General features: G+C 38.3%; 2 protein-coding genes across 12 annotated transcripts; one reads left to right on the top strand and one right to left on the bottom strand.

Moving 5' to 3' along the window:
• Nucleotides 1-24,149: 24,149 nt before the first annotated feature.
• MBTPS2 (membrane bound transcription factor peptidase, site 2) lies at nucleotides 24,150-60,637 on the bottom strand. 4 transcript variants are annotated; one of them, XR_014684643.1, is made up of 13 exons: nucleotides 60,387-60,637; nucleotides 55,947-56,095; nucleotides 54,105-54,243; nucleotides 49,840-49,943; nucleotides 47,198-47,325; nucleotides 43,408-43,526; nucleotides 42,245-42,425; nucleotides 39,683-39,777; nucleotides 37,516-37,711; nucleotides 37,321-37,385; nucleotides 32,808-35,762; nucleotides 31,642-31,717; nucleotides 30,140-30,268 (listed from the first exon to the last, which is right to left on the bottom strand). XR_014684643.1 is itself a non-coding variant. In XM_084492494.1 (11 exons), exons 1-11 carry the CDS (start codon nucleotides 60,459-60,461, stop codon nucleotides 30,046-30,048), a joined length of 1,485 nt encoding a protein of 494 aa, XP_084348620.1. In that variant the 5' UTR covers nucleotides 60,462-60,637; the 3' UTR covers nucleotides 24,150-30,045. The 4 variants fall into 4 exon arrangements, 2 of the variants coding, with proteins under 2 accessions (XP_084348620.1, XP_084348621.1); XR_014684644.1 differs by lacking the exon at nucleotides 32,808-35,762 and having other exon boundaries at nucleotides 60,387-60,636; XM_084492494.1 differs by lacking the exons at nucleotides 32,808-35,762; nucleotides 37,321-37,385 and having other exon boundaries at nucleotides 24,150-30,268.
• Nucleotides 60,638-70,805: 10,168 nt separating this feature from the next.
• On the top strand, nucleotides 70,806-112,872 carry SMPX (small muscle protein X-linked). 8 transcript variants are annotated; one of them, XM_084507150.1, is made up of 5 exons: nucleotides 70,806-72,016; nucleotides 75,559-75,618; nucleotides 79,503-79,592; nucleotides 83,448-83,598; nucleotides 84,141-84,454. In XM_084507150.1, the coding sequence occupies exons 2-4, from the start codon at nucleotides 75,580-75,582 to the stop codon at nucleotides 83,583-83,585; spliced, it is 267 nt and encodes an 88-aa protein (XP_084363276.1). In that variant the 5' UTR covers nucleotides 70,806-72,016; nucleotides 75,559-75,579; the 3' UTR covers nucleotides 83,586-83,598; nucleotides 84,141-84,454. The 8 variants fall into 8 exon arrangements, with proteins under 8 accessions (XP_084363276.1, XP_084363273.1, XP_084363279.1 ...); XM_084507147.1 differs by lacking the exon at nucleotides 84,141-84,454 and adding an exon at nucleotides 111,775-112,872 and having other exon boundaries at nucleotides 70,807-72,016; XM_084507153.1 differs by lacking the exon at nucleotides 84,141-84,454 and adding an exon at nucleotides 103,263-104,087 and having other exon boundaries at nucleotides 70,807-72,016.
• The last annotated feature ends 668 nt before the right edge of the window (nucleotides 112,873-113,540 follow it).

The following is a 113,540-nucleotide window of genomic DNA, read 5'->3' as shown; positions in this document are numbered from 1 at the left end:
GCCCAAGGCCCGTGCTGAGCAGGCAGGGTGCTGCTGGCTTCACCAGAGAATCCTTAAAACCCTTCATTTCAAGTCTTACTTATTTATTTTTTAATGAAGGATAACTGTAGAATTGCACATTGAAGCCACAAACTATACCAGTCATGTGTAGTTACAAACCCAGAAACGCACTATCTAGATGTAGTTGGTGATAGGATTAGTGTTCAGTGTTATCAGTTATTGCACATTTTACAGCTCGTGGTTCCTTTCTTGTAGAGGTTTTGGCAGGACTGAGATGTAATTTGAACAATGCCGTGGCATCAGTGATTTCATGTGATTCCACACCCTTAACAAAAGAAGTTTACAAGTAATCATTATCACCCAAGCTATTGTACTACCATCATTATTTCCATAAGTTGCAGTAACATTTTTTCAACATAAGCATATATTGTCCTCATTTAGAACTGTACAACTCCACATGCACCCTGACCAAAGCAAAAACATTCACTGGTGACCTGTATCAAAAGAAGTGTGGATGTCTACAGATCTGCAATAACTACAATTTTGTCAGGTGGTGTTAATTTGACTCGGCCAATCCATAAGAAGTTTTTTTGTTTTGTTTTGTTTTGTTTTTTTTCTGTCTCCAAATAGCCAAAGTTAGCCAAAAACCTGGCCTTTGCAGGTTCCCATTAAATATCTTTGATCCAATCCTGGATGTTACAGGGGATCATATAATCCCTCATCCCCACATGCAAGTAGATAGGGTGTACTTGCTGCCATTTCACCAAGATTCCTGCTTTTTCTTAGTGCCATGCCTTAAAAATAAATATATAAATAAATAAATCACTCTTCCTTGCTCCCTTCTCTGGTCTTTCTGCTGATTTTTCTTTCAGACATGCAGCTGCCACAAGGCAGCCAGGAAGATTCCTGTATTTTATGATCTCTTATGTCTCTCACCTTTACTTACAGTGGCTGTAGTTGTTTCAGTACCTTGTTACATAAAGAAGCTTACTGAATTCTTTTTTCCTTTCTTAGACTTCAGTGGCCACGAAGAAATAACCAAAGCCTTTTGTTTAGCTGAACTAATTACATTATCTTTCCATTGTGGAATAGTCAGAAGAAGGTAATAGTGATGTTGTCACCTAAGTACCTACAAGTATTTGTTCATACGTGCCAGGAGCCTAGCTCAATTATGGCCTTATATACCATGAGCAGCTTCACCATGTTTCCGTGGGGAAAAAAAATAGAACACCAATTTCCAATTTGTCTCGGAGATATTTTCCTGGCATCAATTTTGCTATTTAAGGCCAAACATTGTGGACTGCTACTAGAAGACAGGTGGAGCATCATCTTTCATCTTTTTAATTAAATTTGCTGTGGGGAAAAAAAAAAAAAAAAAAAAGAACTGTCATCTTACCATATTCAATTTTTTTTTTATGGTTGGTAATCACTGGACTTCAACTGAAGAGCTGAAAAAGCTAATGAATTATTTCAGAGAATAGTATAGAGTCTTTCTTAAACTTGTTTTTAAAGGACAGTTATTAGCCACTTGTTTTATATGGTCTTACAGAGCAGCAGCAGCAGAAAGCCCACAGAATTTAAGCCTCCAGGTGATAGATCCCATTACTGAGGAAGGAACTAACAGACTTCTCTTCCGCTCCTTTGGCATGACTTACCTTTGCCTACTACTTAACTAGGTCATGCCTGGGATATTTTGGGGAATCTTCCTATTAGAAAATTACACTGAAGGGGAATTTAAAGAAGAGCAATTAAAATAATTAAGGAGATTGAGGGATTGATTTACGAGACAAGATCAAAAGGGCTAGAATATTAAAACAGGCTTCACCAATACTGTGGAGATTGGATGACATCATAGTGTTAAGATTAGCACAGGCTATATGGAAAGAGTTTATTCAGTGTAAGGTTACATGCTCATTTTGAAGCCCGTAGAGACTGCAAAAGCAAGTGCAACATGGAAAAAAAACGGTCATGCACCAGTATTTGCCCAGTTATGGAATGCTTTGTTCTGAATAGCAATGGCAGAGGCCCTACCCTTTGCAGGGAGTTTTGATAGATAAGCTAAGGCACATCGGCTGAAGAGAACAATCTTGCAGTGGAAAAAAGCTGGGACAAAGACCTTAAATTGTATGCAATAATCTGCACTAGAGGTGCATTTTAGCCTGCATCGCCAGGTTCATCGCCAGCTGAAACACCCAAGTTTTTAAAGCAGACCGTAATATTATTTTTAATCACAGACAACCAGTTCATCTTCCCTGGCTACATCCACCTGTGTTCATTGGTCTGAAAATATTTCACCTACAACTACCACAACCTCAAGTTCACTTCAGGAATTTAACTATAATTATGAGGTTAAACAACTTCTTCATCATAGACAGCAAAGAAATAGCCTCTAAAAAAAACTTTTTCCTCATGTTGTTTGACATAGTTCACATTTTTTTTTGTTAGTGCTTCTTTTCTCTCCCCAGACCTGATTCTTTATATTCAAAATAACATTAATCAATTCGTGCTAAGCAGAGTAATTCATACAGTACAATTAAATAAGCAGCATAACATGCTAGTGTGTAGCTCCATGCTGAAGTGACTGTTAGAAAGTAGTAACAAAATGGGAAAAGCAGGGACTAGAAACAAAAAGAAACTTAGAGTTTGATGCAGACTTCTAGAAACAGTTTAATTGCTTTCACTATTTTTGTCAATTTTTACCCCAAACTTTACACCAAAAACAAAACAAAATGAAAAAAAAAAAAAAAAAAAAAAAAAAAAAAAAAAAAACCACTGCCACAGCTCTAATTATTTAGTATTTGCTTGTAATTGATAGAAGTAACAGTAAATTTGCAAGAGTGCGGGATGGAAAATAAAAACTAGATGGATACTTCCTTTTACAAAAGCACAACGGGGAAAAAAGGGTCTTGTAAGTTTGTGTCTGTTCTTAGAAAATGGCTTGAGGTAAGAATTATGATGAATGATGAAGTTCACCTCTTAGCAAAACGGTGTGTCTTATTATAAAGACAAATCAATGCTTTCAGGAGGTGAACATCTGTTTAATATGGCTAAGAAAACTAGAACTTACAATTCTAATGAATTTTCTTCTTTCATTTGTATTTCTACTCTTGTGTCTGAGCATGTTACTGTTTACTAAAACAAATAAAATTTATCTCCCTCTTCTTGGATGCTCACAATCAAATATGTAGACTTGCTAGGGCATTGCTCTAGACTTAAAAGGAAAGAAAAAAAAAAGCAAACTATTTCTTTCAAACTAAATTGAGGTACTGCAGAGCCTACATCTTACTAGAAACCATGAAAAAAAAAAAAAAAAAGAAGAAGAAGAATTTCTAATTTGAAAAACAAGTATGAGTTGAACAAGGAAACACATTCAAGTAGATTACAAGATGAGTAAAGATTTATTTTATTTTATTTTATTTTTTAAGTTATACAAACAAGAACATTGTAGTCAAATTATATCATAGGACATAAGGCACCTCATAGAATAAGAGAACAATTTCAGGAAGTTTTCGCAAATTCAGATAAGAGTTAATTGCTTAAATGAATGCTACCATAAATTGTAGCACCTATTATACTCTGCCTTTTGAGAACCCTTTCCTGGAGACCAGCCAGAGTGCTGTATTTGGACCCTTACGGTGGGATTTCCGTTGATCCAGACTCCAGTCTTTAGGGCAGAGACTGCTCACTATGGAGGTGAGACCTCACATTCAGCAGCCCCACAGTCCTGGTCATCCTGCACACCTCTGTCTTCAGGGACACCTGGCCTGAGTTAGCACTGTGACGGTGTGCTCCCCTTGCTTCCCCCCCTCCTTTCAGTCTGCCTGCCTCACCCAAAGACCTTGCTCAGCATCTGAGGGATAATTGCAAAGCCTTTTTCAGTGGCCACAAAGCTAGTTATTGTCTGGCTCAGAACAGACACTGGAGGAACTAACAGGAGAGACTAATGTTTAAACATCTTGCTCAACAGCCAAGGGCTAATTTGAGCAACGCGCCCACCAAGATCGGCTTGTAAACAGTATAACCATAAGTCAGTCATCTTGCCCCATAAATAACAAGCAGCCCAAGAGCCCTTTGAGCTCTCCTGACAAAACAGCAGGCTGCACGCCAGGGTCTCTCTCCTGGGTCAGGATGGCTCTCAAGGTTACTTCCTTGTATTGAGGGGATCCTTATCGCTGCAGTCGGCATGTGTAATAGCATGCTAACACATTGTAATGGCGCTTCTGATCACACTTTATAATCTTAGATAACTAAAAGATTTGTGTAATGTATCTAATCCTATAGGCATAAACCACTAAGTCTGGGATTGGGACAGAATCCCATCATATCTAGACTCCCTCCTCAGAGTCAGAGGATCAATAGAAACTCCACTCTGATTCTCATTATTCAACGAGAGGGTCTCCTTGGTGATAAGCCTTTAGGTCAGGATTAGGGTAGAATCCAGTCATATCTAGACTCCTCAGAGTTTGGAATGGGAAAAGGAGCTCCATCCTAAACTTCATGACTAATGACACTGTCAACCCTGCCTAGCGTAGTATGCAATGTCTTTTATGTAGTGTCTTTATATCATATTTAATTTCTTTTATTTATTGTCTTTATGAAGTATATAATGCCTTTTAAGTAGTGTGTGATTAAATGTATCAACCAGTTATAATCAGGCTTACCTTACCATCATCAAACCTTTAAGTCATGTAACCTTCGTTAAATCATTATTCTATATCAATAAACTATATTGCTGTCTTCTGAATGAAGTGCATATTATTTCCATCCACAGCAAACCAGTGTAGTCAGCAGGATACAAATATAAAAGTGTGGAGTGAACCCAAGTCCCAACTTCTCAGAAGAACGGGCTCATGACAAAATGCTGAGTACCTGTTCGAAGCTACATATCAGGCAAGGGAGAACAGAGCTAGAAAGGAGCAGAATGTAAAGGGAGGAAGAGAAGGAAGGAAAATAACTGAGTTCTTACTGTCTTTAAGAATTGAACAGTTGCAGAAACAGTTAAAGGAGGAAAAAGAAAAAGAAGAAAAGAGAAAAAGAAAAAAAGAAAAAGAAAAAGAAAAAGAAAAAGAAAAAGAAAAAGAAAAAGAAAAAGAAAAAGAAAAAGAAAAAGAAAAAGAAAAAGAAAAAGAAAAAGAAAAAGAAAAAGAAAAAGAAAAAGAAAAAGATTTGGAAAAAAAGACATACAGATCAAGAAATTAATAGTATCCCCTAAGGAGTGGGATGGAGACATCTGGGTGTGTCCTGATGATAGCAAGCCAGAAAAAGATGACACTTTGTTCCCCTCAGATCCTCCTGAATATGAATCATGATTGATTCATCTTAGAACAGCTGGAAGGGACCTTAAAGATCGCCTGGTTCCAACCCTGCTGCCATGGGCAGGGATGCCACCCACTAGATCAAGTTGCCAAGGGCGTTGTCCAACCTGGTCTTGAACACCTCCAGGGATGGACATCCACAGCCTTTCTGGGTAACTTCTCCCAGTGCCTCACCACTCCCTGAGTGAAGAATTTCCTCCTAACATCTAATCTAAAACTCCCCTCTTTTAGTTTGAAACCATTCCCCCTTGTCCTATCATTATCTGATTGAGCAAAAAGTTGCTCTCCATGTCCAGGCTGTTGAGTCTCCTCGAACTAGTTGGGGGTGCACTCAGTCCCACTGTCATTGTCATTGATAAAGGTGTTAAACAGTACTAGAAGCTAGTACCCATTGTTAAAACAGAAAGAACTGAGGGATCTCAGGGTGGTGCTCTGCAACATATTATGGAAACCACCCCTGGGATCCATTGCAATTGGCAAATCTACAAGAAAAATATAGCAGACAACCAAGCAAAACTGGGTCTAAATACTCATGGCAAGTCTGGCTAAGTGGTGGTGACCAAATAATGCTAAGTGAGGATGAAGCAAATGGCTGCAGGCTCAGGAGTTGTCTTACATTTAGGACTCAACCCAATAGATGTGCCCCGTTCTCTCACCAGCCTAGTAGCTTATTAGGCTGGGGGAATAGACACCAGGGAGCAAAGAAAACCCTCCATAATCCCCATTAAATCTTTTAGTGAGCTCTACAGCCATCACAAAAGCTGCTTGCATACAAGCCACACATGAACGAGGAACCCATAGTTTCCCACTGTCTGCTACTGTAAATTTTACAATACTAAAACCACTGATTAGAGGAGCCCCAGCAATTCTTAAACCCTATATAGTTGCAAAACAGGATAAAACATGAGGTGATGGAATATAATGAAAAAGAAGGTAGTAAGCCTCCCAAGCAGCTCCCTACATGGGAAGTATTAATACATGGCATTGTTAACTACAGCCGTGAAATGGGCTGGGACAATGTGCCAGCTGAAAACTGAAATCAGAAGCCGCAGGGAGGAGATCATAAAGTAAGACCCATGAAACAAGGAACAGAAAATAAATTAAAGGAAAATAAATGTAAACCCATGCAAAGAGAATTTAAAAAATGGAGAGATGAATTGTGGAGAAAAGCATTATCCCTAGGCATTCACAGAGCTGCGATTGATGATCAGCTTACTGGCATTATCTTGAGTCTCATTGTAGCACTCCAGAAATGAGGTAACAATGAAAGGAAGGAGCATATGGAAAACAACCCCTCTCTTTACCCCAGGAAGTACTTGCAAGGCCTGAAGTAAGAACAAGTACTGCCCAGAAGGTATCAGGCCTGCCTATAAATATATTATATATATATAAAATTACATCTATATATACATATACATAAAATTACATAAGTATAAAATTCCAATTGGTCCTTAAGAACCAATAGACAAAGACTTTTTAATGAATAAGGAAGCACAAATGTTAATGTTAACACAACCAAGATGCCAAGAAGCTGAGCATGCAATTCACAGGACAAACAGTTAAGATTCTCTATGTAATCTCTATATCAATAAACCTTATTGCTGCTTCTCTCTTCCGAGTGAAATGCATATTATTTCTGTCTGCAACAAGTACACTTAGTAACTGTGGTTCAGGCTTGACATACTAACAAATTATTTTGATAACACTGAGAAGCAGCCATGGAGCTTCCTCACCTTTGCCTCCTCACCAGCATCCTCCTTGTCAGTAGATTCTACCTTAGCCCAAGGTCCAGCCTCTCACCCACACATAATATGTATTTTTTTTTCCTAACTCCCCAAATGCCACAGGCCTGACACAGCTTCTTTCCATGTTTCTCTTGACTATACAATAAAATTCACCAGAATCCCAGCTAATATTTCTTCCCTCCCCAAACCAAACACAAGGAAGGGCTGGATGAACACTGCTTTTCCAGCAGTCTTGCCCCCAAACCATCACATGTCACAGCAAAATGGGATCAAGATTTTCCTTAAGATGTGTCATCTCTCAGAACTGCCACATCCTATAACCAGTCCCTTTTGTAGTTTGAAAATAGACCCTGAGAAACCTTTTTATAACTTCTATCAGATGACATCCCCCACTCTGTCTGCATCCCCTGTCATCAGCTGATCCATAGTCAGCTCATCAAGTGATCCCAACTCCACATCAGATGATCACTATCTCGGACAGCAATAAAAGGGCTTTCTTGACTTGTCCACCTTCTTCATCCTGTCTGTCACATATTCTAGATATAGTTCTTCTGACATCAGGAGGGCTTGCTAATGCTAGTCTTCCTCTATGACCTAAGTTACATTTGATAGCTGCATCAGTTAAAGTATCTTAACCTCTCCAAGCTGGTGACTTGTAGACCCAGCTATCTGTGGTTCACAGGCAAAAAGAACACAGAAGAAAAATGGATTCTGATGCCTGGTTTCCTTGCATGTAAAGCTCATGGCAAGCTCAGGGGAGGGCAGCAAAGCAGTGCTAAGGGTGGCTCTGTGTGCTACAGCTGCAACCTTAGGATAGTCCTCTACTGGTTTCCATCAGTGATAAAGTAATTTTTCTATTACTGAAAGCTAGTTCCTTCAGTTCTGTTCTGGCTTGCATTTCCTAATAATTACAGTCACAAAACCAGTAATGCTGTTTTCCTAATCCAGCCAAGTCACATCTTGTCTACCATTTTATCATTTCCTATTTTGTGCAGGTAACTTTAGTGAGAGGTTAGCTCCTGGTTTGCAAAATAACACACTGAACAGGTAAATCCCCTACGGTTTTTGTCACAGCACTCTGTGGTGAAGGGCATTCCCATTTCTTTTGATCTAGATGAGCAGCTACAGCTGAAATGATGTAAAAATGAAATCAGACTAATGAAATCTTAAAATAATAATAGGGAGAGAAAGTTTCTTGACAGCTTTTATACCTTTAAAAACTAAATTACAGGAAAGTATGCATAACTTGATAATTTGTAACCCGAGCCTTGTATAATATGAGGGAAATATTATTTTCTTCAGATCAAAATGTTTATAAGGAAGGGAGTCCTGCACAAAGAATGGGTGACAGATTGATTAAAATAGGAATTATTTGTTCATCCACAGCCAGCACAGGAGGCAGTAAAATAGATGACCAAAAGAGAGAGAGATTTTAAGAAAAGGGCAGTGGAAAATGTATTTTACCTGCAACAGAGACCAGTAACACTTACTTTATATACATGTTGTACAATACTGTTTCTCAGAAAGTTGTTCCTTCTAGTTATGCTTTCTAATTCCTTTTTGAGTGGTGATGCCTCAATGAGATTTTGCAGATGACTCCAGCTGAGTGGTGCAGTTGATACAGCATAAGGAAGAGATGCCATCCAAAGGGACCTGGACAGGCTGGAGAAGTGGGCCTACGTGAACCTAATGAGGTTCAACAAGGCCAAGTGCAAGGTGCTGCACCTGGGTCAGGGCAATCCCAGACATGAGGACAGACTGGGGGAAGAACTCACTGAGAGCAGCTCTGCAAAGAAGGACTTAGGGGTTCTGGTAGACAAAAAGCTTGACATGAACCAGCAGTGAGCACTTGCAGCCCAGAAGGCCAACTGCAGCAACAGAGGAGTGACCAGCAGGTTGAGGGAGGTGATTGTCCTCCTCTGCTCTGTCCTCATGAGGCCTCACCTGGAGTCTTGCATCGAGGCCTGGGTTCCCAGCACAAGAAGGATGTGGGGCTGTTAGAGGGGGTCCAGAGGAGGGTCACAAAGATGATCAGAGGGCTGGAGAACCTCTCCTATGATGAAAGGCTGAGAGAGCTGAGAATGTTCAACCTAAAGAAGAGGAGGCTTCATTGAAGCTTTTCAGTACTTAAAGAGGGCTTATAAAAAACATGGAGAACAACTTTTTCTTGGTCAGATAATGATAGGACAAGGGGGAATGGTTTTAAACTAAAAGAGGGGAGGTTTAGATAACATTTTAGGAGGAAATTCTTCACTGTGAGGGTGGTGAGACACTGGAACAGGTTGCCCAGAGAAGCTGTGGGTGCCTCATCCCTGGAAGTGTTCAAGGCCAGATTGGACAAGGCCCTGAAGAACCTGATGACATGGGTGGTGTCCCTGCCTATGGCAGTGGGGTTGACACCAGGTGATCTTTAAGGTCCCCTCCAACCCAAACCATTCTGTGATTCTATGAAGTGCAGTCTGTAAGAAATGCTGGTAAATGATAATGTGCATTTTTTTTATCATATCTGTGTTATGCACTGGATTTGGGGCTCTAGGTGTGAACAGCTGTTGCCACCAAAGACAGACTTACTGCTGATTTCAAGAGAGACAGAATTTCAGTCTTTGCCTGGTGCCCTGCAGGCAGGATTAAAGTTATACTCTTTTACGTGGCCATCTGACTTTCTAGGCAGAAGTGTACATAACTGCATTCAAAATATAAGACCAGGGAGAATGAACAAAGAGCTCAAGTACACATTGACAAATCATACTAGCTACAATTACAGCACATGCACACTGTCATAGCTCTATGAGGGGTATTAGTGTGTGTTCACTAGATCAGGTTTTTGATTATTAGCAGAAGTATTACCATCTTGCCTGTCACACTTTTGATTGCAAGTGCAATATAAGTTCTAAGTGACAATATGGTCTCTTCCTCAAAGTGATCTCGAGACTAAAGGTACCTGCCTAAAAGACTAAAGGAGTAGTGCAGGAAGGCTGTTCCACATTAGAGTCTCCTGTGAGCTCTGTGAGTGAAGATCATCATTATAAAGATTTTCAGGTGTCTACAGAGCAGAAGTCTATATTGGATCTGGTTGTCTTGACTGCCTTCACAGTCAGCAGAGCCATTTTTAAGATCAGATTCATCTCATCCTGCATCAGATATCTAAAACAGACCAAATTGTGGTATTCTTCTCTCTATTCACAGTTCAGGTGAATACCAGTCCAGACACTGCTCTTCACAGGCTAAATTTATTTCCTTCTATTCCAAGATATTATTAACATGAAATAAGTATTGCCATGTGAGAGGCTAGAGCAATGATGATTTAAAAGTTTTCTCCTTAGCAGAAACTTTTTGCACAAACTTCTCCATTCACTTTCTATTGTAAATAAGAAACAGCATGTGCTTAGGAAAGAGAGATGACTTTTCCAAGGGAAAAACAATACAGTAAGATAATACCAATCAACTCAGAAGGCCATGATCTCAGTCTCTTGGCTGCCAGACCATTTTTGAGTTTATTAAAGGCATCACAGAAAGAAGTTGGAAGGACTATGGTTATTCACAGGCAGGTCCTCTAAGATGTTGCCAGGTAGCATCTAATTATAAATCTGTGTTTTTAAATACGAGGTAATTAAATCAAAAGATAGAGTCAGCAATATAATTGAAAGTGAATGATCTATATCTCACCTAAATAGTTTCACAATTAGAGCTACAATGAATTGACCAAATTTGGAGAAACACAGAGAAATGTAGTTAATCTTCCAAAATGTACATTAAAAGATACTAAACTTATTAATAAAGTAAAAGATGAAAGTAGAAGGTGTTTTGTTGACTGATATCAAAATTCACCAGAACCCAATAAAGTAATAGTTTGCACTAATTAAGCAAAATGGCTTTTGGAATTAACATAAAAACATTCTGCCTAAAACAGCCATTGTCTTCAACATCAGAAAACTTATGTGTTCTTGCAACCTAGAAGTTTGTCAAATAACATGTCATTGATTGTGGTGTTTGGTCCCTGCTGGTGCATTTAATAAAATGTCTCAGTTGAAACTTTAAGAGAATGATCCTGTCTTCTAATTAGAGAGGAGAGTCAGATCAATGCTTAATTCTTAAACTGCTACTGATTATTCCACCTTGGATAATTTAGAGTCTTTCTGACACGTGGTGTTAACTACTTGCTTCCTCTACTAGTTTGTAAACCCATGAGGACACCAGCTGTTTCAATAGTGACTATAAAAAAAATACTAATTCAACAGCTAACTGTAAATTTCACTTGTGAAGAATATATTTGATAGTCCACCTGAATTTTCTATACTTGCCCTATATTATCTGAACAATTTCTCAGACATTCTATATGATATTCTCCAGTCAGTTAACCACTATGTTAAAAAATCTTTTTTTTTTTTCCATTTTTTTTTCACCATTCTGACATTTAATTTTTAACTGAAAGAACTTCTGCAGAACACAGAATGGCATGTGTAGCTATTTTTAATGACTGAGTAGTTTTTCAAAGGAGAACAAGAAGTTTGCTTAGAGGTTTTGACTGCAGCATTAATATAACGAATACAGTGCTGTCAATGTTAACCTAAAATACGAGAAAATCAGAAAATTAACCCGATAGGAATGCTTACCATATGCAAAGTTCAAACACAACATATTTTGGGTTTGCATTGTTTTTTTGTTTTGTTTTGTTTTTGCTTCAGCTTCAAAATTCTGGAAGGCTTTCTTCAAAGAGTTGAGAAACAAGCGACATTGTCAAATACTTAAAGGTATTTCCAATAGAAACTGTAGCCGCACTATGCTGATAATGCCCGAGTAGAATTTTCAAAGGCAGGAATTCTAGGCTGAAAACAATGAGAGAAATGCAGACTTCAACATAGAGAAAGAACAAAATAATTTCTTATACAAAAATCAAACCATTGTTGATTTCCTCTGTCCGGACATAGTTAAAAGATAAAAACTTGTTTGATGAATTGTATGCCAAAGTACAGGCAATGAAGATGTCAGTTGCTTTAATAAACAAAGGTGTAGGATTGCTCAGCTATGTAAAGGAAGGGTAATTCTACAGTTTTGTAATTTAATAACTTCAAATATCTCACATGATAGCATGCAATTTTATTTTCTTTTTTAAGGTTATTAATTTAGACTCTTCCTTTGTGTGTGTATGAATCCTGAAAAGAGCACGTAGCTATTTTATTTCCTGTAAGCCCTCAAGTCCAGCTTTACCAGCATGACATGCAAAATTACAAATGTACAGGAACGGATAATCTTATAATTTCTGGTGTGGAAACATCTCGATTTTTCAGTTGTACTTGACAAAGAGGTTGCTTTTATTTTTAAAGCAAATGGCTGGCATCAGAAATAAATTAGGTTGGTCTGGCTCCTGTGTTTTGTTGGAATTGTTACTGTGCCGGGTTTCAGTTGTAAGACAGAAAGAATGTTATTGGTTCACACCTGCAGGGAATTAGAAATCGTGGTTAGTTTTGCCTTCTGATCTAGGCAGTGATACAGTGGCATTGAGTTTGTACTCTGATGAATTCAAGAAACAAGCTGCTCTGTTCTGAATGCTCACTTTTTCCTTACTTCTTTTTCTGCTTTGCCTTGTTTTAAAGGTCTACATCTGTCACAGTCTACAATACTGGCTCTCATTATGCCTAAAGAGCTCAGGTTGGTGTCTCGCCAAATCCACACAATGCCAGAAGACATTGATTTGAAAAGACATTAGAGGCAGCTGAACTGAAACTTCTGGATTATATTTCCCTCTTGATTCCTATTTTAAAGTATACACTATTGTACTTCTCTTCATCACATACTCACACTAATATAGCCCCATGCAACAATAAACAGGAGCAAACTGCCAGCCTTTAACTTCTACTGTTTGCTTAGGAAGTGTGTGGGAGCTAATCTGAAGGAGTATTAATTCATTTTCTGACCAAATGTATGATGAATGACAGATTTTGCAATGAAAGTGCTTCAGGAAAAGGCAAGATGCATTCTCTCTGTAATAGCCATGTTTGACTATGGCAAACAAAGCCACATAACTTAACTCTAGCCTATATATTAAACAGATTTTTTGGAACAAAACTATGCAGTTGCCCGACTCCATTCTTTTAGAAACCTTTTCCACAGATTTCGTTGCACTCTGACATCACTGTGCTATGCCACTGCAAGCTGATGACAAGAGGAGCCCAGGGCTTTCCTGGAAGATGAGACCAATTGTCCTCTGCGTTATGGGCAGCCAGGCCTTCCCCAGCTCCAGCCCTGTAGGAGGGCAGGAGCAGCTTGCCACTCTGCTTTCCCATGTGCTGCCTTGCGTTGACACAATTCAGCAGGATTAAAGGACCTGGCCCTAAAAGACAAAAGAAGAAAAAAAAAAAAAAAAAAAAAAAAAAAGCTTATCCTGTTATAAAGTGAGCATGAATGATGGCATCAGTGCCTCATGCCTGTCTGATCTGCAGAAAAGCTATCCATGGCAGCACTTTCTGATGGTGTTGAAACACGTGTCATAGGGGAAAGCAGGGAGGATCCGCAGCAGAGTTGCAGGGGAAGCCAAGGCTGTCAGAAGAAATACTAGCAGGCACCTTACTCTAAGTATTCAGCTCCTCCAAAAATGCAGTCTGGTCAACCTTCCTACTCCTGGATCTTTCCTGCCAGTTGCGAGACCGCGTCATTATGATTTTGCAGGGTGAACCTAAGGCAGTGTCTTTCTTAAATTTCTTGACAAGTCTATTATTACTAAGCATATAGGACTGTTTAAACTACTGACCACTTGGCAACAAAGTGGCTTTGTTTTGAATGAGTTTTATTGTTCTTTCATGGACAGTGCAAAGCTAAAATTACATTTTTTAAAAGTTTGCATGTGCTTTGTTCAAAACAGAAAAGATACTTTTTGATGGGGAAGAGCCCCTGCTTTTGTGCTCGTAGACAACATTTCTAGTCAAATTTATGTTGTTAGTAGCATTAGCTTGAGGCATACTTCTGGTAGTAAGCCTCATTTCTACCTTCATAATAATTCATGAAGCCTAACTCTTAGGGACTGGTTTCTGGAAACAAATGTCAGTGAATGTGTTATTTACAGGCTAGTCCTGTTCATACAAAACACATCGTGCATGGCATATTTCATTGCCTGGATTATATGCAGGCTGTTTGAATGGTGACCCCAAGTAACACATTTACAGTATATCCTTCTGTAGATTGCAGCTGTTCAGAGTTCTATTTATAAGTTGTTTAGAAGTTAGATGTCTTGTAAATGTTGCTGTCCACAAAAGCAAGAGTTCCCACTTCAAAAGTAATACAGACATGTACACATTTATTCACAATCCAGACTCTGGACTGTTTTTATCAATCCTAGAAACCCACTAAATCAATGACATTTTCTCTCTTCATCTAGCTTGCAGTCAAGCCCACAATCACATTTCCTGAGTGCCTTGAATGTTTAATCAGTAAACACTTCAGGGAAATATTCAACTGCAAACAAAAATCTATCATTATGGGCATGTCATAAACACACAGGGAAATTCCTACTTAATTTTCTAAAATTACTTGCTTACACAACTAAATATGTGGGATTAAACTGACTTTAAGAAAACATAAACTGAGAAGCAATAAGATGCATACATATTGTTTTGGCCCTGTGCTTCTTCTGTAGGATTTGCAAAGATGTTATCATGCAGCATTTTGGTCATGGCAGGATTGAACTGGAAATTGCTTGAAAAGAGGTGTTGGTTTGGTAAAAGGTTGCTATAAAACCTAAGGTCATGTTTCAAGCTGCTTGAAATAACATCTGTTAAAAACAAGTCACACACCTGTGGTGTAAATACAAAAGTGCTAGCTAACAAGAGGGAGGTGAAAAGACAAAATAAGATGAGGTACCTCTAAATGAAGGAAAAGCAATGGAAATCTGTATGACCTTTCTTTAATCTTTATACACCTTCTGCAGTTCCAAGCCCCAGTCATCTCTCCCATTTCTCCTTTGAATATCGTGTCTTTTCAGGTCCATTCTCCTTTCTTCTGCACAATCACCATTTCACATGTTTACTGACTGGAGACCTCCTTCTTTAATGCTCTCCCATTTATTTTCTCTCCACCATCTTGGCTTTTCATGTGCCATATGCTCTTCCAGTCCTGCTTCTGTCTGTAGCTCTTTGATACCTAATTCACCTTATTATCTTTTGTTCATCTGAGCATCTTGAATCGTTATTTAGAAATCAGTGGAGCTATCTTGATTTTCCTATACAAACTTCAGTCACTTGCCAAGCTGGTTTGTGTGATGCACTGTTTGTTCTCAGATCTTTTTCCTTTCTTCTCCTTTTCCCAAGCCACACTTCATTTTTTTTTAATTTTTTTTTTTTTTTTTTGATACCAACCATTTGCATCCCTCCTGCTGCTAGTCCTTTTTCATCCCAGCAATTTGATTTCCCTGCTGTTTGCAACCTCTTTTTCCAGCTTTGCCTGCACTCTTGCTGACTTATTGACTGAATCAGTTTTCAAAATGTGTAACTGCTGTTTGGGTTTGGACTATGTGACAGAGAACATGTTTAAGAGGTAGCATCTCTTTTCCAGAAGCCTCTCTTTCCAGTGCACACCACTCTCAAACCATCCTTGCTCCATTACCTGGAGGGCCCACTCTCCAAACTGAGTTACACCCTCACATTGGAAGAAAGCCTTTCTCCCTGGAGAATTTACAGTCCAAATACGGCAATAAAAGGATCAGCAAAACATTATTGCTCCTGTATTACAGTTCTCTGAGCTGAGAGTTTAATTCAGACCTTGTAAAACATAGTGTCAGTTGTTAATGGTAGAACTACTCTATTGTATGGACTCTCATCTCAGTGGTTCTCCTAGAAGCCAAACCAAGTCTGGGTGGATAAGGGGATTTTCTCAACATCTACCATAGCTATTCTGCATCAAAATTAAGGTGCTGCTGTTTTTGGTGATGGTTGCATTGCAGTCTTTACTGTGAAGTGTAATCAACCCGGAGAAACTGGTTCAAGAGCGTTAAAACAGGCTTCTGTTATTTCAGCTGTCCAGGAAGCTGATGGTAACAATATGGTCAGTGCCCTTATTGGCAACCTTTCTCAGGTTTTCCATCCTTTTTCATTTTCCTTTCAGGGAGTAGTAAATCCCAGACATTCACAGATATAAACAGAAAAGTGAATATGTAGTAAGGAAAGTTTCTGGTGTGCAAGTTGGCTCTTTTTAAAGGCCCTGATTTTCTGCTGTGTTGTGTTGGAAAAGTAAATCCTTTAGAATGAAAACCTTAAAAACTTCTCTGGATTCAACGGTCACTTCCCAGAATCTTGACCAAATCTTTATATGATGCATCTAATGCTTATTCACTGCAAAATCTCCTTCTTCCTAAAGCAAATAACCTTTCAAGACAAATCCAGTTTTTACTCTAGCATCCCAAATATTCTCTAGGGAGGTAAAGCATTAAGGAATGTATAGTATTAAAATATATATACTGGTATATATAAGCTGCTGATAAACCCCAACCGGAAGTGCAGCTGTTCAAATAGATGCCACATCTGGCAAACTAAGCATATTTAGTCAGGGAGTCATAATTCTGTAAACACTCTGTCAAAATAATATCCTCACAGTCATATCTTTTAAAGAGATATAAAGAACAGAAAGGTTGACAAGTAAAACTCCTAAAAATCAAAACACACAGATGCCTTCCCTCTCCTTTCCTTCCTCCCTGACTTCAGGGGTTGCTGATAAATTCTCACTTTTTTATTAAAAAAAAAAAAAAGTGTTTTTACTGACTAAACAAAGCCAGTCAGATACTAATAACTCTGTGAAGTGGTTCAGGATTTGTTAGTGAGATGATGAAGTCAAGATGGGGAGGTGGAGGCGTTGCTGGAAAAGGCAGGAGGTAGAAGAAATACAGGTTGTGAATTCAGTGTCAAACTTGTAATGAATGTGGTAGTGGTAATCCGTGTTGGCAGGGAAGATGTATTTCTGAGTGGCTTTCCCTTTCACAGTCATGATCTTTGCAGAAAGATGGCTAAAAGGCTTGTGCGCTGTTCTGTAGACAATAACCCAACTATTCACAACTACAACAGAGTTGTAGAATGTGGAGAGTGGCCATTTGATGCCACACTTTTAACAGAGTCCTTGTCTTTAGGCATACATTTCATTTATTTCTAAATCTATCCTAGCTATGTTGATTTCTAAACCACTACCTTCATCACCAATATTTTTAAGCATTATTGCCTACTTTTCTGGGTCATTTTGTTGCATTTTTTACATTAAGAATAAAAGAGACTGATAATGTCAGATACCTAGCAATTTTAAGTTGCTCATCATCGTGTTTCAGTGGTCTTAATGAAATATATAAAATTTAATATTCTTTTGCTAGACAGAAGTATTTCAAATCAGGAACGATTCAGATACTTACCATTTTTAGAACATGTTCTAAAATGTTCTGTAGAGGAATGTGGTGTGCATGAATGAAGACCTTTTGAGTAAGGCAATCAGGCACAAACCAGTGATTATTTATGTGAACATCTATTCATTCACACGCCACAGACCACAGAAGAAATAAGACAGGCTAATACTCATTGGTTCCAAGTTGTTTGTATAGTTTTAGTGGGTAGTATTTTATCCCATTATACTACATACTACTGGTCTGGGTCCTGTGAGCAGTCACATTTGTTAATGTATTCTTTTTTCAGCATCACAGCAGAGCAGGCTGCACCTGGGCTGTGTACTCAGGGTGCATCTATAGTATGTTGGGTGAGAAGCATTCCCACATGATTGCTCCTCAGATGGCTTATCTATGGTGGCATCTCTTTCTCTATTGGCTGCAGAGGGAGGAGAAGATGACTATCCAAATGCCTAAAGCAAGTGACTCAAGCCAGGTGCAGGTGAATCCCTGAATTCGTCTCTTGTTGCAGCACCCTGTTCAGAAGACCAGTAGCCCTGAAAACTTGCTAGAGTCCAAAGCAGAGAAAACTGCTTTGATTGCTTCATCCTCATGCTTCAAGACTAAATAACTTTTACAAATGTGCTTAGAAGTACAAACCAATGTTTTATAGCATGCAAAGTAAGGGGTTTTGCCAAACTGTTTAACTAAAGCAAGGAAAAACCTCTGCTTCAGTCTGCAGATAGAGGAAGCAGGAAAGAAAAGTGTTTTCCTGCCTTTATAGGTCCCATTTTGTCACTGTTCTTTAGTCTGTTAGTCACCTTATTCCACCATTACTTTACATTGCACTTCATGTAGGGACTGAATGTTTCCCACTGACTTCAGTGTAACCAGATCATCCCTGAGCATGGATGGAAGAAAGGAGCCCTTTTTATTTTCAAATTGATAACAGTCCTACTACTCATGCATAATTTGGTTAAACTTTCATGTGAGCATCATAGTCAGGGCTTACTTCACAGGTTCGGTTTGATTTGGACCTACAATCCTCTGATAGCAGGTATAATTGGCTTACTGCACTGTCGGATTTCACAGCAAAGCATTCCAAAGCCTGGGATGCACCAGCAGAAATTTCTAATTTCAGATGCCTGACCGGTTAATTATTTAGGCTGTTCTTAAGACAGATGGTTTTCCTTATGGCTGGAGAACAGCAAGTTTTTATCAGCACTGAACTTGCCACAATTTCTTCTCACTGATACATCAAGGTCAAACATTTAGAGTAGCTGAAGCCCATCTCAAAGCTCCTTTGTTCATATATTCCATATCCAAAGCAAAACCTTCTCTAAGCTGTGAACAAAGTTTAATTTATGGTATTTTAAAGGTAGAAAAAGTATCTCAGCGGACATTGGAAAAAAGCAAAATGGCTAATCAAATATTAAAGAGCTTTTATTCTTTAAAATAATAGCAATCCTTTTATTTTAAATCACAATATCTTTTCAACATTCCAACAAGCTCATTCTTATGTGGCCCATACGTATCTTTAGAGGAAGCTTCCCCACACACGCTGCTGTGTGATATTAGAAGTAAAGGCCCTGGATACCAAAGTCTGTATGCTCCAAAACAAATACAGCGAAGATTAAAAAGCAAGCAACAACCAAAAACCACACTGAATTTAAAACATTCCAGAAAACATCCTGGCTCTGTCCTTGAGCCAAGACCTCAAATTCACCTATGGTTTTATACAAACAGTCTGGACAGTAGGTCATCGGATAGTCATTGGATTGTATCCAGAGTGTTTTCCTAGGAACATATCCTGTTCCTACCTGTGCAGACAGCATTTAAAAACGTGGATGTAACCACTGCTGCATTTTGTGGGATGCTCAATTTAAAGCTTCCCCACTGAAGCCAACCGCTTGATTGAGCCTCTGAGGTGAGAGGAGTGGTGTGCTTCTCAGCATGGCTGGGGCTGGCAGGGAGCTCTGGAGGCCACCTGCTCCAAACCCTGCCCAAGCAGGGACACCCAGAGCAGACTGCCCAGGGCAGCCATCTCCAAGGATGGGGACTCCACCACCTCTCCCTCACCAGTGCAGTCAAGAAGTGCCTCCTGCTCAACCCCTAGCCTCAGCACGAGGGTTCTACCTCAGGGCAAGCAAGGTCCTCACCGTAGGGCCTAGTGAGCTCCACTGGTCTACCTCTCTCTTTTCTACCTCCCTCTGTTCCAGGTCATAGAAACATAGAACCATGGAATCATCAAGGTTAGAACAGACCTTCCAGGTCACACAGGGTTTGTGCAGCACCACAGACTGCCCAGCTGGAGACTTTCAAGCCCTAGGCCCACATATAGCTGCTGAACCACTTCTCTTCACTGCAAGTTCTTATTTGTCGATATGACGAAGCCATTTCAGTTTTCTTCCCTGCGGCTACAGCCTATGTATTTCACAGCTTTCTAAGGCCACCAACAATCATTATTTTTATCTAAGCTGATGATAAGTTTAGGTCAGCAAAAGTTAACTGAATGCTTATCAAATTAGCATCTGTTTGTATATGGAAATCTATGGCAGAAGAGATTTGTTTTGCATTTCAAAGCACCCTTTTGATCTAGAAGTAGGCCTTCATTTAAGGGACAAATTTTTATTATTTGCTTATTAGTTTGCAATTAATAATAAAAATCATTTTTAAAACCCTTATGATCACTCGTTTCCTGGATTCTTTTCTTGCTATTTTACCTCATTATATAACAAATTTGGTTTCATGATTTTCCCTTCTTAATCAGCTATATTCACTTTCTAGCTTTTTTCCCCTGTACCTATGATGAATAAAGCTCACCAAACCTGGACTCCCAATCTGGCTGCAGCATTAATGTCTTCAACTACACTGCACAGCTGTAAAAGCTCATGCAAATAACTTGCATTGAACTAGCATTTGACTTAGGATGGAGTACAGGAGAGGAACTGAAAGAATCACATATATGCAAACAGAGTAATTTATCACATTTACTATCGCACATGCTAAAAGTAACCTCCTTCTAAGTAACCCTGTAAGTGAAAGCTGAGATGTTTTCTTCAGAACTGCTTTTGGTATTTTCATGTCAAGATACAAAATGGAGGTTAAAAAGATTGTGCAGCTCCTAGTTAGGTGAAGTCTCAAGTTAACAATGGGCTTCTGCACATCTATGAAAAAATACTGGTTGGTAATATGCCAAAGCGTTCACAATTATTTCAGTGATATTTTAACTTCTGCCTCAGTTGCATTTAATTGTAGTTAAAGTGGTCTGTAGAGGCCAGTTAGGTTAAGTACTGAAGTACTCTCTCTAGTTTGAAGACAAATGCTGAAGATATATGCCCAACTCATCCATATCACTCCAGTAAATGAAATGGAGAATTTTGTCTACTTCCAAAAAGCATAGTATGCGTGTTTTATTCTGTTTTGTGTGTTTCTACCTTCAACAGCATTAAGCATAATAAGTGCCCCACAGAACATTTACAGGGAATAAACTCAGACATCTAATGAAGAACAGTAAATGGTCGTCGTAAAAAAAAAAAAAAAAAAAAAAAAAAAAAGTTTGTTGGTAATAAAAGAGGTAAGTACTGAGGAATGTGTGGTTTGCAATGCATGTTCACAATCTGACTTTGCTGATTTTGCAGCAGCGATAGAGATACAGGTGGTTTGGCCGTGTTTATGCTAGCTATTCAAATAGCTGCAGGAATGGAAACAAAGCCAATGGGCAAAACATTATAAAAGTGGATTATTTTTTCTTAGTAACTGCATCTGTGAGGTCAAGTCATATAGGAGAAGGAATGGGGAAACAAAATGAAAGTTCTGACTTCACACACAAGCTACTGGAAGTGTGATCAGGCCTGATCCATGCACAGCAAGCAGGGCACTGTCTTGCCAATATAAATGCCCTGAACTGCCGTATGAAAGTACAGACTTTCATTCTGTCTCTGATCTTATTTTGTGTAGAGTAACTATCAGCAATGGAAGTTTGTCAGTGTTATTTGAAGTTTAGCTCTAAAAATGCTTGATACCACACTCTATATGTGCTCTTTCTGATCCGGATTCTGTAAATGAACAAACAACCTCTCTCTGCTACACCTGTTCCCAAATTTTATCCCATTCCTAACTGAATCTCCACCTCTTCGGATCTGCAAGGGAGAAAAAGAAGCCAGGTGCACCACTGTGGCACTTGGATCATCATATTCCCCCTTGAGCAGCCTTGTCTCCACCTGGTGCCTCTCCATTGCCTCCCATAAATCTGTGCACTTCTGCTACCATCACTCCATACCTGGAGAAACATGGTATTTCTTTTGAAATAAACATTTTTTTTTTTTTTTTTTTTTTTTTATTTAGTACTCATTGCAGTACTTGTATTCATTTCTGCTGCTTCCAGTCCTAAGGTCCAGACCAGGAAGAGAGCGTGTGTTACCTGCTGCCATAACTTTTATAAAGAGTTATTCTGTGCGAAACCAGAAAGCTTGGATGTACTTTTATGTGTATAAAACTCACCCCAAAAGCCCTATATTCCACTTTAATTCATGAGACAAAAAGAAATTCTAGGGAAGAGTAAGAGTTGATTTGTTGCCCACATGTAAGTATCTGGCATGATAGGAAATGCCCTCAGGTAGTCCCTCCTAGTATCCAGCTGCTGGTCCAGAATGTCTTTGATCTCCAGCAGAGCCTCATCTGCCAGCCCCATGGGTAGGTTTCAGAAGCCCTAAGACCTAAACCAACATAAGGCAAATGGAGACAAGCGGGGGATGTGTTTCAAAACTTAAACATTGTTCCAAGTCAAATTACTAACCTAAGGACACCTTAGGATATCTCATACCACATTAGATGCCTGTGTGGGTAACTGCAGCAAATGCAGAAGGTTTAGAGGAATTTATGCTTAAAAAATAAATGAATAAATAAATAGTCAGGTAATATTTTAACAGAGATCCTCACAGAGCTATGAAATGGACAAAGACACAGACTTTCCCAATATAATAGCAAGTAAAAAGGGTTGCAATTAATAAATGAGAAGTTTTCCTTTATTGTTTAAATGATTCCTTTCAGGGGAAATGAAAAAGTATGTACAACCGTATATTTTCAAGAATGCCAGAAGTGGTGGTTAGATAGATGGTACTCAGCCACCACTACATTTGCAAACAACAAGAAAAAAAGGCAGATGCCAATAATTAATCAAAAATATAGAAAATGAGTTGCATAATTTGTAGGTACATCCAACTGTATTTCAACAACACTGCTGCCTTAAAAGTATCAAAGTAAGCACCAGACCCCACATCTGTTTGAGTTGAAAGAGAGACAAAGAAATTATTAGAGGCCTGAGTGACTCTGCTGCTTATGCTTCATGAATATTGTAGACTCTTAGTTTACCATAAAATTAGAATAAAATCTTAAATTGCACCACTTCATTGCGTAGTTCAAATCAAACGGTCACAAAAATCTTAAGATTTAAATGAGTTCACTGCATACAAACCTTATAAAGATGTTTAGGAATGTTTCTGTTTGGTAATTCAAATTGGCATGCTCAGCAAAGCAAAGCCAGCAATGAGACACATTAATACAGTATACCTTTTTAAATGTTACCCTTAAATTATATGAGTGATTAAGTCATAATTCCTCATGACAACATGAGCATATTACTGACTTTTTTAGTCTAGACTACAGAACATACATAATTAGAATAAGGCATAACATTTTCCAAAACCAACTGAAAAATTTCAGGACCCTCTTAGAAGCTTAATGAAAATAAATAAATAAACTATTGTCTCTACCATATTATTTCATAAATATGAAAGCCATCTCCTCATGCAAGGATTCAGAAGAATGCTTGCATGCAGACCTACCTGGGAAATTCTCCCAATTTGTCTGTGGTCTGTGCTTTGTGCCTACTTCTCACAGTAATCTTTTATCTGGAAACAAAGCCATGCTTGCTGAAACAGCTCTGCTGGTATAAAGTAACAGCTTGTCCAATAAGCAACAAAGGACAATTTAGTTCTCAGTGCAAATAACCTGGATAACTTTAGATGAGTTTGCTCAAGAAATGTAGCAATAAAGCCTCATTCTCAAATGAGGCTAAACAGTCTGGTTACACCATACTAACAGCCACAAATTGCATCTAGATACTTAAGGAAAATTGTTTAGAACTACCTAGAATATATGCCCAGCTTTGTGCTGGCCTGTACACACACATTAAAGGTTGTAACACGTAGCATCATTTTGATGTCATTCAACAATCCAAACTTTAAGTTCCTCCCATAGCAGGAACTTAACACCTGGAGAAGTGGTTTCACTTACCTTGACTGTGGAATACCATGGCAAATATTTCACTGCAAAATACGCCAAAGTCCACAATGCCAAAAGAGATTCACACATGAGATACTCCAAGAAGGTTGTGCTCCTGTAAGGCAGTCACTATGTACCTTTGTCACATTACAGTGACTGCTTTGACTACTACTTTGCTCAGGAACAGCATGTAGGTGTCTGTCTGGATGTACTTCTATTATAAATCAAACAATTACTGTGATAAGCTGGTAAATAAGAGAAAGCAATTTGTCAGTTATTATTAATTTTAGGAGGTGGTCAGATAATAAAAAGGGTAGTGGTAAGCTTGTAGGCACCTAGATAGATGATATAAATTACATATGAGGAGTGTGAGAAAACGAGATGGAATACAGTAATTGCCATAAACACAGGATTATGTCATTTTACCCTATTTTTAAAAACAGATTTAAACACATGAACAATCAAACAATGAATTTATTTGCAGGATATATTTATCATACATAGAAAACAATTCTTATTGTTTGGTTGATTAAATAGAGAAAAAGAGCACAACAAAAACACAATACATTATTCAAAGCGTTCCATATATTTGTTAACTGACATTTTCAAAATGAAGCTTTTTTCCCCCCTACCCCCTTTTTTCTTTTTAAAAAAACATGATCGTGAACAATACATAGTGGTAACAAACGGTCTAGAAATCTAACATTCCACAGCTGTGAGTCAGTGTGAAAAATAAGGCTACGTAGAGGGGAAAAAAAAAAAAAAAAAAAAAGAATTTCAAAACAATACATATTCTATTGACAGGCTTCAGATAAGATTATCCAAGCAAATAAAATCTAAACATTAAATTATATAAGGAAAAGAGGAATTAAAATACTAACAATATTCCAACTTGGGAAGGACAAAATCAGATTTCTCCTACGATGGTTTGGAAATAGACTTTGAACTTTCAAACTACTAAGTGAAGGCCAGTTATGGTATGCCACAAAACAAATCCAGGATAAACACCTACAAGTGAGAAATATCCAAGTCCTTTTTAATATGTAAACTACAACTACCCCAACCACTTGTTCAGTACACATTCATCAGTGGAACAACAAAGTTAAAAAAAAAAAAAAAAAAAAAAAAACTTGGAGCATCTCCCTGAACGATTCAGTGAAGGGCTGGAAAATCTATCTGCATGCTCTTAAATGTTAATTACAAGTTCTTTTCACATTTCATGCTGATGTAAATGGAATGACTGGAATTGCAGTGTCATATCCTGCTCTTTGTCCCTATCTTTTCACACTAGGTCAGCAGTGTGAAGGTTTCATAAAGCTGCCATAAACTGAGGTTCTTCACTCCCTTAGTCCTTGCCATCTGCTCTTCAAATGATCATAGTGGATGAATCCAAGGAACACGAAGGATTCCCAGAGCTTCTGTTTGCTGGCAGTCCCTAGTACAATGCTCCACACATGCTTCATTGATATAGCATATGTACCACAGGTACATACAGCTACATTAAACAACATTTGTATGTAGCATTACATGCAGTTCAGGATAAAAAGGGTATAAAAACTTCTAATACTACATCTTACCTGAGTTAGATTGAGCTTCCTTACTCACAAGGTCACAAGAACAAAGATAACGCAAGACAAAAGCTGTGGGAACTGATCTGAATGCAAGTGTACACAATATGTATTCTACAAAGAACTATGGATTTCCAGAGTTAAAATCACAATTTCTAAAAACAATTAAATACTGTCTAGGCTACATAAACCTTCCAACCCCTTCTTCATCTGTCATTTCTTTTGTCATAAATAATATACAGATACAAATGCAGATCTTTCAGATAGAAAGAAGATAAACAGAATTTATTAAAAAAAAAAAAAAATCAAATCTATTTGTTACAGGGCACCCTTTGTCATCCTGTAAAGTGTATAGGAAACTACTGGGAAACTTGGATTGAACAAAAATCTATCTTGTAGCAAGGTATTCAAGAAAGCTGGAACACCCAGGCTGCCATGGGAAGGTTTCATCAGTATACTCTACACAGTCTCACTCATCCCAGTTACCATGCAAAATTAGCAAAACCAGCAGCATTTAGATTGATAGATTCTGAAGTCAACCTCTTTTAAGTGCCCTGGAAATCTTTGTTTACTGTGCCTATAGCTGAGGCCTCTCAGAAGGCAGGAAATGTATTCTGAACATCAGCGGAACAGGACTCATGCAGCTGTGGTTACATTATGTCCATTCCACATCTTCTAATAAGAAATCCCTATAGATCGGTTACAGGAGGAGAACACAGCTGCGATTTTAAAATGTAGAGAAAGCCAAGGAATTCATACAGTGAAAGAAAAATGCCAACACTGCAGAATATAGAGGACTGCCAGAAGTTATCCCTAAAAAAGCTGCAATATAGGCTGTGGCTGTGTATGTATATATGTATATGTACACACACACACTCATATATACCTGTGTGTGTGTGTATATAGATATATATGTACGTATATACACACAAAAAAAATCAGAATCATCACACTGATAAATGTCAGTACAGTTGGTTGTTTCATTCTAAATTCAAAAGGATGAGTTAATAGATTTTTTCACTCTGACTCATAAGCTAGCAGATTAGTCAGTCTAAAGTTATCTGCAATTTTTCTAGAGAAGTCTCTTTCATTTAACATGTAATGAATCAAGCTGGCTTTCATTTCCTAAATTAACAATGACCGTGTAACATCATACATGCTAAGTTACCCATTATCACATCACATCATGCATTATCAGAACATGCTATGGAAGTCTTTGCTGATATAAAAAAACTATAAAACAAACAAATCAGAACAAGTGACTACACTTAAGGAATTCTGACAATTATCAAGTAAAAGCATACAACACTTCCTAATGTTACACATTATTTTTTCCATCTGATACAGATTTAAAAAGCATAGTATATACATATATAGTAGTATCAATGCAATCTTTTAAGAGCACTCTGTTTTACACTTCAGTCATTATCCTCTATAATGACATTGATAGATTCTGTATTAAAGAATAAGGTATATTCTGAGGGGCTAATTAGAATGAGAATTGAAAATATTTTATTTTTAAGGAAAGATTTCTTTTTAATTTTTACAAAAATATAAATAGAAGAAACATTGTAAATATCCCAGAGTAAAAATCAAAACCACACAAAAACATTCTGTGCCCTTCTGTAAAACAAAACAGCAATAAAACTCCCAATAACTAGATGTAAGCAAAAAACAGCACTTGTTTATCGGAATATAAAATGGAAAATATAAAAAATAAAATGGAACCACTGAAACCAACAACTTTTTCTGCAGAGAGTGGTCCAACTTAACTATTCCTGTTGCCCACAGGTAATCCAAGATATGTGCTGGGTCACCCTTCATACGAAGTGATGCCAGTTTGCTTAAAGCCTTGATTCAAAGCACCTATATGTACATAAACCCTTATTCAGTAGAATTCCAGTATATGGAGAAATGGACCCATGAATATTTTTAAACCTTTATAGTACTACCTCTACCACAGATGTTATCTAGGGTCTTTACAGTGTGCTAACTTGTCTGTTTTGGTGAAGCCATGACCAATGTGTCTTCTCCACTCTTGTTTTGATTATGAGGTCAAACAGAGATTGAAGTTTTATTTAGCATAAGTGACTTTCTGTGATTATGTGAAGTAAAATAAATTCTTTTGGTAAAACATTATATTTTGGTAGCACATTAAATAACGAGGAACAACCTGTCAGCTTCTGTATAGTAGCTGTATCTTGTGTATGTTATTTATTTATTTTTTTCCCCATTGTCAGGAGGAGTACAATGTTAAACAGATTGTCCCAAGCAGCTGTAGTCAACATGAATATATAAAGCATCTAACTTGAAAAGTTTTCCACAGAGCACTTTTTAAATCATCCTAGATGCATTTGTTGTTCCTTTAGAGAGTAAGACAGCACTGCAACTCTGATACATAAATAGTAGCTTTTTTGAAAAGTAAATAACCTCTCTTACTAACTTGCACTTAAACTCCTAAAGTGCAAATTAATTTTGTGCACCGTCAACTGGACAAGACGCAGAGGCAGAGGAAAGTGGCACGGTGCCTGGAAAGGAAGAGCTCAGATTAGTAAGTAGTTACTTAGGTGAGCGAACAGATTTCTAGAGCATCCATTCAGAGCCAAGCTTTGAGTAAGAACCAGGCCAGGCTGCTCATGTCACTGCTGTCCAAGGAGAGAGGGAAGAACAGCATATCAGAATGGGTACTCTGAAACTTCTGCAAGTTAGTAAGAGCGATGATGAGCTGACCTATACTATACCATGTGACTCCTGAAGAAAGAGATGCCTGTTGGCAGTGTCTGCTAGTTTATTTTTCCTTTCTTGCACTTTGTGACTTTTAATAGTCCCCACAGGGAAGCACTCCTGCTTGATTGGCTGAAGGATTTACTCTACTCTCTCTTACCAGGATCTGTGCTGAGAAGCCTGGGTTGAAATGATTGAAACTCAGAGGCACAGGCCTGCCACCCCACAGAGGTGAACTTCAGAAAGCTGAGCCTCTGACAGCACTGGAGAGAAGTAAACTAACACAGCAACAAACTAGCAAGTACGTCTCTCATTACTGTTTGTGTCATCTTAAGAGAACAGAATACATCTTAAGTAAGTGTGAAGGCTCCTGTGCAAAAATACAGTAATGCATCAGTGGCCAAATGCAAACATCGGAGTTAGGAATCCATGCAGCAGCACCAGGAATAGCACCCAACCCCGCTGTTGAAATTACCCAGGCTTCTACCTCTACTGCCAAGAGAATCTGTTTTAGATGATTGCGAATTGGCCACGATCAACCCAGTCATGAAGCACCAGTTTCATGGCTCTTTGCAGGCCTGTATCCATTAGCTTAGCTTCTACCTTTTTGAATGGAAAGGCCACCTCATTAAAGGAACTCTGAGCTGCTGGAGCTCCTGGTGGGAGCATTATACAGTTTACAAGTTGCAGAGTATTTTTCAAAGTTTCCCTGATTCAATTACACAGGATTCCAAACCAGAGCTTTTTCTTTTTTTCTTTAAAGCGTATAATCATATTGAGACTATTACAGACTTAAAGGGGCTCAGAATAAGTCAGACATACTTCAGTCAGCAAAACACTGGTCATTCTTCCATTGTTCTTTTAAAAACAAGTACAAGGTCCATATTAAGTTCAGAAAGCAAAGCCAAATCTTAAAATAGATTCACAATCGTATCAGAATCGTTTAGAGGAAGAATATGAGACCAGCTTCAACTAAGCTTCTTCAATTATAATGAATCTTCTATAAACTAAAAAATCTTCTATGAACTTATTATTATGAATTATAATGAAAACAAACCTTTGAAAGACAGAGACATGTCAGTGAGTTACTGGGCATATTGCATGCACAGAATCAGAAGACGGACACTGTAAGAACAGGCTTCACTTTTAACTGTAAACAGGTATAACACAGTATTATTTTTTGAGTACATGAACCAGTACATTTACCACTTAGCAATAACTGTGCACAGCATTTTTCAGCACTCAGAAACTAAGTTTCATTTATTGTCTCACTATTGCTGAGAAATATTGACTTGAAATATTTCAATATTTCAATATTGAAACTTGAAATATTGACTTGAGATATTGAAAATATCTTCAGCCGTGTGTAGTAATATACAACCGAATGTGTAAGAAACATGTGGGCTTTGTTATCCTCCCACATACCTCATTCTCAACAGACATTGGCACTTCCAATCTACATCCTGAGGATGCTTCGTCTTTTGGCCAGCTGAAAAGATACTAATCCATATGGCCTGTCTCCCCTCGTTAACACATGGTAATCATTTGCTTAGCTTTACACCATTTTGAGATGAGACTTAAGGGCTTCCTAGAGTGCAGTCTGCTACAACACCAGATCAAAATACAGAACAAAGACAATAAAGATTATGCTGACTGAAAAATGATCAGAGGCCACACAGATTTTTTTTTTAATTGTTCAGATTATAAAATAAAACCTAAGTGTATTTTTCCTCCCACTTTACAAATGTTTGAGGCCAAATAACTCCCTTATTCTGAGATTTAAGTTAATAAATTAGGCTTCTTCCTGTGAAGCTTTAAAATGCAACTTCTCTAAAATTAGTGCAGTGCTTAAAGAGTACACAAGATTCATACTGCTTTTTCTTAGTCTTCCTATGATGACAGACACAACGTTGTACAGATTTAGGTTACACAGCGGTGACCAGTGATTTTCTTTCAGTGTCATTTTAAGGGAATCATTTCAATCTCTGTACGAACATGTTTTAAAAGGCAATGGATTCATTCTCTCCGTGTACTGTGAGAATTGATGGATAACCAATGCTCTATCGTGCTGTCACCATCCAAAGTCCCAGTGCAACATTGGCAGCCAGAAGTGTACTACCAGAAAGCAAAATTAAAAAGCCAACAAGCTCTCTCTTTTGTTTTTCTACAATCAAGGAGCTCAGAGTGGCTTCCAGGAAAGAATTTAATATCCATTGGCCATCCAAAGCAAAGCAGGGTACAGCATTGATAACTGCCAATGCTCCTGACAGTGAAATTAGGTATCTGATTGACATTAGTTAAGGATCAAGAATAAAATCCAAGAAAATATAAATCCAAATTTAATATAAAATGTACCTCTTATTTCTAGTATGCAGAGAGAAACATGAGGGTTATTTTTAGGTGCCATTCTGTTTCATATAAATTATATATAATATAACCATAACATAAATGCCCACAGAACTGCCCTTATGGGTTCATTTACTTTAAAGTAATAAAAAAGCACTAGCATTTGATACTTTAACAATCTGTGCTCTTCATAACTCAGATAAAAGCAGGAGACAGCAAAACCACAATTAATACTGCCCATCTTCCTCCCTTGCCTCATGCGGTTTTGGAGCAAGGTTACAGCTCTGACACTACACCTGAAGTAAGAAGGTATTCTAGACCTATGACCTAAGTATGCAATAATGATTAGAAATATTTTCCAAACACTCCCTTACTGGTGTAGGCACACGGCTAAAATATGATTTGAAATCTGGCCTCTTCTCCTACTTACCTGTTAGCCAGGAAGTAGAGTGCATTTCTGTGCATGCATGTGCATGTGAGAATGAGACAAAGGTAGATCATTTCTATTGCTAGTAAAGCCTTGCAAACATTACTACTTACCTTCATCCTATACCGGCTGGACAAAAAGACACGATTCAGAAAGAAGCTGGACTAGTGTGAACCTTGGCATGTTCACAGAAAAGGGAAGTTTATAGGTAGCATCTTTACTATACTTTTATGGACAAATCTACTTAACTGTATTTTAACTACCCATAAACATTTCAGTTTCTAAGGTTAAGGGTCTTAGATTAGCCATATACAAGACCAAGTATATATATGATCTCACTCATTAATAAACACATTTAAATGCATTATCGTCCTAGAATAGGACAAGTTGTCTCTTGAAGATAAAAACACACAAAAACAAAACAAGCAAAAACAAACTACAACAACAACAGCAAATAAGAATGGAAGTGAACATCCACACACTGTTATTTAGTTCAGCATAATGGCTCAGAAATGGTGTTAATAAAACTCTAACATATCAAAGCTAGCAGTAACATTTGTCCTGCCATAAATTCAGGATTACTTTGACTTTCTTGTCAGAGCTGCTAAAAATCACCATCAAGAAAGAGGTTTTTTTTTTTTTTTTTTGGTCAAAAAAAGATGACCAAAAATATCCTGCTAAGCACAAGGAAGTGGGAGATTTCATTCCTGGCTTGGCACATGGACAATAATCAATGCAGAGATGGGATAAAGATGTCAAAACTCTACAGAAATGTTTTTGAGCATCCTGTCTAAAATGATATCCAACTGAAATTTTGCTGGCTCACTAAATTCTAAACAGTCTCCTTCTTGTCTTAAAAGAACAAACGTACTTCAAAGGATACTTGCAAAATGTCTCTATCACCACAGGCAGATCGATGCTTAGAAAGTTATGTCGTGGTACAAAACTGCTGAGACTTACTGAAATGAAAACATAAAGGTAACACAAAAAAAATCAATAGCTGTTGCAGAAATATAATATTACGAATTCGAGTTTTTTATTTTACAGAAAAAAAAAAACAACACATTTTATATGACAGCTCTTCAAGCATGAATAGCCAATCTGAGTATGGTTTTGCTTGGCTTGTTTTCAAAAGACACAGTGCAGCCATTAAATCTCTCTTAAACATGCTAACATAGTAAAATCATACCACAAAATACAACTAGTATGATTTTAGTAAATGTAGATGTATATTTTCAGAGACAACTGGACATCTGTAGTCATAAAGACCATATGGTGTAATTCAAGTCCTTTCCCAAAAAAAATCATATAAAATGAGATTATAGTTACCAGGCTTTTTCAACATATGTTGTCCACATGTATACATTCATACTGTGGGTGCACATGTGTACTTTCTCTCAGGGCCCCAAATTTTTTCTCTTGCACTACCTACAGAAGATTACTATATTTTGAAGTTTAGCTCACGTTGCATGGAAAGGGGACAAATAGGGAGCAGAACACCAGAGTAACTCTAAGAAAGCAAAGGCTGGGAAATGATACACAGGTACATTACACTTCTTAACACCAGTTAGCCAGTAGTTAAACAGCCTCTTTTACCTTCAGATGATACCTTAGGTGACACCAAGATGTAACTTACTGCAACAAAAAAGCCTGGGAGATGAGACTTAGTACCCTTTGTATAAATAAATACCTTCCTTCTGCACTGGGAGACTGAACTGTCAACTCCACATGACCTTGGAACACTCTTTGGTACTGTAACTTCTTTGAAGGTATAGATGAAATTTCAGCTGACCACATGTCAAATGTTTATGAGAGACTTTATCCTTAAAGAAAACTAAGTTAGCTTGAGATCTCCCATCCTGTTACTACAGGGATGCTCTACCTGGGTTGTCTGAGTCTGTCAGCTTCAGGGACTGTTTGAAACCCTTAGTTCTGTGATAACTGAAAGAGAGGCTCCTTTCCTACCATAAAGCTCCACTCCGAGCATGGTAGACTCTTATCCCCAGAGTAAAGAGGCTCAGGTAATTTCAGGTAGAATCAGAAAATCACCTTAAGAACGAGCTTGAACAGCAAATGCAGTAGTCGCTCTGTCCCTGAAGAACAACTTTGAACAGAGTTGAGGCAAGCCACAACGGTTTGAATTTTCCCTGCTTACATGAGGAAAAAAAATACATCCATAAGAAATACAGTTTCCTCAGAGATACATGAAAGCAAGAGTTCAAAGAACAGATTGACTAGAGTACTGAGCAGAAGAGTTACAATCCTACTCTAACAGTAACATCCCTTGGGAAAGGAACAGATTAACCTACCCGCTCAGAAATTCTAAAAACATAGGCTAAGAGAACATCGGAAATTGCAGCATTAATACGTAACACACCATTATTGCTGCTTCATGTATCTTTGTTAGCAGATCAGATTTCTTCAGGTTCAATGAATTGAAGAACAGAACAGAGGAGAAAGAACACTTCCAAAGGAACATGAGGCTAAGAACTGGTCCGCTCAGCTGCATTAATGTTACTTCTGTTTTTTGAGGCCCTTGTGATGAATAATCAAAAAAGTGAAACAGTACAGCAAGTAAGTATACCGTGGGAAGGAGAAACCTGGAAAGCAAGGGGTCCCAAAAATAAGAGTGGTTTTGGTGTGGCAACACAACAAGCACAGAACTTCCCAATACCAGAAGTGCCTCAGCAAGACTAAGATAGTTTGAAAACCATGTTCTCTCTTACCTTAGCTGAAGAAAGACCTTTAATTTAGGGGTCTGAGAGCAAATAAGTAAGTCTGTTGGACTACTGAGTGAAGAACATACAGTCAGAAATCCTGGGCACAATCCAGCTCAGAAAGCCAGAGGCATCGAAGTCAAATGATATCCAAGACAAACAACTCATTAAGCTGAAGGTTGGTATCAGAACATCTGATCAAACATCTTGTTCATGAGCTAAAACAGCAAAATGGCTGAGACAGCCATTGTATTCAAAGATTTCAAAAGACATACACTGCAATATATTGTAATTGCAAAACCTGATTGCTTCTTGACAAACACCTAATGGCTACTAACAAGTCACCATTCCGAAGCTGTGCCTACATTCAGAATTGTTCACCGATCTCCCTCCCTCTTTGATACGACAAACTACCTGTCCCTAAGAGCCTCCAGACCTGGATCAAAACTCCAAACCTGGCTGCTGAAGCAATCTCTCCAAAGCACCACAAAACTCTTCAGGAAGTTGCTGAAATGCTGTCTAGACTCTGAAATATGAGGCAATGAATCTAGTGGCTGTAATGAATCAAAGCTAATGGCACGAGGCAAGCCTGCCCTTTGAGGGATAAGGATTATAGAAATAATGTTCTTCATACATGTCTTCAAAAGACACTGCTGAGAAGAGGTGAACAGCAATGAAGCTGAGTGAGAGAAAACAGTCATTGTTTTCCCCACTCAAAATGAATAATTCTTTGACCTGGAATTAACGTTTACTTTGTTGGCTAATGCTAGATGGCATTTGCAAATATGAAGAAGAGTGCACATCAGACACAATTTTAATCAGAAGGGTTGATAAAATGATTTAGTGACTAGGTTGACCAACAAGATTTTTAAAATCTCTTAACGGAGGAAAAGACAACATATGCTACGGAGGAGAAAGAAAGTATGGCATGAGACATTTCTGTATGGTCTCCAGAAGAAAACGAACAGACCTTTTACATTTGGATAGAAAGAATTACTGTCCTCAACAATAACGGGAAACAAGTGTTAAAAGAATAAGAAACCTGACTCTGCCAGATAGACCTTCATCAGAGATTATGACTCTTGACCAATAAACTCCCCAGAGCTAGAAAGTGCCTTTTTGGGGAAAGATTTTGATAAAACAGAGATAGGATGCTGGTCCAGTTTTGTACTAGGTAAGTTCCATCTCTTTTCATGAAGAAAATCTTGCAACTTTTTGATCCCTCTTCTGATAGGTGATGGAGGTACAGTAACATTGAGGGATATGATCTTCCCTCAAAGAGTGTGAATTCCAAATGTGAACGTTAGTCACCAGATTTTCCCAACCACTTACGAAAGGAAGTCAAGATTTTGCAATACTAGAAATTGCATGAAGGAATAATAATAAAAACTGACAACCCCAAAAAATCAAAATAACTAAGAAATACTGCAAAGTTGCATAACAGTAATAACAGGGCACTCCATTTCAACCTTACATATATTCTGTCCAACATAAGGAGAGCTTCTAGAGTATAACAGGCCTGTAGTGAGAAAAGTCTGAAAGTCTTGAGTAATACCACATGAATTAAACCCACAGTATGAATTTACATTAGAATACATTAGAGACTTTTCACAGAGAGGATGCCAATTAAAAAGATTAATCAATGTGTCCATACTTAACAATGTACATTCCTAATCATTTCTTCTGCTTCAGTTTCAGTCATATCTTCAGCAGTGTAATTTCATTTAGTAGTGTGATTCTTTACTGTTATTTTAGACAGAAAACAAGAGCTAAATATAGATGTTAATCCACATTAACAAAAATCATTTTTGATATAATATTTTACTTCAGGGACTAACAGATTCAGGGAATCTCAAACAGTTAGTCGCACAGCCTATTTCTTATAAATAGCTAATATCTGTGTGTATCTATCTATATTTTAAATATCGTATTCTGAAATTGGCTTCAAATGAAAATATGAAATAATCTCTGTTCCTCCATAAACCAGGACTACCGTGGCAGCAATGTAAGCCTAAGCAGAAAATAATACATGCATAAACCTAGAACGTTTTTCAAACATAACTCAAGTGGCACTACTAGAGCAAGTACACACTCGTGCAACTCCCTTGTCAGGTTGCATGATAAATGTAGCGCTTCTCTAAAAAGTAATGTTTCCTGCAAGCAGGAAGGCTATGAAAAAGAATAAGGCATTATTTCCATTTATTTCTATTTCAAAATTCACATAGTAGAGAAAAAATATTTTCCCTTTTTAAATATATATATAGTTACCACATTCTGATTGTCACATCTGAAAAAAAAAAGAAAAAAAAAATCTGCTAGCCCCAACCCAGTATTGTACAGTGCAAAGTAAGTCTGAAATACATCAAAGTTGTTTCACTGGAATGCAAGGAACACTGCAGCTGGACTACCGGCTGCCCAGGCCAGGCTCCTGTAACTAACTTTAGCTCTGGTGTTTTTCCAAGGGGAACATAGAGCATTAGTTGCATGTCAGCAAATTCTGTAATAAAGTCAGCTTTTAGCTTTCAAACTAACACATTTGTTATGCAGTTCCCAGGGTACAGTAAATCATTTTAAAATTATATCCCTGCATATATGCTTTTATTTATTTATTTTCACACAGTGATCTCTTAATTTAGAACTACCTCTCTAGATAAATCCAATAATATTATCTCCTCATTTCTAAAGGAATGACAGACAGGTCTGACTGCTTTGCAGAATTACCACGTAGTAGGAAACACTGACTAAAATTCCAACATACTGAAAAAGAGAACAGTATCAATTGTTCTTGAATACCTAGAGTTTGTATTGTTAAGCTAGAGGGCTGAGAAAAGGAACTTAAAACAAGTATTGAAACAAATACTACTCTTACAAATTATTCTTGCATATGGAATAGATGTCACCAAATATAGAACCGTGTGTTAATATCACACAGTTGACCAATGTTTTTCTTCCTGAATGGCAAAAGGGCAGAAATAACAAGTAAAGAAATCCTGTTTTGCACTTATAAATGGCCTTATGGTGCAAAGAAGTACAAATAGATAACCTGATTTTTCAAGGAGTATCAAAATAAGACCAGCACAGAAAGATAAAGATTGGCAGATTAACAAAAGATATGTTTATGCAAGAACACTAGAGGATTTACACAACCAGATTTCATCACTGTTTCTAAAGCTCTTTTGTACTAAATTCCAATGCTAATTCAGAAAAGCATAATGCCTTGCTAAAGAGGTACTTCAGGATGCCTGAAGCAAAACCTCTCCCTGTGAGGTACAGCTGTCTGAGTAACAGACAAGTTCTTTACAGAAAGGGACAGTATGTTAACACTTAATACTTTTTTAAGCCCTTCTGAAGCTCATTTTCACCCTGCCACTCAAGCTACTAAGTAGGCATGAAGACAAGTTTGTTAATTCTTCCTGTACTTGCTCCAAAAGAATTACTTTTTCCTTGTATATCTGACTCAAGGATAAAATTTTGTCTAAAGGAAAGCCATAATCCATTTCAAAATAAGGAATTAAACTGCTATATGCTATTTAATTTAGGGCACTTAAAAAAAAATTTTTGGAAAAAACTATGTTGCGATTGTACTTGTGGTTTAGTAGTCATGGGAATCTGTCATAGGTACTTGGATATTAGGAGTGATTTAAGCAGTTGTGCTAATACTACAGGAAAGGCGTTGGAGCAAGATGCCCTGGAGATTTTGCAACAGCATTTTGAGAAGCGTATGTGTTAGCAAAATGCAGGTGCCTGTTTCCCATGACTAAGCTGAATGGTATCTTTTATAGAAACAGCCCTTTTATACTTTTCTGAATAAACAACTATCTCATATCACATATTGTTTCTATTACCTTTGTAACTCATTGCACTGTGCACATTTCATTTTAGGCCTGAGTAGTCCATGTCTCTCCACTGGCTGTAACAAGAAATGGATTCTGCATTAAATAAGTTAACTGATGAGTGCTCCAAGACCTTGTTCAAGCAGCCAGGAAAAGTAAACCATATTAGAACTTTTTTGTTGGACTGCTTTAATAAGTAATACGAACCTGTGTACTGTAGGTGCATAGGGTGTCCTACAAACAGCATGTCAATATGGGGTGGATGTTTTACCCTGATTAACCTTGTTTGATTTTCTAAAGAAGGAGTCACACAAAAGCTTGGAACAAAGTCCTTCTGGCAGTCCATGTTGGTTCGACAAACTTTGCTGGCCTCGATAACTTTTCGTGCTGGTAGACAGGCATACTGCAAAGGGTGTTTAAAAAGATTGTCAAATGTAAAGGTATTTTCCAACAGATCAGAAATAAAAGTACTATTCATTCCTTTTTAAAGCAAAGATCTCACTGATACGTTACTAGCCCACAAGGAGCTGGAATCTGATTATTTTTTTCCAGATCCTACGGAACCTCTACCTGATATACATTCAACCTGTCATTCCATTTTTAGTGGAATGTAGAAAAGATAGCGCATGTACCACAATAAAAGGTAACTTTTTAAAGAGCTACAGACACACACAACAAGTGTTACAAGGCATCTATATGTATGTCAGTGATTTCTAATAAACAGGGCCTTCATCAACGTACAACTGACTTATCTGTTTAAGAAATTTCAGCTTTCATTGATTAGGCTGAAGATCAGGTTGCTTTCATCGCTCAGGAAAGCAATCAACCACTCTGCGCTGACTGAGTAGTTGTGAAATGACCATTTTGAACTAGACAAATACAGCATCTGGTGCAGTGCTACGTCCCAGGTCCTACCTATGTAACACTCATTCACTCTCTGCAGGCTGAAAGACCAGATCTTTCTTGCTCCCCACAGGCCAAGCAGAGAACAGCATAAAGGAACAGGAAATTGTTTTCCCCCTCGTGTCTCTTGTAAAAGTTCCATGACAATTTTCCTTTTGTTCTTAAACACGAGCAAAGAAAGTTCTTCATCTGTTGTTTGCCTTAGGAAAGACAAAAGAGGATCTTCTTGCTTCTTAGCCTGACAGTTATGCTGCCTGATAGCTGCATGGGTGTCATACACTCCATTAACCTCAATACAAGATCTTCTATTCTAATTAGTGGGAGGGGGCACATTTTCAAATATTGCTGTGTAGCACTGCATAAACTATTTAAAATAATTGTCCAAAAACTCACAGCCATGCCAAGGACATTTGAAGGTCACAGGCTTCTGGATGCTTTTATTTCTTCGCTGTTCCTAAGTACCAGCTATGAGCTTAAGAATGTCAAAGCTCAGTAGGGCAGTGTTTATTAAACCTTGCTGAGCTCCAGGATGTTACCAGCCACTGTCATATTTCAAATGGACTGCTGGTCTGTGCTCAGTTTTCAGTGACTAAATACCACAAACTGGATATTGCTTTTTTTGTTCGTTTGTTAGGAGTATTTGTTACAGAGAATCTGTAACTATAGCAGATGTAGTAACAGAAGTTTCTATTTCTTTAGGTATCTATCCTATAGGTTAAAACAGTAACAAACTGGCAGGTGTAGAAAAGTTTACACAGTTCAAACTTGTGCTCTTTGTTCTTCTAAACAGAACTATTAAAAATACTCCATCACTGTCAATACAGATCATGTGTTTTAAGAAACATTTCTATATTTTCATGAGTGTAACACACAATCCTACTCTGTAACTTTGTATGTTTCTACATGCTAAAGAAAACCAGTGTGGTGAAAAAGGAATCAAATAGAGGCTTTACTGAAAAAAAAAAAAATTGGCATTCTCTAGGAACTTGTCTTGCATGGTTTAAGTTTTATCTAGTGAGCAGCACAGCACTGCTGACTTCACAAAAAATAACTGAACAGATAATCCGGTACTTTACTTTGCTTGTAGTGTTCGTTACCTTTAAAGATTGAAATAAGGGAATTAAGCCATTTTAATGTCTTCTGAAAAGTGTTTTTTTTTTTTTTTTTTCCTCACCAATATTCTGCATCAAATAGTGAAGATGAGGAAAGTATCTTTCTGCCTAAAGAATGAGGGGTATAAAATCTTCTCTGGTTCTTCCAGAGACTCCTTGACTAATCATGGGAAAAATTATAACTAATATTTTGGCTTGTAAGCTGTAAATGGGAAAAGTAATGTACATACTAACCTTTAATACAAACTGTAGATATTCTTAAGCACTTGAGCATGCTGCATAAATGTTGGTAAATATTTCTAGTTTCATTTAAACAATTTCATATTTACCAAACAGCATTAGCACTTTAAGTAACTTACCAGATGGCTGTCCAAGCTATTGCTGTATGAAAAGCAAATGTCAGTGAGGCTGTTGTTACTACAACATTCAACTGTGCCGTCGAGTCTTCTATAAACTAAAGAACATAGGCATAGATAAAAAGAATGATATTATAGCATAGTAACTTCCTGAATTAGTCTCTGAATAAAAGAGACCAACCATTCTGTAGCTTTCAAGAATTACAGTGATTCACAGACTCTACTTGTGGTTCAGTCAGAACTAGAAATAAACTTCACCACTTTAAGAACACAGATTTCAAGCATGTCACATGCTGATTTTTTCATCTTTACAACCTCCTCGAGATCTGGCAGATCTATTACTTCCATGTTATGAGCATTATGAATTACTAAAAAAAAAATAATTGGCTGTTGCCTCCAACTGCATTAAGCGCTAGCATAGAAATTTCCTGTTGTACTGACTTCACTGGCTGACTATTGAGATAACTAAGACTGAAGATGTCCTCTTTGAAACACAAAAGCCTTTACAGGATTCAGTTTTTGAAATATTTCCAAGCACTGGAAGCTGCAGCAGTGAATAAATGATGTTTTAAAACCCAGTTAAGTAGTGTGGTGCAGAATCCTTCTATGGATACTGTTAGTTAACCTAGCTCACTCTACAGCAACAGCTTTTTAAAACAAACAAACAAAAGAACAATTCAAACCAACAGTCACTGTAAGAATCTGTGTCATGGCAATATTGCAGTACCTTCCTTCGTTAGATCATGCTTGATATATTGGTTGCTGATTTATCACTGCATAAACTGCAGTCCACTAACATGGAGCTTTATGCCTGGGGCTTACAGGTGTAAGCACTGTGCCATATAATCCTTCCTTCAAGTACCCTAAAGCAGCCAACATATATTTTTGAATAGTGAATGACCATGAAATTAGTTCCCTTATGAACTGCACTGAAATTTTTTTTTTTTTTAATTTCAAGAAGATCCCCGGGGCATTGTTTTTTTTTGTCTAGCTTCATACTCAAATATTTTATTCTCCATTTATTTTATTGTCAAGTAGATAAGGTCCATTTGCTATATATATTTTTATTGATACTCTGCATTTATGTTAGTTGTTAACTGTCAAGATTTTGACAAATAACAGCTGCTAGAGATTGAAAAGAGTCATTTAATTTCAGAGGAATATTTCTCACTGCTGGAGGCTTATGGCTCTGAAAATGCAGGCAGACTGGTCTGATTAGAATGCAGCAGTGGGACAATGGGCTGCTAACACAATACAGCAAACCAAGCTTGGATGAAACATTAAGTCTCCTGTACTAAGTCCCTGGTATTCCAATCTAAATAGGACTGGTTCAGTTGCAGAATATGAAGTTTTATTACCTATGACTCTGAAATTACATATAAAATAGCAGAATTACAAATAAAACAGCAGAATCTCAGAATATACAGCTATGGCATCTAAGAATAGGTTCTTACTTGCCATCCCAGCCCAGCTGTAAACATTTCCAGAGTTGCCCTCATTTTCAGAAGGATTATCCAAACTCTTAAATATCTAAAAGGCTCTTACCCATACTCCACTAGCTTCCAGTTTAAGTATTTATCTTAGTTCCAGCTATAAGATTACTTTCCTTACATATTAAAAAAAAATCAAAATACTACCTTTTCAGTCTCACATGACAACTATAATGCATCAAAAATATAAGTATTTGAGCTGCCCAACCCATCTGTCCTAGTATGATGAAAAAACTGCATTGTCAATTTTCAAGCTCCAAGAATCATATAGGTTTTGCTAAGCTGCAGTCCCTTAGCTTTGGAATTCAGTCTCCATGGATGCTTGCACGAACCAAACTCTGGAAAGCTGTAGGGCATGTCGCAAGACATTCAGCCAATTTAACTTGACTGTTCATTTTTGTTCTACTTAATTTTTGTTTATTGTTATAGCTTAGTTCACTTTTTTTTTGTTGTTTCTCAGGGGTAAGTTGTTACAACAACAGCACTCTAATGTATAAATGAAAACAGAAGGGAACAGACTGATTTCTAGAAGCAATATGTGCAGTCCAGACAAAGCTAAGTTAACTGGCAAAGACATTGTGAAGTTGAAGAAGCAAATGAAACATAAAACCTCTTTAGTGAGAAACATCACAAGAAGTGGCCATAATAAAGCACATCATTGAGTTAAGCCACACAATTTGTAATGTCACACTAATCAAAGCAGTAAGGTGATGTGTGAATTTACAGCTGCAAAAGATCACTGACTTGATCCATGGAACTGAACTAAAAATAGAGAAGATAACTGTATTACTGCTAATAACCAAGTTATACAATATCTAAAAGAGGCAAGTTCCATTACACGGATCATACAGAATATTTGTATAGGATAACCGGAAGACAAGAGAACTTCTTCTATCCATCCCTTCCCTGCCTTTTATTTCACAAATAAGGAATGGCATATTGGTCACTGCTTAAGAGAAGACAGCAGACTCAACTTAATGAGAAGTCTGCCCCACTAACAAATCCTAAATCCAAAGTAGTCTGTAAGATGTGATAAAATTATAACAAATAACAAAGAGAGCACCTAAAATCATACCTCTAGCTGGAAAGCTTAATTGTTGTAGGGTGGCTGTATTTATACAGTAGCCAATCTGTGACTTCTGTGAAATATCTCCCAGACACGAATTCCAGTCTTCTACAGTATAGATTGGGCAGTCCTGTAGATTAGTGACAATATCCCCCACAAAGAGACCTCTTGGTCCATTGGCAGGAGAATCCTGAGAAGAAACACTGAGGTCAGTCATGTTGCTATAGTTGAAACTATAAGAATCTGCTTACAGTTGAATGGATGTTGAACATCCATGAAATGTTTAGGTTAGGACATTATTTTCAGAGAAACAGAAAAATTTAGGCTCCATTAGAACTGATTATTTTCACTGATGATCAGAGTATCACAAAAAAAAACATACTCCATGAAGAATAATTTATTTAGTGCATAAAGGGAAAAAAAAAAAAGGGCAAGTTTCCAAGCGTTTTCAAGGGACCTCGTCAAATCTGAGCAATTATTTTCATACAAGGTGATGTGTTTTTTCCTATCATTTCAAATTGAAGAAACATGAATTAGTACCCTAAACGTTCCAACAAAGCAGGGTGTACCTAGACTGTCGTAAGTATAAAGCACAGTAAATGTCATTCTTTTCCTGAGTTATAGCAGTTTGGTTTTAAACCCAAGAAAGACTGAGACCTTTCAGCTCTGCTCTTCTTCAACAGTTCCGTATTTGATTAAGTTGGAAAAAAATCACTCCTTTCCAGAAACTCAGTCTACTTCTGCTTTGCTTCCAGCTGACCAAAGATGCATGAAAATCAAAATAATCTTTAACATTAAAAACAGATAGCAATAAGCTAGAGTTATAAGGCACATTTGAGTAGATTTACCTGGTGCCAGCACTAAACAAATCAAATAAAATCAAAAACGAACGAACAAAACAACCCCACAGAAACAAGCCTGCAAAGTTATCTCAAATATCTAAATAGTCTTATACTATGCTTAGTAGTCTGTAATTATTCATGCCATGTCCATTCATTTACTACCACTAAAAAACATGATATCAAGAAGGCAACTTCAAGCAGACAAAAAGCGCAATATATTAGATTTTGAAGAGTGCTGCACTGACCAAATTTAATTGCGAAAATAAGAGACTCACGTACATTTCAAATCACAAACTATATAATATGAAATCAGTAAAGAACTTTTCTTACCTCTGTTACCTCTGTGACAAGTGCCCCAACACCCGTGTAATAGAAAGGGAAAAGAATGGCTGGCAGCAGAAACAAAACCATGAAACTTGCAACACCAAGAACAAAATTATGCCACACTCCTAAAAAGAAAAGGAAGAAGGTTTCTAAATAAAACATTAATATTAATAATAAAAAGGTATTTTTTGAAATGCAGGATTTTACAGTTAACTTCTAATTAACTTTTCTGAAATAATTACTATAAGAATGGATGAAAAATTAATTCACGGCAGAGCACCCTGAAGAAAATATGAGTCAATTCTAATCAATTTTAAGCTACAGCTTCTATCCACACAATTGTCAAGAACCATAAATATTAAAAAACTAGTGGAAAGAAAATGTATTACTTGTCACCTTCTACCCCAACAAACTGTCGAATTGAAGAATCTTAATAAACGGGCTTGTATATGAATGCTTTTTTTTTCTGTTTGTCAGTAAGAAGCTTAAACTTTAGTTGACATTCAATACTTTTTCATAGTTATTCCTGTTGTATCAATAATTACTTGTATATATGCCAAACAAGATTAGAAAATTATTTGAAAAATGGCTTCTTTTACAAGATAATCAGGAAAACCACACCATGAAACTAAGTTCACCAATCAGCAATTCCTAACATTATTTTTGCCAATGTATTTCTAATGGCAATCTTTACAGTATGCTGCTCTCCACAGGATGAAACAAACCTCTGTCATAAGGCAGGCTTGCTTTCCTTCAACATCTAGTACTATACAATTTTTTTCATTCCTTCTGTGCTCTTGGACAACCGTTTTGTATGACCTATGCAGGAAAACTTTTCAGTGTCCAAGACTCCTTATTTCCTTCTCACAGTGCTTCATCTTGTTAAGATGGTTTGATTCAATTCTATATTTACAGTACACTTACAGGACAGGAACTGAAATAAATGTATTTAAAAACATATTAAGCCTATCTTTCTTGCACTGTATACAATACAGCAGTCATAACCCATGACAGACTCTTATTTCCTCTGCTTATCTTTACATGCCACCCAGTCTTTTACATTTCTGATGCTGTAGAAATGAGAAACATTTTTAAAGTGCTTTAAATAAGAGTTTGTTGCTGTTTCCACTAATAGATACTCCTTAAAGTGATTTCTCTTTCTGTAAGTTTTTAATCGTATCTCACTGAAAGATAATTAGATAGATAAAGAAAATTGAATGCTGAAAAACTTTATCTCACACAAACGCATGCATGCGCACACAAACACAACAGAAGTATTAAGTAAATATTTGAACTTAAGTGTTTGAACCTTTTTATCTTAAAAATAAACTTTATTTTTTTCTCCAGCTTAACAAAGTATAAAAATCTAAGACAGAAACAAAATTGCCTTGCAACATTGTTGCCGCTAGAGAGTGTAAGCTGGAGGGAAAAAAAATAAATAAATTAAAAAGAGGTGATGGAACTGCTGGAGGGTGACAAAAATGCACTCCAATAGCTAGGAAAACATGGGCCTTAATACAATAATCTACACAATTTGCTGTGTGGAATACAGCAGGAAAGTCTAAAATAGAAAGGCTTGAAATTCATCCCAGGTGATCCCCAGAAAAATAAACAGCCTTGAAATGAGAATACCTATTGAGGCACACTGATGAGTATACCATCCATTTCATTTTGCTAGAACAGCCTCATCCTTGGAAACTTAATTCTTTATATTTAAAAAGGCACACTTCACACAGCCCTTAAAACACCTCAAAATATGCTTTGAAAATCTTTAGCTCTTTTTTCTGTTAAAGACAAAACATTTTGAAACAAATTATCTGAAAAATAATCTCAAAAATAACATATATTTTTAAATTAATTATAAGCAAGGGCTGCACAGAAGCACGTTTTAGTTATTAGGTATGCAATGAAGGCCAGAAATATCACAAGTCTCATTCGCTATTCTTGAACTCATGATGCCATCTGCTGTACAACAAATATACTGTTTAAACTTCAGAGTACAGGTGGACTATAAAAGGAATATTTAGTGTGGTTCTCTATTCTAGTTCTTTTAGTTCTTTCGTGTAGCTACAGTAAAAAATCTAAAAATTTGCCCTGTAAATTAAGATCTTCAGAAGACTGAAGACCTGATAATTGGTTCATTCAACTGCTCTAGCAAAAAAATAAATGAGTACAGTTTAACAAATATCACATTTTATTGACATCAAACATCCTTGTAATAAACTACACATAGCACTAGCTATAAAAACCTGCATGTATTTGTTATACCAAATTGATCACAAGCCATTAACGCTAAAGAGCCTTGCAAAGTGCTTGTTCCTACCTTCCATTCCCTATGTCAGGTTTCCCAAAAATTCTTATAGGTGTTTACTTGTCATCAAAGCCATGATAGCAATTCTTTTTTATTGCAGCTTATAAACTCATTTTTCTAGATCATTTCCCAGGAATGTAAGTAAACAACTCATTTTGAAAATTACGTCTTCTCTTCTGGTTTTGTTCACACTAGCTGAAAATGGAAATTAACTAATTTGAGAAAAAGGGCTTCATAAAAGTTAGCCTACTGCAGCAAATGATTTTGGTACATTACGGTATTTGGAATATAGATACCTTTACTTACCTAGCATTTACCTTCATTTACCTGATCTATGAAAACCTGAAAATAAGCTTTGCTAAATGCTTCTGTATGCCCAGTCTAAAATACTCTTTATAATTTCTCTTTATAAACAGTGTTACCACATACACAGTACTGCAGGCTGGCTGCTTTCTACTGCCCCCTGCAACAGAAAATTGTCAGAATCAAGAACTAAACAAAAATGATATTTTTTCTGCCTTTATTTCAATAGGTTGGGAAGCCCCTTTTTCTCTAGAAGTCAATAATACAAGCAAACGAGGAAGCATAACACAGTCTCAGTCTAGCTTTGCACAGCAGTTGAGCTCTGCTTCACAATAGCCAAGGAATTTTTAGTACAAAAAGCATTAAATCAAAACCACTTGGAAGTTTATTTGGAGCTGTAAGCTGCAATTCTCTTTGGATGTTTGTGATTTATCTTTTATTTCCTTCTGATAGCATTGTCAAAATACAGTCACCTACATAACAACGTAACTCAGACTTTTTTGACAGTCGTTCAAGCTATTGTTGAAAATCACATAATAGATTGCTCCTATTGCAGAAGATGGTAGTGGTCGCTCAAGGGTATTCACCTGTGACAGCAAGTCATGTTCTCATACAACCAGTCTTCTGGCTGAGTATTTATTTATTTATTTATTTATTTATTTTGTGCTCCAATGTTTTACTATTTAAGCCATATGATATGCAAAGAAAGTTAAAGGAACTTCTGCACCTGAGCTGATATAAGAGCTTATAATAATGGGAAAAGGTGGTCAGAAACCACGTTTTTTCCCAACCATATGAACAACTATTCTGAGCTTGATTGAGGACAAAACATTTTTCAAGTCAGGAAATTCATACTAATTTATGTTCCTAGAAACAGAATTATCTCCCCCAGAAGACAGCACAATATGGACAGTGATCAAAACAATTTTCTGACATCACAATTCATGTTCAGAGCAGAAGGATCACCTTTAGGTGAAGAGAAGCTTTTATGCTTCTTCATTTTAAACCTTCAATACTCTATCAAGGATTTATAAATGATATCTGTAGAATAGCTGGACTTGAGTTGGATTTAAGTTGGACTTGATGATCCTTGCGGGTCCCTTCCAACTCGGGATATTCTATTATTCTATGATAATAAGTAACTGTGCTAAGGAGAGATTTAATAAGAGCACAAACTATTACCTGCACAAAATATCCTTAATTGCTGTACTGGTGATATCAGCTGCAAGTGGGTTGTGAAGAGGTCCACAAATGCTCCAGGATAGACAATGAAGATAAAAATCCCAAATCCATTAAATCGTACTTGTTCTCTTAAAAAAAAAAAAAAGAAAAGAAAAATGAAGAGCAGTTATTGCACACAACAAATGAAAAACTGGGAGGTTTTGCATAGTACACATTTTGGACTATGAGAATAATTAAAATTACACTTATCAAACTAACTTATTCCTCCTAACATGAAGGATGGAAAGATAATTAAACTAGAGGATATTTTCTCCTGTAATTGCCACTTTTAAACAACATGCATTTATGAGGCTGGTAAAAAACAAATGCTCAACTTCAACTTCTTCTCTGCCTCCTGGCAATAACACATGAAATATTAAAAAAAAAAAAAAAAAAAAAAAAAGTAAATTTGCTTTCAAGTAATATTTATTTTAGCATATATTTTAACATTTGGGGAGTCTATTAGGTAAAAAATGGCAACCTTTATTATTGAATTTCAAAATAGTCCATGAAAAATAATCTGGAAAAGCAATGCCTTTCCTTTAACAGGAATGCTTAGAGATTTCTGGAATTTATCATTTCTCTCTTTGTCCTAAGTGAAATTCAGAGTAAATTGTAAACGTACAAAAACGAGGGAAATGTCATCTGAAAGTCAATAGGGTAAAAGGACAAATGCTATTTAAATATGTTAGTAGCTGACACTGTCATACAGATAACAGAGTTTTCACAATTGCTTTTAAAGGGCACTTTTTGGAATATCTATGTGAAGACTTTACGAAGCTAGATATTTCAGAAGGGACTTGTAAAGGCATGACAATCACGTTTCAAGCCAATTATTGCAAACAAATCAGCTAATCTCATATCTTTTCTGTGACAGTACACTGGGCAAAGCATTATATTTATTCACTTTTCATACAATCCCAGCTGCAAGAATGAAGCACATATACAATAAAAGGAGACAAAAAAATTATGAGAAGACATAAAATTACACAAAACAAATCAGAACAAAGTAATACATGAATTCTCTGCAGGTAACTCATAAAAACTGCCCTTACTAAAGATTAGTAAGGGTAATCTCCTGCCCATGCCAGATTTCATGACTTGGGTAGAAGGGATAAAGAGAAGGAGAAAAAGGCTTTTTTGATATAAGCCTTGACAAAGCTAAGGCTTGAGTATTTCATGCTTTTGTAGTTCATAGCCAATACTACCTTGAACTGAAGCTGGTGAAAGTATGTAGGGAGTCAAAATGATGTACCATAAAATATTATTATTATATACAGTAGTCATACAATTCTCCCGTAGCACTGCTATTTAGTAAAGCCTGAGGATGGACCTTGATAGCACTATAGACCCAATCTGTACTAGGAGAAAAACAAAAACATAAAAACACAACACAACAAAAGGACAAGGAGAAAACAGCAGCAGTAAGTTGCTGTAAATGGAAAAAAAAAAAAATCTCCCAAATTTTAATGGATAGTAATTTTACAATGGACAATCCAATTTTTTTTTCTCCTTGAAATAGATGGGAATCAATTTTTAACAAAAACATAACCCAAAGCTGAATATTCAGAGCCACTGCCCCAGATCTTGAGTGAAAGTATCATACCACTAAGGTATAAGAATTATTAATTCTGGTTAAAAACAGCTCCATAGTTACTCCTGGATTCTCTGCAGTTAGCCAGCAGCACATGAAGGCACTGTAAGAGAAAGGAAATTTTCTTGTCTCTTCCTGTCATGGGATGAGCAAGAGCAAAGAGCTTCGTCCTCCACAAAAAAAAACCCACTGGATATTACAGAAACCAAGCTTAAAGACAAACAGAGTATATGAAACACACAGGGTCCCACATCACTCCTTTGACTGAGAACTTTCATTGCTATAAAACAGGTTGTAACAGGTCCAAATGCAGTCACGACTTCTTATTCTCAAGAAAATTAGTGAAACAACTTAGGGCTTCATGCCCATGGGACAAATAATGCCTATGATGTCCCCAGAAAATGTGGAGGACACCTGAATATCAGTTCTGATAACCACCACTTAACCCTCTTATGTTGGAGTGTCGTTTAACAGTAATTGACTAATCATCAAATAACATCTTTGTGAAATAATCATCACAGTTAACAGTGACATTAAGAAATTCATCTGTGATCAAAATTAACACATCTCTGACATTAACAAGGGCAAATCATATCTGAGTTACTGCTGTTCACATGCTACTCATGAGCTGTGTTTAAACAAACTAATTTAAAATCTATTTTAAAGTACCATTCTACAATAGCATGCAGGTCCTCTTCAAATGCCACAGCTTCAGAAATGAAATTACTGTATGAAAAACAAGATCAATTATGAGCAGAATTACTAAACCTGATGCAGCGTGGCATATTTACAAAGCAAAAGTCTTGTCTCGTGATCAGTAGAATAGGCACTGTATTAAAACTCTGTCCTTTCTTGTACATCCTTCCAGACTTAAAATCTAAGGAAGCTGCTATGAAATACAGAATAAACAGACTCTCTAGATAAACTGAAGAAATGCTAACAATGTTCACCTGTAATTGGAATATTAGTCTTTCTTGGCACATAGTAAGAGAAAAGTAGTTTGTATTACCGAATAGCTGCCACCCCATGGCCGACTTCGTGTATCACACCACTGATGAGGATTGCAGAGAAGAAATAGGTCAGCTGGCTGACAGGCAAATTTACACCAGGCACCTGTTCATGTGGGCATGACAACAAAACAAAACACACTAGGAAACCAAGAGGTACAAAGACAAATCATCCTGCCTCTAACCTTGCTGCTCTCACTCAGCTTTCTCAGCCCACCATCACAGCAGGAGCCACACACACAGCACTAGTGGTTTGTACCTCTTCTCTCTGTTTAGTCAATCTAGTTTAAAATACACTGAATATATATTCTTTTGTTGAAGGTTGAAAAGCTCTGTAGGTGAAAAAGCCTTCTCCCTCCCCTCCTCAGTCCCCACAACCATAACAGAGTGTGCCCTACTCTATATTAAGTTCCAGAAGTTTATAAAAAAATACAGACTTCAGCTAAAATGAGACAGGTTTGGCACTGTGAGCAATAGTTTACAATATCCTGTAGATATTGTATGCGGTTATTGAGATCTTAGAGACCTACCCTTCAAAAAAAAAAAAAAAAGTAATACATTTAAAACTGGAATTGTCAGTGTCTCTTCTCTCTTTCACCTTCTTGTCTCTTTCACGTGACACCACCCCAAATTGAAAAGATCAAAAAAAAAAAAAAAAAAAGAGTAACTTCTGTCTATTGTTCAAGCTTTGGCAGTCTGCATATGGCAAATTAACACTAAAAAAAGCACTTGCAATGAAGATGTTATTTTAATTGATGTAGGACATAACATGCAGCCCCCCAATTCTTCCTGTGGCTGTGGATTCCCATCGTTCCCAAGCTCTTCTCTGCACTAGTTATGAGGTAACAGCTCCTTCCAGCCAGGCTCCAAAGCCAGTCAGGAGGAAGCCTCCCCTCTTTCCATGGGACAGGGATGAGGACTGCTCAATTCCCACCTCCTCTCTGCTGCCGTGGCTGCAGTAGGAAGACGTGCTGCTGACTCAGGCACAGTTGCCCTGTCTGCCCTGCTGCTCCCCACGCTCCTGGCATGGAGCACCCCAGAGCTAACAGCTGCTGTGCACATGGCATGAATTGTGATCCAAGGGCAGAAAAGAGATGCGATGGGCTAACATTTCTGACCTGCCTGTAAGACCCTCTAAAAACGACCTCATGTGACACAAAAGGCTGCAGCTCCTGGCTGCTGTTCTCCAGACATCAGATCCAACTGAACAGACCCTATCCAACCCTACCTTCATTGAGTCCTGCCTGTTTCTCAATTATGTGCATTCAGCTATCCATGAAGAACTCTGCAACAGCTTGATGAGACAATCTAGCTAAAATCCTTTGGAGAACTGTCTTCATTAGTGTTACACTGAATCATTTCACAACGAACGTTCAGTGTGACCATGACCAAGATATTTATCTTAACTGGCACGATTGTGCCTCACTGCATGAGGACAGCTGCTCTTCACTCATGAGGCTTCCATTGCTGGCATTGAAGCATTAGCTGGTTGCACTACTGGATCAGTTAACTGGCATTCTCAGTGGTTCTTTGCTCCAGGAGCATGGGAGGACAGACAGCTATAGCAAAAGTTCCTATTGCAATACCACCGTGACTGTATCACATTAGAAAACAACACTGAGTGCTTTCACATATCATGTCAAAGAAGCTAGGTTAAGATACACCTAAAGAGGGAGCTAAGTCTTGTGAAGAATTCACGCAGTATTTTGTTAACAAGCATTGTCACCTCATATTTCACAGTCTTCTGGAAATGCCTTTAGTAAAAAAAAAAGGTCCTTTCCTAAAACCTGATCTGTTTCTTGCCCACTTTTGCTAATAGACAACCAACACAAGGGGAGGAAGTTGGCCTGTTCTCCCACGTGCCTGGTGACAGGACGAGGGGGAATGGGTTTAAGTTGAGCCAGGGGAGTTTTAGGCTAGATGTTAGGAAGAACTTCTTCACTGAAAGGGTTGTGAGGCACTGGAACAGGCTGCCCAGGGAAGTGGTGGAGTCACCATCCTTGGAAGTCTTCAAAAGACGTTTAGATGTAGAGCTTAGGGATATGGTTTAGTGGAGGGCTGTTAGCGTTAGGTTGGAGGTTGGACTCGATGACCTTGAGGTCTCTTCCAACCTAGAAAATTCTGTGATTCTGTGAAAAACAACCCAGTTATCTACAGATGGGTACATTGGATAAAAATGGCTGAATAAAAAAAAAAAAAAAAAAAAAAAAAAAAGGATGGGTCCAAAAATCTAAATCAATAAAACGTAAGTGTAACTCCCTTTCTCCAAAGAGGAAGGATAAAGGCTAAGCAGATTTATGCCAAAGGCTGGCTAAAACACAGTTAAAAATTAAAATAAAATAAAAATAATAATAATAAAAAAAACACTCTCTCCTCCAAGGCAGTCAATTAATTATTAAACATATTGATGTCTAATTTAAATGATTAGAAGGTCCTCCTCACTTGTTCTTCACTTCTTTGCAACCACATGGTCACTTTTAGTGCCAACTTACGCTACCACATTCCGGTCAATAGAATACTCAAACTCTTTGAAGGCAGAATTACAGAACTGTGATGGTTGAGAAACAAAACAAAAGGAAAAGAACCACACAGGTCACCTTAGGAGAAGTAACCTTATCTCCTTACATGACATTACATTATCTGTATACAATCTATCTTTTTCAGTACTGATCTCTGCTCTTGGTTTGAGTGCAGTGATACTGCCAATGAGCAGTCATTGCGGAATCTATTCCACATTGAAACTGTTAGTATTTCTGCTTTCATAGTTCAGACCAGACTACTTGCTAAAGCTCATCTTCACTTTGCTCACCTTTTATTTATGTCACTTTTGCAGAAGAGCGGAGCATTGCAAATGACTACTTTACTTTGGCATCACAAAAGTGGATGGATTCATGCAGTGATCACAAAAAATGAAAATATAAGAGAGCTATATCTTATTCTGGAATGCAAGACACATGTGCTTAACACAGACCCTGTTGGCAGGTAAGACGTTTTCAGTCCCATGTTCAATTTGTGCTCTACTAGACACACAGCATACCACCAAGACTTCCCACTCCCTCCTGCCTGCTTCTGGAGATAATTCAGGAGCAGGCTGTGGACCAGGTGACTACAGTGGCAGTACCAGCAGTTCTCTCCCAGGTTACCACTTTTGCCAACACATACTGCATTTGCTGCATTCACCCTACATGTGTGAAACAAATCCAAACCATCCCAAATACACTGAGTTTATAATGCATGCTAACGATCAGGCTGCTCACGTTCATGCAATTTATTTAAGTCTAGTGGCATACGGTCAGTTTAGCACTTATGGGAAGGTCTGTCAAGGCAGCACACAATTCCCAACTGCTGTTTGCTAGACTAGCTGAGCAATACAATAGAGCAAAATGGTTGGGTACCACTGCTCTAAGCCATATGGTAGAAGGCAGAGCAATCTTATAGGACTTTTTGCTTTCCTGGAAAATGACCACACATTCTAGCCAGACAGCATTCTTGGTGAAATAAGGTTAGCTAGGAACCTTTCCAGGTTAAACCTGTTGTAAGGGTAATGTTACTTCCATTACTGCCTTATGTATTTTGATGCAAGATATAAAGACAGTATTTGCAATCTTTCCTATTCTATAAACTCAAGATTTCTTCCTAAAACAACACAATCTATTGTCCAGCATCAGAAATCAATTAAATAAATTATTAGGCCTTTGACTAGATACTGCCAGAAACAGAACACTCAATTTCACACTGTAAATTAGGCAGAGGTCCTTGAACAATCCAACAACACGCGATCTCCTCATTAATGAATCTTTGTTTCCACAATCACACAAAGCTCTTTCCATTTCTCTCCTTCTCCGCTGATGTTTTGTATTGTAATAAATGAGAACTCTTCTCTTCCTACGGTTTTTCATTTTGCAGATTTCAAGGCCATCACTGGCTGTACACTGCACAGCTCAGAGAAGGTAAATTCTTATTGCTGTTTTGTATTCTTAGTACTGTGATAATTTAAGACCTTTCAAAATTACCAACCAGTTCTCACTTCTGAGAATATTTAATATAAATTCTTTCACATATTTGCAATCATTTGTCTTCCTCTCTCTTTACTACCTCCACCCTCCATTTTTAAGGCTGGTAACAAACCAGCAACGTTTTATTTAAACTAATATTAGCAATTAGGTTATTCTTGCATGGGAGGATTTAAGTATCATATATCCCATTAAGAAGTTGGTTAGTATCCGTTCACAGCCCTCAAATGAAGACCTGAGGAGAGAACACTTACCACAACTTGCAGCATACGATCATTCTGGGCTTTTGGTGCCTCAGTTAGCATCTGTGTCAGCGTCTGCATCAGTGTCTTTCCAAGAAGAATAACAGAGCCAAACATGGCAACTATACCAAACACCATTCCCATGCTGAACCTGCAAAGACAGGCAAATAGTTCAGCAATACATAGGCACAGGAAGCTCGTGCATATTTTCTGGATATTTAAGTTCGCACATAAAGCTCATAGGGCAAAACTTACCAAGGGCCACTACTATTAATTCATCAACAAGGAAGTACCTAAATATGAGCTAAAGGAAACAATGACACTAATAACATATAGTAGTAACGTATTTAATAATACATAATATTTTCCTTGTTTAGTGTTTGACATCCAAATCACATCCCGATTCATCTTCGAATATTTTTATGCTGTTCTTATGCATTCTATTTTTTATTCAGTTACCCAACACATGTAACTTGCCATTAGCTATGAATAAAAACATAACTTTACAATGTATAATTTACCATGTTGCACCACACCATCACATATTTAGAAATCTGGATCAGGCGATGGGGTGGCATACATATTTATATAAGCTTTTTCAATAAATTTTGCATCTTCCTCACCAGCAATAAAAAGTGATAAAGAACAATAAATGAGACTCAAACTTCTTTAAAGAAGAAAAATTAAAAGGTACAAATGCAAGACCAGATGAAAATCAATTACTTAAAACACATTCTTCTTCTCACCCATTCACATTTCATTAAATCAGTGTGAAAAATCATTTCAATTTACTTTAGTTCACCTAATGGTGAATTTTTATTCACCATTATTATTATTATTATTTTACACAATTCAATAGTTGAAGGATGTGATAAAGTCTATTTTCTAGCTGCAACATTTCAATTTACTACCAGTCCTTCTTCCTCTCACAATCACGTACTTGTTCTCTTACCATCCTTAATAAGGCTCACTGGAAATTAGCAATTTTATTTTAAGCAATATGCACTTGTAATGCTAATTAAAGAGACCGATGGAAACATTATACTGTAATAAATTATACACATTAAAAAATTGTGATTGATACAGAACTACTTAAAAGCAAAGTAAAACCATTAGATACTAGAGAAACCAATATGAAGCAGACTTCTCTTTCACAATTATCTCACTAATGGTAGCAATACAGGAAATGAAAAGAAATTCAAGCCTTACTTATTTTTATTTTCAGAGTGGATATAAAACAACACTAGGGAGGAAATTCACCAATAATTTTCTGAATCAGTCCAAAAGCATCCATATTAAACACCCAGCTTATTTACCCGTTACCAGCAGTCTGTGCAATCTTCGCAAGGAAAGGTGCAGGCAGGTAAAAGACAGAGCTAGAGCAATGTCCTTCTGAGTAGGTACAGTTGCTGAATGTCTGGGAAATCATTGGCAGCAGGGGCACAACTGTCTCTGGATAATTTGTAAACTCTAGTGATCAGCGGAAAGCTTGGTGTACAGTAATGGGCAGATCTGGGATATGAGAAGCTGCTTTCAGATCTACCTCTATAGAGTACTATATGTAATAGCTTTATACTTAAGACCTATGAATAGCTCAAACCACAGGTAAAAATACAGTTTATAGATGTCTTGTTTTACAGCATCCCCATATGTAATCTAGCTGTAGATTTTTTAGCAGAGGGCATAGACTTATGCTGGCACAATACCTTTACAGCAACCCTGTTTGTTTGGTTTTATCCTTAGCCTATAGAAATAACCACATCTAGGCATTCCACTTGTAAGGATGAAAAGCACAGATGTGGTGATAGTTGCTGCCTCTGTATTTGACAGAAAAGAAAAATCATGAATTTATACCATAAATAGAGAAATCTGGGTTTCCATCTCCCCCAGTTGTAGAACTGGTGGTTGAAGAGAGCTGTTTGCCATCGCATGTGAAAAGGAGAGATGCTCAAGCCATAGGTCAGCAACCAGTCTTCATAAGATGCCTTCAAAGAGCTGGATGACTGCAAAACAATGGAAAGTTAGTTTAACCCAAAACTTTCAGGAAGATTCTGTATCATGTGACCAAGCAGCAAATCAGACTCATTTATATAAAGACAGATGTATAACTTCAAGTACATGTCCTGTGCATTATTTATATTTTGATATATAGGTGTGACCTGTAATACAAAAAGGCTACACCACTGTTATGACGCAAATCACAAGTTTAGAAATGGAAGAGAGATCAGCCATCCAGTGTTATTTGGCAACTGCAACCTTGTATCATCTTTCCTAGAGTTAAATCACTTTCCATAATTTTTACCTGCCTGGTCAGAAGGCTAAAGAATGAAGTGTTGATGGTATTTTTCTATGTGCAATTACATTTTAGTAAACGTAAAAGTTAAAAGATTTTAAAACTGCAACGAAGTAAAACACAATCTGTTGGCTTTCATTTGGCATCGGCTTGTTTCTAACATTGGTGAGATGTGGAGCAGAAACGTGGGTATTGTTTAGCAAGGGTCAAAATGAGGTCTATTTTTCAAACACTGTGACTGAAGAGACTCTGAAATATTTGATCACACCATCAAAAAGCCAAAAAGACTTTAAAAGTATCACCATGTATTGCAACAGTGATTTCATTCACTACGATCATTTTCCAGCATTTCAAGATACTGTTGGAACTCCTTCCTGCTAATTCCAAATATTTTCTTCACAACTTGTCTTTGCAATGAATGCGACCTATGGACTATATAATTAATAGTTTACCACAGTAGTATCTAATATTATAGACCAGGAGAAGTAGTTTTGCAATTGTTATTTTATAGTATGTGGTGTTGGTCTTCTCTCAACCTGCTTTGTGGAAGTTAGCGTCAGAAAGCCTGCTGAAGGACAGCTTTCCTTAGAGGTGAAGGAGGAATTCATAGCTGAGGAAAAGTGTACCAGAGCTGTGAGCCTTCTGACTCTGGGCTGTTCCCAGGGCAGGAGTGTGTCTGACATAATCCAGACAAGTCTTCAGAGCTGTCTGAACTACAGCATTGTTCCCGAATTTCCCTGTGAGCAGCAGCACCTACTGAAGACATCAGGAATGCGCAGTTCACAAGGGGCTCCCCTCTGCCCCCCCAGAAGGAACTTCACAACTTTCTGGCTGTTGGTGAAACAAATTTAGAACTCGCCAAGTTCCGTGCATTCCTCCTTTCCTTCCGCAGCAACGGTGGAGAATAAGCAGCTCATCTTGCACAGCCATAGACTTTCTCATTTTATTGAATTAACTAAAATTCAAGCACTAAAAAGGCCTTCCACGATGCCAGAGCCACTTGCTCGTCGTTCATTTATTACCTATTACACCATTTTATCCTTCCTACCCATGTGTTTATGCATAAATTCCTTCTTCAATTTACTGGTTTCACTAAGATTTTTGTTCAGTCAGCTGAGGACAAACATAGAAGTTCTCATCATAATGCATCCCCTAGTCAGCACTGGTCTTACCCTACACCACCACTACGTTGTCCACAACCATATCAGGGTTTGCTAGCCTAGCTGTAACAGAAGAGACCACAAGGAATATTCCATTTTTACAAAGCATACGTAAGCCAGTGAAACAAGGAAAATGCCTCCTCGCATAATCTTGAATAATTAAGAGCAAAAATATGCACAACATTAAGTACATTAGTCTTTTGGGACTTAAGGAAACAAACATCCTATTCACACGGGATCCCCAAAACCAACAACTAACTAACCACCACCACCAAAAAACTCACAAATATTATAACTGGAAATAGAAATTTGGCACTTCAAAAATAGCTCTTATCTTTATCACATGCAAAATCAACCTAGAAACTTCTCCCCTAGAAATTCCACCAATGCATCCCACCAATTCATTGCAACCACACCACAGCTCCACTGTACCAGCAAGGCATAAACAAATATGCATTTTTTAATGAGAAATAACAAGATTACTGACCAATACTTTGGCCAAAAGACACCAAAAATAATTTTCCTTTGGGATTTTTCTCAAAAAAAGTTGAGTAAGTGGTGTTCATAACCATTAAATGGGCATCCCTTTAATTTAAAGGAGTAAATGACTGTATTCCTTTTTTCCCCCCAATAGGATCACCACGTTACCAGGTACACCCTCACGCCCTGGTATGAAGTATGTTGGTACCTTAAATCTCATTTCAAGCTCCCTCCACAGACTTTGGCTCCACTTCTTTAGCTTGAGCTCTAAGTGATCTTTGTTATATTAATTTCACTATAAAAGCAATACCCTTTTTATTTATGCAAGCTTTCAAAATAATGGATGTCTGCTGAATACTCCGGGAGCTCCACAACTATCTGCCAGCAAGCAGGAGCCCTTAACATTCTTTCGCGCTGACAAAGTCTGTTCGAGAGCCCCGAACCATTTCAGCTTCCTGACCTTAAAAGCTGAAGGCTAACCTTGACTGAATGCGCCTAATGCATCTTTTATTTCTGATAGCAGAAGGAGGGACAACCTTCCACCCTTTTCACATCCCTGATCCTTCAGGCAGAATGAAATGGGATGATTTAGCATGCTGGGGAGCAGGAATTCAGGGGTCTGCCTACGTGATTCCCTTTTTTAAGACCCAAACTTCGCTGGGAAACTTTTGTATCAGTGTTTCAGTAAAGAGCAACAAGAGGGGCTTACATTTCCAAGTCCCACATTGATTTCTTGCTGATTTGCTAATGCAAATACATCTTGTAATTCAAGCAATATTACGTGAATTTATTTATGCAAAAAGACATACGCACAGTTCCTCCTTTCATACTAAAGAGTTTGAAAGGGTTGAGACTGCACCCAAAAATGTTGGAAATCAGAAAAACTGTATAAGAGAAAACTGAGCATGAGACATTCAACATTGAACAAATTTACACAGAATAAACATCAACTGCAAGTTATAGCACACATCCTTTTCTTGCCAAAAATATTTTTAAAAAAATACATTAAAACACTCTAATATTTTTAATTCGTGTTCTGTGCGCCGTTTTGGTGTACTTAAATTTTACGGAATGGGAGATCTAAGCTGGGACTAACTTTTGCTACAGTTGCTAGCAATCTAGGGTTATGAGTGTGGTGGGAGATTAAGCATACTAGCAATAGAACAAACATGAGTTTCCTGACTATATAAATCTGGTTATTTAATCCAAGTTCTATTTTGTTAGCGGTACTCACAATGAAACTTATCACTGAGATGTATTGACATCAGATCCATCAATAAATTCACAGAAACCCAACAGCTTCCACATCATTCCTGATGATTAATTACCTTCGTCAACTTCTAGGTAAACATCACAGTTAAAATTTAACTCCTGGACTCTCCTGCCTGCTAGAGCATTCTAGGCATTCCCCTTCCTTTTTCAACATAACATGTATTAAATTTGGTGTAATAAAACTTGATAAATCTTCAGATAAATTATTGTTGTTGTTGTCATTTGCATCATTAAAACGTACAGACTAGTATTTGACAAGAACAGCTTTCATCATTTGCTGAGCTCCATAACAATTAGCAGCAGGGGGAGCCAAGTATCTTTCAAGTTCCCTCATCACCCAAAACTCAGCTTTCCTTATAACATTTTTCCCTGGATTTTACACCAGTGACAAAACGAACATTTGTTACTTTGCAGAAATGCTAAGCCCCATTTGCACTCGGTAGAAGCAGATGCGGTTCATGGACTGCAATGCAAACTTCAAAAAGCAAAGGAATTAGAGATGGAGCATTTCCTTTGGTATTTTCCTTATATTTAAATACCACAAGTCCTGTTTTGAATACAAAGTTATCTATCGATCGTTAATATATATATATGTATATATATATATATATATATATATATATATATATATATAAATGAGACTCATGCAGTGCACACATGCGTTCCTGGATATAATGACACGGTGATGGCATATCTTGGTTTACACATTCCTAAATATAATATCAGTGGCATATTTTGGTTTTAAACCTTTCCTACTCCATATGGAGGAAAAAGATGAGGCTGATAATGCTCTTTTAGGATTTATTTCTTTGAAGGACAGACAGCATCCTCTTACGACTTATTTATTTGAAAGGCAGCTCCGTAGGGCCCTGATATTTTTTTCCAGTGCACTAAGAGCCTCCAGAAAGAGACGTACATTGCTTTTAACCCAAATTTCCGAGAAATGCCGTCAGAAATACCACAGGCTCTGCAGAGCACATTTATCAATTAAACGCGGGAGGGTCCCCGGGGTGTGGGGGGAGGGGGAAGGAGGGGACCCTCTGCGCCAGGCCCGGGGCTCCCGCCCGGCCGTGCGCCCGCAGCCCTCACCTTGAGCAGCGTGTCCGCCAGGTAGACGGCGCACCAGCCGCCCAGCACGCACACCACCACCGGGATCGGGATCATGGCGGCACCCGACGAGGAGGAGGAGGAAGAGGAGGCGGCGGCGGCGGCGGCTCGGACGGAGGAACCCCCCCCCGGAACTAAAGGCGTCCCGGAACTTTCGCGCACCGGCTGCGCCGCCCGCACGGACTCTTCCGGGCAACGGAGGAAGGGCGGGTGAAGGCGTGACGGCGAGCCCCTCCCGCCGCTGCCAGACGCGGGCCAGATGGCGCCTGCGTAAGGCGGGGGGCGGTGCCATGTGCTTTATAGGCGTGGCCTGCTGCCGAGTGGGCGGGGCTTCCCTTCCGTGGCCCCGCCCCTCACCGCCCCGCCTGAGGGGGGACGTCCCCCCGCCCCTCCCCCCCAGCGCTGAGGGCTGTGCCCCAGCCGGTCCCGCCCACTCTAAATTTACCTCAGCTATTCATTTATTATTTATTATTTATTATTTATTGTCTTTATTTGTTTTCATGAAGGGGTAGGGTGATGTGCTCGCATGGTCTCGTCACATTGCCTGTTGAAGGTTGGGGGTAGGCCACCTGAGCGCAGCTCCCAGAGAGCCGTCAAGAAAATGGCGGGGGACGGCAGACCTCCATCGTGGTGGGGTTCGAGGAGATCGTGGAAGCGTTTCCCTGATGAGGGAGTAATAAAGTTCACTTCAACTACTAAAGTGCCTCCAGAAATCATTTAACACAAATTTCACGACACAAATAAAGCTTTGTGTGAGGCTGGTTGTGAGTGCCTTTCAGCCAAACACCCTCCAGACCATTACATTACTTCCCTGCCTGCCATCACACAAATTCTCTCATTTTGTGCCCCTCTCGATCCCTCGCTGCTCTCAGGCATGCCTTCACTCTTACTAGGAGTGAGACGTGCCCTGAGGTCACGTCATAAAAGTTGGATTCTTTGGTTGAATCCTTCCCTAGTTCAAATACTCAAGTTTAAGCACCAAAGGTAAACAAGTACATGGATTCGGCAAACAATAAGGAAAAGATGTATTTATTTGCCTATACAAACTGTGAAATTGAACCTACCCCCCCTCAAAACAAACAAACAAACAAACAAAAAAAAACATATCCTCAGTTTTCCCATTATTTCTAAAGATTTTTTTAGGAATGAAGACGCCAGTGGTGGGAGAGCCCTCTGCAGATGGTGGCTTCCAGTCCGCCTTTCCCTGCATGCTCCAGATAAAGTATCACTGGCCTCAGTTTCTCAAAGATTACTCTCTCTCAAAGATTATGCCTCTCTACTACAAATGCTTATTCCATCCATTCTTCAGCTCTAGTGCATATGTGGGTTCACAGACTGTGCTGTGGGACAGCTGTTTTGAGGAAGGTTCATAAAACCAACCACAACCAGCACTTCGACACAGAAAGCTCTGTAGAAGTTGTATTTTCAAGAGCTGTGCCTGTGTCTGTGCTTTGAATCAAAATATAAGACAAGCTTTCCCTTTGCTAGAATTTAAATGTGTTTAATGCCATTTTTCAGTCACTTTTTCATTATTTTTCAGCTCTTTCTTTGTTCTGTACATGCATCTTCACCCTGTCCTTAACACAACCGCTGCTGGGAGCTTTACTTACCAATACCAGCAAGAAGAAAAGCATCTCTGCTCTGAAATTCTTGCTTCTCTTGCTTCCCTACTTTCACTGATAGCATAGCATTGCTGAGGGTCATGGGTAGGTCAAGCAAGCAAGTAAAGGGAGACAAAATCTAGATTTTGTTACATTTGTAAGATGGGAGTCCATCCCTGGACAGTCCCTTAGACTGCCAATTGCATGAGAACTAGTAATGCGTATCTGGCTTCTCTTGCTATACTAGTGAAAGCTAGTAATACATACCTGGCTTCTCTTATTGTCTGTGTGGTGAATTTCTTTGTTGTTCAGCTTGGAGATGCTTTTCCTACAAGCTCCAGATTTTCCATTGTCCTTAAGCCATTACACTTTGGTGGGAGCTGCTAACTGATGCCTTATGAGAACTTTGGAAAGGATTCTGTTCCAACGTAAAAGCAGAATTACACAAAATGTATTCAGCCCTACATGCAGTCAAAATATAGTTTGTACAATGACATAGACAACTCTAGGATGTCCCCTGCATCTAAACGAAATCATCAACAGAGCCCTGGAATAATCAGATCTGGCTATGGCTCTTCTGCCATGGTCCCCAATTTATTATACTCAGCTGAAAATCATTGAGGAGCAATGCAAATATGGTTAATTCTAGACTTTATTGATTGAAAATGTCAAGTTTTTCCAAAGACCAACATGCATTTAATATAAATATACAAAATATATATATATTCTAATTGTGATCTTTGGAAGAAATAGAGGGCAATATAAGTTAAGAACATGAGTTCTTATAGTAGTGACATAGTCTCACTGAGAGCAGGCATAGTAAAATGGACACAGTGCCTCCTGTTTAACGGATCCAGTACATAAACAGTTTTTGTAACATTATTAGATTTTTCTTCAGTGTTTATTTAGTATGCCATATAAAATAGAAAAAGTAATTTTATTGAGTTTGCACAGAAATTGGCAGTGCAGATGAAAAGGAATGCAACTAAAGAGTCCAGTCTATTTTATTACTGGAAAGCTCATCACAAGCAAGCAAACAAAAATTAGAATTTTCTGGAATGTGGAAGATACTTTGAGTTAACTACAGTACTGCCAGCCCCACTGTTTTCACTCACATAATTTCACTTGATATTTTTCTGGTGTCTGAAAAGCAAAATACATATTCTGACAGAATAAAACTGTTGCAGACTGTAAAGTGTTAAGGGAGACAATTCATTTTGCTATTTTATGATATTCATGATTAAAGATTCCCACTTGAAAATGGTTCAGGAGGTAGCAGAGATACTGATACATGCTTTTTACTACAATTTGTTCTTCCTCACACACACATACAGTGATAAAGGATTGACTAAAGCAAAACGTCATACTGTAGTCAGGTCAGTGCACAGTATCCAGAAGTTATGACAAGGCAGTCTAATGCACAGTTTAAGAAGTCACAGCTGAGGTGTGTGCTAATGGTAGGGCACGGGTGGGCCTCAAAAGGGCAGATATCTAAGAATGTTGGAAAAGGATAGATACCAGTCATCACACAAGTGTATCTAAGTCCATGCCAAAACTTTAAACAGAAAAATAATAACCTTGTAAGCACAATAATACTGATTAAATGTAATTTGGCAAGTAAATACCAAACAGAATGTCTAAATAATACATGAGTGAAGAAACCGTCAAGTTAGTGGATTATTATCATAAGCATCTTTTTATAGAAATAACAAATATCTTCATCTAAAAAATTAATTATGAACATGTTTTATTGTTGATTTCTTCAACTTTCGCCTATTACTGAAGTAGCTAAGGGATTATAAGGGATTATTCAGATATTGCCATATGAGACACATGATGCATCGCAAACTAAAAATAAAATCAGTCTTAATGATTTCAAAAGCTCTAATGTTAGAGGGGTTTGCTGGGCTCCAGGGAAATTGCAACTTCTCACAGTTCATTTCAGGCTTAGACCTAAAACCAGCTAAGATGTGGAATTTGACAGTTTGAAGACAATACAATCAGAATGTGACTTGGTTGGGCAAGAGTTGAGGACAGCAAATGGGTTTTTAGGTATGTTTTGAGAAGTATTTGATATTAAGTTGTTGGGTGTTGAGATGAGCTAAGCAAAGGAAAGGAAGGCTGGAACTTCCTTGCTGTGGCCCTGATCCTACAAAAGCTCATGCGGTAGCTTAGCCTGAAATGAAGGGGTGCTTTCATGGAGCAAATTTATGTCTGCAGAATGAGCACCCAAGTCTACTTGGAACTTCAAGCACAGAGAAGGATGCATGAAAGAAGAAACAGATAGACAAAGATGAAATGTGTGGTCCATTAAGCACTTACGCAGGTTTGGATATTGCTTTCAGCACTTATGCAGGTTTGGATATTGCTGCTGGAGGGAACAAAAAGATCAGAGTAAAGAAGAAATCTGAGGCTCAAGAGAGATACACAGACTGAATCACTCAGAGATGTGTATTGCGTTGCTTATTGAGTGTTTGAACAACAAGTGCCCATCTTTTTGGTTACCTTACTAGAATTATTATCTAAAAATCTCAGTATATGGAAAAAAATCAGGTAATGAGAATTATGGAGACATGGAGTTTTAAACAGGGTGCTTTAAAGTGAAACCCAAAGAAAGAAAGAAAAAAAATCTTTGATGCTTGCTATGCCTAGAAAACAATAGCAGCATGTTTTACAATTTTCTTGATCATCTGTGTTCCAGTTAAAGTACAAAACAATCTTCATTTAAATTCAACTGAGATCAAAGTATTCTGTTAAGTTGCATGATTTGTTTGCCTTAGTTTACCTGGTTACCAAAAACATATGCTGAAAAGATGGGATTTTGACTCTTAACTGAAATTTGTTCTTAAGTCACTGTTCATATAAGCAGTGTAAATAAAAGCACAAGTGTTCATAGAAATATGCCTTTATTAGACTCATCTGCTGCAAAGAGTAGTAGTACATGCTTTTTGTTGAAAATTGTAGTAATTGTTGATTACTAGTGCTTGATCTATGACAAAACAAATTACAGGTCTTTCTTAATTGCTATCAGTGCTCAGCATTTAGTCTTCTATCAAAATTCTATAAGGAACATTACAACTGAAATTACATCTAACGGTCCTCTGAAGCTGTTGGACTCCAAGGAGAGAAGCAGAAAGAAAAGAAAAAAGAAAAAAAAAGGAAAAAAAAAAAAAAGAAGAAAAAAAAAAAAGGAAATGTAGAAAGTTGAGAGCTATGGCTTAGATGTTATTCTAGAATTCAGTTCTGTAGGAATATTAGTTTTGTGCTTCCGCTGCTCATTTTAGCTGATAGTCTTGCTTGCTAGGCTGTTTGGCTTTGCATCCTCTGCAACTGTTTATACATGAGAAAAAGCATCTTCTGCAGAGTAGCTATTCAGCCTTAGCTCCTGTGCTTGGATATTTTTACAACATTAGGATTCTGTCCTTGCAAATGGATTTATCAAAACTGCAGAAAACAAAGAGCTCAGTCAGTGCAGGAGGGGAGCACACAAGGGAAGATGATGCCAAACAGCTGTTCTGCTTTTCTGCGCTTTAAATTACCTGTGAAGTCCCTAGGTACACAAACCTCTATTCTACAGCAGAATGCAAAATAAATAGTTTCCTTCTAATGGGTATTGTTTCATGCTCACCATAACCTGAAATGAATGCACATGATAGCATTAGACCTATCTATTTTGAATCCCAAAACCTGGAGGGCAGCTTTGAACCCTTAAGAAAAAAGTGCACTTAGCTTGAGTAAGTCACAGTGAGATAACACTTTGAAGAAGACAAAGCAGGCTTTGGTTTATTGTTGAGCAGACTTACAGCCTGTAGCACTTTTATTCTCCTCTGCATATACGGCATTTAGCTGTTCTAACAGGAATGGTTTGCACAGGAGGAGCAGGTGAGGTTATTGCTGTAACTGTCTGCCCTGATAGTACAGAAGGTGAAGCAGCTCCTGAGGTGCTTCAGCATACAGCATAGCAGTGGGCTACACCAGCACTCATTCTGTTTTGCCTCTGGGACTGGGCTGTAAGGAGCAGCTGCTTCATGTCCACCTAGCCCTCCAGGCAGCAGATAAACTGAATCCTCACTGGTGTCCCAGTGCTACAAATCCCCCCTGCCCCTTGTCAGTCAGAGTGCCTGGGGACTATCCATAACAAAACCACATTTCTTTTTGCCTAATGTTTATCTATGTTAGGAACATAAATAACATCTCTTTTTTTCCTAATAAAAATAAATGATCAGTTTGCAAGTCAGCTGCAAGCATCTTCCTGTATACTCTAACCAGAATACAAAGATTTATGTTCCACCACCTCACCAGTGGTTGGTGGGCACAGGAGATGCAGGGCGGCTGGCAGTTCTCAAAAGTCACTTTCAGGACAGATGATTTTCAAGCACCACTGTTAGCTTCAGCCTCCAGCTCTTGAGAACTGAACTGCACTTCAAAGGGCTACCCCCTGTGTTGCTCAGCCTGATCTGATTGAATAAGGCAGCTTAATATTTATAGTTTCTTTTTTGAGGTTCTTTGTTACCCTTGGATAGAAGATATTGCTAGTCCACAGCCTTACTTCATATGGATGTAAAATAATACCTGAAGGCTTTAAAAATACTTTGTGTAATTTCCTAACAGAAATTGTTTATACTATTTTTAACACTTGAGATTTGATACTGTGTTGAGAAACATCATTTAGAAGTTAGCAGCTGGAGGACTTTAGTGGTCTGCCTGTGCCAGCACTGATTTCTATTGACAATTTCTCTCTGAATGGGTCCAATATTTGCATGGCAGGAGACCACAAATGATTGAAAAATGTTCCTATAGCCGATCTGATTCAATAAAAGAACGGTTTGATATAGATCATATTTGACTCCTTGATAGATAGGTATGACTAGTAGATTTATTCATATCTTCACTGTAGAAAGCATTCATTCTTTGTTGTCTTTTTTTTTTTTTTTTTTTCCTGAACATTGGAGCTATGAGAGTTAAGGATTTTTTTTCCTTATGACTCATGGAAACTAAGATAAGTGTCTTGATATTGATTCAAACTTCAAAATTCTTTACACCCACAGTTTATAAATCTTCATCTTTTATTTTCTGTTCAGATACAAACCAAAGATAGCAACTGATCAATTATGTATGACTCAGCAGGTTGGTGCAGTTGTCCTTGAATTTGGTCATTGTTTTAATCTAGCGGTATTAATTTCTTTAACTTGTCCTTGATGTTCTGCTTCTTCCAACCCATTGCCTTATCTCCTACATTTTGTGCCCATCTTTCTAGCCAGGCAGATCTTTCATGTCCCAGCCAAACCTTTTTTCCTGTTAATCTGCCATTTAGATGAAGAATAATCAGAAATTAGTCTTTCTTCTCTTTTTAGACTTTGGCTAATTGCTGTACTCAAGTCTACTACATTTGCTCCCATAGCGGGATCATAGCTGTGTGTGAGCTGAACACCTGCGCAGCTGCAATTTAATTTCATGCTTTATTGTAGGAGATAAATACATTGCTTTGTCTGGTGCTAAGCCCCCAGATCCCCTGGTATATCACCTCATTCTTGTTCATCTTTGGGCCAGGTGGATACAACGGCAAAATTCCTTACCGTCTGTCTGGTGAGGCCTCTTCATCTGACCATTGAGGGCGAGATGTAATATTGTTCAGCAGATGTAATTTACTGATGGGGGTGGCCTTCATCAGAAGAAACCTGTTGTGAGAGTAAAAAAGGTAATAGTTCTTGATTTGAATTACCCTGATTTGTGAAAAAGATGGATGGTCTTCTGTACAGAATTTCAGTAATGATTCGGTTAGTTCCTATTTTGTCACACTTCTCTGCCCAGAACAAAATCTGATGGTGCGATGTCATGTTTTTCATATCTTTTCCAACTTTGCTGAATCATTATAGCAGACAGGATGTTTACAAAATCAACATGTTGCTTAAAAATTCATATTGCCTTCAAAATCTGCCAGTACTTGTGCTCTTTATTATGATATCAGCTTTGCCAGCTGTAGTGGCTAAAATTTCCCAGGAGGAAAGTGGAAACAAATTTGTTATTTTTATGTCACCATCACATTTTATTTAGTCAAAGCATGTAAGTAAGAATTTTACAGAATACAAAGCAACAGAGAATATGGCTTTTGGGTAATTCAGCGGTTAAAGCTATGATGTTCTAATGTTTGTGTGGGTTATATTCATAATGCAGGTTTTAGAACTTAATACAAATTCTTATGATGCTAACAAAGCTATTAAAAGATGCTGGAACTCTGAAATTTAGAACAAGGTCACTGGTAGCCTCTAGTGAGACCATCTTCCTAATACAAGGCTAATTATTTCTTGATGGAAAAGTCGGTGATAATAATCACTATGCTTTTATATGGAAAGAGAGCATGCAGAAGCTGAATTAATATTTAGCAGCTCAGAAATGTCACAGAAACAAAACCAGCTAATTTAGATATGTTTGTTGATTTCCTGTGCATTAGATAATATCAAACATTTTTACATGCTATTTCCTATTGAAACAGACTGATGTTATTGCTGTAGGTATAGCTGTACATGTAGAAACTCAAGAGAAAGTGATTAATTTTTTTCTTGATATTAAGAAACATATAGATTGGGGAAAACTGGGAGAAACAATCAAAGAGTAGATGATACTTCCTGAGGTCTGTCAGTCTTTCTAAAATCTATGATGCAAAGGTATTTTTATTTTAAAACAAGAGTGGGAATGGGCTCCAATGCCTAGTGATTGCTAGCTCTGGAGTATTTTAATTTCTTTTGTTGTTCTGTCTAACCTCATATGACCACTGCTAAAATTCTCTCTTTCATCAAGCCTCTGCACCAAATAGTTATTACCTGCAGTAGACACATCCTTGCTAAGGGAAAAGAGCCCAGACATACAAATAAAATTTATGTAAGTTAGAAGATAGATGGTGTTCTTTTTTCTCCAGTATCCTCTAGGTTAGTCCTCAGATAAATCAGTCTGATAGCAGGTTTCTTATTTTTAAACCTTAGTCATAACTGTGATTTTTTAAAAAATATCAATAACTTTCAAACCTAAATGTATTGAATGAGGAGAATAGTTTATCTTGCACTGCGGCCTAACTTTTCATATTCTTTGCCAAACAATTCAAATGAAGATAATTAATTAACCACATACTTAGTATCCTTAGCCCACTATTTCACAATTTCAGTAAGAAACTGTATTTTATAGAGCTAAATTTAATATAAGGATGCAAAATTTTGCACTGCCAAACATATTACAATATGTTGCTATTACCTGGTAATTTGAAGCAAAACTCCGGGAATGTATTTTTTAACTTCTTACTGTAAAAACTGGTCTTATTTCAAGCTAGCTGAGATTGTAACCACTCCTTTGTTGACTTGCAGTTTCAATTGTGTTACATTGTTTGCATTATGCTAAAGCATTTTGATCCATTATAGAAAAATATTTTTCTTTTAGGAGCCTGAGGGAAGTTATATCTGTGCTCATGAGGTTTCTCAAAAAGGAAAACATTTAAGTAAGCATTGACAGACTAAAGAAACAATTCTGACATTATACAGTGAAATATCCCAGTCAAGAAGTAAGATACATGCATGTTTCTGTTAACCATCAACTTCATTTTCTAAACTAATAAGCTGTTCCAGGAAGCATGTTAATTAGACAAGCTTCTAGAAATGCAGCAAAAGTATATTTTGGACTATATTGGGATTTTCCTACTTTAAATATATTACTATTTCTTTTGAATCTTTGTACACAAACAATAATTTTATACATTGTGTGACAGTGTACAGCTATCTGGACCTAACACCATGCTTTTAGTCTATCATCTGAAATGCACATATGTCTCATGATTTACTTATTAAATCATCGGCTGCATGCATTTAGCAGATGAATCTGCAAGTCATGGGGCTGTGCATCCTAATGGTTATTCAAAGCCAGTGTTACTCTGCAAAATTATTGTAAAACTTATATTTTTCCCTTTAAAATCTATGCAGAGCTACATTTTCTGATTTTAATGATAAAATATGGGCTTTTCCTTCAAGTCCATCAAAATTTAGTACAGCTTAGGTGTGATAGTTTATGGGTGTTAGGTGAGTGACATAGGTAGATTCTCTTCCTATCTGCACATCACTAAGGTTACCTATTATATTACTAAATTATGAAAATATTGCAGGAAACAGTGTTGACTTGATCTTCTACATGCATATCTGTAAAACGATGGGATTATAAAATGGAAGCAATGGCCTGGTTTGTATTACAAAACCTTTGTTAATTTAATGGCATACGGGAAAAAGAACTGCATATGCTTCTTGTATCCCAGAGCTGATTTGTAATATAACTATTTATAATACAGTTTGAAATAAATTCATGTACAAGACCATGTTACAAAAATATGCCACCTCTTCCATTGCCTTCTAGAATCTCTGTTGTAAACATGAACCTTCACAAAAAGGCAAATAAAGTCACTTATTTGGCACCAACAATACTTCAACATGGTCTCAGCCACCTGGAAAGCATGACCTTAGACTGTGACAGCGCAAACTCCTTCATTCTAGGCAAAAGATAGGACTGTGAGCTCTCTTATAAACTCTGCCGTGTTTCAAGTGCTATAGTCTTCCACCCCTCAAGACATTTTATAGCAGTCATGTCCAGTCTTTTTAAGGAAGGGTCTGATTGCCATGTGTATCTTCACTTGTGTTGACCTAGCAAAAATGTATGTGCCTGTGGCATGCCTACCTGTGTGTCTGTGCTGGAAAGGGGCTGGCCATGAGTAGCTACAAGCTGCTGGAGCAAGTCACTACCTTAATAAGCTGCTACCAGATGGCAGCACTCTTGGGAAAGAGGAAAGCAGAGAGTGAGTCGGTCACAGGCTTGTTGAAGTGGTCTGGGAGGTCACCTTCCCCTTGGAGGAGGTACTTGAAATGAAGAGTGGTAGGTGAAATAAATTAAAGTCAAGGGAAATCCTCCCTGAAATCACTACCCCAATCATTATTATTTAGTTGTTAGAAATGCCCATGGCAGCAATTTTAAAATTGTTGAACTTAAAAATTGTTGATCGTAAAGGTTTTCTAGTCCTTCTCCAGCAGAGGCCTGTGCAGCGTCACCAACAGCGACGCTGCCACTGCCGCAGTTAGTGTTGTGGGTAAGTAGTAAACAGGCACAGCTGAGGCAGGGGACCCAAGAGGAAAGTTCTCTCCTCTGAAGCTGCAGTGAATGGGAGGCTGCATTTCTGGGAGTGGAAACATGGGGTTGTGCCCCATGTGCAACTTGTGTCAGGTATCCTTCAATAGCCTTCACTCATGGATAGCATGAGCACAACTGTATAAGAACGTTTCACTTCTTTATTAACTATATCAACTCCCCTCGCCCTTTAGCTTCATCCACATCCCCTGTTGTCCAACAGCTAGCAGCCATGGCCTTACAGCTTCAGGAGCGCTGCTCCTCCCTGCCATGATGGCTGTCGTGCTCACAGGAGTACCACACCAAGACCCTGAGGCAGCTGCCATGCGAGCTCGCTCCCAACCCAGCAGCAATACAGTCGCACTGGTGTGGCATTCACCTCCCCTAGACAGTCCCACCGAGGTGAGTTCTTCATAATTATGTCTCCATAATTATTTCCTTCTCCAGTGAGGCAGGAGGGAGGCACACAAAGCCCCACACGCCGTGGAGGAGGTGTGCATTACCTCCCACCATCGTATGCCTCACTCTTGGGTGACAGGGAGAGGGGTCAGGAAAAGGACCCAAAGGTGTGTTCCTTCAACACCTACTGCTTGACACTTGAGCCCTGGTTTTACGACGGTCAAGTGTCACAGGGGACTGAGCTGCAGGGTGAATCAAACGCTATATTTAGGAAGAACAACTGGAAGCTATGACAGGAATTCTCTTTTACACTTTGCTTCTCAACCGAGTTCCACTGCAGCCTGGAGCAGCTCTCGGTGCCGGCCAGGCTGAAAGCATCGGAGCTATTTCAGACACATTGAAAGGATCACAGTCAATATCTCAGCTGGTGGAAGAGGCTACCTCTTTTGACATCGAAAGGAGGTGTATATACTCACTTGACGGTTTGGAACTTTTCTTATATAAGTAGATAATCTTGAAAGGGTCAATTAAAAACTCAGAAGACTTGTGAAAACTCTTTAGTAGCCGGCTGCGAGGTGACTGCAGTAGTTCTGTTTTTCTTCCTGTTTTAATGTCTTGTGCGGTGTATTCAGAGCAGATTGTTATAGTTATTGCTTCATAGTCTATGGGGATCTTAAAAGATTTAAAACAGAAAGTCATTTAAATACCTGCTGACTCATAAGAAGCATAACTGCATTAGCTCGAACGCTAATTCGAGTATGTACAGAGGTACATGCTTATTGTTTTCTATATGTTTATCGGAGCTAGTGAAATGTTACATGGGAGATTTGATGTTAAGAATGGTGCTCTTTTATTGTAAGCTTAACAGGTAACAGTGGTGGAAACAACTGCATTATAGGAAATATTACAGTGTTTGCCTACAGCATGTAGTAACAGTCTGGAAGCTGCAAAGTGGGGGCTTCTCTTCTATATTTGTGCTAGCTGGGTTTCACAGTGGTGTAGTTCCTGTCAAAGCCTTTTAATAAGATAATACACTTCAGTTCTGTGCCCAATACACCCTTTGTGCTTGGTGCAGGGCAGAAAGGGGCAGCTTTCAGCTGGTGTGCGTGTGTGTGTGTGTCCCTCCTCGTGTGTATCAGCTACTGTACATCTCTTGTACAGATTACAAAAGATGGCATTATGATATCAAATCGTCTTTAAAGCAAATTGAATCAGTCAGCTTATTATCTTTCTGCAGCCCTGTCAGAAATTATTTTTAGCTGATGGACAGTAGATAGGTCCTTTGTTTTTTAAAGGGTCTTTTCACAATCCGGCTTTATGTCACTCTGCAAAAAGTAGCAGTTACTTTCACTGGGAAGTCAGGAGAGCACGGGAACTGGCAGGGGCAGCCTGGCATAAAACAGCTTTGAAATCCTGTTGCCATTGCTTCCTAAGTTTGGCTCGGCATGCAGACCATAAAAGGTAAGAGGTGAGGTGTGGGGTAGCCAAAAAAACACCGGGGCATAAAGGCTGCATGTCTCTGTGCTTCTCTGGGCATGCACGTGGGAGATTCGGCTGGGGAGGAGACTATTTGTTTAAGTTTGCAGATCTGGTTGGGATGCCAGAAATAACGCAATCAGTGCAGCACGCTGGACTTTCTGATACACCTGGTGAAAGAATACAGAAATTTATAAAATTAAGTAATCTCTTCAGTACTAGGTGCATCTGCAGTCTGGGGTTATTTTCCTACAGCTAATGGTCAGTATTGCTCTGGAGGGAAGCTCAGGAAAGGGAAGGAAGGGGACAGAGCTGGGGAAGATTTTCTATTTTTACTCAGTGATGTGCTGTTGTCCTGATTTCTTCAGCAGTAATGAGGACAGCACAAACTAGTAAGGAAAATCACCTCCTCCAAAAGCAGTCCTACACAATTGTATCATACGTCCATCTTTAGGAACCGGTGTCTGATTGCAGTCGTTGCAAGTGCAGACTTCTAGTGAATCCAGAGCACCTCACTGAGTAGCATGATTGCTTTACTTCTTTTGATAGTAGAGATCCCAAGTAAATCCCTGCCCATTTAGCTCAAGGTGGCCAAAGAAGCACAGAACAGTGTTTTTGCAATGCAAAATATATAGAACAGTACATCTTGGCCTGAATTTCATTGTGACTATGTTTAGAAAGTAGAAACACAGTGTTTTTAAATGCTGTATATTCATTTCCTATGCTTTTGTTTCCATTTTTCATTCTGATTAGAAAAAGGAAAAGATGATAAGAAAAATTAATTAAACTTTTATGTATTATAAGCCCTATCTTTCCAATAAACTGGTGGATTATTTTGCATTTGTCTTTGGAATACAACTGCTGCTTAACAGCACAATGCATCAGTATAAGTTGTGTGGCAATCCTGAGGAAATGCTTATTTCCGTTCATAGCAAAGATTTTGAAGGAGTGGAATAAATTCTTTGGCTGAAATTTTGGCTTATTGAAATCTGTGCAAGTGTTATCATCAACTCCAATGGCCAAGATTTCATCCCATAAACTGAATCCTGGGGTTGTTCGAACTGTCTCAGACAACAAAATATTCCCACAGTGTAAAATTATCTGGAACGGTGCTGTTTCCATTTTGCACAGTGGGATTTATTTTTTTTTAATTGATTTACTTATGTAGCTGAACCAATTTAACCCTGAAGCCTATGCCCTCTGACTTTGCCTCTGATGGGGTATGTTTTGGTTGGCCAGCACTCTTAGAGCTGAGTGTGCAATCAGAGAGAGACCTCTAATGGCAAGTCACTTGCACTTTAAGTTCTGCTCTGAATTAGGCACAGATTTAAAGCTGATGTGAGAGTAGGCAAGAGCAAAACTTCCATGCAGCTCCAGGGATACAGTTTCAGACTGATATTCTGGGCTGAAGTCAACCTACAAGTGATCTATACTTTCCTCTGATACTGCCTCCACGGGACAGTTATGCTCTTTGGAATACCAAAGTCTCTGACCCACTTGCGACTTCTTGGTATACTTCTACTCTTCTTTTTTTACATCATTTATTCCTTTTCTCTGTATATTGTTTCCAGTCTCAGGTAAAATAATGTAGCCAAAAAATGTTATAATTTGGTTGTTATCAATGAATTCTCTGATGGATGTATACTTACTTACCACCTTTTAGTATTACTTTCTTATTTTGCATTAAAATGAGCTGGTTAAAATGATCAGACTTTGATAAAGGTCTAGTCCAGTTAAAGTTGTAAATCTTAGTGAAGAGTAAAAGGCTGAGATGATATTGAAGTTAAAGGGATATTAAATTTCTTTCTTGCCTTTTTTTTTAACCTTTACAAAATCCTTTGACTTTGGTGTGTTTCTCTTTGTTATTGCATATTAATTTTGTACCAGTCCATATCTCTACACATGCATAAAGTTATATGAAAAATTCTTCCTTTTTTGCATTAGTGCTAAGAAAAATAATACATCTAAAACTTGGAAGAGAAATTACTTTGTGCCCTAGCAATTCTCGAAGAAAATTTATAATATAACCATCTTGATCGTTTTCAGTCTATATGTATTAAAGACTTACAATAATGTGTGAGTCAGAAAATGGTTATGTCTTCATTTATCAAAACTTTGTGGCGAGTTATGTTTTATTTGAAGGAAGGTTTAAACTTAGAGTTCTAATAATTCTGTTGTACATACCATGACAGAGATAATCATGCATTGTTTATCCTCAGATGCTTCCTTCTTGCTCATTTTACGATGCCATTAAAGGTTTGAGAGATTCCTTATCTCTACTCATTATTGTTTTTAATGTGAAAGAGAGAGCTCCATTTGTGTCTATGAAAGATTAATTGGAGAAGCTCAGGTGTTCTGCCTCCTGCTATTCAGAAGGAATACCTAAGCAACCCTGAAACTGAGACAGAAACAGGAGATGGGCAGGTGAAATGGATGCCTGTCAAGAGGCAGCATGGGTTAAGTTCTAGTTTATCTCCCCTAGCTATCAGAATGTCAGAGCCTGTAACACTTTCCCATTTTGCTTGCAGGGATAAGACTCTGTCTTAAACATGTCAAAGCAGCCAGCGTCACATGTCAAAGCCATTCAGGTAAGAGACAGTATTTATGTTTCTAATACAATAAAATAATAAATCTCAACCTTCATTGTTTGACAAACTGCATTTTGATCATACAAAACACTGCAGAAGTCCTAACTGGGGATTATTCTTTCAAAGTGAAAAGCTTGGTAGTTATGAAGGCACTGAAAAATGTTGACCTGAGGAGCATCTTATGATCTAAGCTGAGAAAAAAGACCAATCAGACAGGCTGTTTGCTTACTTGATTGCTTCTCTGTTCTTTCCAATGTTAGCTTATGTCTGTTGGTGTATCAGCTAAGTAAAACATGGTGATACTTTTGCAAAACCAATCAGCATTATGAGTAAAACTAATTCTTGCAACTATTGGATTTTCCACGGAATTTATGTGATTTTGGAATAACTGAAGGCTAAAAAGATGGTGTAGCTAATTAAAGTTTTTCATTTCTGCATTTCATCAGTGAAAAAAAAAACACTCCAATATTTATTTAAAAACATTTTAGAGCCAAAATGAAATGGGAGAAAAGTTGATGTTTTCATTAGAAAAAATCTTGTATGTCACATACCTCCTCAAATGGCATATGCTAGTTCATTGTTACATGCTTATAAAAGAAACACCTGTAGAATTATCCCAGCATCATCATAAAGTAGCTAAACTGCATTGAAGTCATGCTATCATTGATTCTTTTCTAAAAGCAAAGATAATTAGCGAGCTGCAGAATTGTGCAGAATTTTCATGTATTCTGTAAAATACACTTGCAGTCAACTTCTTCCATGAGTTCAGGTTCCTTTGAAAATCTGTAAGAAGCACAACACGGAATTTCTGACCTAAGCTCTGTTTCCCCAAGGTAATACTAAATTAGTGGATTGGGGCATCAAGACTAATTACCCAGTGGCTAGACAGCATACTGAAGTGGCAAGGCAACATAAAAATGCTAATTCTGACCATCATCATCATCGAGAGTACTGAAAGAGACATTCAAGCTACCATACTAATTCATTTGAGATTAGCAGAAACCACTGATTTCACTCACTTGAAATTGTTGTTCCTCATATAGAGACTATGGAAATGTTTGTATGAGTAATGAAAAATTGTAGATAACTTCTAGCTCAAAAGTGTTTACATTTTCCATTTAAACTTCATAGGTATGTACAACTGTTTTTAAGGAATGAATTCAGTTTACTCTTTTCCTTTAAGTAAGAACTCCTTTTTAGTTTTCTGATGACCTTCCAACTTTTAAATGTAAATAAATTCTTCTAGTTTGTCTCTAAGGAAAGTACATTAAGTTTAAGCACTAAGTTAAATATTTTAAGAAACTTCAATTTTTGCAAAGACAATTTGAATCCCAAGGAAAACTACTGCACAAACTTAAATAAATCTATTAAACATTATGTCAAAGTTTGCTCCAGCAGAGAGATTTGCCCTGGAGTTGATACCTATCTCTCTTTGAGCACTTTGAGAACTGTAACTCAAAATGTCACATTACTTTTTTATATTGCGATTCATATATTAGGATCCTTTGCTATTAGGTGCTAGTATAGTAGGACCAACATCCCCTGGAGAATAAACATAGTGCTACAGCGATGGAAATGTAATGCCACCTTACTGACTGAAGTATCCGATGTTACTCCATGTCAGAAGTGGCTTCTTTCTGACTGTACAGGGCATACACTAAAGGTTTCACATGCCCACAGCCACTAAATACAGACGTGAGAGAGCTAAGGGTAGCAGCTGGTTCCCAAGAGTAGTTTGGGGTAACAGAAAACCAGAGTCCCTAAGCTCATGCTTGGCTACCAGTAGTGTAAGATCCAGAAGTTCCTAATCTAGATGCCTTCTCTCTATAAAATAAAAAGAGAGACAAACCAACAAATCTCTAAATATCAGTTTAATCAAGACAAATTATAAATTTATATTGTATTTCATGCTTACAGATATTTTTCCTTAAGTTCATTCAGAAAGATCTTAGCAGAGTAGATGAGTACACATTTCCACTCATGAAAACTACAATGACATCCAAAATATGGTAGGCACTTTCCAGAAACAAAGAAAGATGCAAGCCCAATAAGAATCAGTGTGATTAAAAATAATAACCACATCTACAAAGTCTGTCTACAGCAATTATAATTTACAGTTTCAGGAGTGTGGAACAAAAAATGTGCTATTACCAGATGGGGAAGTGGGCAAGGAAGAGGTCACTAAGACTTGTATCTCCATCCCAGCAGCCACATGGCAAGAGCCCTGAAGAGGATTTAAAAAACACAACAGCACACTTGTGCTGATCACAGCACAACACAGTCCTTGCAGAGCCGCACTGGCATACAGGACTTAGTCTATCACTCACCCATAACACAGCTGCTTATCCATAGGAATGGACTGGCCTTGGATTAAGAGGGAGATTTATGGCTCAGGATTCTGGTATCTCTGGTCAGGAGCTGCTAGGAAATTAGGCACACTTTAATTTTGTACTAGAAATATATATTTTAATTTATTGTGTGTTATAGTATGGGGTGTTACCAGATCCAGACAGTGTTAAACTATATTTTAAAGGCTGCTCATTTTACCAAGTTAATATTTCATGTCTTGTCCAAACTCAGAAGTGAACGCACTTTGCAGATAAAATAGTTCAAACCGCTGTAGTGTGACACAGAGCACTCTGAAAATGCTGAAGCAGAGCAAAGAATGGCTTATTTAATTTAATTAGCAGTCTGGCACTTCGTTCATTTTTATTCCTGAACCATTTTTAGTCACAGTAGGAAATGCAAGGACCAGAATTAGGGTTTTGTGGTCAGCCTCAGGTGGCAGTGGGAGGCTGACTTCTGCTTTATTGACTCCAAGGGGAATGGATGCCTGAGTTCAAAACAAGCACCAGGAGGAACGATCTGTCTTGGGAATGGTTCTGATATTTCAGCTCTGCAAACCTGTATGGCCACGCTCTCTGTAAAGCACTAAACTGTTTCCTATTCCAAAAAAAGCAGCTGACTGGAGATACCAGCACCTGGCTGGGGAGATGCTTAAAATTAAAAAGAGCAGAGCAGGTTTTTTTTCCACTCATAAATGAAATAATGGGTTAAGTACTGTGAGGCTGAAAATGCCTTGTCTCCTGGGAACTTAATAAGTGCAGCTGAAAGGTTTTGCAATATATAAACTAAAGCTCAGTGAAAAAGCATATGAAATGAATGCCCAGTTGTCTATAAAATACACAGCTCTACAGACATCTGCCAGCCCCACTGAAGTGGTAACATCACCATGCATAAACAAAAGTGAGAAAAAAATGAAAAAAATGAAAGGTGTTTATTTTTTGGCAAATGGATTCTTAATTTGTTTGATGCTGTATTGCTGCTGCCAGAACATTTGTTGGTACTACGAAGAGTGGGCTGTGTTCCTGTGGCTACCCAACCTGGGGCATAATCTGCAGGGCCAGGATTTGAGCAGAAGGAGGGGATTGTTCATCTTCATTTTGTGCAAATCAGTCAGATGGTAAATGACAATAAAGCAGGTCGCTGTTTGAAGGTTCTCTGTTTACTCTCAACAGTATTACCGATTCACCCGCTGGTTTTACAAGTGGGAGTCATGATATTTTGATGACATTTCCTACGAGCAGCTTCTCGTCTGAGATCACGAGATAAGAATAGGTATAATTTGTGCATTTAGTTGATCACACCATTTGACTTTTAAAATAAGCCAGGCTGGGTCACATGAGGAAACAGATACAATTTAGCTGTTCTTCCATAGGCAATGTTTTCTGCTCTCACCATGGGAGTATTGTGATGATGCCATAAGTGCTCAGAAACCACAATAATGTCTGTACCCTCTTTGCACCCCTTTGGAGTTTTGCCACTGACCATTGTGCATCTCTCTATCAGTTGCTGTTATATGCATACTCATTTCCTTTTCACAGGCTAATATTAACATCCCAATGGGAGCATTTCGACCTGGTGCAGGCCACCCTCATAAAAGAAAAGAACTAACACCTGAAGAAGTGGATGAGGTAAGAAAAAAGGGGGTTTTCTGATTTTTATTTTTAAAGGAATCCCTACCATTGATGTAAGAAAGCCTTTAAATCAACCTTAGAGCACTACCTACCAATCTTAGGTACCACAGCTGACATACAGTGATCATTTATGGGAGTAAGTGGACATTTATCAATGACTCCTTATATATACCATTCTGGTTTTGATGCTGAGGTCTCTATAGGAACTGTTTCAAGGGTATGTAGTTCTACCTAAGCAATAGGATGATATCTGCTGTCAGGATTTCATGAACAGTATTTATCTAGACTGGAATTGGTGTAATACAGCAGGAAAAGCTATAGGAAGGCTTTGGAAGGGTCTATTACTACCTGCTGCCCTGTGGTGTAATTTATTGTTTCAGCTTATCAATATTGGACAGTTTTTCAAACCCAACATTTGGAGACCTTTTGAGATTATTTATCAAGAAGTAGAGATTGAGTGTGAAGACTATACATTTGCAAATTAAAACCAGAAATTGTAAACCTGCAGAAGGGTGAAAATACTTCCTGACAGATTAAATTATGTGCTCCGATGCCAGTAGTTTATAGGGAGTATTTAACATTGAGTTTTGAATGTGGAGTTAAATTTATGCTTTAGTCAACATTGATCACAGATACCATGTTTCTGGATGATATTAAAGCATCTTATCTACTAAGAACTTCCATAACAAATAAGAACTAAAACCAACAGTGAAGAAACAGGAATAGTGCAAATAAGAAAAAGACATAAGTAAGACGGTGCTTATGGCTTCTTAGCCAGGTGGCTTAGTCTGGCTGCATAATCCCCATTTCAAAACTGGTCTTGCTGGGCCAGAGCTGCTGATGCTCCTTGAAGACAAGGGCAGGAGAAGCTCAGATCGACCCGTTCAACCAGGCTGGCTCTGGCAGGACTCTTCTGGGCAGACTCTCAGCCATGCTCTGGGTGAAGCAGGGCTGCTGTGGTTAGAGGGAGCCTTGAGCAGAGCCCTGAGGGCCAGAAAGGAAGGAACTAGCCACTTCACTCCAGGCACACAGTGACAGTGCTGGTGGTGCAGCCCTCAACTAGAAACAGTCAGGTTTGCTTTGGACAAATCATCAGCTTCTTCCAACCTGGTACAGGCACTTATCAGTGACGGTTTTTGGCTGCATAATAGCTAATTCTTCCTTTTCAGTCTAAATCAGACAGGTTTGTTTTCTGAATTTCAACATATTTGATATAAATAGTGCTCTGCTTACAGAGAATTACTCTGAAGAAAACAAACTCAGCCCAATTTAACTCCTTTTTAAGAAGATTTAAAAGAAAACAAAACAAAACAGAACGTGACCTTAAACACATACTGTTCCCCTGAAAGAAATCAAGCCACATTCTCTCTGCAGTAATTAAACTGGTGAAGGAATACATGTTATTAAGCAGAAACTAATGTTTGAGTGAATTCTGGTGGTATTTGAGAAATAAAATAAATGACAAGTGCTGATAATTAGATTTGGTTGGGTAATTGAATATTGCTTTGCTTTACAATTATGTGAACGCTATCCATGAGACAGATATTATGGAATAAAAGTTCTTGGTCCCAGTTATATAGCCAATATTCAACCAAACCAGTGGGAGCAGAGACTACAGAGACAGATCTTCTCATATGAATAGAATAAAAATGCTACCGCCTTGTTAAGCTTTGAGATAAAGCTTGTGAGTCCTTAAAGCAGCCTTAGACTAATACACCTTTTGCTAACAGTCCTTAGCATTCTTCTCCATATTTTAAAACTCTGGCAAAAGAGATGAGGGAAATATGGCTCTTACTCAATGGGTTGGTGTGGTCAGAGGGGACTACATATTTCTGAAGGTCAAAGGAGAGGATATCTTAACATGGACAAGAAATGGGAGGTAGGAATTTCAGAATATAACTTTTCTTCAGTCAGAGCATTTCCATGCATGTATTTGTTAACTCTTGTCATACATCTAAATCAATCTGCAGACTTTCTTCAATAAAACTGAAGGCTGAGGTCTGATCTCAGCAGTTCCTTGTGCACAGAGTGAGTGATCTAGGGAAAGATGCAGTCATAAATATCACACACCTGAGATTGGGATGGAAAACTAACGTGGATTTATGGAGTGCAAAATCTCCAAAACATCATCAAAGTTTGCACTATTTGTACTATGAGAAGGAATGCTACAGCAAAGGACTTTAAAAAGTCTTTTTAACATGGTGTCTGCTATGTACTAGTAAGAACAGTGTTCTTTTTAGGATGGTTTAGGATTGCTTTGTTTTGTTTTTAGCAAGCTGTGCAGGAAAACTGTAAATGTAAACAAAACAAGCTCATGACACCTCTGACTACTGATACAATTTTGTGCATCCGTCTAAACACCTTTTGTGTCAGTCCAATTATTCTTGTGTTGTGCTTTGCTGCCATTCCCAGATGTCAGATCATTAAGCTAGATAACAGTATGTGTGGTGGCTGGGGCAGGACTCCTGACTGGGATCTTAAATTATCAAAACAGAAACAATAGTACAATGGTGCTAATTAATAGTAGCTTGTATTAACTAATATCATATTAGCTAAAAAGTGGGAAAAGATAATACAAATTTAATAAGCCAAGCAGCATAATTGTTGCTGCAGTTTTCTTTTATATGTTGATCTATAGAAAGTTCTGAAAGATCAGATAAGAAGAAACTGTCAGTTTTCTAAAATTCTTTGTTTATTTGCTACTTGACATTGTAAAAGTCTGCTTCCTTATTACTATGTAGTCCTTTAGTCAATAGCAAAAAGGGTTTTTACTGACCAATAGTAATCGACAGATAACTTGGAAATTTTAAAAATGAAGTTAAATATTAGGAACCGACTGATCACAGGCTAATAAATCTAAATACTAAGTTAACTCCAAACTACAAAAAGCCTATCCCAAGAGGACATTCACAGAGTAAATAAAATAAAATAAAATAAAATAAAATAAAATAATTGTGAAATTACTGGCAGTTAAATATTCATTCACCTCTAATCCTACATGACTCCCCCTGTATGTTAGCTGTACAAAATACAGAATAGATTGGCTAGACCTTAAACTCCCTACTAGAAAACTACTCCTTCAAAACATTGCTCACTGTAGAACAGAAATAGTCTAAAATATGCTCTACCTCACCTAGGAGCAATAGTACATCAGAGGAAGTACCAAGGGGTGAAAAACTGTGGTCCATCAGGAAATTAGCTGAGATGCTTGCTGTTGTGTTAAGTGCTGTTGTTAAGTGCTGTTATTTTTACAGTGTCAGCAAAATAGCCATTAGGGACTACCTTAATTGAAATATAGTGACAATTTTTTTTTCTGTTTTTACCAATGAGGTTAAGAAAAATTAAACATAAACTCAAGCTGAGCTTGGATGGAGCTTCTGGGGTCCATAACCTACTGTAGCTGGTCTCCAGAGCTGGGGAAATGTGTGACGTTTTTCCTCCCCATTTGGCTAGCACCTATGAGGCTGTAAGAAATTGGATAATAAAAATGGTTCTTCAGCTTTTTTTTTTTTTCTTTCTCTAAAAAATGAAAGATCTGGGAGCTGTCTTTAATACATCACTCAGTTGTTAATTTTATGCTAACAATCTGACACTAAATTCTTACCCATTTACAAAAAGATCCATATTCCTCTACACCGAGCACCTTCTAAATATATTTGTAAGGTGTTTAGACATTCAAGACAACAACCAACAGAATTATCCATCTCTTCCTGCCCCCCTCCCCTCAGAGGTTTCCATTGTGATTGAATTTAGTATAAAAACATCCTTTTCTGTTTCTCAAATAACTGGCCTATGCTCATGCTCAAGAGCTTTCTGTTGCAGCAGCAAGGTCACTGATATCCTTTCGTGCAGAGTGTTCCTGCTACAGAGGAGGAGAAAGAAAAGAAACATCTCCCAGGAGCTAAGAAACTTCCAGGTCCTGCTGTCAACTTATCAGAGATTCAGAACATAAAGAGTGAGCTGAAATTTGTCCCCAGAGCTGAACAGTAGTTGGAACAAGCAGGTGAGTAAGAGAGGTTCTTTGCATGGCTCTAGGAAAAGCAGGCTGGTCCAGAAACATTTTTATGTCAAAAGATGTCTTTTCAAAAAATAAAAAGGACCTGGAATCACATTCCATCTTTCAAAGATAAAATATGATGTGTAGAAGAGATCTCATAATCCTTGGAATTCTGCTTTATTTCAAAAAAGGAGCATGCAGGAGACTGTATCTGATGATACGTGTTTAACATACATGCACCCATTAACCTACCTAACAAAAAGTGTATTTGGCTATTACATTGAAGCCAGCTAACAAATACCATCTTACCATCTTCTTGCTTCACAAGCACAAGTTCCAGTTCTACTGAATACAGAACTTGTATTTCAGTACACTAACTACAGATAAATATATTACAATGCAAATAATTTTATTCCAGTGAGGGACAAGTAGGTCAGTATTTTTAAAAAGTTTCTTTAGAACACTAGAGATTGGATATTATTTTATTTCTGTAATTCAAAGCTAACATAGTAATGGCTCTATGCATTTGATCACACAAATGCACCCAGTACTACTTGCGGCACCCAGGGACGTGCAACATATCTTTGAGGATCACCTCTCTCAACCTGCTAGCTACACTTTTGATGCAACCCAAGATAAAGCTGGCTTTCTGGACTCCAAGCATACCTTGTTCATGTTGAGCTTTTTGTCCACCAGAATCACAAGCCCAACTCCACGGAGCTTCTCTCTATCCATTTGTCATCCAGCCTGTAATCATGTTTGGGATTGCCCTGACCCAAGTGCAGGGCCTTGCATGTTAACGCCAATTTCAGAATTATTTTAATCTGATTTCAGTCAAGGCCAATAAACCTCTGTTGTTTGACATTCTGAGCCATAAAATAATTAATAATATTTTCCATCCATGAAATTATCATTTTATTTTCTTTGAAAAGCCTGAGTCAGTAAAGATGCAGTTATAATGAAAGATCAGCTGTATAGAGAAGTTTCAATACAAAACAAAACACACAAAAAAAGAAACACAAACAACTACAGTAAGAAAAAGATATTTGTGTCACAGAGTAGTCATCTGAATTGCCAGTTGTGCCTGATACAAGTCCTTTTTATCATGAAGAGAGACAGAGGAGCTAAGCTGAGTAAAAGAACATCGTCTGGAATTCACTGCACAGAAACATTAAAGAAGAGAAAATAAAAAGCAGTGCAAAAGGATTCTGTGAACACAGAAGTGCTGCGGTCCAGGAATCTTGAAAGAAATGGCGTATAATCTGAGTGAATTGTCCCAATACACACTGTACATTAATTTATTTTTTATGTGCAGCATAAATATGCCATTTAGAAGGAAAATATATATTTTTTTTCTTACTTTTAACCAGCTCTGCCATAATGTGCATGTTATTTTTGAAGCACAACAGAATCTTTCTCTTCAGGAAACTTGGGAAAAGGAAAATTAACATTTTGTAAAATGTAACATTGTAGTCATCGCACTAAAGCAGTACCCAGAGAAATATGAGTTTTTAATGTGAGGCTTTAAAGATTTTTTTATTTATTTATTTTTTTTGTGTAGGAGATATTTAGATAGAAATTTTACCCCATATTTAGTCTCAGGTGATTGCTATTTTCAATGTTTAAAATTATTTTGTAATTAGCTTACTGAGAGTCTGATAAAAACATTTAGGGCACATGCAGAGATTCACTGTAAAGAAAAGATTTCTACAGGAAGATCAGCAAAGTGAAAGTGAAAGCTATGAGGTCATTATGAAGTCATTTCTGTCTCTGTCCTTCTTGTGATGTTGTATTTGATTATCAGGTCCCAACGCTGACACAGATGGGATGGCTGATCACATCATTCATGGAAAGGGCAAAAAGGAGCAAAGGGTGAGGGGACTCTGAAATACAGGAGGGTGGCAAGAGGGAATGGTTGTGTGAAATAACATTGTCCAGCTGGGAGCAGGAGGTGGTCAGAGGTTACACGCATTCAGCCATTAAGTGTAAGTGCGTGTGATTGATTGGAGGTGTCTCCCCCAGGAGATAAACAGTGGAGTGTTTCTGATTCCAAATATTCCTGCAATGATGCTAAACATGATCACCATTTACCTATTATCTGGCTAATGTGAGAAATACCGCTTTCTAGATTTTGGGTAGTACAGTCACAGATCACATCTGAAAACTTAATTTCTAGAAGATTTTCAGACACGGTACTCACTAGAGACTAGGAGTTCAGTTTTAGTTGAAGTGCAGGACTAAGCATATGCATGAATTCTACATAAAATTGAAATGTAAATCAATCACTTGCCATATCCAGCAGCCTGGAAAGGTACTAAATCTAAGGACTGTCTCCCATAGAGGATGTTCATCAGTTCCGTTGTTTTAGGCATGGCCTGCAGCCTTATATAAAATGTGGTGTAGTCAGTGAGTTGTTTTATGACTGTCCATTCCAAGCCAGTGAATATAATCTTTTTTTTTTGCAACAAGTCCATACTCACATCTGCCTGATACGTCACTTCATGTCCAGGAAGGGGTTACTGACCATCCTCTAAATGTGATACTCTCTAAAGAATGCTACATTGACTGGTCAATAGAATATGTCTGTGCAGAGTGCATACTGATAAATGAGTACATTCTTTGGATTTCATTGTTTGGAAATGAATTATCTCTCACATCAGTACAATAAACTCTTCAGATATTCACAGTCGAGGGATTTCCCTTTGTTGGTATTTTTTATGTTTCTCATGGTATGCTGTAGGTACCCACTGAAACTGATGGAATAACTCCAAATTCTCTAGATAATTTCCATTATGCTGTGATTCTATAATAAAATATCATAAAAGTATCAAAAATATAAAAATGTCAAAAATATCAAAGGCTTTATAACTACAGCAATTATTTTTAACACTTTCCTTTAGTATTATCATTTGCCAATGGATAGTTTCAGTAAATTGCAAGTCATCATGGCCAATTTTGTTTAAATATTGATCCATGTTTTCCTGCTTGGTTTTAGAGTGCAAACCCATCAGCAAAAATAAAAAATGAATAACAATATGTTGGTCCATTATTTACAAATCTACTCCTGCATAATTTGTAGTTTAGAGTAAAGAGTAACTTCTGTTAAATATTTTTGGTTTTGCTCTTTCACCAAATTAGGGAATATCGAGAGATTTATTAAGATCATAGTTGTGAGTCTAACAGTTTGTGGGAGGGATATAATTAGTAAAATGTCGTAAAGCTGGATCCAGTGAAGGTCATAAAGTGCTTATCAGTTAAGATATTCCTGTAGTCATCCCTTACTGCTGGTCTATCATCTATAATTAACTCATTAGCATACTCTGCTTTGTCGTAATGATTTTTTTTTCTTCCACGGAGCTGTAGACGATGAGTTTGATAGAGTCAGTTTTAGTATACAAATGAGTTGTGATTCATTTTCATTTTCTCTATCTACATTTTTTTTCTGCTCCCTTTGTACGTGCACATTTCTACATGCATAAGAACGAAACATACACAAAATAAAATAGCAACACAATATCACACACTAATCAGCTAAGTATATGTCCTATTGAGAAAGCCATTGTAGGAAGCATTTAATTTGACAGAAGGAGCCTGCTATGGCTGTGATTTGTTACCAATTGTTGTGATACCTTATGTGTATTACCACTAGCATGGTGATTGCACAAGAAAATAATGATTGAGCAAAAATTGTCATTTCTCTTAAGTATAGTTTATATTAATTGCAGCCACTTAGTACCGGAACTCATAGAATATTTGGATTCTTTCAATATCCTTTACTCTGGCATTGTCTTCTGGACATGTTTGGGGAAAGCTCTCATTTCGATCCCAATTACAAACGTACTCAGAATTTGGTCAGACAAGGCTGTTAAGCTATGCCTGGGTTGTTGCCCACTAACAGGGTGCCTGTCCTGTTCATGGTATGAGAAACAGCCAGTACTTGCAGATAAGCCCTGGTCTTTACCTGGAATTCTCCTGAGCAGAACTGCTCAACAAATGTTAGTTCTGTTGTCAGCATGGGAATTGTGTTTTGAGGGCATCAGAACAAACAGCTCCCCAGGTCAGCTTAGACTTGCAGCATTACCTCCTTTACAGCATATTGGGAATCCTGTCTCACAAAAAAGAGGAGTCTTGTCAGCAGAGCAACCTCTGAAATTGGCATCACTTGGAGAAGAAAGAGAGAGGAAAGGAAAAAAACAGAAGTCCTTTAGAGGATAGAGCTCTTACATCCATACTAAAAGATGTTCCTTGGTGTCACTATTATTTGCAAAAAATGTCAATTACCCTGGTCTAAAAATACACATAATTTTGCCCACTGAGTACGGTGGATGTTAATAACAGTTTCATGCTATGTACTGCTTTTAAACTGCATCTCACTAGAATGGTAGCCATCTACCTCTCCTTATGTTACTGGTTTGATACACTTTTCAGTGATTGCGTCTCATTCCTGTGCTCAGGTAGACCAGAAGATCATGGCTAAGCTGCTGTACAGTAACAAGCAAAGTTAGTGATGTTTTCTCCAGCAAACATAGCCAGTGTCTCGCTAGTAGAGGACCTCTGACATACTGTAAGCTCTTGGAACAACCCCACGATTTTAAGAAATTGTGTTCATGTGATTAAGCCCAATTAGCCAAAGCTTGTGTGAGAAATGGAAATTCATCCAGAGGGTGTTGGGAAGTTCTGATCAGAAGGAGTTCAGATCTCCTTCCTTACCACAAGTGGGAACAACAGGGTGAAGAGAAAGAATCTGTTTGCAAGAAAATGTGCCAGCCTCTCTCTGTCAAAGTCAGAGAAGGCTTGGAAGGGGATCCCATCACTGTCCATAAATACCTGAAGGGAAGGTGCAAAGAGGTCAGAACCAGGCTCTTCAGTGGTGGAATTTCCAGATTAGGAGTGCTTGGGGATTTCATGGCCAGTCATCAATTTTGCGAGGCAATTTTCCATTTATGAAATTTTCTTAAGAAACTAAGTTTCCAAGTTTTTTTTTTTTTTTTTTCTTTCTCCCCTGAGTCTACTTATGTCATCCTTCTGGACTTTAAAACAAAAGAGCTAGAAATTTCTGTTAAAAGAGAAAACTGGGATCCCCAGTGACATGAGAAGAGCCTTTGGAATCATGTTATCTCCTCAAGAAAAAAAAAAAAAAGAGAGAGAGCGAGAGAGAAAGGAAGAGTTATGTTTTATTTCCCAGAATTTCTGTGTTTAAAATTAAGGAGTTAGGTCATTGTCTCTAACATGGCCTGCAGATGTCCATTATGAACTGAGGGCCTCTTTTCTACCACTGCTGAAATGCTGCAGTAAGCCCCAGCATGTGGTTCCCTGGGCCTTTGCAGATCAAGGAGAGTTTGCCTTCACATTCACTTGTTAAATGATGGAAGTGAGCAGGTAAATGGGCTGGAGAGGCTGCTTTCTAAATGCCTAACAGGGCTTAAAGGTATGCATTTGGAGACTGATTTTAGTGAGTAAAGAGCAGGGAATGTTCTTCTGAACAGCAAATGCTTTCCTGTGAAGTAGTTACACAGAAAAAAAAAAATATTTTGTGGTTTTGAAAAGTAACTAATAACTTCAAAACAAACCCCGTAAAAACAGAAAACATTTTGCTCCAAAGCAAGCTACAAAAATTGATTTTTTTTTCCAAAACATTAAATATGCAAAACAAGTATATTTCTTTTCCAAGCTATGTCTTCAAACACGGTGTTTTTATTACTGGAAGAGACAAGCACAAAGTAGTAACTCAAAGTGCTCTCATTTTTCTCAAGAGCCCGAGTGTGACAGAAAGCCTCTATTAATTTTTACAACGTGATCGTGTTATTTACTACTCTGCCATTGCCATATTCAGGGCTCACTCAGAGAGTTTGCAGACATGTAGAGGTCAACAGGCCTCAACAAATACACAGAAGAAATTTCTTCATTGAGCCTCTCACTTTGACACATTAATGCTCTTAAAGTAACAAAATACTTCCCACACTGGCAATCTGGTCTCACAAATCTCTTTTCCTTTCTCAGATGAGAACCATCAGTCTTCAGGGTGGGAGAAAGGTCCAAGTATTTGGTTGGAAAGCTGAAATTAATTTTTTTTAAAATGAGTCTCTGCTGTCAGTACTTGCTTTGTGTGATCCCTCTGTTGATCGGTTAGCCCTGAACTTCTGCTGTCACACTCCCTTGTAGATAATCCCATTTCCATCAGTGCTGCTCCTGACAGATTTTGTAAGAACTAAACTTTTCAGTGAATTCCCGAGTTGGATACTATTGCTGGCTCCACACTCCTAAAATGAAACTTAAAAAGGCAGGAAGCTCCCTGAAGTTATCAGATATAGAGAGACTGGTGAAGTGTGAAGATGGGTTACAGTCAGTAGGCTTTTTTCTTGCTTCTCTCTGCTATATGTAGTAAGAGAGAGTATGAATTAATCACAAAATTAAAAAATAAGTATGACTGGCATGTATTCTACTTGGAAATCTTAGAAATCCCTAAGGCCTTTGGCCTCAATTTGGGTTATTGGAGAACAGACCCTAGTATTTGGAGTATGCCCTCTGACTTAGATGGAGCTTACCCCGAGGCACACACACAGGAGACCACGCAGAGCTAATGAGGAACCACGGGCGTTAGAAACCATTTGGACAGCAGGAAAGAGATGGTACTGAACAGTACGAAAGAGTGAGATGAAGGCAATGCTCTTTCTGTGCACCTAGAAACTGTCCTGCCAGCTTTCGGTATGTGTGGAGCCCTCAGACATTGTGATGACAGGTGTCATACGGAACCCAAAATAACAAATAATTCCAGTCACTCACCTTACGGGTTAAAACTGGGCACAAGGGTTTTCAAGTGCCTCCGTCAGAGTAAAAGGGCTAACTGCTTTTGAATACATGAAGTGCAACTTCCTACATTATTAACAGCTCAGCTGGTTTTATCAGACCTACATAAATTGTAGCCAATTAAGCTGACAGTATGGTCTGAAACATCATGGCTCTGATGTGATAATCAAATGAATTTTCTCCCCCTAAATTTAGTGCCTCATCATTTTGTTTTATAGCTTTTATTCGTTTCATTTGATAAGAGACTACCTAATTATGTTTTCACAGCCTTGTGCTCAAGAACCACATAAATTACTGCATCACCATGCTTTGGAATTTTTGGCATCTCATTCAGGATTTTGGCTCAATATTGCATGAGCCTTGTCATCTGCGTCAGGGAGCAGACCATCTACAGGTGCCTTATTTTGAAAAAATACAGCTTTTTAATGTCAAGGCTATCTCAATTCCACACTCGGTTACAAATTCCTTCTGAGAAAAAATAGCATCATATAATGGCAGCAATAGGTAGAGCTCACCATGACAGTAATTCCAACTTCTGTTGGCTATTGGGCAGCACTACTGAGGAAATATTATTCTGCAGATTATTCTGTAGATATCTGGTTTTTGCTCTCCCTATCTGCTCTTGTTTTAACCACCTAATTCCCCCTTGACCTGCTGCAGCAGTCTGAAATACAATATTTCCATGCACTAGGAGAACAAACTACACAACATAAATAAACATTTCCCATGAGTCATACTTTGTTTCTCGCATTTGATTTGCTGCAGCTTGTAGCTACTTGAAATGAAACTTAGCTGAACTAACCTCTACTTAAACTTGGGAACAAGTATAAAGTCTGGGATTTTGTCTCTCCATTTAGTGGTTAAATTAGTGTGGCTGTGCTTGTTTCTTGCACAAATGGCTGAGCTCCATTTAGGGATATGAATTCAATAAAAGCAGAATAAAACCCTCAGACTTGGTGCTCAGACCTCACGCCCCCACTTTGGTAGAGTTGTCATAGCATTGCTTTTAATTTAATAATGCAGTTATTCAATTGGTTAAAAAAATAAATCGAGTCCTTCATCTATTAGTTCTCCTGCGTCTTTGTTCCTGTTTGCTGCCTCAGAGCAAACCCTGTCTTGAAATTGCTGTTCCTCCTGCATGGCCTTACAGAGCCTTTCACCATACAGAAATGTAATCTTGGCATGAACAATTGCTGCGACTGAATGCACTTAGGGAAGAAGTGGGCAGTAGCTGTACAGGGCAATAGCCTTGCTTGCTCACAAATGAACCCAGGGAGAAGCAGGCTAACTGGCCCATGTCAGCTGCTGTATGAGTGCATTTTGACAGCAGTGTAGCAGTAGTACTGGCGTACACAAGCAGATGGCAAAATTGCTTTTGCTGAGGAAACATCAAAGAACAAAAAGCTTCCCCCAAGCCAAACTGCTCTTGTTCTAAGGGAAGGACGTGATGACAGTAGCTAGATGGTGTTATTTCAAGGCTCTGAAAGGTACAGCCTTTGTGTATGAGACAAAACCAACACAAAGTGTGTGCTGAAATGGAAGATAATACAAATCTGAAGACTTGAAACTGAACATTTGAGCTTAAATAGGGAGAACACAGGGAAAAGCAAGCCTCTATTTGTTTCTGTGTTTGCAAATCATGCTGTTCTTGAGTGCAGTACCCTTCCAAAAGACTGTCAAATACTGGGATAGAGTATGTCCTCTGTTGAACAGAGCATCTACTTAAGGATCTCAGATCTTACACTTCTGTATTTCTAAATTTCCTTGATTTTGTAGTTTTGTCTGAAAATAGTTGAATTGATCTGTTTCTTCAGGGTTTGAATAGAAGCTTTTTTTTTTTTTTTTTTTTTTTTTTGGGGGGGGGGGGGGGGAGGGGAGAGAAATCTTCCTCTCTTGTCCTTAAGACAAGAAAGGCTTTCCCTTTGAAGAAAAACAGCATATTTGCAGGTTTTTGTTGTTGTTGTTGTTTGTTTGTTTGTTTTTCAACTCCCTTTGCTGAAAATAGAGTTAATTTGGATGGGTGTACCTCACATATTTCTTTCAAAGTTTAAGCCCATCATTCAAAAAGTACCAAATTAGGCAATGACATAGATTTTATAGAATTATAGAACCATTTGTAATCCTTTCTGCTCTGTATATTCTTTTCTTATTTTACATCTGTGCTAAATGCATGTCTTAGATTTCCTTTTAGATGTTTGAACAATTATTTCAGGGGCAAACCAGTTGCCTGCCAACTTACTGCAGTTAAACGCATTAGTAAACAACACCTGAATCGCTGTTGAGCATGAAACCTCGGTGAGGATGTACATGTTCAGCTTCATGTACGCAGTGAATAAGAGGCTGAGCTTGGCCAAACAGCACTGCTCAGTTGCTTGTCAGCTTGCTGAGCTGCAGGGTGACATGATCACATGTCCAAGTGTGAAGTCATTTGCAGTTTGGTTGAAATTAAAGAAATCTATTTCCCTAAGGCAAGATGAGAAGTAGACCAATTAGCTCCAACACCATAAATGCCTTACCTTAATAGATGCTATGGAGGTGACTGAAGACTGGATCCCTGAGAAGCTTGAGCTGACCTGAGGCTAAAGGCCTCATTCTCGAGCTGAAGTTTCATTGTCCTGCAGTGATCTATGTAGGCAGCAGTTTCTGGTAGCCATGGAGGATGGCAGAACTACATACCACACTGCTGTGGACCTATTTCCTTCAGAGAGACACTGAAAGCTCTTCATGTCCCAAAGTCTCTCTTTGCCATGGAGGTGGTTCTCTTGCATAATGGTATAGTGGACAAAACTGCCTGGATGCTAGCTACCCTCTGTTTAACACCTACTGCTTGGCTGCCTGCACCATTAAACAGGGAAGCCAATGGGGAGCTAATGCCCCATACATACACAGGTGATGGGGCAGATATGAGTGGAGAGTAGATGTCCCAGAGCCTACAGCACTGACCTGGCAGAACCAGGCCACTCCTGCCTTGACTGCCGTGTCTCAAGGCCTGGGGGAAGGCCATCCTTGTCTTCTGCTGCCAGGTGCACTGGTATTGCTCAGGGCCAAGTCCTGGCCTCTCCCAAGAGGCAAGTGGCCATAGGGAGACATAAGAGTTTACAGGATAGAGTCCCCAGTTCTCACCCAGAGCCCCTGGTGTCTCTGTTCACATAGGTCCACTCGGAAACCTGCCCTGCAGAAGCCTACACCCCTGCCAACTCAAGGAGATGTTGCTGCATACACTGTTAAGAATCCTTGAGCCACTTCTGCAATCAGCATCTTGAGGCTTTAGGGAAGAGCTGTTTAGATACAGCTAATAGAAAAATAATTGAAAACAGTCATATTGTCTTCTTCTCTGGGGCTTCAGCAACATCCTGAGTCAGGAGCCATTAACCCTCACAGTGGGTTGGAGTGTGAACCATCTCCTCCAGATTTGCACCTGAGTACTTTCTTTAAAATAAACAGAACAATTTGAAAGCACAGCGAGAGAAGGCATGTGCTGGTAGCCCCTCCCTTCTGCGTTGGCTCAGCGATTATCACATGCACCCAGGATGAAGGAATAAAGCAGTTCAACTCCTTCTTCTCCTCAGAAGGATTAAACCCCACATTTCTTGCCTCCGTGGAGACTGGAGACTACCTTGGCAGGGGGAGCCTTTTATAGACTTTGAACTAAAGCAAGACTGCTGTGCAGAAATGAATTAAAATTAATCTGTAGACTGTGAGCCTGACGGCAGCTTAACAAGGAGTTCATTTGTCAGTAGGGAAACCTGCTTCCCTGTGCCTTAGCATGTGGACTGCTGTATGCCTTGTCTTAAGACTAATTCATGTAGCAACAGTTTCCTCAAACTGTGCTTTAAAAGAAGCCAGGGTGGCTGCTGCTGCGTTTTGTACAAAGCCTGATGCAACAGGGTCGGTGTTGAAGAGGAAGGTCTCTGTGGGAACCCACCACGCTTCTGGGTGCTGCTCAGTGTTACATGTCTCCCCATTACTCAGCTGAGCAGGTTTATGAAAAAAAATAGGTATCTGTAGACAAGTTCGAGCACAGTTTGAGATTATGGTATAGTTAGACCACAGTTTTGAGGAACACAGTTTTGGAGGGAATCACAGAATCACAGAATTTTCTAGGTTGGAAGAGACCTCAAGGTCATCGAGTCCAACCTCCAACCTAACGCTAACAGCCCTCCACTAAACCATATCCCTAAGCTCTACATCTAAGCGTCTTTTGAAGACTTCCAGGGATGGTGACTCCACCACTTCCCTGGGCAGCCTGTTCCAATGCCTCACAACCCTTTCTGTAAAGAAGTTCTTCCTAACATCTAACCTAAAACTCCCCTGGCTCAACTTAAGCCCATTCCCCCTCGTCCTGTCACCAGGCACGTGGGAGAACAGGCCAACCCCCACCTCGCTACAGCCTCCCTTGAGGTACCTAAAAAGAGCGATAAGGTCACCCCTGAGCCTCCTCTTCTCCAGGCTGAACAAGCCCAGCTCCCTCAGCCGCTCCTCGTAGGACTTGTTCTCCAGGCCCCTCACCAGCTTCGTCGCCCTTCTCTGGACCCGCTCGAGCACCTCGATGTCCTTCTTGTAGCGAGGGGCCCAAAACTGAACACAGTACTCGAGGTGCGGCCTCACCAGAGCTGAGTACAGGGGGAAGCACCTAGGTCCCTGTTGCACCACAGGCAGTTAAACCACTAAGGTTCTGGCCCCCATTAATGAAGAGCACAATCCCATTGCCACTCAGTGGGAGCTATGCTCTTAAAACACTTAAGTGTGTGCTTCTCAAAATCCCACTCCAAATTTGTATGTGCGAATTGCATATTGTTCATTGTTAAGAGTGAATGTGCCTCTGTGTCTTTCTGCAACCCGATCCAGGACACATACTGATACAGCTGCATGAATGCTCCAAAAGGAACTGTTTTATGTAAATCCTGAGAAAAGCCTGTCTGCAGAGCTAATTGAGCAAAATAAATCTTTTCCACAGAAACTGTGGATCACATTGGTAAAAATTAAAAATCAAAAGTTAATCGGTCTTAGAAGCCTGTTTTTAATAGCAGCTCATTCCTCTCATCTTTTCCTTTTATTTTCCTGTAGAAAACATACTTTTTTTTTCTTCATTTTGTTTAGCCAAAAACAAATTTTGTGTTGTGAAACAGGATGTCATAGAAAATTTTAGTTTTACTGTATATCTTCCAGTCAATCCTAATACCTCATTTCTAAATGCTTGCCTGTTATAGATGGCAAAATCAAAAGGCATATTGTCAGTACAGTCTTGTACAGAAAACATGCTGCAATGCCTTCATTTATGTTTTGGAGTAGAAAACAAAAGAAAACATGTAATATTTCCAATACTTCCAATTTCCAACATTTCCAATTTCCAACATGTAATATTTCAAATATTTCAAATTTTCCAAAACATGTAATATTTCCAATGAAACATGTAATATTGGAAGCTGTAATAAATAATGAAAAACTATAAACACAACATGCATATATATAGCTTACTGACGTGAAAGAGCTTCATATGTAGTGTATCTGTATGCATAAAATATTAACTATAAGCTTTCGAAAGAAGAAATAATTACCACATGACCTGCAGTAGCTTTAAGGAAACAAGATAATGCAAGGAATTAAGCGTATACTGCATAGACCAAGTGTCAGAATAAACAGTTTTGTAATACAGTCAGTTTAATGCCAAATTAAATTAGCATAATTAGTATGATGTCATGGCTTCATGCCTATCCATCTCTGAAGAAGTCCTGTGAGTTGTGTCTAAGATGGCTGTTAAAGTTCACAAACCTGTTCAGACCTCTCTCTTCCCTATGGCAAGGGGGCCTCAAAATTCAGAACAAGAGCGTTACATACTCAGAAGAGGGTGCAGAGAATGTGGGTTAGAGAGACTGTTTCCTGTTTTTTTGGCAGCTAGCAATCACTGTCTTATCACACATCCTTTTCCTTCTGTTTGCTCTACTTTTTAATTGTGTTTTGCTTCATGCTAAGTGCTAAGCATTAAAAAAAATAAAATAGTATTTGCAAAGTGCACAGAAACCTCCCAGTCCTGATCTGATATTTGATAATACCATACCTAACTTCCATTTCTTCTGTAACTATATTTGCAGGGATAGGACCATTGTCTCAGCCCCCTTTTTATTGCACATGCTAGAATTATATTGAAGTAAAACAGGTGGATGAATAGTACCATGATTAATCATAGTTCAGTTGTGCTGTGATATTATCTGTAGACATATCAGATGTGCACTATATTTATATAGAATGACACTGACACATTATGAATTCTGTTGAGAAGAAGCCATATGACCAGGAGAAAGCAGCATTTTTAGTAACTGTAAGTAGCACAGATAGTCAAATGTGGGCTATCTGCATTACAGCCTGGGTAAGGTGACAGAAGAGGCAGAATTCATGACGAATAAATTGGATATTGCTGCCCAGTGATAGAGAAGGCTGAGATTTCTATTTCCTTTTTTTGGAGAGGAGCCCCTTCTCAGTGTCTCCAAGATCAAACAACTTGCTGCTCTTGCATTAACAGCAACAAAATCAATCAAAGAGAGCTCAGTGACGAGTATTACTTCACAAGTGGTGGTGCTTGCCTTGCCCCAGCCCTGACACCCCTGCGTTCCCCATCCTTGGCCCTGCAGCATTGCCACATTGACAGGGCGAGACACGTGGCTCCACACCAGCCTCCCATTTGAGGCCACTCTGCCCTGGTGCCTCAGGAAGGGCCACTGGAAGAGCTTTAGCTGACAGGTCTGGCCCTGTCGTTGCTGGGCACATGTTCCCATTTAGTTGTCGCGCAGCATGGTGCAGTGTGTTGGGCCATGCCAGGTTTCACCTGTCTGAGTGCTGGTGAAATCCCTTTAAAATAAACCTGGATCTTGGCAGAGTGCTTGCTGCCCTGATGTCTGCCTCGGAAACAAAGCAATCCACCTGCAGAAACAACTCCATTGTAGCCCTATCTGTTGCTGCGGCCTGGCTGGGCAAGCAGGCTGAGGCTGCAGGCCAGAGGACAGCAGGACTGCTCTGTGACAGCCCTGCTGGGCACTGCACTGACTCTGGGGCTCCTTTTTATTGCTGTTATTTTGTTATGGTGATTTTTAACTGCCAGAGAGCTTTCTGTGCTTACCAACACAGGCAGCTGGGCATTTCTTGCCATCTCTCTCTGTCCTTCTGGGAAGGGGATTAGTACAAGTTAAATGCTATTTCCCCCCCTCCTCAGTAGTAATGTACATGAGAGGCATACCCTGCTGCTCCTTCAGCAGTCAGAAGTGCTAAAATGCAAAAGGCTCTTTTCTGACAGTTGTTTCTGTGTTTGTGCTTGCTATGTCATTAATAAAGGCTGTTTTTCAAAACATGAAGTTGTGTTTTTACCAGTGCTACGTTATGATTCTAGTGCAAAACATTGCCCAAGGGGTTAATGCTGAATCGAGGTGCTTTACACCATGTATTGCTGGCGGTATTTTTTATTTTTATTTTATCATTAAATTAAATTAATTTTAAATTTAAATTAATTTACTTTAATTTAATTTAATTTTAGTTTTATTTTATTTTTGGTAGAGAAGATGAAATCATTGTTCGTGAGAGGTTAATCACAGTTAAAACAGTTACGTAAATAATGCATTGTGACCAGTAACTCGTATAGGCAACTAGAGGGCAGACTTCTAAAACAGTTCAAGCTAAGAAGCAGCTAGGTGTACCTTATGGTCTTCCCCAAAACATGCGAATTGTCTAACTCGTGGGGGTTTTGCATCTTTAACTGGCTAAATACTTTCAAAATACTGTCCTAATATGGCTCAGGAAGCCTATTTCATAAATAATAACAATAAATATTCATTGTTATGTGTCAACAGCCAAGTAGTTGGTATTCTAAGTCTGCTAATTATTATATCCAATAAATCTGAGTTGCTGTTTCCTTATCCCTCTCTATGTCTCAAAGTGGTTGTTTTCATCAATTGTGTTTTATTGTGTACTGGAAATCACTTTGGACTGAAGAAGCTTTTTTAAAAATTAATTAATTTATTTATTTTTATTACATGTGTCAGTATTGCTTAGCATCTGAATGGGGCTTGGCTTATGACCCATTCATTGTGGGATGTTTACAAAGACCCTCGCAGTGGCAGAGGAAAACAGAGAGAAGTGAACCCATGCGGCCGAATCACCAAGAAGCAAACTAAACAAACAGAGCCCCACCCCACCCACCCACCCCTGGTTTTAACCTCTGGTGATCTAGTCTCACAGTCTGGGGGAGATGGGGCATACATTGTAATTTTTCAGAGCTTGGAGCTGTCAAAATGAATAATCTTGAAGAGCAGCATTTAAATGTTTTGCATCACACATCTGAATGAAGCTGTAGATCAATGTAGCGAGAAGCAGAGATGAGGCGGGGGTTGCGGGGCCAGTTTGGAAATGCCAATTTTATGTTATTCTGCAGAGCTGGGTCCTGCCCTCAGCAGGACCACAAAGACAAGAACAGCTGGGGTTAAACCAGAGATTTTGAAAAAGAGACTATTTCTCCCCTGATTAGCAAGACTAAACTGTCTCCAGCAAATTCTGGGCAGTAGGAGTGCTGAGCAGGAATTAGGGTTTGGGAGTCTGGCAGGCCAGAAGTTGTCGGTCCTTGGAAGCCCACCTCGAAGAGTTGCGCCAGCACCTTGGCAGGCTGCCGGAGAGCCAACACGGGGGCCGATAAGAAACTGCCCAGCCCAGTCATGCTCAATGTTCCACGCTGCATCAAGAGAATTGCTGAAAGCAAGATGTTTCCATAAAAAGTTACACTTCCAAAGCATAAACCTTTCCCAGTGGAGAAATGTTCCATCAGAAAATATTGGACCAGTTTGACTCTTGGCATACTCTAAAGTACAAAAGCTCATTGCATTTTAAATAAACTTCAACAGCTTCAGATCATGCCAACTCTCAAACAACAAATCAAGCAAACTCCGCTTTTTCTCCTGTAATTATCCAACCTAATAATTCTCTTGCCATTTTCCCCTTTCGCTTCACTGAAGGAAGAAAGGTTGTGTTTGCAGTACACCAAGATGCTGTTTGCTTCTAGTTTCATTGCCTAGGAATTTGAAATTCATGAACAGTCATGATATAAATACATACAGCTTTAATCCCAAATTATGTATGTACAAATGGCACTAAAATTCAATTACTCTCAGGACACACATGATCAGACTTTGTTTTGTAAAACATTTTTGTTTGCTTGGAAATGTTGCTTTCTAAAAACAGCATGAAGTGCACATTTTCTTCAGGGACATATGAAAGACAAAGTCTGCCATGCAAAGGTTCAAACGTGGCTTTTGAAAGCCTAATGAATTAACGTCTAATGCTTAGACCTTTCCCCTCAAACATTAAAGTTCCATGAGAGATGGAAAGTGTCTGTGATGAAAAATGAATGGCAGAACTAGCATCCTGGAGGAAATGTGAGTCCTGAAGAACAATGAAATAAAAATGTTCAAACAATGTTAAAGTGTGGTAGGAACTGAAAAGTCAGGAAGCTAAGGGTGTGTGTTTATGTGTTCACTGGTGCAGATGAGTTAACATCCTGTACAGCCTTATATAGAATTATCTGAAGACTACAGCTTAAAACAATTTTCCTCTGACCATCTCATATCTGCAAAATTTTGTGTGGCTATGAAACTAATGCAATAATGCAAATTCACCTTGTGTACATACCAGTATTTCTCTGAAATAAATGACCTGACTATACACTTGAAGTGCAGATGAGAGAAAATTTGGTACCTATATCTTAATTTCTGAATACAAATCAGCACTATTAGGCTGTGTGTTCAGTCTTAACTGATTAGCTGATGCTTGTGTGAGTCATTTATCAACTTAATACTGTTTTAATATGTGCTTATTATTAAGTACTTTCTCCAGGTTTTTTTGAAAAGGAAAAAGCCACCAACTCCACAGCGTCATTAGTGAGGGGATCTGCTGGAGGACTTTATGGCAATCCACAGCGTGCCAGTTTTGTCACTTTCCACAGTTTTGCCCCTGCAATTCTACCACTCCCACAAAATAAAAATACATTACCTCTTGCTTACAAATTTGTATTTAAAAATACAACTAATTTTATAACCCTTCTCAGCATGTGAAGACCATGCAGATACCAAGCAGTGTTCCTTACCACTGGGCATGCACTCTGAAGAAAATCAGCCAGCTTACATGTGGTACTAAGTGGCAGCCAGTGTGACAATAACAAATGCCATGAGCATTCAGGTGTAAAATCGGAGAACCTTTCCAGCAGCAGCATTTTGCTGGGTGATACATTGCATTTAGAGTAGCGAGAAAGTTTTGTGTATAATTTAAAGTTTAAATATTTGATTGGAGAGCTAGGACCAAATGAAGTGCAAGCATAAAAGAAGTCTGAGGCAAGTGCCTCAAACCATTGTTCACCATTTAACTATACAGCACAGTTTTGCAGTTTAGAGTTCATATGGCATGAAACAGCATACTCTTGAGGCTGATAACCCATCCCTACAAAACTTTTATTGCACTGTTTGACTATGATAAAACCACTGAAAGGATTTAACTGGAACAGTCATTATAAAACCATAAAAATGTCAGTAAAAATACAGTCACCTTTCTCAAAATTTCAGCCCCCGCAAATCAACCTTTTTTTTTTTTTTAATTTATTTTATTTTTTTTTAATTTATTTTTCTAAAAAAAAAATAAACAACATAACTAGGTGGCCTGAATTTTCAAAGAAAAGCACAGAACATCTGAGGATTTTCAATTTCCTGAGACAGAATATACATATTTTTAAAATAAATCAGGCGCTTTCCACTAGAAGCTTTGTTTTGTTAGATTTCCAGCTTCCTGCCCACCCTGAAGAAAAGGAGTATAAGTTCTTCCAACACTTTCCATGGCAAAGTCAATAGAAGGGCAGCATGAGCTTTCAGCTGTGCTGGAATTGGCATTTGTCGTGTAGGGGCTTCAAGCCCATGACACTATGGGTTTGGTGCAAACAAGGGCCATTAAGATAGTTGCAAAATGCCAGAGCTACTACTGGCTGAGGATTTCCACGGCTGCCAAATGTCCTTCTTCAGTGGGACAACCACTCCCTTTACTTTCAGGGGTGAAGCTATGACTGACGTGAGCAGGGATGCCATGAGAGCAGATGACAAGGTTTTGAGGAGTGCAAAATGACTTTGGTCCCACAGCTTGTGCTGCCCTATGTGGGCCATGAGAGAGGTTGGCTCCTTAGAGCTGTAGTGCTTGTGGTGGGTTATCTCATGAGGCTGCTTCCCCAAAGGCTATGCCCCCCTAATCATTAGTTGCTTTTGAAAACCGTGAATTCTGTTTTTTAGCTTTATAATAGTTTGGCCGTGGTTAATCCAGTTTGCATAGCACAGTATCAGTCATTATGTTCTTGCCTCCTCCTCCTGTACTTCACCTGCAGACACCTGTGAGGAATTTCCCCCCAGTTATCTCTGTGGTGGGCGACCAAGAGCTGACTGTAGGGAGTCCGTACAGTGAGAGTAGTCACCACCATATACATTTTCTCTTAGCTGGAAGCTTTGCTTTCAGAGACACATCCTGGTTGAGAAACCCCAGTCATGTAATTAACTCTCAGTAGGTGCATTTCATATTGCATCAATGAGTGCCTCCTTACAAAGCCTTCATCATTTTCAGCACACACAAAAACAGATGTCCTGTTGTTTCAAATAGCACCACTTTTTTGGACTTTTTCTTTTAGTAGTTGGTTTTTATTGCTGCTTTTTACATACTTTGCCAATTATTATTTTATTCCTTATAGTGCTTAGCCTGGCTCCTGTGTATATCTTCAATCCAAAGGCATCACAGTTATGAGTCTTTTTTTTTTTTTTTTTTAATTTTATTATTTCTTAGTGGGACCTAGCAACTTCTTTTTATTTTCATGGTGCACCACCACCCAGGTGCTTTTCCACTGTCTGTTTTTCACCTGTGCCTGAAAGCTGATAAGTGGTTTTGGCTATCACTGGAGAAATCAATAGGCTTTGTAGCACCTCAAAGGAGGTAATAAGTATTTTGTGGGTTCTGTTCTTAGACCTTTACTTTCTTACTGATAAATTTGCTACAAAAATAATTCCTGAACTTTTATTGTCTCTGTAAGGCTTTGTCTTGAGAACCCAAATTGCTATTACAGGGAATGAAAATAAAATAAAACTAGACTGCCCTGGAAATTCCTTTCTAATCTTAGTGCTATAAATTTTTTACTACTTAAGCCCTTTAAGTCACATGGCTTCATTAACAGGCTGTTTGGACATACTTGCTCGTGCAATCAGGATGATACCTTAAAGGGGAACAAGCCCTTGAGCGATCCTACATAGAAAACTCAAATGCTTTTTTAAAGCAGAGGTGGTATAGGTGGATGAAAATAGCTTAACATGCATTCAGAGAACAATTTCCTCCCTATATTGATTAATAATTACAAAGGATAGTAATTATAGGTGCACACTTGCATGAACCTAACAGCTCTTAGTAAAGTGCCACAAAGGAAAAGCTGTATTTTTCCATTCTGAAGGTATTAATTTCAAAGGTAGTGAGTACTGCAGCACAGTTCTCGTTGACAGAGGTACAAAGAGCTATTGCAGCTTCTCATCAACAATGTTAATCAAAGTATTTAGTATATACAGCTCGGTATTTGGTTCCCATTAAAAATCATAAATGACCTCATGGACTTACAAAGCAATTGAAATTGAGTCTGAAAATCTTTTTATAGGGATGACATTTTAGGTTAAAAGATGTCAGAGGGTAAACATTAATGAAAATCATAAAATTGAAGCAAAAAAATGAATTTAACATGATGCTACAAGCACTGTTTTTTTGTTTGTTTGTTTGTTTTTTGTTTGTTTGTTTGTTTGTTTTTGTTTTTCTTTTTTTTTCAGACATATAAACTGTGCAGAGAGAACATGAAAGGTAGTTCCAGTGAAAGTCACAGCAGAGGTAGAAATGACAATAATAAAAACTGTATCAGAGCTTGTATGTTTTCTTTGTAATACCATTTTGAAATGTTATGCATAATCAGTCCTCATCAAGTTAGTTTCTATTAACTGCTTCCCTATGATAAACCTCAAGATATGCTTTCACAATTTTAAGAAACTGTTGATTTTCATCCTGAAAACCAACATATTTATTGCAGCAAATTTGCTGTTGTGAATCATTAAGCTAAAAAATGTGTTCAGTAAGGTGCTACTTCATTTAAATAATGATAACTAGCAGCCCATGTTGTATTGCTTTAGGTGGCTTTCTGATCTGAGCCAAGAGCTGCCCAAACAAAAGAAAAAAAAAAAAACAAAAAGAAAGAAACAAACAAACAAAACAAAACAAAACAAAAAAAAAACACTACTGATACAACTGAGTAAATGATAGAAAAGTTCAGAGCACATTTCCATGATCTAGAGTATAATGTTTGTGACATGATACAAACACTAAACCTTCTAAATTAGTACTAGTCATTTGTTATGGGAAGAATTTCTTTCTTTTTCCCTGGAAAGGCTGAAATCTGGTCCTTGGCCTTTTAGGAACTGCGTATGATATGTGCATCATTTGCATCTTGGTTCTAATAATCAAGAGAAAGGAAAATCAGTGTAACTCCATGAAGAATCATAGCAAATACAAATATTTCAATTGTATATTTCCCAAAGACTTCAGCGGTCTTTGTTCTTGGGCATGTCCTGCTATGTGACGCACTTCCCAGGTGTGGGGTGGCTGGCCTGAAGCTCCTTGCTTTGGACACAGAACCAAGGAGCTCTGAGGGCTCTAGCTCCACCTACAGATTGGAGGGCTGCCCAGCTCCTTACTGCAAATCCACAGCTGGGCTGGGAGCTTGGAAATACCAGAAACCTGGATAAGCCCAGAATTTCTGTGTGATTCAGAACCTCAACATGTAAGAAAGAGCACTGAAGTCCCTAGACAGAGGAAGGACCTCAGTTTCCAAGTTTGTGGGACGCTGTCATGGCTTGGACCCTCTAAGAGCTGCCATCTCAGTTTGGCTCGCCAGTCCATGGCAGGGATCAAGGCTTGAGGAAAAAAAAAAAAAAAAGTAACTTGAGGAAAACTTCAAGATGTTACACGCTGGGCGAGCCAGCTGCACTGTTGTCTACTTGATATGAGATGCCTGCAGCTGAATCAGTGAGGAACAAATTTTCCACCTGAAAAATTCATAATGGATTGTTTCCTTCTGAATAAGAACTGTTCCCAAAGAACAACCAATCCATCTTTTGTATGACTAAGATAGCATAAAAGATTCCTTAGTATTCAACTAAAATCACGGATTTTACCTTTGTTACATGATTAATTGACTGACAACTCATTGAAAATATTGGTCATTCAGGGAACTGATAGGATTCTGTGCTTACACAGTACTTGATTGCTTTAGAAAGTTAAAAAATATCTGATGTATAGAAGGTAAAAAAGCCTAGCTGCTTCTTCATCTGACTTAAACCGGGAATCCATGCACAAACCTCACCATAAAAAAATATTCACGTCTATGATTTTGTGTTTCTTGTTCATGCTTATTAGCTCTCCGTGAACTACTTGCATAACACAGCCACTGTGCCCAAGTAGTTGCAGTCTCCAAATAACTAAGGGAACAGCTTGGAAACCATGCGCAGTTTAATACAACTGCGCTGAGTCAAAAATCCTCCAAAGAGCTTCCAACACATACTGTTATCTAATCTGTCTTTTTTACCACTTAAACTGTTATGGCAGCCATTAGGTCAGTGCAATGCCATTCTTCTTAATTGTGTTATGTTGGCTAAGTGCCCAATTTATACCTTTCAAAAATGTCAGAGATTTGTTCCTTACTTGGCAGGAGATAAATTTGCTGCCATAACATATTGATCTGAATGACCTCCATTCAATAGCTGTCACTTCAGAGCCACCACATTGAATTTCTCTCTTTTGCAAGTTTCTTTGCTGACTAAGCTTTGTGTCAGTGTAAGTAACAAGATATAATGTGTGGAATGCTTTTGCTTGGCTTTTATTTATTTATTATTTTTGCTGTTGTCCTAAATGAAAAGGTCTATTGTTATTGACTGAATGTGGTCTTACACAATACTCTGCTACAGCTTCCTTGTGTACATACTGAACTACAGAGAGTACAAAGGGTCAACATTGCCTTTGGCTGCCCATCCTACACTGTCTGAAGACAGACGTAAATTAATTGGAGGAACAACACGTGCGAGAAAGCACATATGGCTTTCAGGATTTTTTTAATGACAAAGATAAGAAAAGCTCATTATCAAAAACAAGCAAAAAAAAAAAACAAACACTTTCATATTTCAACACTTGTGTCTAACATTCTTTGTCAGATAAATCTCAAAAAAAAAAAAAAATCTGACCCTCTTTGTATTGAAACTCTGTTTGTATGTGTGTAACCTGAATCTCTATTCTTTAGCTGCTTCCAATATATTTCATTTTACTGTAGGTAAGATAAAGAAAAAAGGGAGAAACTGTTTAATGTTTTCAGTATTTCACAGAATCACACAGTGTCAGCATGGCAGAGGTTGGAAGGGATCTCTGAAGGTCATCTGGTCTGACCCTCCTGCTCAAGCACTGCCAGCTAGAGCTGGTTGCCCAGGACCACATGAAGAAAAGATACATATCAGAGACAATATATTTGAGATGTATGAGAGGTGCTCAAATACGTGAGATCACTACTTTTATCCTGACAGAAACTTAACAAATAATTGAAATAATTTGCAAAAAGCATGCAAGAAAGCAAAACATGTTTTAATTTAAAGTAGACTTTTTAATTTAGTTGACCAGCTACCACTGAGAGGGATTCAAATGATGAACCCCCCCTTTGCAACCTGAACCCTCTTTCTGATGCCCCGTCACAGTATAAGTATGTTCACCTGGAGCACATTTGACTTCCTATTGCTTCTTCCACTGTCCATACGGACAGTGACCCAGACATGATATAAATATTGAAGCAGTTGCACAGGAGAAGATGATCTTTGCAAGTGGTGCCCACTGACGGGAAGTGAGGGCAGTTGAGTAGTTGAGAGAGGGCAGATCCTTTGGCACTTCAGGTTACTATCTCAGGAAGGACAAGGCTTTTATCAGCTGAGAAATAGAACTGGGGAGTCAAAGAAGATAGTCCAACTTTATTTCACATTCCAAATTCCCTAGAGTAATCAGAGAAAGCATGTTGGTGTATATACCTTCTTTTCACAAAATTTTCCTTCTGAAGAGTGGTGTGTTGGGAATTCTAGGCTAAGTCTGCTCCACACTAATAAAAGTTCATGACCTCTGTCCCCTTCTTACCTTACTGAAATGAATACCCTTTTCATTCCCAGGGTGCTTATTCACCAGGAATGCCCAGATGTCACTTAAAAGTTGTGGGAATGAAAGCCTTTCCTGGGTCTCCTAACTCCAGGAAGTTGTTACCTTCATTTCCCACTTGCACTTTTGAAGAGACATTTTTGATCCTTTTAATCAAAATTTTCCTGTGCAAAATTTTCTCCAAGTAGTCATGCTTATTGACAGTATGTATAGCCCAGGGTACGTAATGAATGCTTTCAGATTATTATAATCTTTAGAGTTTATATGTTTTAAATTACGTTTCGCTGCTTGGTGAAATAATATTCTAAAGAAAAGACCCAGTTCTCCCACTGTAACCCCCCATCCTCTCCCAAATAAATAGAAGACTTCTTGCTGTCTTTTCTTAAATATTGCATGTATGACTGTGATAGTGGTGAGTAAGAGATCTATAAATGGGTTCTGGTGAGGAGTAAACATCATGTGGTCGTTCACTTTGGAAGCTTGCTGAGTGGGAGGCATTTACTGAACCTTTGTGCACTTGCTATAATCACTGATTTTCTATGAAGTGCTAATGGTATATGTCTGTTTTCTCCTTTGTAAGGGAACTTCTTATAAAACCAGCTGCATTACCAGAATCTTAGGGTTAAGCATATAGGGCTGGAAACTGTTCAGATAAAGACAAATTTTACTTAGCCTTCAGGTGATTCATGTTCAGTCTTTAATTACATAATATTAGCACTGAACATGGTCATTTTATTGCATATATGGAGATACAGCCAAAATCTGGATTTATTTCTTATTTCTTCTACTTTCAGCTAACATGTTGCAGAAAATACCGACAGTTTGGAATTACTGGTGCCTTTTTTTAGAGGAAATCTTTTATCTGTTTGGAGTTAAGTAGTTTGGGTAGATTTTCAGGGAAAAAAAAGAAAAAGAGATGCAACATGAAAAACTATGCCTTTGGGAAAAAAATGAGCTTTTAAAATTCATTAATTTATTTAGATATTTGTTATCAAGTTGCATCTGTGTTGAACAACATATAAATTAAATGATTTCTTACATAAAAATAGTAGCACATATTCCCGTGGTTGGAAAATGCTGGGACCCAACATTTTTGCCACAGAAGCTAGCATTGGCATCTCATCAACTGCAATCAGAGCCCTGCAGATTGTCAAAATGGGAGTGAAGAAAGTCTCTAGGGCTGAAAAAAAGCCTCTTTCCATGATTTAAGAAAGCTCCTAAGCATGTGCTTAAGTCTGTCCTTAATCACGACAACATTTAAGCTTGCATTTGCCGTCAAGTACATACTTTCCTATTTTCTTTAAATGGCAGAGTGTTGTTCAGTAGAATAAGGTTGATTGGAGTGGCAAGAGAGGCACTGGTAGATAAGCTGCAGCGGCTGAAAGAATAACCAGGGAACATAACTGTGAGGATTATTAATGTACCATAAGCAACCTATTTTTGAGTTTACAGACTCCCATTGATCTCTGGAGGAGTTTGAGCTCTAAAAATAACACACCTTTGGGAGCTGGGAGAGAGAGAATTGTAGCTGGCCAGAGGGAGGTCTGAATGGATTGGAGCATCACGGGGAGATAATAGAGGGTCCACTGACTGCCAAGGGAGTTCAGGTAGCAATTATAAGCAACCAGAGAGCGGGAAGTACACCTGAGAGAAAGATAATATTATTAGCAGATGTTAAAATAGCACTGCTTGCCAGCAGTGTGCTTCATACAAAATTTGAGAACAGTGGGCTTGATTTTCCTCAGCACCTGAGCTCTGAGGCAAGGCTTATCATGACAATTTGTTTGGTCCTGCATTTGGATGGCAAGTGGCAAGGTGCTGGTGGCTGTAGTATTTTTTGTTCCTTCTGTTAATTAGTCTTCCAGGTGAATGGCCTCCAAGAAAACTGGGTTTCATTGGATGAGAGCCACTATATCTTAGTTGCGACTGAGAGGACCAGAGACATCAGACCTTTTTAGGGGATCCAATGCCTAGTGAGAGTCCTGTGCTATGGGAGGGGGAAGAAGAGAGGTTCTTGTTCAGCTGGATGGGATGTTGTGCCAGCTGGGAACCTTAAGGCTTGAGGTCAAAAAAGTATTAAGTGATATCGAGATCAGCAGGAGCTGGGTGCCAAATGTCTGTGAGCCATGAGAAAAGGAAAAAAAAAAAAAAAAAGAAAAAAGAAAACTGGGGAGGGAAAAGGGAGTATTTGATGTAATAGAGCCTGAGGCTAAAAGTAATTTAAGTAAGTAGCCAGCTTACTTGTATTGTTAACCCCACTCAGTAATATGGCACTTAACACATTTTTATTTCAGTCTGTTAGCACTGGCAAGCCCACAGAGAAGCAGGGGCAAACAGGGACCTTGCACCTTGCCCACAAAACCATCCTGACCCTCACGAGCAGAGGACAAGTTCTCCTGGGACCAGCAGAGGCTCTGCCCAAATTCACAGACCAGCTGAGGGTAGAGATCACCTAGTGCAGCCCCTGCTCAGAGCCGTGGCAGCTCCAGCAGGCTGCTCCAAGGTGTGTCCCAGATGCTGGGTTTCTCCAAGGGTGAAGACAACCCAGCCTCTCAGGGCAACCTACTCCAGTGCCTGAGCACCCTTACAGTTGAAAACAAAACAAAACAAAACAAAACAAAACAAAACAAAGTTTATTTTCCTGTCCATATTAAATTCCTTGTATTTCAGTTTGTGCCTGTTATATCCTGTCCTGTCAGTGGGCACCAATGAGGAAAATCTGGCTCTGTTTTCTTCATACCCAAGGTCTCTGGGGTTTGGTGCCTGGGTGTGCATGGCACAGAACAGTTGGTGCTACAAGCTCAGGAAATAAGGAAAAGCTAAACTACTTGGAAAGTAAGGTAGGGGAAGATGAGCATGGTGCTCTTCTGTGCAGGGCACATCTTCTACAGGTTAACACCTGCATGAAACACAGCCTTTTCATCTGAGGCAATGAATCTGCTGGAAAGGTGTAAAAAATGTTACATAACCCCATAAAAGAGAATGCTGAGTTACAGCTGCCATTCACTCCATGAACCTGCCCACAATATATTTAGAGATAGAGCATGGCATTGGCCTATTTTGGTGGAAGAATCAGGAAACCCTTGTGACACCGAATGCCCAATTATGCTTCTGGGTGCCCACTGCATTATGCACACCGGCGCTAATAGATACCCTGTATTCTGAGACCAGGCTCGAGCACTTGTGTTTAATCATAGCTAGTAATGTTTTATCCACCCACCACTGCAAAACAGTCACCTTGTGATATTCAGGAACAGGCACGGCACAGTTTGAAAGAGAAAGAGAATACTGGATTGAAACGCAAGGAGAACGTGTGTAGGCAGGCGGTAATTATACAGGACGGGATTACACGTGCGTGCATATCCCGGGGAGCCATCAAATACAGCTCTAAGGTTTGATTTTGGTTTTGAGATCTGAAGAATAAGTACATAAAATTACCTGATTGGAAGGAAATTTCAGCTGAAGCAGACTAGCACATTGCCTCGCTGAGTCAGGTTAAGAGATGATTAAGTTTGATTGCTAATGGCAGGAGTGTGCCAGTAGCACTGTGTTGTTTTTTGACCTCCTTCCTTAGGACATCGACACCCCCTCACTTTTCTCAAGCCCAGTTAATTAACTTTTAACTTCTTTATTCAAAAGTCACCAACACTTTCAAGGAGTTTGTATAAACCATGAAGAGTTCTTCTGAAGAGCACCTCTTTTCTCCAGTGAAGTGTTTCTTATCAAAGCTTAGCAGTCCCAGCCTTTTGAATGTCCCTCCAATATTTCTTCAAATGTGTACAGCTCCCAGCATGTTCAGGAGTGGCAAAACTCCAATTTATGTAACACATCATCAAATATAGAAGGTTGTAATTTTTCACTGCCCTATGACTTTTTCTTTACTTTCTGAGCATACAGGCTCATGAGTTCAAGAAAATTTATAAGAAATTAGAGATAATCTTTCACCCCAAATATTTACATCCTATTTAATTAAACATATACCCTATGAAAGGTAATGTCTTGAACTTTTCACAGTTACTTTCAAAACCTCTTTTCCTCAGTATTGAACCATCTGGAACCACCGATATCAGCAGCAACCACTGATACCTCTTAACTTCAAAGAGAACAGGAATAGACCCTATGCTGGGTTTCAAATTAGCTGTGGCAACATCGGGAAGAGTCACTGCAGACAGGTCAATGGAAATTGCTCATTCTCCAGACAGCAGCTAAACACCCCTCTATTTTGCTTCACATAAGTAAATAAATGAACACTGATAGGATATATAAAATTAGGACAGAAAATACTGTGCTGCCACATCCAGAATACTGTGTTCAGTGCTGGCAACTCCTGGAAATTAAAGCAGGAGGGGAGGATTGAAGATGTGACAAAAATAGTTACAGGGACAGATAATTTCCAGAAGAGAGGTTGAAAAACCATGCGACTGTCCAGTTTGGAAAGGAGACAAAGGAGACTTGCTACCATTCAGGGGTCAAATGGACAGAACAGAGAAAGCAAGGGAAGAGGATAATCAATGCAGTTGAAAAAATATATATATATATATTTATATGCATCTTAAAATATTTGCATGTGCCACGGATAAAAGTAAATACTGCTTTGATTTCTAACTAGCTGATATGTCCCTACTAAATCCTAAATCCTGCCGTGCCTTGCTGCAGGATTTACTGCTTGCACTTGCAGAAGCAGTGCAGGAGCCTCCCAGGGTTGATGCAGGGCTGGGGCTGGGGCTGGAGCTGGAGGAGTTCAGGAGTCCCCCATGGCCCACCAGCCAGCTGGGGGCAGCAGGGCAATGGGATGGGGCAGGAGTGGCAGATACCCTGTACTGAGGACAAAACGTAACTCTGTAAGGAGATCATGAGCTCTTAAGTCATGAAGTTTCATCAGATGGAGATTTGGAGAGTGGGTGGAAATAGCTAGTGGATCAAAACGATTTGTTTCACGCCCACTCTGTATTCCCCAAGCTCAGGTGTAAACAAGTACACTCAGTGAAAGCAAAATTGCAGGTGCTGGTACACCCCCTCACAACTTACTGGTACTTCTCTGCATTCTCTCAAAACATCTGTTAGTTCCCTGATAAATTATTAATTTCTGGTCTTGTATTTGTCACACAGGTCTGACAAGAGAAACCGAACAGATTCCAATGAATGGAGATCGTCTGAAATGTTTTATATATCTGTATGAAGACTATGAACTTCCTAACTCTGCAATACCCCATAGGAAGCATCTTCTTTGTACATTTATGTCAACACTTTCTTCTTCTCCATTTTGTTTGATATAGAAAAGTAATGATGAAATAAAACAGAACGCAGTAACTAATACTGAATGTGTATATATTTAGGAATGATTTTAATCTGAGAACAGGGAATAGTGTAATTAGAAGTTTGAGCAAAAGTGGAATAAACACTTTTTTTTTAAAAAAAAATATCATTATTTGCAATTAATTTGGTTTCTTTCCTTTTGAAAAAAATCAACATGGAAAAAAAAAAAAGAGTTTAAAAATGATTTCACAAAATGCAGAATGAGTGAGGAATGTAATGTCTGATTTCCAGTTTTGTATTCCTGGTTTTAGAATGGGAATCATGACTCCTGTGTAATGGGAAGATAAAATATTAAAAGGGGTGGTCTTTATAGTTAGTTTAGTTAAACTCTTCTCTCATGGCAGAGCCGAAGTATTTCTTTTTCCTGGGAATTTAAAAATGCGCTGATGTTCTGATATTTATGCTTCACCCTTACATTGTACAATAAAGGTACACGACATGAACTAGCTGACAAAAAACCTGCAACCTTTATACAAATAAACAGGTCAACCAGCCTTGAAGGAACATGTTCCCGAATGCAAGCTCAAGGATCACTATCTTCAAAAGCACAAATAAAAGGGGGACATTGAAGTACTGATGCTAAGTGAAAATCATGTATGATCACACCAACATATAATGAATAGTCCCTGACACTTGTTTTATATGGAACTGTACATAAATGAAGACTGTTCAATGCAGATTCTATTTTTGGAAATGAGATCTTATTGTTAGAGAAATTTAATACACTGTGTCTCCTTGGTCTCTCCTGTGTTGTTTACTGTGAAGGGATGAGAGGAGCTGTTTTGTAATAATATTCTTCTACCATTGATTGAAAATATTCTACATGCTCTGAAACTCTGCCTGGCTCTTGTTTATTTAGTTAAAATAAAGAAGATTATTCTGGTTAGAAAACAGGTTTCAAGTTGAATGTTGCTAACAATGACATACATTTAATTCTTGTTTGCTACATGACCAAATACAAAAATTGACTGGCAATATTTTTATATTTTAAGTTATTACACATACTTGCATGGCTTTGTACAGGAAATTAGAAAGGAGTCTTACTGACTGCAGCTTAGTTAAAAGGACATTCTTGTATTTTTTTTTTTTTACTTTCAATATTTAATACCAACATTGCTTAGCATTCTGCTTCATCCTTATATGCTTATGGCTGATTTCTCTAAATGCATTCCTTGGAGGCAAACATCCCCAAAAGACAGGTTGAAGTGAAAGTGTCAAGAGGCAGAATGCCTCAGGAACACCTTTCATTTACATAGTGATGAGATTAACATGTCTATTCAATCAAAAATGAACAATTTTCCCACACACTGCACTATCAGTCACTGATATTGGACTGCAGTGTTCCTGTCAATATGGAAGTGATAAAAAGAGCAGAAAACACAATCCTTTGAGCCAAAAGCATGTTGAAGGCGAGATGAGTCAGGGACTCAGCTTTTATTATGCCTTACTTCCTTTAAAAATACTTCAAAGAACTGCAGGAAGGTAAAGCCACATTTTCTCTCTCCTTTTACAACTAGGAACATTCATAACTGAAATTGCAGAGCATGGGAAGAATTGGG

This window comes from Aythya ferina, assembly GCF_964211825.1.
Source record: "Aythya ferina genome assembly, chromosome: 1".
NCBI classification, from domain to species: Eukaryota; Metazoa; Chordata; class Aves; order Anseriformes; family Anatidae; genus Aythya; species Aythya ferina.
The sequence above is the reverse complement of the archived record's forward strand: the minus strand, read 5'-3'. Positions and strand labels throughout refer to the sequence as shown.

What these genes read in the sequence shown, in the direction of transcription:
- MBTPS2 (XM_084492494.1), bottom strand. Translation starts at nt 60,461, where the DNA reads ATGATCCCGATCCCGGTGGTGGTGTGCGTGCTGGGCGGCTGGTGCGCC. An exon ending in CCCAGATTTCTCTATTTATG is followed by an intron (nt 54,244 to 55,946) that starts GTATAAATTCAT and finishes CTGTCTTTGCAG; the next exon opens with GTTCAGCATGGGAATGGTGT. An exon ending in ATTAAGCTTTCCAGCTAGAG is followed by an intron (nt 39,778 to 42,244) that starts GTATGATTTTAG and finishes TATGTTCTTTAG; the next exon opens with TTTATAGAAGACTCGACGGC.
- SMPX (XM_084507147.1), top strand. Translation starts at nt 75,580, where the DNA reads ATGTCAAAGCAGCCAGCGTCACATGTCAAAGCCATTCAG. An exon ending in CACATGTCAAAGCCATTCAG is followed by an intron (nt 75,619 to 79,502) that starts GTAAGAGACAGT and finishes TCCTTTTCACAG; the next exon opens with GCTAATATTAACATCCCAAT. An exon ending in CACCTGAAGAAGTGGATGAG is followed by an intron (nt 79,593 to 83,447) that starts GTAAGAAAAAAG and finishes CCTTTCGTGCAG; the next exon opens with AGTGTTCCTGCTACAGAGGA.